Raw genomic sequence first — 144179 nt, forward strand, 5'->3', positions numbered from 1 at the left:
AAATAGCAGAAGCAGAGTTGTAGACCTAATAATCACCATCATTGTTTTTGTTGAGTGTTTCTAGAGAGTATGAAATATAACTGTGCATCATGATCTGACACTGTTCGCCACAGCGTAGGCATGTGTTTGTTGTGTAAATACATTATATATCAGTGTACCCTATTGTGAGTGACCCGAGTGGATGACATTAAACGATATGTGGTTAATAACATCTCTAGATCATTTTTTCCATATAATTCCTTTTTATCACAACTACCCAATGGTAACCTGAGTACTGTAACAACAAATGTTACAGCATTGAATATTAACTCACAAGCACATGTTTCTATATTTTTAGCTATTCAAATTTACTTACTTTTGTATTTTTGAATTAACATTCATTTTTTATTAACATGAGAAATCCTCCTTTAAGATACTGGATCTACATTTGTAACCACTTTGTACATTTGTAAGACTTTCTATCCCAGTTGTTACATGGTGTTCATACAAATGTAATCAATTTCATTCCAACTTCTGAGATCTAAACAAATCATGTTCTTTACTTTTCATCCCCCTTATATTCTAATGAAAATTTACTTTCTCTCTACTCTTTTTGTGACAAAGTGGGAGTCTTGATCAGCTGAATTTTTTTCATTGCTGTCTGCCTGAATTTGACTGAAAACATTCATCTCACCTGAATCCAGTAACCACAGGGATATGTTTTTGTGTGCTGGTAGATCCCCTAAACTTTCTTCTTCTAGATCTGCTGACTTGTCTTTAGCCATTCTATTTAGGTGCAGGCCATGAGACGTACATCCCAATCTTCCTATAGAACCCACTGGAACAGCACCAACATGAGGTCTTGCACCCATTCCAAGGAGCTAGCCCCAGTCTGTGCTTCACTCACATCACAGCAGAGTTAACCCAAGGCTGCTAATCACTTCACAGGACCCCAAACAAAACCCAAGACCACCTATTCTGACCATGTTGTTTTCAGCTCCCCTATTACAAGCACCTGATCTATTTCATGTTTTCTGTTACCTGGCAAAGACCAGCACTTGGTTTTACAAAACTTGTGAACTGGTATCCTGAACATAATGTTTCCTTGTAGCTGGTGGTCTATACTCTCTCATGGCTGCTACATAGCAACAGAATTCTTTTCCTGTTTTGTTTTTCTTTAGCTTCTCTGAAATGTTGCTAACACTGTTACAGTTCACAGTATATTAATCTACAGATGCATATGGCTATTGCATCTCATGATTTTGCTTAGTAATCAGCAAATACTATTGGTTAACTGAATTTTGAATTTGCCACCAAAGTTATTGCTTGTCACCATTTTCAGAACCACTTCTCTTTTACTCCTTTGACTACCATACCCACATTTCACATGTTGTAATTCTGCCCACACGGTGGTTAAAAAGCAGAGTGAGCCTCGTCAGGATAGTCAAAGTGTGGAGATCTTCAGGGGATGTTAAACCGTTAAGATGTACATTTTTATGAAAAAATGGAAGTTTATTCCTTTTAAGTAAAAAAGGTTGGTTCGCAAGGCACCTGCCAATTATGGCAGGCTGAGAGGTGATATGTTGAAAACATAAGTTGGGCATTTTTGAACTGAAGTCCATAAAAATAGTTAGGAAGGAAACATGCCCTAGCCAGCTGGAAGTTGGTACCAGAGAGAGAGTGTGCTTAGAGCCCAAGTATTTGGTGGCAGACAGCAGTCAACACGTATCTCCTCTCCCACAATCCCTATTGGCTACACAGACCAAGCACATACAGGGAAGATTGTCAGCAGTTCATTTTTCAAGAGAAAAAGGATCTCTGTCAAAGTGACGATCTCACTTTGTATGCATACTATACTGAACTATAATCGAACATTTCTAGTAATAATTTTAATAAATATTCAAAAGAAATATCAGACCAGCTGAGAGATATTTAACTCTTATTCTATGATTTTCTGAGCTTTCTGGCATAATCCACAATTCCAAGGAAGAGCCTTATTGAGTGCCTCAGCATCTTCCTCACTGCATGGCCAATGAAACCACATCAACAATTTTCCCTAAACATTCCATTTTAACTGGCTTAGAACATCAGCAGCTCTTATCACACATGGATGAGCGGCTTTATAAAACATGAAATACAAAATCATGTGACGATTTATGAATGCTTCTCATGTATAAAATTAGGCATTGAAATAGGTACAGTGACGAGAGAAGAATTATGCACTTTTCCATATTTTACCTGCTTCAATTAAATACTAACATGTCGGCTATTCACAATTACTTGATTATTTTACTGACGAAATTGTTTTATACAATGTAATGATGAAAATGTAGTTGTGAACAAACAAATGCAGCATGTACCAAGTATCCAGCACCACCTAGCAATCTAGTCCACTTGGTTTTCAATTTGTTCCTTAATAGCAGTTTGCATTTGTCTCATTAGTGAGAATATTGATGACATACAATGTGTCCACTGAACAATTTTGTATGACTCACATAACAATGGTGAGTTAGACATACATGTTCTTCTCATTTAACTATGTCTCTAATCAATGGTGAAATGTAACATGTTTTTATATCTTGTGGTACCAGTTCTGGGTTGAATTTTATAGCCTTTGAAAATCACAATGTCGGGCAATTTGAGAAATAATAAAAAAAAATGTGGTCAAGACATCTAAAAGTCTTAAAGAGCATCCCAATGGCCACTTCATCTCACAGCATTTTCGTGCAAATTGCAATTCGTTTACAGGCTCAGTGTTGGGCTTTAAGAACTCATGGCCTACTTTTCAATAGGGAAGAAACATTGGCTGGCTGTGTTGATAACAGAAACCTTGGGGGAGGGGGAAGAGACTGCCATTCATGGAAGTATCATTAAGTAACTGGTGTAAGGGCAGCAAACTTTTAGTGTAAACTCAGGTTTCATGTTGTTCATGTCAAGAGAAGTAAATGTAACTAAATGTTTTTGAGTCCAAAATATAGTGAAAAAGGGTGGTTAAGATATACTTTTGGCATCAAGATATTAGTGTGTTAATAAGTAAAATAAAGAAACTTTGTTTGGATCAACTGCAGTTTACAAATCCTGTAAATGTAATACTTGTTTATGAACATCAGTTGACCACTGAAAAGGAATGCTGAATATTGATGGGTATAAATTAGCACCTAGCTAACTGCAGGTTAGGTATGGAGAAAGGAACAGTTGCCACTATATATATATATATATATATATATATATATATATATATATATATATATAAAAAAATGAGGTGACTTACCGAACAAAAACGCTGGCAGGTCGATAGACACACAAACAAACACAAACATACACACAAAATTCAAGCTTTCGCAACAAATTGTTGCCTCATCAGGAAAGAGGGAAGGAGAGGGGAAGACGAAAGGAAGTGGGTTTTAAAGGAGAGGGTAAGGAGTCATTCCAATCCCGGGAGCGGAAAGACTTGCCTTAGGGGAAAAAAGGACAGGTATACACTCGCACACACGCACATATCCATATATAATTTTTCCCACGTGGAATGTTTCCTTCCATTATATATATATATATATATATATATATATATATATATATATATATATAGGGATACAAATATAGTAGAAATGACACTTAGATTTTGCACTATTATTATTATTTTCATGGTTTGCATAATCCTTTTACACTCTTATATACTGTAAATTGTTACACATAATATAAATTACATAGTATAAAAACAAACATAATATTAGAAACAAGGACTCAAAAATTTTATAACTGAATATCTAGGTCTCTTAAGCTGTCCACTTATTTTAGTGTCACCAAATGCAATTTATTGAGATTTTGCACTTATCAGCATTCTGTAGCTTGCTGAGGAAGAAGAAATTCAGGGATAATTGATAGTAACAGTCAATAGACAGGGATCTATCTGGCAATTTTGATTTATTTATGAAACAACTTGAATGCATTATTAAATTTCTAATCATTATAAGGCAAAATTAAATGAAGATTTTAATTTTAATTTTTTGAACATACATATTCTACATCTGTTTTTCAATCCCTTGCTATTTCGTATAATCTAACATTTTATATGTGGGCAAATGATGTAAATAAAAAGAATTGGAAAACTACAAGAGTAACAAATAAAACATGTCTGCATCTGTTGTAGCTGAGTGGCCAGAATGACTTACTGACATGCAGAGGACATGCCAGAATTTTTTTCTTGGTGAGAGAAATGGGATGGTGTGAATTCATCCTTGTGGTGCCAACTTGAAAGAGAAATAGTGCCTCCAAGGTTTAGAAAAAATGACAACAGTGGGGAAAGGGGGGGGGGGGGGCAGTGGGCTGGAGCCCATGCTCCTCCGTATTGCATCCAAATGACACCAATAGCAAAAGATGACACAGTGGCTGTATGCCATTGCATGGTCCTCGGGGCTGGAACAGAGCTTGTAAAACAAATTAAAAATGAACACAATATCTTCGGTATTAATTGAAAAATATAACATAATCTTTTACTTTGAAAGCTGTTGTCCTAAAATATTAACATGTGCAAATAGAGGGTTATAAATGGAATCCAAATATCATGCAAAACTAGGGGAGGAGGTGTCTTAAATTACATTACAAAATGCACTGTAAAATTCTAAGAAAAGTCATCTGAGAATCAAAATGCATGTATTTTCAAGGAAAACAAAGTTCATTCAGCAACAAGAACTTTTCAGAACATAGTAAAAAATTTAGGCAGGAAAAATTAATAAGGATATTTCTTTAATGAACTAATCAAAACAGCAGACATTCAGACTTTTGTCAGTGGCAGATAATTTAGGTCTGAACAATGTTTCTATGAATGTGTAGATGAGTGAGAAGAGTCTCATCTCTTCGTGGCTGGAAGGAGGTATGCCATAGCCACTTTTACTGACTTTACTGGTCACAATTTACTGTCTGTCACTTCCAGCCCTTCTTCTTTCCATCTACACTTGCCTTTGTACCTCAAGAGTGATGTGATAGCATGGAAATAGATGGCACAATGAACAACCTGATTATCGCTACACGCCTTCTTCACAGCTGTATCTGCTAATTCCTTTCCATGTAGTCTCATGCAGTCCAGTATCCATCAGAATAACACTTCCTTCCCCAGCCTTCATAAGTGGAGACTGGTGTCCTGAGATTGATTTTTACAGCTTTGTAATATACTTATTCCACGAAAAAAATTCAACAATCCATATATATTACAATCTCCTGCAACATGGGACATTGTCACTTCACGCCTCAAACCTCAAATCTGAGTTGTCTTGGTCCCATTTCAAGTACATTACCCACTTCACTGTTATCTCCATTACTGTCCTCAAATAAGGAGATTAACACTCAATTATGTTACTTCTCCAAACAGGATCTGTTGACATATCAAGAAACTTTCAATCTTCCTACAGTACAGTTCACAACATTGACTTACAATGTTTGTATTCACAGAACTTGGAGAACTTAATTAACGTTTCTTCTTGTGAGTGGCTGCTTCTGCTGCATTATTGGCTACCCTGTCTGGAAATCGTATAAGTATTTCCTTTCCAGCAATTGTACGCCCCTGCATAGCCTTCATAGCTTTCCCAGGAGAACTGCTGTCTTTGTAGTTAATAAACGCACAAGTTCTTTCTGGGTACACGTGGACACTGAGTATAGTTCCATACCTGAAAAAGAAATTTAAAAAAATATATATTGGTTATCTGCTTTATTAGAAGCATAACATAAGTGGATATATATTTTATAACGGCCCCAACTTTTACAAGAAATTTACCCAAAGTAATGTATCCATGCCAGATGCCTCTGGATAATATATTGACAATCATACAAAGATCATAATGTGTAATTAGTATAAATAGCAGTGAAACAAGGGCACTGCTCCCTTTTCCTCTGTTCTGTTGCTCTTTTCTTTTTGCTCTTTACTCTTTTGCCTTTGTGGTTGTCTCTCTTGGATACCTTGATTTATGTTACACAATTAATTCTACAGATTTAATGAACTGCCCATAAGAGATTGTTCTTGGACTGTTACTTAATACTTAATTATTTGAACTGCATCTATTATTATAAATCAGATTTGAATGTCGTATGTTCCATGTAGAGGATCTGTTGTTTTAAATATTTGGCATCAAATGTGTGAAATAAATTAAGTAGACTTTTATTTCCTTAAAATAATACAGTTAAAGTTTAATCATATTTCATTTACAAAGCTATCTTTCCTTTACAAATTAATAATTTTGTGTGTTTTCTTAAATACAGAAGCATTTCTTTTGGTTATTATAGTCTGCGTGCACCATTTCATGCACCATTGTCTTTTGTTTGTGAAATACCACAGAACCTGCAATCAGTTTAATATTACAAAGTCTGATAATCAATTTAATACTAATTACCACAAGGCAACAGATTTAAATTCACAATCAGCAACAAATTTTATCGAAAAATTTGCTCTCCAAGCCAAAACTGTGAGCTGTTGCTACTATCAGAAGAAGCTGCATAAACTGTCGTAAAAGTTCAGAATTAAGTCAGTCAGTTAATGAAGGAGGCCCCTGTTTCATTTAACATTGCCTCTATTGCTTTCTATTTTAATATAAAAATAGTTCACAACCTGAAATTGCCTTCCATATTAATTGCAAATAAAATAATTAAATCCCAATTAATGGGGGGTGACATTAAAAATCTGTACATTACAATTACATAGTCATGGCAATAACAAACTTCAGAAGTGTACTTAATAAAAGATAAATATCAACATTCGTGATTGCTTTCATCCATTCAACTGCACCGTCGTTTATTGTCCTTTTAAATTATATCTTACTCATAATTTTGATATGATTATCACTATAGATATTTAAGGCTTATTTTCACAATACTCCTATTCTTATAAACTTCACAGAGGGAGTATATGGCAGAGAACAGTTTAAACCAAATCTGACATTTGATTACAGCTTCCTGGATATGCACCTGTTCCAACTTTGATAAGAGATCTTTCCTTCCCATCCTCCAGTTCTCATGTTCAGGATGGTGATATCCTCCAATCTGGCAACTCCTAGTTCCTCACATACAATTACGTTTACATGTAAATATCTGTTACATTGTGCTTCGAAAAAATTGCATAGATTAGATTAGATTAATACTAGTTCCATGGATCATGAATACGACATTTCGTAATGATGTGGAACGAGTCGAATTTTCCAATATGTGACATAATTAGGTTAATTTAACAACATATTAAGTTAATATAACAACTTTTTTTTGTGTTTTTTTATTTTTTTAATATTTTTTTTTCTTAATTTATATCTAAAAATTCCTCTATGGAGTAGAAGGACTTGTAAATCAGAAATTCTTTTAATTTCTTCTTAAATACTTGCTGGTTATCTGTCAGACTTTTGATACTATTTGGTAAGTGACCAAAGACTTTAGTGCCAGTATAATTCACCCCTTTCTGTGCCAAAGTTAGATTTAATCTTAAATAGTGAAGATTGTCCTTTCTCCTAGTATTGTAGTTATGCACACTGCTATTACTTTTGAATTGGGTTTGGTTGTTAATAACAAATTACATAAGAGAGTATATATACTGAGAAGCTACTGTGAATATCCCTAGATCCTTAAATAAATGTCTACAGGATGATCTTGGGTGGACTCCAGCTATTATTCTGATTACACGCTTCTGTGCAATAAATACTTTATTCCTCAGTGATGAATTACCCCAAAATATGATGCCATATGAAAGCAATGAGTGAATATAGGCGTAGTAAGCTAATTTACTAAGATGTTTATCACCAAAATTTGCACTGACCCTTATTGCATAAGTAGCTGAACTCAAACATTTCAGCAGATCATCAATGTGTTTCTTCCAATTTAATCTCTCATCAATGGACATACCTAAAAATTTGGAATATTCTACCTTAGCTATATGCTTCTGATTAAGGTCTATATTTATTAATAGCGTCATACCATTCACTGTACGGAACTGTATGTACTGTGTCTTATCAAAATTCAGTGAGAGTCCGTTTACAAGGAACCACTTAGTAATTTTCTGAAAGACGGTACTGACAATTTCATCAGTTAACTCTTGTTTCTCAGGTGTGATTACTATACTTGTATCATCAGCAAAGAGAACTAACTTTGCCTCTTCATGAATATAGAATGGTAAGTCATTAATATATAATAAGAACAACAAAGGACCCAAGACTGACCCTTGTGGAACCCCATTCTTGATAGTTCCCCAGTTTGAGGAATGTGCTGATCTTTGCATGTTACCAGAACTACTTATTTCAACTTTCTGCAATCTTCCAGTTAGGTACGAATTAAACCATTTGTGCACTGTCCCACTCATGCCACAATACTTGAGCTTGTCTAGCAGAATTTCATGATTTACACAATCAAAAGCCTTTGAGAGATCACAAAAAATCCCAATGGGAGGTGTTCGGTTATTCAGATCATTCAAAATTTGACTGGTGAAAGCATATATGGCATTTTCTGTTGAAAAACCTTTCTGGAAACCAAACTGACATTTTGTTAGTACTTCATTTTTACAGATATGTGAAGCTACTCTTGAATACATTACTTTCTCAAAAATTTTGGATAAAGCTGTTAGAAGGGAGATTGGACGGTAATTGTTGACATCAGATCTATCCCCCTTTTTATGCAAAGGTATAACAATAGCATATTTCAGTCTATCAGGGAAAATGCCCTGTTCCAGAGAGCTATTACACAGGTGGCTGAGAATCTTACTTATCTGTTGAGAACAAGCTTTTAGTATTTTGCTGGAAATGCCATCAATTCCATGTGAGTTTTTGCTTTTAAGCAAGTTTATTATTTTCCTAATTTCAGAGGGAGAAGTGGGTGAGATTTCAATTGTATCAAATTGCATAGGTATGGCCTCTTCCATTAACAGCCTAGCATCTTCTAATGAACACCTGGATCCTACTATATCCACAACATTTAGAAAATGATTATTAAAAATATTTTCAACTTCTGACTTTTTGTTCGTAAAGTTTTCATTCAATTTGATGGTAATACTGTCTTCCTCTGCTCTTGGTTGACCTGTTTCTCTTTTAATAATATTCCAAATTGTTTTAATTTTATTATCAGAGTTGCTGATTTCAGACATGATACACATACTCCTGGATTTTTTAATAACTTTTCTTAATATAACACAGTAGTTTTTATAATGTTTGATAGTTTCTGGGTCACTACTCTTTCTTGCTGTCAGATACATTTCCCTTTTCCGGTTACAATATATTTTTATACCCTTAGTAAGCCATGGTTTGTTACAAGGTTTCTTACGAGTATATTTAACTATTTTCTTGGGGAAGCAGTTTTCAAATGCATTTACAAAAATGTCATGAAATAAATTATATTTTAAATTGGCATCAGGTTGACGGTACACCTCATCCCAGTCTAACTGCTGTAGGCTTTCCCTGAAATTTGCAATTGTTAAATCGTTGACTGAATGTACTACTTTGGAGGACTGTTTAGTATTGCTGAATGGAGCTATGTCATATATTGTAACTAGCTGTGCACCATGATCAGAAAGACCATTCTCAACAGGCTGAGCATTTATCTGGTTAAACTTACCTTGGTCTATAAAGAAGTTATCTATCAGTGAGCTGCTATCCTTTACCACCCGAGTAGGAAAATCAATAACGGGTGTCAAATTGAAAGAACCGAGTAATACTTCAAGGTCATTTTTCCTATTACCCTCTTTCAGAGAATCTACATTGAAGTCCCCACAAATAATAATTTGCTTCCCCTTGTCTGACAGATAGCACAACAAGGAGTCCAAATTTTTCAGAAATAGATGAAAATTTCCTGATGGGGACCTATATACAGTTACAATTATAAATGTGCCTTTATTTAATTTAAGCTCACAGGCACATGCTTCTATATGTTTCTCTACACAAAACTTTTTTGTTTCTATACTTTTTGCACAATGATAACTTTGACATATATGGCAACTCCTCCTTTCTCCATATTTTCTCTCATTACATGTGCAGAGAGCTTATAACCACTTACATTTACCTTATCCATATCAGTAACAATGTGATGCTCAGACAGGCATAGTATATCTATTTCATTCTCAGCTTCTAAATCTTCTAAACAAACCAGAAGCTCATCTACTTTATTCTTTAAACTCCCAATATTTTGATGAAATATACTTACATTATTTTTAATTATACTTTTATGAGAACCTTTCCTTATTCTAACATTTGCAGTACTCTCCTGTCTGAGTTTCTCATTGTGCTTAGGCCTAGTTCCTATACCAGTGGTCACATGGTGTTCAGAGAGGCAGATTATGTCAACTGGGTTGGGTGACTTTAATTCATCAATGGAATTACCTAGGACTGAGATACAACTTGGTGGAGATAAAATTTCTGGTGATTGGTGAAAATTTATAATTGATAGCTGTGACTGGTGATCCAATGTGCTAGAATTGTGCTGTTTAATTTCTTTCGTAAACTGAAGATTTGTTTCAATCCTGACCTCTCGTAGAACTTGACATCTTTCTGTCTTACCTATCCTAAAAAAGGTGCTGCTCCAACACCTGTAACCACTGGTATTTTACCATTCATACTGAAGTGATACTTACTTAGAAAATAATTCCTTTAGCATCTTTTCAGTTACTGCTGCAGTTATGTTACCAATCCATATTGTACAGCTCCCGAATGGATTAGAAGGGCTAAAAAAGAAAATGTTATGTTTGTATAATGAGCACAGACTGCTGAATAACTTTGAGGGTGCATTGTTTTTCCTTAGCCAACAAAAATGAGCTCCATTACATATATTCTGCCAAGGGCTTTCTTAATAAAGCATTTAGTGTCAGAATTTGTCTGTAAATAAGTATGTGATTGAATCATTTATGATCACCCCAGGCTATGTAGTGAGTCATTTTACTACAAATTACCAAGAATAGATAAGAATTATCATATTTTATTTGCAACACGGTAAGATGTGTAAATACCTGTAAAAGTCAAAGTCTGCAGCACACTTACTGCAAGCAATACCTTGTTACTACATTACTATAAATTCTGCAATTTACTGTACGCTGTGAGAGGAGGGTAGTTCATATCTACATTATCAGTTTCATGTCCTATGCCATTTATTTCTTAAGTGAGAGGAAATCGACTGTTCATATTCCTCTGTACATAATCAGTGTCCCTTATCTTGGTCTCATTATACCCACACCAGACATACAATGGTGACAGCATAACAGTCACTTAGACTTCGAATACAGCTTCTATAAGTTTAGTCAACAGCAGATCTTGAGAACTGCATTTTGCTAAGAATTTACATATAAGTTCCCCAAGCATTTCAATTACATTTTTGTATGGGCTATAATAACCCATTAGGATCCAAGCAGTGTGTCTCTCAAGTTATTCTATGTCTGGAGTCCATATCACTGGAGCCATGATAGCAAACACTGGTAAAATACTCAAGAATTGGCCTAACTAGTGTCTTGTATGTGAATTCTGTTATAGATGCTGATTTTACATGATTGCCTCATTTAATATCACTTCTTGGTATACGTCTACATCTATGTGACTACTATGCATTTCACAATTAAGTGCCTGCCAGAGGGTTCATCCAACCACCTTTTCTATCATTCTACTCTTGAACGTGGCATGGGAAAAACGAGCACTTAAGTCTTTCTGTGTGAGCTCTGATTTCTCTTATTTTGTCATGATGATCATTTTTCCCTATGCAGTGGGCACCAAATGAATGTTTTTGCAATCAGAGGAGAAATTTGATGATTGAAATTTCATGAGAAGATCCTGCCACAATGAAAAATGCCTTTGTTCTAATGATAGCTGCCCCCCCTCAATTCAAATATCATGTCCATGACACTCTCTCTCCTATTTCGTGGTATTACAAAACAAGCTGCCCATCTTTGAACTTTTTTGATATCCTCTGTCAGTCCCATCTGATGTGGATCCCACACTGCACTGCAATACTCCAGAAGAGAGTGGACAAACATGTTGTAAGCAGTCTCTTTAGTAGACTTGTTGCACTATCTAAGTGTTCTGGTTTGGTTTACCCACAACATTATCTATGTGATTATTCAAACTTAAGTTATTCATAATCCCTAAATATGTAGTTGAATTCACAGCCTTTAGATTTGTGTGATTTATCTTTAAACTTAAATTTACGGATTTCTTTTAGTACTCATGTGGATGACTTCACACTTTTCATTATTTAGAGTCAACTGTCACTTTTCATACAATAGAGATAGCTTGTCTATATTATTTTGCAATTGGGTTTTGATCATCTGATGACTTTACAAGATAGTAAATGACTGCATCATCTGCTAACAAACTACGAGGGCTGCTCAGATTGTCCCCTACTTTGTTTATGTAGATCAGGAACAGCAGAGGACCTATAACACTCTCTTATGGAATGCCAGATACTGCTTCCGTTTTACTTGATGACATTCCATCAATTATATGAACTGTCACCTTTATGATGGGAAATCATGAATCCAGTCGCACAACTGAGGTGATACTCCACAGGCACACAATTTGATTAGAGAATGCTTGTGAGGAAGTGTTGAAACTCTTCTGTAAATCTAAAAACATGGCATCAATTTGACATCATCTGTTGACAGTATCATTACTTTGTGAGAATAAAAAGCTAGTTGCGTTTCACAAGAACAATATTTTCTGAATCTGTGCTGAAAACTTGTCAACAAATCTTTTTCTTCAAGGTAATTCATAATATTTGAACACAGTATACAGTTTATTAGAAAATCTTACTGCAAATTGGTATTAGTGATATGGGTATGTAATGCAGCAAATAACTCCTTATTCCCTTTTTTGGGCATTGGTTTGAGTTGGGCAGCTTTCCAGTCTTTCGATACAGATCTCCCAAAGAGCGAGTGGTTGTATATGACTGCTAAGTATGGACCTCCTGTATCAGCATACTCTGTAAGGAATCTGATTGGTATACAATCTGGACTGATGGCCTCGCCTTTGTTGATTTAAGCTGCTTCGCTGCACTGAGGGGTTCTAAGTTACTCATGTTGGCAGTTGTTTTAGATTCAAATCCTGGAATATTTACTTTGTCATCTTGGGTGAAGAAATATTGGAAAATCATGTTTCGCGACATCACCACTGTTATCGTGCAGTGAAGGTATTGATTGTGTCTTGCTGCTGGTGTACTTCACATACAATCAGAATCTCTCTAGGTTTTCTACAGATTTCAAGAAAAGAGCTTCATTGTGGAAACTATTAAAACCAGCTTCTGTAAAACTTTGCCAATTGTTGAGACTTTGCATTCTTTTAAATTTTTCTTTGCTTCTGTAAAAGTGTTCTGACCTGTTTTGTGTACCATGGGGGATCAGTACCATTTCTTACTATTTTATGTGATCTCTTGACTGCCGTCAATTTATTTCTTTGAATTCAACTCACAGCTGGTCTATGCAATACAGTCAAATCAGAAAGAAAAGTGTCAAGCGAATTTGTATCTGTTTTTTTTTAAATGGATGTACTTTTGTGTTTATTTTTGGTGAGTTTGGATGTACCAGAATTCAGTTTCACTAATATTGCCTTGTGGTCACTAATCCCTGTATGTCATGATGCTCCCTATTTGCTCAATATTAGAGAAGGAAAGTTGCAACTCACCATATAGCAGAGATGTTGGGTCGCAGATAGGCACAACAAAAAGATTCTTACAATTATAGCTTTCGGCCATTAAGGTCTTTGTCAATAACACACACACACACACACACACACACACACACACACACAAACGACTGCTGTCGCAGGCAACTGAAACCACACTGAGAGCAGCAGCACCAATGCATGACGGGAGTGGCAACTGAGTGGGGATAGGAGGAGGCTGGGTCGGGGGGAGAGAGGGATAGTATGGTGGGGGTGGCAGACAGTGAAGTGCTACAGTTTAGACAGGGGCAGGGGAGAGGTGAGGAGAGGGGGGCGGAGGAGTGGCAGAAAAGGAGAGAATTAAAAAGACTGGGTGTGATGGTGAAATGATGGCTGTGTAGTGCTGGAATGGAAACAGAGAGGGGGCTGGGTGGGTGAGGACAGTGACTAACAAAGTTCAGGCCAGGAGGGTAATGAGGACGTAGGATGTATTGCAGGGAAGGTTCCCACCTGTGCAATTCAGAAAACCTGGTGTTGGTGGGAAGAATCCATATGGCACAAGGTGTGAAGCAGTCATTGAACTGATGGATATCATGTTTGGCAGCGTGTTCAGCAACAGGGTGGTCCATTTGTTTCTTGGCCAGAGTTTGTCGGTGGCCATTCATGTGGACAGACAGCTTGTTGGTTGTCATGCCTACATATAATGCAGCACAGTGGTTGCAGCTTAGCTTGTAAATCACTTGACTGCTTTCACAGGTACCCCTGCCTTTGATGGAATAAGTGATGTTAGTGACTGGACTGGAGTAGGCGGTGGTATGAGGATGTATGGTACAGGTCTTGCATCTAGGTCTATTACAGGGGTATGAGCCATGAGGTAAGGGATTGGGAGCAGGGGTTGTTTAAGGATGGACAAGTATATTGTGTAGGTTCAGTAGATGACAGAATACCACTGTAGGAGGGGTGGGAAGGATATTGGGCAGGACGTTTCTCATGTCAGGGCACGACGAGAGGTAATTGAAATCCTGGTGGAGAATGTAATTCAGTTGCTCCAGTCCTTTGTGGTACTGAGTTACTAGGGGAATGCTCCTCTGTAGCTGGACGGTGGGACTCTGGAAGGTGGTGGGAGACTCCCGTGCCTTATCTTTCCAGTCTCCCACCACCTCCCAAAGTCCCACCGTCTGGCCACAGAGGAGCATCCCCTTAATAACTCAGTACCACACAGGACTGGAGTAATTGAATTACATTCTCCACCAGGATTTTGATTACCTCTTGTCATGCCCTGACATGAGAAATGTCCTGCCCACTATCCTTCCCACTTCTCTTACACTGGTATTCCGTCATCCACCAAACCTACACAATATACTCGTCCATCCTTACACAAACCCTGCTCCCAATCCCTTACCTCATGGCTCATACCCCTATAATAGATCTAGATGCAAGACCTGCACCATACATCGTCATACTACCACCTACTCCAGTCTGGTCACTAACATCACTTATCCCACAAAGGCAGAGGTACCTGTGAAACCAGTCAAGTGATTTACAAGCTAAGCTGCAACCACTGTGCTGCATTCTATGTAAGTATGACAACAAACAAGCTGTCTGTCCACATGAATGGCCACCGACAAACTGTGGCCAAGAAACAAGTGGAACACCCTGTTGTTGAACACGCTGTCAAACATGATATCCTTCATTTCAATGCCTGCTTCACAGCCTGTGCCATACGGATCCTTCCCACCAACACCAGGTTTTCCGAATTGCACAGGTGGGAACTTTCCCTGCAATACATCCTATGTTCCCGTAACCCTCCTGGCCTGAACTTCGTTAGTCACTCTCCTCACCCACCCAGCCCTCTCCCTGTTTCCATTCCAGCACTACACAGCCATCATTTCACTACCATACCCAGTCTTTTTATTTCTCTCCTTTTCCACTATTTCTCCCCCCCCCCCCTCTCCCCTTCCTCTGTTTAAGTACTTCACTGTCTGCCACCCCCATCATACTATCCCTCCCTCTCCCCGCCCCAGCCTCCTCCTATCCCTGTTCAGTCACCACTCCCATCATGCACTGGTGCTGCTGCTCACAGTGTGGTTTCAATTGTCTGAGACAACAGGTGTGTGTGTGTGTGTTTTATTGACAAAGACCATAATGGCCGAAAGCTATAATTGTAAGAATCTTTTTGTTGTGCCTATCTGCGACTCAGCATATCTGCTATATGGTGAGTTGCAACTTTCCTTCTCTAATATTGTTACATTCCTTGCTGGATTTCCCTATTTGCTCAGGGTTATTTGATACTAAAAGGTCAAGTATGTTTTGCAACCATTTACCACTAAATACTTAACATGATGAGGTGTGCTTAATACTGTCACCACTAATCTTGTTATAAGATCTCTTTTTGTTATAAGCATTATCTTACACTCATCCACTTTTAAAGAGAGCTGGTATTCACAACAAGAATGGAAATTTTGTCAAATTTTTCTGCATTTCCTTACAATCAGCCAATAGTGATTCTTTGCTGCAGACAACGCCACTGTAAGCAATCATATAGTTCTACTCATCCTATATGATAAATAATATTGAGAACATCAAATATCCCAATAAACTTCCTTGTGGACACACTATGTTATTTTAGTTTCTGTAGAATATTAACCATCCAGTGTAACACACTATTAGTCAAATACTCACTGAGCCAATTACATACTTGTGAACATGCTCTATATGGTCATATCTTGAGTAGTAGCCAACAACATGGTGCAGTGCAAAATGTGTTTAGGAAATCCAGGAAAATAGAATCTAGCTCTTCACCTCCATCTGTTGTTTGCAAAATGTCATGTTCGAATACAGCAAACTGCGTCTCACATGGGTGTTTTTTCCTGAAATCACACTGATGTTTTGAGGAAAGCTTGTTTCCATCAGGAATGTCATCATGTTCAAGATCTAAGGTCTCACAACAGATGAATGTCAACAATATTATTCCATAATTTTGTGCAACTGATCTTTTGCCACTTTTTTGAAAAAGTGCAGAGTACTTTCCAGTCATGCAGAAGTACTCACTGCCCAAGAAATTATTGATAAATATGAGCTGAGAAAACACTCAATTCCACATATTATTCAATGTAAAATCTAACTGGAATTCTGTCAAAGTCTGATATCTTGTTTGCTTTGTGTAGTCTTCTTTGTTTTCAATACCACCAGTGCTGTTGTCAATATCTCTCATTTGTTAGTCTGTGTGGCAGTCAAACATTGGTACGGTAATATCCTCACATGAAAGTACATTTTTAAATGCAGTATTAAATATTTATGCTTTCTTTCTGCTGCCTTCAGTTTCAACACCAGAAAGATCAACAAGAGATTGAATGGAAGGTTTGGACCTGTTTACTGTCTTCATGAACAATCAAAACTTCCTAGCATTTTCTGGTAGATCCTTCACCAGGATCTGACAGACAACTACCGTAGTCTTCACACATGGCACTTCTTAAGGATGGGCGAACTGCTATCAACTTTTCTCCATCAGTAACCCTGGAGTCTCTTGTGGTGAAAGTACAGTAGATTCTGTTTTCATAAGTTTATCTGAAAGGTATCAATATATCAACGTATGAATTTTATCACTAATCTTGATATGTATAGAATGCTGACACAATACTGCAGACATTATTTTTAATAATAATAATAATAATAAAAACACATGGATAATCAAAAATACACATATTTTTACCAGAGGCTGCTATTTACTATGTTTACACAACACATTATGCTTACACTACACATTCCATGTCACATTTGAAAGCCCACTGTATTATTTACCATATTTACTCGAATCTAAGCCGCACCTGAAAAATGAGACTTGAAATTAAGGAAAAAAATTTTCCCGAATCTAAGCCACACCTGAAATTTGAGACTCGAAATTCAAGATGAGAGAAAAGTTTTAGACTGCCCCTCCAAACAGAAGCAAAGTTGGTCCATTGTAACATGAGATACAATTGAGGTCGAATGGATGAAGATACAGCTACAGTAGTTTGGTTCGAGTCGTAAGCTTAACAGTTAAGCTTTACCAAGTAGCCATTGCTATGTGTCAGGCGCTCCATCCGTATTTATTTGGGTACCCTTCCTTTTTCATGTGCTTCATCTGGTTTGAATCAATTGCTTATTTTGCTTTTATCTGATAAGTGCCATTCTCTTTGTTATAAGTGTTTACGTCACTCTAAGCTGAAAATGCATAATTGTACTGTGTCATGCATTGTTTGTCGCATTCTGATAATGAGTGTTTACAGCCTGTCGCCGCTTGCGGCATGGCTTGCTTTTGTGCGCGCTACCGCGGCTTACAATAAAATAAAAGAGAGGAATTGTCTCATAACCGAAACAATGGCAAGAGACTGCTGTTTGTTGTTACTTACACTGTTGCTGTCTTTTAAAATGATCAACAAGAACCAAATAATAGACTGCGTATGATAGAATTTGTTCCGAACGAGAGTTTAGCGAAAATTTTTCTCCGTTTGAAAATCATTGCAGACGCCTCTTTAGTACATTACATTCTGCACAGAAATTAGAGTCATCTTAGATTTGTGCTTCATTTCTGACTGTATCACTATTCAGCATAAGAATAATACAAATATAAACATACATTATATGTATATTCTTCCGCGCTTGCTGTTGTCTCACTCTAGTTTCGTAGTTTATTAGGCAGACAGGATTTAAATGAGATAGCAGCAAGCACGAAAGAATACATGGCATAATGTTTACATTCTTCTACCTTTTCTTTTAATTTATTTACTCACACACAGGTTTTGGCGCCAGTATTTATCTTTGTGCCTGCAAAGCATGCCTGTTTAGTGCTACATATATTAGACGGCAGAAGTTAGTTGTGGCGGCACCTACCAACATTTTTCAGAACTTCTGCTTACTTTGCACTCGATTCTAAGCTGCACGCGGTTTTTTGGATTACAAAAACCAGAAAAAATGTGCGGCTTAGATTCGAGTAAATACAGTATGTGTTACTTGCTAGAAACTGACTACTTATTCATAAAATTTCACCTACCACACTCTGGTTCGTATCACTTTTTTTTAGTTCACTTCTGGGAAATAATCATCCAACAATTCCTGCTCCTGTTTCTCATTCACTTTTTTTCCTGATAATAGTTCTCATTTTCCAGAATCAAAACAGTAGCACAAACAAATTTTGTCCTTCATACTCTAACAATAGATGGTCTTTATTCTTTTCCTCTACTAAAGACATTTTTTTCACTATATCTGTGTCCCTCTGAAATTAGGAAAATAATAAACTTGCTTAAAAGCAAAAACTCACATGGAATTGATGGCATTTCCAGCAAAATACTAAAAGCTTTTTCTCAACAGATAAGTAAGATTCTCAGCCACCTGTGTAATAGCTCTCTGGAACAGGGCATTTTCCCTGATAGACTGAAATATGCTATTGTTATACCTTTGCATAAAAAGGGGGATAGATCTGATGTCAACAATTACCGTCCAATCTCCCTTCTAACAGCTTTATCCAAAATTTTTGAGAAAGTAATGTATTCAAGAGTAGCTTCACATATCTGTAAAAATGAAGTACTAACAAAATGTCAGTTTGGTTTCCAGAAAGGTTTTTCAACAGAAAATGCCATATATGCTTTCACCAGTCAAATTTTGAATGATCTGAATAACCGAACACCTCCCATTGGGATTTTTTGTGATCTCTCAAACGCTTTTGATTGTGTAAATCATGAAATTCTGCTAGACAAGCTCAAGTATTGTGGCATGAGTGGGACAGTGCACAAATGGTTTAATTCGTACCTAACTGGAAGAGTGCAGAAAGTTGAAATAAGTAGTTCTCGTAAAATGCATAGATCAGCACATTCCTCAAACTGGGGAACTATCAAGAATGGGGTTCCACAAGGGTCAGTCTTGGGTCCTTTGTTGTTCTTATTATATATTAATGACTTGCCATTCTATATTCATGAAGAGGCAAAGTTAGTTCTGTTTGCTGATGATACAAGTATAGTAATCACACCTGAGAAACAAGAATTAACTCATGAAATTGTCAATACGGTCTTTCAGAAAATTACTAAGTGGTTCCTTGTAAACGGACTCTCACTGAATTTTGATAAGACACAGTACATACAGTTCCATACAGTGAATGGTATGACGCCATTAGTAAATATAGACCTTAATCAGAAGCATATAGCTAAGGTAGAATATTCCAAATTTTTAGGTATGTCCATTGATGAGAGATTAAATTGGAAGAAACACATTGATGATCTGCTGAAACGTTTGAGTTCAGCTACTTATGCAATAAGGGTCAGTGCAAATTTTGGTGATAAACATCTTAGTAAATTAGCTTACTACGCCTATATTCACTCATTGCTTTCATATGGCATCATATTTTGGGGTAATTCATCACTGAGGAATAAAGTATTCATTGCACAGAAGCGTGTAATCAGAATAATAGCTGGAGTCCACCCAAGATCATCCTGCAGACATCTATTTAAGGATCTAGGGATATTCACAGTAGCTTCTCAGTATATATACTCTCTTATGAAATTTGTTATTAACAACCAAACCCAATTCAAAAGTAATAGCAGTGTGCATAACTACAATACTAGGAGAAAGGACGATCTTCACTATTCAAGATTAAATCTAACTTTGGCACAGAAAGGGGTGAATTATACTGGCACTAAAGTCTTTGGTCACTTACCAAATAGTATCAAAAGTCTGACAGATAACCAACAAGTATTTAAGAAGAAATTAAAAGAATTTCTGATTTACAAGTCCTTCTACTCCATAGAGAAATTTTTAGATATAAATTAAAAAAAAAAAAAAAAAATAAAAAAAAATAAAAAAAACACAAAAAAATAAAGTTGTTATATTAACTTAAGTATGTTGTTAAATTAACCTAATTATGTCATGTATTGGAAAATTCGACTCGTTCCACATCATTACGAAATATCGTATTCATGATCCATGGAACTAGTATTAATCTAATCTAATCTAATCTAATCACATAGCTGCTCATATCTTGGTTCACAGGCGTCAGTATTTAACTAATTGTGGATGTTTTTGTCATTTACGTCTTCATAACTATTAATTTGTTTCGCAAGAATGATGAGACACGTAGCAGTGGTATTATTGGTACCTTCACACTGTCCCCTTCTTGCACAAGTGTTTCATGAGATTTGATCAAAACTGCTGTTTCACAGCCATGACCATACCTTGATCCACTAGCCGCGTTAGTGGTAGCACAAAGCAGAAGATACCTCACAAAAATTGTTTCATCATCTGAAACAAGCACGCCTCTTTCAGGTGAACCATTACCATCCCAATATGAACACACAAGCAGGAGCAAACAATGAACAGAATTAATCTCTGAAGATAGCACTGTCCACCCATACTGTTCTCCAATTCATGATATAAGGTACTAAAATTCTTTTGATTTGCCAATAATGAGCAGCTTCAATTAGTTCACATCTGGAATTTGGGCAGAACAGAACAGTCAGCCTTTCTTAACTAGGCTTATGCCCAGTAGCCTGCACATCAGTCCAAGAGGCTGATGTTCGTGTGGGTGTACCCTTCTAACACAGTACAATTTTATCAGCATGCTAAATGTCAGCTGCCTCTTTGTTAGTGTTAAGTTGCTCACCCTGAACAACAACTTCTTAAATCCCTTAGCGATATTTAAATCAAGTCAAGCATTAAATTTCCCTTCCATTTCCTGAGTTTTGTTGCCTGTTAAGAGAAATCCACGTACAATTTTCAGACAATCACCCAGTGATGATCCAGCTTGCCTATCAGCTTTGGTTGCAAACTTTTCTTTATTTTTCATTAAGTTTCTCACTAATTATACGCTTCTCTCAATATCCTGAGAATGTTTTAATGCATGTTTACTCCTTTCTAATTTATTTTTTTATCATTATAACAACATGCCTGCATTTATTTCTCATTTTTCTAGCACACATGAATCATCTGTAACTTAAGCAACATCAAGAAATCTGATATGAATGAACATTAATTGTCAACAGTCAGTTTCAGAAGCTACAATATTATTGAGACCTTTACATACATAGAAAAGTGTGATCAATGATGCATTCCTCCTGTAGATCTTTAACAGTATGCTCTCATTTTTTATCAACATGAAGTAAGAATTCTGAAAGACACTGGAAATATTCATTCAAACTTTAGTTCCTAGGGAAACATCTACACAAATATAAATGGGGAATTGGCCACTAACAAGTTGCAAAGGTCGACTCCTCTTATTTACCTGACGATGAAGTGGGAAACGATGGAAAAATATTCCAGGGATATCTGAGGTGAAATTGAGGCTCACATTGTCTTTTGGCAATAAAACACAGTCACATACATAATGATGCATTCTAAATTAAAACATCAGGCTTGGTTTTTTATTATTATTTCTTTTTTTGAGCAAACAAAATTTTGTCTTTTTTTCCCAGATATGTTTCGCCGTTCACATACCAACAACAGTCAGACTCTCATCATTCACCATCAAATCCATGTGCACTGACATCCTCACCACAGAAACCATCAACATCATCAAACAGCAATTAGAACAATATTGGGACATTCCCAGGCCCCACATAAAAGAAATAACAAACATTCTAACACTAATCACAGAGAAAAACTATTTCTCATTTGACAGCCAATTTTACTTGTAACAAGATGGGCTTCACACAGGGTCACCAACCAGTCGACTCCTAGTCAACATCTTCCTTAGCCAAACTGAGAACAAAATATTTGAATGCATAGTAAGACTCAAACATTACAGAGTAGTATATTGGCATCACTACATGATAACATATGCCTTGTAGATGAAACAGCCAGAAGTGTCCAACAATTCCATGATGACAAACAGTGTCATCTAAAAATTTCAAAAACATCAATCATGTGAAACCTAACTCACACTTTTCTCACATGACATACTTGAAGCTTTGGATCAAGGCAGTCAGGTAAATGCAGTACTTCTTGACTTCCACAAAGCATTTGACTCAACACCACACCTACGCTTATAGTCAAAAGTGCAATCTATGGGGTATCAAGTGAAATTTGTGACTGGACTGAAGACTTTTTGATAGGGATGATGTAAATTTGTGCAATTCACAAAACTAAAAAATGTAGTATCCTGTTACTATAACATCAATGAGTCACTATTGGAATCAGAAAACTCATCTAATACCTGGTTGTAACACTTTGTAGGGATATGAAAGGGAACCATAGCATAGGCTCAGTTGTAGCTAAAGGAGACCTCAGTTTATTGGTAGAATGCTGAGGAAGTGAAATCAGTCTGCAAAGGAGTTGCTTAAAAATCACTGGTGTGACCGGTTCTAGACTACTGTCCAAGTGTGTGGGCCCATACCAAGTAGGGCTAACAGGGAATACTGAATGTATTCAGAGGAGAGCAGCAGGAACGGTCAGAGGCTTGTTTGATTCGTGGGGGAGAGTCACAGAAATACAGAAGAAACTGAACAGGAAGGCTCTTGAAGACAGATGTAAACTATCCCAAGAAAATCTATTAACAACGTTTCAAGGAACGGCTTTAAATGATGACTCTAGGAATATACACAACCCCCTACATATTGCTCACACAGGGTTCATAAGGATAACATTAGAATAATAGCTGCACGCACAGTGGCATTCAAACAATCATTCTTCCCGTGCTCCATAAGTGAAAGGAACGGAAAGAAACCCTAATAACTAGTACAAAACCCTTGTGGCGGAAGTCGGAGATAAGACCCTGAAGGCAATGCGGGAACAGGACCTGAAACTATTCTTGGGATTCTCGCAAACTACCGTCAGGGTAATCAAAGACATCAGAAACAACAATGTTTATGCATAATGAAGACTGAAGGTGCTGTAGATAAATCTGCATCACAGTAAAGGGGCCACTGCTGCCCTGAGTCGTCTTCTGGGAAGATAAGAAGTGGACGTGGCCCCGATTCAGGAACCCTATTTATATAAAGGGAGTGTACCGGGCCTTGGCAGCACTGGAGGTAAGCTGGTTTATGCTAGAAATTTAAGAAACTCCAGAAAGTGCATTTATGTAAAAAATGGACTCCCCTTTATATTGATGGCGGGCTTTTGTTCTAGGGACTTAGTGACTATCAGGATGCAGCAACATGAGGAAGCTATCACGAAGGAGTTTATAATGGCCTTGGCATGTCTTCCTTACTAGGACAGTGCTCCTCCTCCTCCTCAGGAGGTGAGGAGACTGATGGAAGCCTGTGTACAACTCAGTGATCAACTACTGGTTGGATGCGGTGCTAATGCCCACAACTTAAGTGTGGGGCAGCACAGACACCAACATTAGAGGAGACAACCTTTTAGAATTTCTTCTAGCTAATAACTTAGAGATCCTCAATAGGGGCAAGGAAACTACATTTAGGAATATAAGAAGGGAAGAGGTAATTGACATAACCTTTTGTTCCACTTTGGTGGGTAGTTACGTCAAACAATGGCATGTGGCTTTAGAGCCATCCTCATCAGATCACATGTGTATTAAGTTCGAGGCTGAAATGGGCATTAGACAGACTATGTCCTATAGGACTCCCAGGAAAATGGACTGGGAGGCGTACAGCAGGGACCTCGACTCAAGCCTAAGTCAGTACTTCGATAAGGAATCCAGTAGAGTTTGAGAAGGTAACAGAAGCAGTGACCTAGACCATCATCACCTCATGCCACAACAACTGCTCAGTAACCAAGAAGGGCACGAATAGGAATGTATCTTGGTGGAACAACAACCTGGAATCACAAAAGAAACAGGTACGAAGACTGTTTAACCTTCTGAGAAGGAAAGGACAATGGGCAGACTATCGGGAGGCCCTTGTCAAATACAATCTTGCAATTAAGCAAGCAAAGCAGGTGTCCTGGAAGGTATTCTGTGAGGAGATAGAGGATATGGCTAGTCAGGCCAGACTTCACAAAATGCTCACTAGGATACCAATTAATCCTGGAGCAACTTGAAGGAAAGGGGATGGAGAGTATACAAGGACAGCACATGAAATGCTGGAACTACTGCTCAAGGGTCATTTTCCTCACTGTACTCTGACAGGCAACATAGACCAGGACAAGATCCCTGTGAGATATTGGTTTTCAGGTATTAGAAGGGAGAACTGGGAAGCTGTCAGAGAATGTGTTGACCATAGAAAAATCCAATGGGCGGTGGGAACATTCCAACCATTCAAGTTACCTGGCCCAAATGGAATTTTTCGAGCAGTCCTGCAAGAAGCAGGAGTGAACTATATAAGATTTCTGTGCACATTATTTAGCGTTAGCCTAGCAGCAGGAATCATTCCTAATGTCTGGAGGGCAGTGAAGGATGTCTTCATTCCAAAGCCACGGAGAATTGATCATACCAAGGCCAAGGATATGAGACCAATCAGTCTGTCCTCCTTTCTTCTTAAAACATTAGAAAAACTGCTCAACATATACATTCGGGAAGGGAGGTTAACTGGGTCCCTCTACACATAAACCAACACACATACCAACCAGGACAATCGCGTGAAACTGTACTCCACCAACTTGTTGGGAAGGTGGAGAAAGCACTACACTTTCAGCAAACAGCCCTCTGCATCTTCTTGGACATCAAAGAGGCTTTTAGCAACACGACCTTCGAATACATGGTTAAAGCAGCAGAGGTGCACAGCTTGGAGACCACCATTTGCAGGTGTGTTAGAGCCATGCTTCGTGGTAGAAAGGTAGAAGCCACCATGATGCAAGAAAAAATTGTAATCAACACCACCAGAGGCTGTCCACAAAGAGGGGTCCTGTATCCTCTACTGTGGAACCTTGTGGTGAATGAACTCATTGTAAAATTAAACTCTAGACAGTACTTTTGTCAGGGATACACTGACAGTCTTGTCATAGTAATACTTGGCAAATTTTCAAGCATAGTCAGAACTACGGCACAAGGAGCATTGAACATTGTGCAAAACTGGTGCAGGAAATAGGATCTAAGTCTAAGAAGACTATTGGAATACCATTTATGAGGAAGCAGATCCAACACACACATTGGAATCTCAAGCTTCTCGATGAAACTCTACCAGTGAAGGGGTTAGTGAAATATCTAGGGGTAACCCCCGATGAGAAACTATTGTGGAACCTTCACATAAGGAGCACCTGTTCCAAGGCGAAAGGTACTCTAATGAGTACCAGGACAGTTTGTGGTAAAAACTGGATATACACCACAGTAGTAAGACCTATAATCAATTATGAGGCTACAGTGTGGTGGAAAAAGGTAGAGCAGCAGGTAGCTGCTAAGGAGCTTTCTAAAGCGCAGAGATTGGCCTGCTTAGCCATTACAGGTGGAATTAGCAGCATGCCCACTGCTGGGATGGGAACCATGCTGAACATGCCCCCATTACATCTGTTGGTAAAGATGGAGGCAGCAGCTGGAGCACACACATTAAAGACTGGCAAAAACTGGAACTAACTGGGGTATTCAGGATCTCACACCAAAATACTGTATAATAACACCCAGCTGCTTCGACAAGCCTTTGAATGTAGTAACTGGAAGTAGAGAGCTTTGGGAGACAAATTTCGACACCATACTGGGGACATAGTTTGGTTCACTGATGGTTCAAAAATAGACCAAGATGTTAGAGCTGGGGTATACAGAATGCAACCAAGACTGGAGAGTGCAAACTCTCTAGGGGAGATAGCCACTGTGTTTCAAGCAGAAATTTCTGCTATCTGGGTGTGCATGGAGGAGAGTTTACGGAGGTGCTGCTGAGGTCATCAGATTTTCATTTGTTCTGACAGCCAAGCAGCCCTGAAAGCACTGGCAGCCTCTGCAACAAGATCAAAGATCGTGGCAGAATGCAGAGTCCTTGTGCAGCTAGGGGAAAGCAATAGGGTAAACCTACTGTGGGACCCTGGTCACTCAGGGATTAGTGGTAATGAGCAAGCTGATAGATTGGCCACAATAGGGGCGATGACACCATTTATTGGGCCAGAACCTGTCCTGACAATCACCAAGACGATGATCAAAATAAAACTACGAGACTGGATGAGGAGACAGCATGTAGAACATTGGGCTATGGTCCAAAAGAAAAATATGGCAAGGTATTGATGCCAAAGCTATGTTCTAAAAGAAGTCTCTCAATCCTGGGCTTGAACAGGAGAGAAATGAAACTCATGGTTGGACTATTGACAGGCCATGGGAATTTCAAAAAACACCTACATATACAATGGGGATAATAGCAGATGACTCCAAATGTAGGACGTGTGGTGTCAGCGAGGAAACTGCATCCCATTTGATCTTCGAATGCGAGGCATTGGAAATTAAAAGACAGAATATTTGGACCAACCAGATCTGAATAAATTGTGTCTAGCAAAGCACTGGTAAAGGATCTCCTTGCACTGTTCAAGGGCATTGGTTGGCTTTACTATAGATACAGGGAACGATACCGCACAATAAACTTTGTTTCGGGGCAGGCAGCAGCGGGCTTGACAAATGTTGTCTTTGCTTCCCTGATAAAATCAAATCAAAGTACCATAGGACATACCCTCTGCCATACATCTCATGGTGGTTTGCAGATTATAGATGTATGTGTCATATGTATCATAGAAACAGAAAATGGCAAAACGTTAAAACTTTTGTGCTCTCACAAGACCTAGATGCATAAAACCAACATCAATTCTCCACATTCAGGAAAGTCACAACTGCCAGCACAACCATACACAAAAATTCAAACCACCTGATTACACATAAAAATGATGGTTTCTAATGCATGTAGCAGAGACTGAATAAAATTCCACATAGTGAAGACAACTGCAAATAATCAAACAAATACCTGTGGACAATGGAAGCAACACAAACATTACAGATAAACTGAATCACAAAATTAAAACAAAAATGCAAGGGACATATAGCACATAAACAGATCATTACCAACACACACACACACACACACACACACACACACACACACACACCTTCCACATAACATTTCCAGTCATAAATTTTTGATGCAAATAATTTTCTACATTAAGTTCTCTATGGCTGCAGATGACAACCTGTGAAAGAATGACAACTGTAATGCAAAACACAGGAAACCCCAAAAACCACAGCATATGAAATCTTGTATGTTTTCATATTTGTTAATACTTTCTTAAAAATTCCAGCTTGTGTGTGTGTGTGTGTGTGTGTGTGTGTGTGTGTGTGTACTGATGGCAAGGTGTTTTATTTATTTTTTTATACTGAAAGAAAATAAAAAAAAGCACTGACAATGTAACTTCACAGAAACATGTCTGGATCAATCAATACAAAAAATCCCTTCATTTTTAATTGGAAGCAAACACAGACACAAAAACTTAAACCTAAGATGAATTATCTAAGCTCTCATTTACAATATATTTCAGCTTTAAAGACAATTGTTCTGCATTTGCCAAATTTGAAATGAATGATCTTAGTTCATCCTTTAAATAATTTGATGGCAACTGTCTGCCTATTAGAATCACTAAATACAAATAATCTCCAAGTGTTTGTAATGTCCTTTTTGCCTTTGGTGACCACTGTTTATGTACAGCATCATGGTTGCCTAACCTTCTCTCACTGGTGAAATTCTCAAAAAGACTAGGTTTGTTTACAACCAGAAGTTCTAAAATATTTTCTTTGTATGTGAATTTAGAACTACTTGTTCGATGCAGTTTTCAGGCAATGTATTATTTTGCAAGACTGTTCATATCATTAATAAAGTGTAGTTTTCCCAGTTGATACTGGGCAGGTTAAAGCCACTACCTACTACTACCATATGCATAGGATAATGCCATGCTAACAAGTTTAAGTTATCTTTGAATGAAACTACAGGATGATCAGTCCTTACCACAACCACCTGGCATGGAGTTCTTGGCCCTGATGGTAGCAAGCTGGCAGCAGCACTGACGGGGAGTATATTTCCCCTCCACTGCAAGGCCTTTGTGTAGAAATATTACCCAGGTAGCATGTATTTGTTAGGTGACACAATGCAGTTTATTGACTGAAAGTGTTTCAGGTGAAATGATGGAATGCAAGTATTCTACTCACCAAAGAGTATTCATGTATGATTCATTCATGCATACAGAATAAGCACATGCAGTAAGGAGATTATTTCATGAAGAATTTCTTGATGTTCTCTTTCCTAATTGGAGTACAATTGATCAATTGGTCAATAAATTTTGTGAAATAAGAAATGTTCTTGGCAAAAAACACAGACAACCACATACATAATTCAAAGAAGAAATTATGGATAACACTGGGTATGCTTTGGAAAGGTCTCCTAGGAAATCACATTGCTTTCTTTCTCAGCAAATGGGAATTTCTTATATCTCTGTTCAAGTGGCTACACAGTTATTGAAGTGACAACCATACAAAATAACTATTGGGCACTAACTTAAACTGGGTGACCCTGCAAAAATGTTGCAGTTTTGTGAATGGATTTTGAACAGGGTTCACGATGGAGAAATTGAACCTCATTTAACTTTCTTCTCAGACAAATTGTGCTTCCACGTAAGTGCCTACATTTATTCACAAAGTAACTGTTACTCAAGTACTGAAAAGTCTGCTGTAATACACGAGGCACCTGTATATGACCAAAAACTACAAGTGAGGTGTGCTATTAGTGGTGAGAAAATAATAGGCTCCATATTTTTCCAGGAAACAAGAACATGCTTTTGCTGCCTTTCAGCTGATCTCTGTGACAGCACATATAGCCAACTTCTCATTACAGGAAATTCATGGTGTGTTTCAAAATACTCAGTAAAATCATATGACCCCCTCATTCCCTGTTTTAAACCCCTGCAGCTTTTATATCTGGGGCACATTAAAGAAGAAAATGTACAAATCAAATCCACAAACTTTACATGAACTTAAAACAAACATTCATCAAGAAATTGCTGCTGTCTCTCAGAGGAAACTGCAGAGGGTAATGAGCAGTTTCCTACGCAGATGTCAGAAATGCTTGAACAATGAAGGGAGGCAGTTCCAGCATCTCCTTGCTTAATATATGTGCATAATTTACTTTTCTTTGTAAGTGTTTTCATTATGTATGTTAGAAATAACTTACGCAACAAACTATACTATTTTTACTGTGGACCTCCTGTCACCTGTGCGCAGGCACAACAGACAGCCTCGTTGGTCAGCCACACGCCGCGAAACCGGTTGCGTTAATGATTGATCATCCTATATAACCAATGTGTCATAATCTGGTGACTAAGTCCACCACCCTGGATTACTTTTTTCCACTGTCATTTGCAGTCTTTTATTTTGAACTCCACTAGAGAATCTATCATTCCATTACATGTTCCCTGCAGTGTAATAAATTTCTCTATTCTCTGTTTCAGATTTCAACCACCTCTCAGTTTCTAGTATGATATGAAGGGAACTGCTTTCTACAAGGGACAAGAACTCTTATCACTTTTCTGTGAATAGTCCAGCATTTACTGACTAATTTTTTATGATTGACTCTTTGGACTTGATATCTAATTTGCTGAAATAGTTGCTTAAATGATGCTGGTTTCTCTACTGAACATCACAAATTTTTGCCTAATCAAAAAAACTTACTTTGAATTCCACATATTCTCTACCAAGTGACTGTTTCAAGTGAACAGGGCACATCTAACCTAGGCAGGGCAACATAACAAGTTTCCACTGCATAGCATAAGCCAAGGAATCTTCATCCAAGCTTGTGACACCTGACGAGGTCTCTGGTTAAGAACCTGCACTCGGCTCCACACCAGAGTGCCACGATCAGACCTCAGAATGATGCTTCAAATAAAAAGCTGTGTAGAGACATCACTAGGTGAGGCTAGCTATCTTCAAAACAACTGCAGTTTACAGATGTAAGGCTCTCAGAAAACAAGTGACAAACAGTTTATGCTGACATGATTGACAATCTGCAGCTACTCACAATCTAGGATTGCCTATTACCCCTCACAGAAAATTTCCACTAGGAAGCACACCAAAAGTGCATTTGTATAGTTTTCCTCCTGTGACTCTATTTCCCACAGAAGGGCCATCACACTCTTAACACTGGAACTGCACACAACTAAAAGCTCCTCCTTTAGCCTCTATGGGTTCCCTGAGTATGACCAAGGAGTGACTGCTGAACAAGCAATGGGGTGAAGGCCCACTGGTTGTGTCTCATGATTAGTGGGAGGCAATGCCTTAAAACTGCTTAGTTATAAGACTAGCCTTCTCACCATTAGCTACATACAACATTCCTCGTGAAACAGCTCCACATCTGGACACATCCTGCCAGCCACCATCAGGTGACAGATGGGGATTCTCTGTGGATCAGAATTGGCAAAAGGAATAGCTGGCAAGCTCTGCAGAGTCTTTGCAATAGGAGACCCCATGCCACTTGCCACCAAAGTAATATGCAGTAGCCTGTAAGGATACCATGATAACGCCTTGCCAGTGAACTATCTAGTAGCAGGTGCTATCTGGTGAGCCTTAGCTTCTAGAATGTTCTGTAATTTCCTGGTATACAGGGCACTGTCATGTCACATCGACAATGTACTTCAGTAGCGAGCTCATGAAGGCAGTAGAGAGGGGCAGACTCATTCGAGTGAACACTTATGGAAAGAAAAGAGGGTCATAAATATGTAGAATTAAGATAAAAGTGATTAATAGTGGAATGAGTAGAGTATTTCATTGAAACAGGAATGTCGAGTTGTCTGTGGTTTTTTTTACGGGTGAACGATTCTTGGAATTTGTCACGTTAATCAAAGTGAATGGGTGCAACAAAGCTATGCATATTTTTTATTGTCTGTAAGTTGAATAAACTATGTTAAAGAGCATCAACTTTTATTTCCGATGAACATTGTATCTTTTACAATCAATTTTGTTGTACATGACAACAATCACATCCAGCACGGTTAGGCTGCAGTTCAGTTTTCTATGTGATCAAGGCTGAAGTAAGTCTATCTCCCTATAATCCAAGAGCCAACCATTAGGATCATAGTGAGGCTGTTGGAAATTACAGGGTGAGAGCTTACAGGCCATATGAAGTCAATCAACAGTGACCAATGCAGCTTCAGCAGTTTGTGAATGGCAGTCACCTCCTTCATCACAATTCTGCTTTGGGGTCAATCCACAGACGTGTCTATATGTGAACACAGTTCTTTCAACAAGTCAGAAATAAACAGAGGAATTAATTTCAAGCCTAGGTTGTGCTTGCATAAAAATGAAAGCAAGAGCAATGCAAGATGCTGCAAGAGCTGCTGCACCTAATGCTGATATCACAAGATCTGAGGCACCAATGTTATTTAATAGTTACTACTGAGTCAAATTCTATCAGACAATAGTAGCAATAACGGCAGCATTCATTTATACTACTATGTCAGTGCATGAAAACCTGCCTCTGGTGAATAAAAGAAACACCAGTGTAGAAATGCAAAAAAGTGAGATGCACACACACACACACACACACACACACACACACACACACACACACACACAAATTACTTGCTGCTTACTTCCAAATGAAAGCATGCGACCAAACTAAAAGCACAATAACAAAACTACACAACATGGAAGTTAGAATACAATTCAAACACATGCTCATGCTGTATATCGATGGGTCACAAAGTCATGCAGTAAAATAGTAAATAGTATGACTTGTGAGGATATAGGATCCCATACAATTCTATATGTAAGCAAGCTATCTTCAAAGCTAACAGCACAATGTCATAGAACTGAGATAAAATAGATCAAGTGTATGGGGTATCACAATAATATACAGAGATACAGCAAGGAATAAACAAACATGCTGCAAAATTCTATGCAGTGGAGGCATTAAACTTTTCACGGACAATAAAGAAAGGGGAGGGCAAAGAGAGGGGGGGAGGGAGGGGGAGGGGGAGGGGAGGGGGAGGGAGGGAGAGAGAGAGAGAGAGAGAGAGAGAAAGGGGGGGGACAGGGGAGGGGGGGATTAAAAAAAGGAAAACACATAGAAAATGGAAATCTGAAACAAAATATTAGTGAATGGAGGCAGTATGAACTGAAAATTTGGTGAAAGTACCATCAACAAAATAAACCAAATTCTTTAGTATCTGTTACAACTTTGTCAAGTGCTTCCAAAAAATCACAGCTACACAAAAATGGTCAAAACTTCTGCTTACTCTGTCAGTGGATCATATGCCTTATTCTCGGTGACAGTGGACACTGGAGTTTCATCATCAGAGTGGTACACATCATCATCCTGTAAGTCAGTGTCGTAGCAGGAAATATCAAATTCCCCTAACTTCAGCAATGCTACAGCATCCTGAAAAAGAGGGAAACAAAAAGAGATTAAACCTTTAATTTGGAATGTAAAATGAAGAAATTTATGCCAATTACAGTAACAGACAATGAGGATGACAGCATAATAATGAATAGCTACAAAAAACATGACAAATAATAAAATGGTGTCAGGAATAGGACCTATGTATGTTTCTACGAAAAGCATTTTTTTTTTCTTGAAATGGAAAAGAGTACCACACTTTCAAGAATTTCACAATGAGCCATTTCAGTACTTATTTTTACTCAGTACTATTCAGCATCTACAGCTGGATGACTTGCTAGCATAGCAGTAATAAAGTATATACACAAACCTTCCTCTTGAATTCTATCAAAATTGCTACAGTAGTTCCTGAAATTAACCTTCCATACAAACAGAAAAACAAGGGCGTTGGGATTGGGTGGGGCATTGGGGGAGGACTTTATAATATATATACATGTCTGTTCTTATGTGTTGGACCATTTTCATCAACTATGTTTATGATTACAGGCAAGGGCATCACCAGGAGGGACAGCTGCCTCCCCGAAGATTTTTTTTCAATTCGTACTGGTCACCCAGTTGGTGACAAAACTCAGACATCCTGGTCATGGCTGCCTTCATTTGAAGAACAGCTGAAAATTAATTAATTCTGTATCTGAAAAAGAACACTACTGGCAAGATGCACTGTTGGACCGTGTAGTGTGGTTTGTTCACTTTTACTTGATTTTTGTAGCTCTACATTACACTAATTTTGCCCATTGAATGTTGTTTGTCAAGGTGCTATAGATCTAGCACAAACACAAGTAACGTTTCATATTTTTGAACATATGTTTCACAATATAGTAACACCTCAAAAACGTAAAAACCAAACCATTGATTGGAATGAGGCTCAGTGTAGACAACGACCATTTGGTGTGCAGCAAGCAATGCGAGATTTAAGAATAATAAATTTAAAATGTGTTTAATTCAAGACTCAACAGGACATTGAAAACCATGATGTGTATACAGTCATTACAACATCCATGTGATACACACAGACACTCTAGCCTCTATCAGTGATTGAGATATATAAAAAAAACAAAGATGATGTGACTTACCAAATGAAAGTGCTGGCAGATCGACAGACACACAAACAAACACAAACATACACACAAAATTCAAGCTTTCGCAACAAACTGTTGCCTCATCAGGAAAGAGGGAAGGAGAGGGAAAGACGAAAGGATGTGGGTTTTAAGGGAGAGGGTAAGGAGTCATTCCAATCCCGGGAGCGGAAAGACTTACCTTATGGGGAAAAAAGGACGGGTATACACTCCCACACACACACATATCCATCCACACATATACAGACACAAGCAGACATATTTAAAGACCAACCTGTGGGGAGCGGCTAAAAATGATCAGTGATGTGCGAAAAACGGAAGTGGAAATAAAATGAAAGTTATTAGAACTAGCCGAAATGGTTGTTTAATACGTGAAAGCAGCTGTTATTGAACTAGAAACGGTGGATTTTATAGCAGCGGTAGTGTTGAAAGCGGAAATTAAAAATTTTTTTGGTTATGGTTTGGAAGTGGGTTACATATTATTGAGTATATATAGGCGGGATAAAATTGTATTACAGTAAAAAGGGGAAGGTGAATACAAAGTGAGACTACTGGTAAAAACAGAAAGAGAAAATAAAGAGAAAATAAGATGACAGGAAAGATTTCGAAATGCAACAGCGACAATAACAAACGTAATTGTTGGGTTCAAATAAATGATATGGTTATAATAGAGGGAAACATTCCACGTAGGAAAAATATATTTAAAAACAAAGATGATGTGACTTAAAAAATGAAAGTGCTGGCAGGTCGACAGACACACAAACATACACACAAAATTCAAGCTTTCGCAACAAACTGTTTCCTCATCAGGAAAGAGGGAAGGAGAGGGAAAGACGAAAGGATGTGGGTTTTAAGGGAGAGGGTAAGGAGTCATTCCAATCCCGGGAGCGGAAAGACTTACCTTATGGGGAAAAAAGGACGGGTATACACACACACACACACACACACACACACACACACATATCCATTCACACATATACAGACACAAGCAGACATATTTAAAGACCAACCTGTGGGGAGCGGCTAAAAATGATCAGTGATGTGCGAAAAACGGAAGTGGAAATAAAGTGAAAGTTATTAGAACTAGCCGAAATGGTTCCCTCTATTATATATATATATATATATATATATATATATATATATATATATATATATATATATATATATATAAAAACAAAGATGATGTGACTTGCCAAATGAAAGCGCTGGCAGGTCGATAGACACACAAACAAACACAAACATACACACAAGATTCAAGCTTTCGCAACAAACTGTTGCCTCATCAGGAAAGAGGGAAGGAGAGGGAAAGACGAAAGGATGTGGGTTTTAAGGGAGAGGGTAAGGAGTCATTCCAAGCCCGGGAGCGGAAAGACTTACCTTAGGGGGAAAAAAGGACGGGTATACACTCGCGCACACACACACATATCCATCCACACATATACAGACACAAGCAGACATATTGTGTGCTTGTGTCTGTATATGTGTGGATGGATATGTGTGTGTGTGTGTGTGTGTGTGTGTGTGTGTGTGCAAGTCCCCCTAAGGTAAGTCTTTCCGCTCCCAGGATTGGAATGACTCCTTACCCTCTCCCTTAAAACCCACATCCTTTCGTCTTTCCCTCTCCTTCCCTCTTTCCTGATGAGGCAACAGTTTGTTGCAAAAGCTTGAATTTTGTGTGTATGTTTGTGTGTCTATCAACCTGCCAGCGCTTTCATTTGGTAAGTAACATCTTTGTTTTTAGATATATTTTTCCCACGTGGAATGTTTCCCTAATATATATATATATATATATATATAAAAAAACAAAGATGAGGTGACTTACCGAACAAAAGCGCTGGCAGGTCGATAGACACACAAACAAACACAAACATGCACACAAAATTCAAGCTTTCGCAACAAACTGTTGCCTCATCAGGAAAGAGGGAAGGAGAGGGAAAGACGAAAGGAAGTGGGTTTTAAGGGAGAGGGTAAGGAGTCATTCCAATCCCGGGAGCGGAAAGACTTACCTTAGGGGGAAAAAAGGACGGGTATACACTCGCACACACACACATATCCATCCACACATATACAGACACAAGCAGACATATTTAAATATGTCTGCTTGTGTCCGTATATGTGTGGATGGATATGTGTGTGTGTGTGCGCGCAAGTGTATACCCGTCCTTTTTTCCCCCTAAGGCAAGTCCTTCCGCTCCCGGGATTGGAACGACTCCCCACCCTCTCCCTCAAAACCCACATCCTTTCGTCTCTCCCTCTCCCTCCCTCCTTCCCGATGAGGCAACAGTCCGCTGCGAAAGCCTGAATTTTGTGTGTATGTTTGTGTGTCTGTCGACCTGCCAGCACCTTCATTCGGTAAGTCACATCATCTTTGTTTTTAGATATATTCTTCCTACGTGGAATGTTTCCCCCCATTATAACCATATATATATATATATATATATATAATGGAAGGAAACATTCCACGTGGGAAGAATTATCCTGCCCTGAAATGAGATCCATCCTTCATGAAGTCCTCCCCACTCCGCCAAGAGTGTCTTTCCGCCGTCCACCTAACCTTCGTAACCTGTTAGTTCATCCCTATGAAATCCCCAAACCACCTTCCCTACCCTCTGGCTCCTATCCTTGTAACCGCCCCCGATGCAAAACCTGTCCCATGCACCCTCCCACCACCACCTACTCCAGTCCTGTAACCCGGAAGGTGTACACGATCAGAGGCAGAGCCACGTGTGAAAGCACCCACGTGATTTACCAACTGACCTGCCTACACTGTGATGCATTCTATGTGGGAATGACCAGCAACAAACTGTCCATTCGCATGAATGGACACAGGCAGACAGTGTTTGTTGGTAATGAGGATCACCCTGTGGCTAAACATGCCTCGGTGCACAGCCAGCACATCTTGGCACAGTGTTACACCGTCCGGGTTATCTGGATACTTCCCACCAACACCAACCTATCCGAACTCCGGAGATGGGAACTTGCCCTTCAGTATATCCTCTCTTCTCGTCATCCGCCAGGCCTCAATCTCCGCTAATTTCAAGTTGCCGCCACTCATACCTCACCTGTCTTTCAACAACTTCTTTGCCTCTACACTTCTGCCTCGACTGACATCTCTGCCCAAACTCTTTGTCTTTAAATATGTCTGCTTGTGTCTGTATGTGTGGATGGATATGTGCGTGTGTGCGAGTGTATACCTGTCCTTTTTTCCCCCTAAGGTGGGTCTTTCCGCTCCCGGGATTGGAATGGCTCCTTGCCCTCTCCCTTAAAACCCGCTTCCTTTCGTCTTCCCCTCTCCTTCCCTCTTTCCTGATGGGGCAACGGTCTGTTGCGAAGGCTTGAATTTTGTGTGCATGTTTGTGTTTGTTTGTGTGTCTATCGACCTGCCGGCGCTTTTGTTCGGTGAGTCACCTCATCTTTGTTTTTATATATAATTCTTCCCACGTGGAATGTTTCCTTCCATTATATATATATATATATATATATATATATGGTTATAATGGGGGGAAACATTCCACGTAGGAAGAATATATCTAAAAACAAAGATGATGTGACTTACCGAATGAAGGTGCTGGCAGGTCGACAGACACACAAACATACACACAAAATTCAGGCTTTCGCAGCGGACTGTTGCCTCATCGGGAAGGAGGGAGGGAGAGGGAGAGACAAAAGGATGTGGGTTTTGAGGGAGAGGGTGGGGAGTCGTTCCAATCCCGGGAGCGGAAGGACTTGCCTTAGGGGGAAAAAAGGACGGGTATACACTTGCGCACACACACACACACACACACACATATCCATCCACACATATACGGACACAAGCAGACATATTTAAATATGTCTGCTTGTGTCTGTATATGTGTGGATGGATATGTGTGTGTGTGTGCGCGAGTGTATACCCGTCCTTTTTTCCCCCTAAGGTAAGTCTTTCTGCTCCCGGGATTGGAATGACTCCTTACCCTCTCCCTTAAAACCCACTTCCTTTCGTCTTTCCCTCTCCTTCCCTCTTTCCTGATGAGGCAACAGTTTGTTGCGAAAGCTTGAATTTTGTGTGCATGTTTGTGTTTGTTTGTGTGTCTATCGACCTGCCAGCGCTTTTGTTCGGTAAGTCACCTCATCTTTGTTTTTATATATAATTCTTCCCACGTGGAATGTTTCCTTCCATTATATATATATATATATATATATATATATATATATATATATTTGTCATGACTCATGCAGTAGAGCATTCAACACACAGCATATCCCTCTTGCGTAGAATTTGCATTGTCACAACCGACAGGCTTTGCTCTGTTACACCGAATACCCAATAAATGGATGCACTATCTGATGCGACATCGAATTCTGAAATGCTATCGAACCATTTTAAAATAGTACCCTTCAAGTCTGTACCCGGTAAGACAAACGGCAGGTGAACAACAGGACACTGAAACCACTAGGCAGGGCCCAGGTCTGGTGTCTGAGGCAGGTAGTGCTCTAAATCCTTTTAAGTGGCTACTGGCGAAGAAAATGAATATTTGTTTGGGAAGAAAGACCAGAAAACGCTCTAATCCTTACCCCAACACTAAGTATTGGCAACAGACTAGCGCTAAATGCTAGTGGGCCATGAGGCCACACCTAGGACAGCAACAGCTTGTTGGAAGTACAGAGCTGCAGACAGATGTACAGCCACACAACATGGATATCAGAAACGTTTTTGGTGAGTGACTGCTTTCAGTTTTTATATACATCTATTTATGATTACTTATTAGTGTTGATATAAACATCAGTTTTTGTGTACTGTTAATTTGAGAAAATAGTCATTAATATTTTGGAACCATATTTATAATTCTGTTCGAAATTGGGGCTTTGATTAAGCCCTTTAAGTTGCTCACAAGCAGAGCAGCATTAAACCATCTGGAAGGAGCAGGTATAGAAAATAGATGTGATCCCTGCTGACTTCATGTAATGATACATCTAATTCAATTTTTTGCTCCAAACAATAGTCATACGAATTAGCAGTTTCACTCTGTAACTAAGGATCGGCTATAAAAGCAGTGAATAAAAGAACATATGGGTGAGGAGTGAGAGTATCTCACAGCTCACAAACATGTCACATGTGTCCAAAGTAAACCTCTTATTATTGTGGTTAAGCCAATACCTGAATCCATGCACACAGAATGGCCAGAATCAGAGGGAACCTCTTGATTTAACAGGAACTTGCCCATTGTGCATCTACACAGTGACTTAATTTTTCTGCTGGATTGGAATTCTATATTCTACGAATATGTGACACTGTAGAATACTTGCAATGACAACCATATGGATAGTAGGACACTGCTACAGTGCAATACAATAGAGCTCAAATTGAAAGTAATGTGTTTTGACACAGAACCAACACAATTTCTGTGGTAATTAAAATTGATAAAACCTAATTCTTTGTTCGAAAAATAAGTACTGTTACTAAGAGATTCTAACCAATTTCTCAACACATTTTACTTGACTTAGACCCACAGCAAAACATACTGGCAATACCTGCTCTCAACATTAATTAAAATTAAAGAGCTGCAATGTCGCACCTCACTGGTCCTTAGTAGGCCTACATTATTGTTTTTAAGCGATTGTTTCTATTGTTTCTAATACAAACTTCTTCCTATCAAAAAGTGCGTTATAAATAGAGTCTTTACTATTATTGTCGATGGACGGTTTCATTCAAGCATCTTGATATTTATTATTAACTAGCTTTTTCTTGTGACCTTCCATGCGAATAAAGAGCTGGTGCGACCTACAACCATCAAAGCTTTGCATGCAGGCACATTTCATTGTTCACGTAAGGAGACAATGCCCTGTGGTGTGCAACTAACTACGCACGCTTTTATGGCAAAAATGCGATAACTCAGCTTCTAGGCTGTGTAGCAAGATGGAACATGTACCAAGATGAAACATGTACCAGATTATTTAGTTTTTGCATCAAGCACCTATTAACATACTAACAGATAGACAAAAAGTCTAAAGTAATTGTTTTGTTGCCTATTTCTGTTACAATGACCGCTCATTTTAAGTTTTCTTAAATATCTCCTATGTATAGACATTGGCCAATTACAATTTTAGTTATACATGTAGATGACATATCATGAAAGAGAATTTGCATATTTATTGTTAACAATTCCATATTTCAACAGTTGTTTGAAAATTGTCAGTTAAGGAAATGCTTATCTTGCTTCGATGGAGTTGCTCTCGGATCAACAGCTAAGGATGCACAAATCTGAAGGCCACCCCTTCGGATGAACTAGGGTCTTCGATAATTCGGTCAATGGCGCCTTTTGTTACTATCTCACTTCATTTGCTCATATAAAAATAAATAAATAAATATTAATTTTAAAAAATAAAATAAAAGAGACTTCTGAAAATTCTCATAGATTGGAAAAAAAAAAAAAAAAAAAAAAAAAAAAAAATTGATTCTGATTCGGTAACCAGTACGCTTTTCAGCAACTAATCTAAAAATAACTTCTTGGCGACCTACACAATGATAAATTTAATGCTGGTATTTGCTTCTTCCCGTTTTTTCCTTTCTGAATTTCACTTGGGCTTAGTTATCAATTTATGAGTTCTGACTGGTGAATTTATTTCATTAAACTTCCTCAACATACCAGTTGCTATAATGTAGTACAACAAACTTCCTTGCAAACTTACTAAGAAAATGTATCGTTTCTATGGTAAGCAAATCAACAAATTTTATCAATAGATAAATAAAATTTCAATGCTATAGTATGTTTCTACAATAATTCTGCAGTAAGTTTAAAGAGAAAAAGGGCAGAAGACAGAAACATTGGCAGTGAGAAGCCAGATAAAGATTGCAATCAGTAGGATCAAGGGACAGAGGACGAGAGAGACCTGGATTTTGCAGTCTGAGACTCTCAATCTAGGAAACTATTTCAAAAGCCTGAAAGTGATGCTCTACCTTGTAATGATTATGTGGGTGTCGTTTTGTCAAAATCCAGCACTTCAAAATGTATGTTTTTCACGGAGTCAGGGGGAAAACTTTGGAAATTGTTGACTTTTCTGGTTTCCCCACGATCTGATAGTCAGCTACAATTCAACAGCATCTCCAAAGTGCACAAAGTAACTAGCCTTATGTACTTTACCTACGGTAGTCAATGCCGATCTTTAATATAAATCCTTTTCTACAGATCTGGAAATGGACCCAGATGCCAATTTTGGAACGAACGACTGCAACCAAAATTACATTGGCCAATATGTCAATTGAGCGTCAGTTATAACGACCAAACTGAAGAGAGAACTGCTTGATAATTGTTGGACCCTCCAGTGTCTTATGACTTTATGAAAGACACAACGTATTTAAAATGGAAATTCAGTTATTCTCAGTTGGAGACTTACTCACCATGGCTTGTACATTCCTGTTCAAAAAAGGAGCCTCCTGCAAATACTGTGTATTGTTTCCTCCAAATCCTAAATGTGTCAGGGGTGTATAGGGATCATATTATTGTTAGCCCATTCTGTAAGTTTAAAGACGTACATGAGCAGTGCAAAAAGCACATAGAAACTCACGTCCAAAAAGTGGCTTTGGAAGCTGTTAGGGCATTTGTTGCAAGTGTGCCAGTGAATGTGCAAATCCACACACATTCTCAGAAAACATTCGAAGAAAACAGGAAAATTATTAAATCCATTATTTCTTGCATTACGTTTTGTGGGACTTACAACATAGACTAGATTAGATTCAGTTTTTGTTCCATACGCCCACCCAAAATATGAGATAATTCTCATGGGTTTGGAACATGTCAGAAAGTATAACATAAAACATTGGTATATAATACTTACTACCCTGATCATTTGTCAAGGAGATAGTTGAAATAGGTGAATACAATGCGGTAAACTGCAACAGCTAATATTTACAGAATTAACACTGTCAGAATGAAACATTATTGTTGTTGTTGTTGTTGTTGTTGTCGTCTTCAGTCCTGAGACTGGTTTGATGCAGCTCTCCATGCTACTCTATCCTGTGCAAGCTTCTTCATCTCCCAGTACCTACTGCAACCTACATCCTTCTGAATCAGCTTAGTGTATTCGTCTCTTGGCCTCCCTCTACAATTTTTACCATCCACACTGCCCTCCAATACTAAACTGGTGATCCCTTGATGCCTCAGAACATGTCCTACCAACCGATCCCTTCTTCTAATCAAGTTGTGCCACAAACTTTTCTTCTCCCCAATCCTATTCAACACTTCCTCATTAGTTATGTGATCTACCCATCTAATCTTCAGCATTCTTCTGTAGCACCACATTTCGAAAGATTCTATTCTTTTCTTGTCCAAACTATTTATCGTCCATATTTCACTCTATACAAATACTTTCAGAAACGACTTCCTGACACTTAAATCTATACTCGATGTTACCAAATTTCTCTTCTTCAGAAATGCTTTCCTTGCCATGGCCAGTCTACATTTTATATCCTCTCTACTTCAACCATCATCAGTTATTTTGCTCCCCAAATAGCAAAACTCCTTTACTACTTTAAGTGTCTCATTTCCTAATCTAATTCCCTCAGCAGCACCTGACTTAATTTGACTACATTCCATTATCCTCATTTTGCTTTTGTTGATGTTCATCTTATATCCTCCTTTCAAGACACTATCCATTCCGTTCAACTGCTCTTCCAAGTCCTTTGCTGTCTCTGACAGAATTACAATGTCATCGGCAAACCTCAAAGTTTTTATTTGTTCTCCATGGATTTTAATACCTACTCCGAATTTTTCTTTTGTTTCCTTCACTGCTTGCTCAATATACAGATTGAATAACATCGGCAATAGGCTACAACCCTGTCTCACTCCCTTCCCAACCACTGCTTCCCTTTCATGTCCCTCGACTCTTATAAATGCCATCTGCTTTCTGTACAAACTGTAAATAACTTTTTGCTCCCTGTATTTTACCCTTGCCACCTTCAGAATTTGAACGAGAGTATTCCTGTCAACATTGTCAAAAGCTTTCTCTAAGTCTACAAATGCTAGAAACGTAGGTTTGCCTTTCCTTAATCTAGCTTCTAAGATAAGTCGTAGGGTCAGTATTGCCTCACGTGTTCCAATATTTCTACAGAATCCAAACTGATCTTCCCCGAGTTTGGCTTTTCCATTCGTCTGTAAAGAATTCGCATTAGTATTTTGCAGCCGTGACTTATTAAACTGATAGTCCGGTAATTTTCACATCTGTCAACACCTGCTTTCTTTGGGATTGGAATTATTATATTCTTCTTGAAGTCTGAGGGAATTTCGCCTGTCTCATACATCTTGCTCACCAGATGGTAGAGTTTTGTCAGGACTGGCTCTCCCAAGGCTGTCAGTAGTTCTAATGGAATGTTGTCTACTCCTGGAGCCTTGTTTCGACTCAGGTCTTTCAGTGCTCTGTCAAACTCTTCACGCAGTATCATATATCCCATTTCATCTTCATCTACAGCCTCTTCCATTTCCATAATATTGTCCTCAAGTACATCCCCCTTGTATAGACCCTCTATATACTCCTTCCACCTTTCTGCTTTCCCTTCTTTGCTTAGAGCTGGGTTTCCCTCAAAGCTCTTGATATTCATGCAAGTGGTTCTCCTTCTCCAATGGTCTCTTTAATTTTCCTGTAGGCAGTATCTATCTTATCCCTAGTGAGATAAGACTACATCCTTACATTTGTCCTCTAGCCATCCCTGCTTAGCCATTTTGCACTTCCTGTCGATCTCATTTTTGAGATGTTTGTACTCCTTTTTGCCTGTTTCATTTACTGCATTTTTATGTTTTCTCCTTTCATCAATTAAATTCAATATTTCTTCTGTTACCCACGGATTTCTACTAGCCCTCGTCTTTTTATCTACTTGATCCTCTGCTGCCTTCACTATTTCATCCCTCAAAGCTACCCATTCTTCTTCTACTGTAGTTCTCTCCCTCATCCCTGTCAATTGTTCCCTTATGCTCTCCCTGAAACTCTCTACAACCTCTGGTTCTTTCAGTTTTTCCAGGTCGCATCTCCTTAAATTCCCACCTTTTTGCAGTTTCTTCAGTTTTAATCTACAGTTCATAACCAATAGATTGTGGTCGGAGTCCACATCTGCCCCTGGAAATGTCTTACAATTTAAAACCTGGTTCCTAAATCTCTGTCTTACCATTACATAATCTATCTGAAACCTGTCAGTATCTCCAGGCTTCTTCCATGTACACAGTTATTTTATGATTCTTGAACCAAGTGTTAGCTATGATTAAGTTGTGCTCTGCGCAAAATTCTACCAGGCGGCTTCCTCTTTCGTTTCTTACCCCCAATCCATATTCACCTACTAAATTTCCTTCTCGCCCTTTTCCTACTGATGAATTCCAGTCACCCATGACTATTAAATTTTTGTCTCCCTTCGCTATCTGAATAATTTCTTTTATTTCATCATACATTTCTTCAATTTCTTCGTCATCTGCAGAGCTAGTTGGCATATACACTTTTACTACTGTGGTAGGCGTGGGCTTCGTATCTATCTTGGCCACAATAATGCGTTCACTATGCTGTTTGTAGTAGCTTACCCGCATTCCTATTTTCCTATTCATTATTAAACCTACTCCTGCATTACCCCTATTTGATTTTGTGTTTATAGCCCTGTAGTCACCTGACCAGAAGTCTTGTTCCCCCTGCCACCGAACTTCACAAATTCCCACTATATCTAACTTTAACCTATCCATTTCCCTTTTAAATTTTCTAAGCTACCTGCCCGATTAACATTGTTATACACTATTAATAAATTTATCATACACAAAATACCTAATCTTGACTGTTGTGGCCAAGTGCTGTCTAAACTGAAATCTAACAGACATTTTTACTTAAGCTGGCTTAACAGTCCCTGTTAAGATATTCATCTATAGAGTAGAAGGAGCTGCCTATCAAAAAGTCTTTCAAACTCTGTTTGAACTGTGGTTTATTTGAAACAAAGTGTTTGGTGATTGCTGGCAATTTATTAAAAATGTGTGTTTCTGAATATTGGACCCCTTTTTGGATCACAGTAAGTGATTTTAGGTCTTTATGTAGATTGTTCTTATTCCTAGTATTGAAGCTATGTATTGAACTAGTGGTTGGAAATAGAGATGTATTACTTGCAACAAATTTCATTAAGGAATAAATATACTGAGAAGCAGTGGCTAGAATACAAAATTTCCTTGAACAGGTTTCTACATGATGTTCTTGAATTTACACCACAAATGATTCTTATCATATGATTTTGCACCCTAAAAACTTTTGCTTGGTTTGATGAGTTGCCCCAGAATATGATCCCACATGACACAATAGAGTGAAAATAAGCAACATATGCAGGTTTTTTTTATATTTATATCTCCTACATCTGACATCATTATCACTGCAAATACAGACTTATTTAGGCGCTCCCCCTTCCAAACTGAATTTATTATCAAGTTGTAATCCCAGAAATTTAACACTGTCAACCTCTTCGATCTGATGTGTCTTCATGTGTTATACAGATGCTGGAAGAAAATCTCTTGCACGTTCTGAACTGCATATAGTGGATCTTTCTCAAAGTTTAGTGACAGTGACTTACCTTTAAATCAGTTACTAATGTTGGTGAAAATATGATTAGCAGCTATTTCTAAATCTGTACTTGACTTGCTACTTATTGCAATGTTTGTATCACCTGCAAACAAAACAAACTTAGCATCTGGCAATGTAACAAATGAGAGGTCATTAATGTACACAAGAAAAAGCAATGGACCCAAGATGGAACCATGAGGAACACCACATGTAATTAATTCCCAGTCAGATGAGGACTGACTGTTTACTGCACAGGTATTTCACAATGACACCCTTTGTTTCCCGTTAGATAGATAAGACTCAAACCATTTCACAGCATTGCCAGTGACGCTATAATATTCTAATTTACTCAAGAGAATGCTGTGGTTCACACAATCAAAGGCTTTTGACAGGTCACAGAAAATACCAGTAGCCTCTAATTTATTATCTAATGAATTAAGTACATTCTCACTGTAAGTGTAAATAGCTTTCTCTATATCAGAACCCTTAAGAAGTCCATACTGTGACTTGGACAATACATTATTTGCAGTCGGATGCTTAAGGAGACACTTGAAGACAACCTTTTCAAATATTTTTGAGAAAGCCGGCAAAAGTGAAATTGATCAATGGTTTGATGGTATCTCTTTATCCCCCTTCTTATAAAGAGGCTTAACTTCAGCATATTTTAGCCAGTCTGGAAATGTTCCACTGCTCTTAGAGGTAAGTACTATGGTGACGGAGTTATTGAAGGGTTATATAAGGAACAGACTGAAGCAGGAGACATAGTTCTGAAATACCATATTGAGAACAGGGAAAAAAATTCAAGTTATCGATCAGTCCATATCCAAAATGAAATTATTGGAATATGTGGGGATGTTCTAGGCTAATATTAAAGTGAATGTGAAAAAAGGCTGAATCATTCAGTATATTACAATATGAAACAGCTGATATTTCTGGAAACCAACAGTTATCTATTGGTGATGGGTATTTCAATGAAGAAATGTTTCTGGCTTTGTCAAGCTGAAAGCTCTAGATGCACAGATCGACAAATTTGTGTCAAAAGTAAATCTTGACCCATCAAAATGTGTTGGTTTGGGATTTGATGATTGTTCAACAATGGCCAGTAAACACACAGCGGTTCAAGCAATCTTATGCAAAAAATATACGAAAGCTTTAATCTTTCACTGCTCTTCGTACAAACTTAATCTAGTGATCAATGATCTCAACAAATTTCCTGGTATTTGGAATGCCATGGGAACCATCAAACACATTATTAATTTTTTTCGTGAATCACTGCCCAGGAGGAAGCTTATATCCAATATTTCATTGTTGTGTGAAACAAGATGGAGTGAAAAGCACAAAAACGTCAGACTTTCAAGGAGTATTTTCCTACTATAACAGAAGCCTTAGAAATCTCATCAAGTGAAGGAAACAATTTGACCTGAAAATACGCTTTTCAGTGCCATGCGGCTGCTTCTGGCTTACCGTTTATTGTTAGCGTAATTTTAATTGTCAAATATTCTGCTTTGATGGAAACTGTGGTTCATATTCTGCAGTCCATAACTTTAGACACAGTCAAGGCCTCGCAACACACAAAATTAATTTTGCAGTTGCTGAAAATTAACTGTGACAATGCAGAAAAAGTAACAGACAAGATTTTGAAATAAGCTATGGGCACTGCAGAAAAAATCGGTCTTGAAAACATAAAACCAATGCCATGTATTGCTGGAAGTCAGCAACATCAAAGCAACCCTCCTGCAAAAAATTGATTGGAGTTTTGGAGAAGGTCATTTACAATACCTTATTTGCACTCCATTATTACCTCTCTCGAAGTGTGTTTTGCTAATGAAAACACTCCATCATTCACTTTACCAAAATTACATCCAACACAAATTAAAACCATATCAGTTGATCAACTGATAGGAGCTTGTGAAACCTTTGCCGAATTTTATGATTTGTCAAACATTAGAAGTGAAACTGGAAAAAAACATGGTGGAATACACAGAACCAAGAGGAGCTAACTATTTGTGATATAATTATAGAAACGAAAAACTTCTTTCCAGAAACAAAAAGCTTTGAAAATTTTGATTACTCTCCCTTGTACAACATGCACTGCCGAACAGTCTATTAGCAGTTTAAGACGAATAAAAACTTGGTTGAGAAGCATGATGGTAGAAAGTCATCTCAATGGCCCAGCAATGATGGGCACCTGCAGAAAATTAATTTTTGACAATAAAGAAGTTTTCATTGACAAAGTGTAGCAGGAATTTACAAAAAGTCTGTGAAGATTGTGTTTTTACTAATTTCCTTTAAATTTAAGTCATTTAAGATATTCATTTTATTTGTTAGTAATATTAACTGGTAATAAACAATTTCCTACTTGAATCATTGTACAAGAATTTATTCATCTCTTCATCCTCTTTCTCACACTACTCCCCTAACATATTGGCTGGTGACCACCTTGTGCTCAGGGGGGCCGCTAGGACCTACGGGCCCCGGGAAAGTGTTCTTGGGCTCCTTCCCAAAATTTTTCATTTTAAACTTTGGTTTTTTGGATGAACTCAGCAAAGTTTAATGCAAAAAAAATCAAACAATGTCTTTTTAATGCTCACAGTTTACATAAATTCAACAGTATTTTCCATCAATTTAATCACAAGTTATGCATGTATATGTGTTTTTTAAACAATCCAGCAGGCTCAGTGAGGGCCTCTTCCCCCAGACTTTGGTTGAAAATCATAGTGCAGATACTAAACTTGCGTTTCTTGTGTATTGATTTGGGCACTTGGGCCGATGAGCCCCATTTGGGGACCTGTGCCCGGGGTACCTTTGCCCCACTTATCCCCTCCCCCCTAACACTGGCCCTGCTTGTGCAGTCATAAAATGTTTTTATTTGACTCTTCAAGCTTCCCAGCAAATATGTTGTAAATAGTTTTGCCGCCTGATGACGCTGTGCAAATTCCACAATATTTCCTCGGAGCAACTGTCCGACATCTTGATGTAGTTCAACCTTACTGGGGACTAGGTACAACTGATGGTATCCGCACTTTTATGCCCTGTATATGGAATGCGCAGGAACAGAAATCACATGTGCACAATGATTTGCCCTCTGCCAAAAATCAGAGCGTGATCCTCCTGCACGTGCGCTCTACGCTATGTTTACAAACAGAAGGGTCGCTCTGTGATTTTCAGTAGAGGGCATTTTAGTATGGCACAACCAATCTGCTAATCACTGTGCAAGCGTGATTTCCGCCCCTGCACTTTCTTCGTGACCGTGTTCTATAAACAGGGCACTGACATGCGGATACCGTCAGTCGTACCTAGGCGCCAGCAAGGTTGAACCACCTGAAGATGTCGGATAGTTGCTCTGAGGAAATACTGTGGAATTTGCACAACACCATCTGGTGGCAAAGACTATTTACTATTTTGACTGTTTGGAATATATTTCACAGCAGTGGAATATATATCCAATTCTCGAGCTTAATATCCAACAGCAGTCTTTCACTGCCAGGGTTTTCCTTATCTCATAGTTTTAGTTTCTTATACATTATTGATGATATTATAATTGACTTTTGCCATATACAGTGCAGATAATTGTATCTGATACAGCAAAATGAGTGCAATAATGGCAATGATCTCAAAATCAAGTGTGCATGTGAATAATTGTTATTAGCACCTGGCAGGGATTTATCCATATGTGGGAGGGGGGGGGGGGGGAGGGGAGAAGAAGAACTGGTACGGCATCTAGTTTGCTATTTCATGGTGACCTCTTACTGTGACTGTGCCTGCAGCATTGTCTCTGCCATAAATGAGATATACTTTCTTCTTTTTGCGTTGTTTCTCTTTCTACATTTTATACAGGGTCTGTTCAGCACTTAAAGGGGCTCCTTTGTCCCAGATTAGGTTTCGTACTTGGTGGAAGAAACTGGACCCTTTTGCTACTCTGTTTAAAACTTCCTGTTTGACACTACCGAGATAACTGAAACTTTTCACAGATTCGAACTTCTCTCTTTCCAGTATCTTTCACGGTGTAGGTCTCATACCAACCTTCATTGCCACTGTCTTGCTCTTACTCACAATCAACTTGAATTCTTTAAATTTTTTATTCCAATAATCTAGCCTCCTCTGAACCTTCCATTTACATCCCTCTCCAAATGACGATGTAATCAGCAAAATCAAAAGCACTGAGATGTTCATTTTCTACTTCCTTGATTACTTTCATGATTGTGTTCATAAGTGTAATGAAGAGTAATGGGGAACGTGAACTGCCTTGCTGAACATCTCTCTTTGTGTTAAATCATTTTGATCTTCCACTCCCTACTTGTACAGTTTTTCACAACCTTCATATCCTTCATATACTATCTGAACCTTTTAAATTAATGATTCAGGAACATTGTATATTCTCAACCACTTCCGCATTTTACCCCTTGGTACATTGTCATATGCTTTTTCCAAATCCAGGTACACTATCATCAGATCCTTTGCTTTTTTTCCAATACTTCCCCGTCAACTGACTCACGGAAAAAACAAGGTCTAGAATTCCCGAAACCTAGCTGTTGTTCCTCAAACTTATGTTCTAGGATTTTTCCCAGTCTCTTTTCTATGATCTTTTCCATTACTTTAAGGTAATGTGACAGCGGTGTGATTCGTCAGTAGTTGGTGCAATTATTTTTGCTTCCTTTCTTAAACAATGGTATTGTAATTCCCTTTTTCCAATCATCTCACACTTTTTTCTCTTTCCCTATCACGTCCAGCATCTGATGTAACCACTGTATTCCTTGGGTTCCAGCTGCCTTAATCAACTAATCTATTATTGCTGCCTTCCCACCTTTCATCTTATTTTGGGGCATTTTCAGTTTCTGCCCAGAAAATTGGATACTGCTCTTCCTTTACTTGACTTCGATGTCACTTTCTTGTTCATTGTCCCCAAACAGTAAGGTCTCAAAATAATTCTTCATCACTTCCCTGATGTCCTCCACATGCCAAACAATATTCCAGTCATCTGCTTCAATCAGTTGTATATCTTCTCTGTCATCACATCTTTTACTTTTCAACACCAGTTTTTGGTTTCCCTTGCTGTCTTCGTCTACTTTCTGTGTGAATATTTCGCAACTCTTCTCCTTTCCTTCTTTTACTACTCTCTTTGCTTGGAGTTCCTTCTGATGGTATTCCTGCACCAGTTTTATCACCTTGTGCTCATCTTTTGCACCAGCCCTTGGTTCTGATCTCTTTTTTTTTAAACTCATATATGAACATTCTATAATGAAGAGACAGTAAGGTTTAGCGTTTATGTTAAAATAAGAGAAGTTGTCTATGAGTATAGTGATGTTATGTCGAGGTAGGTCTATATATGCCATGATGATGAAATGTAGAGATTTGGATTGGGTTGGTCTGGATTGGATTGATGGGTTAAATGGACCAAACTACAAGGTCACTGGTCCCTCCATCCCACATGCATCAAGCTGCAATGAGTCCTCTGAGGTGAAGGATACAGAAGACAAATTTTGAAGAACCTGATCCGAGAAGCAATAGAACCAAGAGACTGAAGCAAGTAGAAGTGAGGGAGGTGTGAGAAGAAGTAAGATGGGTGAGTTACTGCACCCAGAAAGCAGATTGAAGCCACCAGGACATGTTACACAGTGGGAGAGGAATCCTCTGCATCTGACCAGTGTTTCCTCACCCTCCATTAATAAAAGAAAGACTAACAATGCAGACAAGCTGACAAAATATCAGGAAAGAGAACAAGAAGAAGAAGAAGAAGAAGAAGAAGAAATTAAAACAACAACAAATGTAAAAGAATAAGAAAAATGCAAAGATGGGAAGGGCAAAAGCCATGCCAGGTCACTGAAAAGAGGCAAATATAGGGCCCACTAAGTTAGAGCGGGAAATGGGCACCCGTCCAATTCCTTAAGAAGTCAGCGAGGCCAAAGTGCCCTACCTCACTGAAAGGTAGAAATCGCCTTCATGAACAAAACCTGTAACAAGATCAGTTGCTTTGACATTGTCCACTAGCACCAGAGGCAACATGTCAGCAATTTTATGATTTTGTCATAAAGAAGCCAAATTAGGGCAATCCACTTGAATGTGGGCCACCATCAGATGGTTATCACACTGACAGTGGAGGGGATCCTCATGTTGTAGGATGTAGCCATTGGTTGGCCTAGTGCGTTCAATGCAAATCCAACAGAGTGGTGGATTCATGTGGAGAGCAAAAAAGGAAGACTGGAGACTGTCATATGGTCATGGCCCCCTTTATTGCAATTTGTTCTGAGAAACCAGGGCACACCATTCTGTGTTCCAAGCTTCCGAAAACTGATGGCATAGAGTCAACCGAAGGTGCACTTCCTGTATCCCAATCTCGTAAGTCGGCATCCTGGTAGCCAACTTGGCCAAAGGGTCAGCATATTCATTACCTGGGATCCAATGTGACCAGGGGTCCAGATGAAGATGACCAACCGCCAAGATGAAGATGACCGATCATCCAACTTGGCAGAGATCAGAAATGAGATCCTGGATATTGTCAACCAATGGGTGTTAACAGTAGCCGTGGATGAAGACTACTCGACGTGTTACTGCTCACATGAAGGCATACCAGTTTGTCTTGTTTTGTTTTGTTTTAGGGCACAAAAACAACTATGGTCATACACGCCCATGTCAAAACTGTAGAACAGGAAGACAAAGAGAGGAGTTAAAAACGACTACACATTAATCTCAATCAACTGAAGAGAAGACAGCTAAAAACAGGGTTGTGAAGAAAGGTCTATAAAATACGTCAGAGAGAGATGGGAGGTCCAGAAATAAAAATTAAATGGCCTTTGTCATATTGCTATGACGGATAAAAAGTAAAACGAAGTCGACAGCCCGCACGTCATTAGATAAAGTGGCCATTAACTCATATGGCAAACACAAACGAGAAAGTAAGCGGTTGAAAAAAGGGCATTCTGTCAGGAAATGGCAGACCGTCAGAAATTTAGTGCAAGTTGCAGAGTGGTGAGGGAGCACCACTTAACAAATGACGATGGCTAAAAAGACAGTGCCCAATATGCAACCTAGTTAAAATGATCTCCTTGCAGTGTGAGGGCTAAGAGGCGGTCATCCAAGTAGGGCTAAGAGGCGGTCATCCAAGTCGCTGGGAGAGGCTTAATAACCTGGAGCTTGTTTCCATGAAGAGAGAACCAGTGGTGATGCCAAAGTGACACCACTTGCTGACAGACTGCAACACAGAGATCTTCGGAGGGAATGTAAGACCTAGTAGGCTCAGGTATGAAGACTGCAGCCTTGGCAGTAGTGTCAGCGGCCTCATTTCCTGTCAGACTGACGTGACCAGGAGCCACATAAACATCACAGTGGTTCCATCAAGAGTGAGCAAGTGACAGCTTTCCTGGATCCATTGCACTAAGGAGTGAATGGTGTACAGCACACAGAGGCTTTGAAGGGCACTAAGAGAGTCTGAGCAGATGATGCAGTTGAGAAACCTGTGTTGCCAGATGTATTTCGTGGCCTGATACATGGCAAATAGCTCTGCTATAAATAATGAGCAGTGTCCCAGAAGCCGGTACCAAAAAACGTCGGAACCAATGATGAAGGCACACTCAATACCACGGTGACTCTGAAAGCCAGTGGCATACGCAAAGTCACAAAGTTCCATGCGTAGTCATGAAACTGAAAGCAATACATCAAGACTGGAGGAGTGTCCTTAGGAAGTGAAGGAAGGCCAAGCAGCTAGACAAAGCCAAAGTGGTGAAAGGTTCACACCCACCGGTAAAGTTGCAGGTAGCAGGAGGTTAAGCTGCTGGAGCAAGAGCTGAAAGCAAAAACCGGGAGGTAACAGAGAAGAGGGATGCACCCCATATTGGTGATCAAAGGAATCATCTAAGAAGGAGGCACAGGATGGGTGGCCACGCTAGGCACACAAACGGCATTCATATCTGGTGAGGAGAAAGTCACGGCAGTAGGACAGAGGAAGTTTGGCAGCTTCTGCAGAGACTCTCAACTGGGCTAGTGTAAAAGGCGCCAGTGGCCAAACGGATTCCACGGTGGTAGACAGTATTGAGACGGTGTAAGAGGGACGGATATGTAGATGCATAAATGAAACACCCATAGTCTAGTTTCGAATGGACAAGGGACTTTATTCACATTTTAATGAGATGCTGATGAAGTATAGGTTGTATTATAGTATTTTGGAGATGATGAATAAGGTAAGATTGCTATGTGTTACAAAAGTTTATTCTGCACTGTGGTATGTGTGATGATCAGTCGTGTCATGTAGTATGTGTGTGTACCTGGGAAAATCATGAATGTTTTTAGAATTTAGTGTGTGTGTGTGAGTGTGTGTGTGTGTGTGTGTGTGTGTGTGTGTGTGTGTGTGAGATGACAATATGAAGAAGTATGCTGACAACATCTGATGCGTTCATAATGGTACATTTTGAAATGAAGAAAATAGTAGAATAGTTAGAATAGTTATTTGTGGAAAATGGAACTTCCTGGCAGATTAAAACTGTGTGCTGGACCAAGACTTGAACTCGGGATCTTTGCCTTTTGCGGGTAAGTGCTCTACCATCTGAGCTACCCAAGCACGACTCAAAACCCATAACCACAGTCTCACTTATGCCAGAACCTCATCTCCTACCTTACAAACTTCACAGAAGCTCTCCTGCGAAACTTGCAGAACTAGCACTCCTGAAGGAAAGGATATTGCAGAGACATGGCTTTGCCAAAGCCTAGGGGATGTTTCCAGGGTGAAATTTTCACTCTGCAGCAGAGTGTGTGCTGATATGAAACTTCCTGGCAGATTAAAACTGTGTGTCGGACCGAGACTCGAACTCGGGACCTTTGCCTTTCACAGGCAAGTGCTCATTTTGTGGGAAATGTTTGGAATAAAGCGATGTTGCAACCTAATATTTAGCACCAACTAAGTGTCTCTTGTAACAAGTCTAGACTACTGAAGAGAATCCAACAAGGGAATCTCTAGGTTGGAATGTCAACAATGCAAGGAAAAGATAGATTGGTACTTACTGTAAAGAGACACATTAACCTGCAGACAGGCACAAACCAAATATCAGACTAGACTAATTTGTGACCACTCTATCAAATGGGCTTGTTAAATTTCACTTTGAAAGTAATTTTATTTATAAGAAGAAACAAACAGAGGTTTTCCATTGGCACTAGATATCATAGGATAAGTGGGATACTGAGTGGTGATTCTTCAAATACAAGTTTTGAATGTGCTTGTGAGTTCAGGATGTGGAGGAAGGGCATTCACAAGGAATTTATAAAAGAAAAATATACGTTAATAATTTTTACACTGATGGGAGTGGTTTGATAAGTCTGGTTAATTTCCATGATAGAATGGAACATTTTTGCTGTGTTTTCATGGCTGATAAGCCTGACTGTTCCAAAGATCATACAAAGAATTTAAAAAATGTACAGTATACAGTTCATTATTGACAACAGTATGGAATTGGCCAGTGTGTCGATTGCAATTGAAAATGGAGAAAACCGAGTTTGATATTGTTATTAAACATTTTCATTTGAAGGGTTGGACTGTCACACAAATCAAAATGGAACTGGATGAAGTTCATGCTGCACCAACTGAAGACAAATATACTTTTGGATTAATGAATTTAAACATGATTGGACAAGCACTGAATATGAAGTGTGCCTCAGCCATCCAGTTGAGGTCCCCACAAAGGAAACCATTGACGAAATATTTGATATGGTAATACAAGATCACCAAATAAAAATTAGTGAGATTACTGAAGGTGTAGGCATCTCAAATGAGTGAGTGCATAACATCCCGCATGGGGAATTGGCTACAAAGAAGCTGTTTGTTAAGTGGGTGCCACAACTGCTCACAGTTGACCAAATGTGCTTCTAGCATAACATTTCAACACAGTGTCTGGCAACGTTTAACCATAATGTGCTAGACTTTTTGTGGCCATTTGTGAAACCTGGATTCATGATTACACACCACAGTCAAAATAAAAGCCAGTGAAAGTGCACCGAAGAAGACAAAGACCATTTTGTCAGCTGCTAAATTGATAACCACTGTGTTTTGGGATTCTCTAAGAATAATCCTCAAAGATTATTAAAAAAAGACAGAACCATAACAGTACCCCGTTATGCTTTATTGTTGTATCATTTGAAAGTTATGTTGGCCTAAAAAAGACCAAGGTTAGCATGCAAAAAGTGCTCTTTCACTAGAATAATGCACTATCCAACACATCAGTGATAACAATGGTGAAAATGCATGATTGGGCTTTGAATTGGTTCCTCATCCACGCAGTTCAACAGACTTAACCCCCAAGCACTTCTTCCTGTTCCCTAATTTGAAACTTTGATTTGTCAGGATGAAATTTTCATCAAATGAGGAAGTGTTAGTTGCATTCAAGTAGTATTTTGCAGAGTTTGACAGAAACTATTTTTCTGATGGGATGAAAAAGATGGAGAATCACTAGACCAAGTGTATATCCCTCAAAGGAAGTTGTTGAGAAGTAATATGAGTTGTTTACTGAAGAAACAGTTTTCTTGCTATTTTACCAGATTTATCAAACCACCCTTGTAATGTTAAAGCTGAACTTTGAATAAAATGTCAATGTAATGTAAGCAATAGGTTAGAATTTTTCAATATTTTATTTCACAAACAGATACAGACACTACAGTCACTTTGAAAAGCAAACTTCCCATTCTGGTGCATGTATGCCATGACAAAAGTCTCGCTAATAATTCTTAAATGTGATACATTTAGTGGGGGATTTGTAATGTAGTAGAATAGAACAATATCAAACGACAAGTGCGGTTTCACAAATACTGGAGATTGTGACACTATCACTTGATGTTTACGGGAAATTGTACGTGTGCAGATCCGAGGCATGTTCCCTTTTTAAAAGCAGTTGATTTATCCACTACTGGCTTGCTAGGCCTATTGCAGCTTCACCAGAGCCCCGTTAGCCGTCACGTTTCAGGGTTCCCATAGGACCTTCCCAGCTACTGTAGCGGTCCTGGGGCACACGAAGTCCCCGCTGTACATTGCCCCTATAGGCAGTCCCCTACTTTGTGCCGTTGCCCATCTCCCACGACTTGGACGAGGGGTTGGACTTATGGTGGAAAGACAGAACACGATGGAGAGGCTTGTGTTTCCGACAGACCCAGCCAGTGGCTGGAAACTGTCCAAGATGATGATGATGTATGTGTGCAGAAGTTTAAACTGTAAACATTTGTAGCTTACTGTATCTATGAAAACTAGTAGACTTATCATGCAATTAAACAAGTAATATCCAATGCTGACCTATTTATAAAAAGATCCTATTACAAGCCAAAAATATTCAAACATAATGTAAACATAGCCCTAAATTATCCTTTGTAAAATTAATGCACAGAAGAGAAAAAGTAATTATGATAGAGACACTGTAAAGATGCAAGATTCATATTAGGAACAAAATTTGTGCAGTAATTGTAAAGTAATTAACAGAAATAATTAAGGCATTGTTACTAGTGAATATTTCACTAAAGTAACTATTACAGATATTGTCATGATTTGTAAAGTTAAAAATCCATAACCAGCTCTATGAAAACATATAAATAGCAATTGTAAATTCAACTGTGTTCAGTTTAAACAATACATAACATGACCAGGTAATTGTTGCCTCTTATACAAGCAGCTACAGCAGTAGCCATGGAGAATCAGTCTTATGTCAGTTTTTTTGGTAATAAACCCATGTCAGTTTTATTTGTGTCGTCATGCAATAAACATATTTTAAAAGCATTCTGTATGTTTCAACTACTGTTTTTGGCAAACCCGTTGCAAACTGCCTTACATTATACAAAACTGAACCCAGATGCCACTTTAAGTGGAATAACTACATTAAATCTTAGTTACACACCTCAATCATCTCTACAACAATCAGCAAGTTAATAATTTAAATATAGGACAAAAGCTGGTTACGTTTTACACTCTTGCACTTTTGCCAATGAACTGCTAAGACTTAATCACCAGTATGCGGAACTAACTATTTTTAAGATTTTGTGGCGTGTCAATTGAATGTTTATTAGTTGTCCATAGAAATGAATATAAACTATTCAAACCAGTTATACACATCTCCCTAGCATATACAATTCCGACTGTTCCAACATTCTTGAGCTCATTTTGGGCAGGTTCACATCTTCAAATAACAAAAATATTATCAATAAATGTTGCTCTTCTGGTATACACATTTCAAGAATTGACATTTAGAAAAGAACAAAAGAGGGTATGCTCACTTTAATTTTCTTCAAGTAGCTGACAGAAAACGTCCCCCTTGCTGCCAATTTAGTGCCAAATCAATGGAAATATTGAAAAAATTTGAGAGCTTGTGCTCACAGGCAGTCGACAGACAAATGATCAACAGTCAGAGATTAGTGGTTTATCTTGGAGCTCAGTTCAGCAAATTTGTGGCAGACAGGAGATTTTTTCTTCCACCACGACAACACACCTGCTCACACAGCCATCTCTGTTGGACAGTTTTTTGCTAAAAATGGCAGGGTTCTGCTCACACACCTTACTTGCCCGCCTACTCCATGTGACTTTTTCTTATTTCCAAGTATGAAAAGGGGCATGAAAGGACAATGATTTGAGAATACTGAAGAAGTCAAGGAAAAAAAATGAGGCAGGAGCTGTCAGCCATTTCTAAAGATGATTACAAAAAAAAAAAAAGAAGGTTCGAACAGTGGAAGCACAGGTGAGACAAATCCATTAGTTGTAATTGAGAGTATTTTGAAGCAGACAAGGTTATTTTGTAAACAATTTGGAAATATATAGATTTAAAAAAATAATTCCTTTTTTTTTAATTCTCATTGCTACAACTTTATGTTTACAAAACCTTTCCCTTTCTTGTATCTTTCCTCCTGTTGCATAAGAAGCAACTACTTGCTGCATAATAATATTTTTCACCATTTTTCTGTTTTTGTGCATGTGTTCTAATTACCATGTGCCTTACTCAATTCTGGAAAATTACTTCACCACAGATTTGAAACATTGGGAGAATACAATGATAGAAGCAATGAACTGATAGGTGGTCAAAATTTAATGGTAACTGACAACAGTTGTGAAAGCATTCAATCTTACATGATTCTTGCTATTCTCTCCTCACTAAAATCTCAACAGTTTGTAGCAGACACTTTGGTTTATTGCCATTTCTACAGAAGTTCATTTTGCAGGCAACAGAATACACTACTTCAACTTAAACAAATGAGACTGCTCAAAATACTGAATAGCTATTTGTCATGGTTTATTGGTGTACAAGTGTTTTAAATGGTGTTCAAGTTTCATAATAGAAGACAATATGTCTTCTGTGACTTCGGTCGGTGTTCTTTCAAACTGCACTTTGCAGACTATTTTTCAATATGAACATAATCATTCAATAGAGAAAAACCAGTAATCAATATTACAACAGATGTTCAGTCTCCCCCCTCTTTAACTGCGGGAAGTTTCACCAAATTCAGTGAACTCTGAGGCAGTGGACAAGCAGTTTACTACATATATGTTTTTGCATCCTCTGGAGCTGGAAAATGGTGGAATTCATAAGTAAGCTTACAGAAAAATGACTAAAAGAAATGTTTTAGGCCGTCAAAGGAATTAACACAGATGTGTGTGGTCTGAAATAGATTCTGCTTTGTAGAAAGACATCATTAATTTAACATATTTGGAAGGTACACAAATTAGCAACATGAGTTTAATAACTTTTGAGTCAAACCTCTTACACTACATTTTTATGACAGAGAGCAATTTCAAGTCTGTAGTACACTGTTCATCTACTGCCAATGAGTTGACCAATCTTGGTGAAACTTGTTATATGCCAAGTCAAATTGTTCCTTTCTAAAATGAGCACTCATTGCTTTTGTATCAATGTAGTAGTACACAAAAATTGTCACTTTTCTTAAAGAAGTACTATACTTCCCTCAAATTAATTCTTGCAACGCCAAATACTGTACGAATATTTTACTCTACAAGTAGAATCAAATTACATCATTATCTTCATTTAAAATAGCCTTAATTTAAGACATGAAATATTACACAGACACTATAGCCTAAAGTTATGTACTCATGTATTATAATGAATTAGAGATTGCTTTCCTACGTACTACAGTACCTCAACTGTCCCTGTTGCATTAAGTGCATCAGCAGCCTGAAGCTCCGTAAATGGATGGTTTGAACATATCTCTAAAATTTGTGTTTCCAGTAACTGTTGACGAGCCTCTTCACAAGAGGGGTCTAGTTTTAAAACCTCAAGAAATGCTTTCTCTGCTAACGGGTACCGCTGTGAAGGAAGAAAGAAGCAATGTTTAAAATGTAGTTGAGTAACATTTTATTTGTACAGTATGTAGGCCTATCCAAGAACGAATGGGAAAGTGCAAAATTAGATATAAAATTACAAAGAAGCAAAATGTCTGGCCAATATTTACTCCAGGAAGCAAAATTCCAGTACTGACACATTTTAAACACAAAAAACTAATCCCCGCTGTTGGAACTTTGTTTCTTTTCCTGCTCACAATATGTAGGCCCAGTCATCCTGGAGTCTGGGTGATTTACTACTTCTTTTTAACCTTCCCCAACATCTCCCTCTTTCCTCCCTGAGGAAGGAGCTAATAGTTTGGAAGGAATTAATAGTTTGGGAGGAGTTAATAGTTTGGGAGGAATTAATAGTTTAGAAAACTGGGATTAGAGTCTTCACTTTTAAATGTGTCTATCAGCAGTACCAGAAGTTTACCTCCTCGAGGAAAGAAGCACTGGCCAATCTCTCTCTCTCTCTCTCTCTCTCTCTCTCTCTCTCTGTGTGTGTGTGTGTGTGTGTGTGTGTGTGTGTGTGTGTGTGTGTAATTTCACAGCTTTCTCAAGTGTATTTTTCCTTTTGATAAAATTAAATACATATGCACTTCTTAATAAGTACTGTGTGTCTTTTATTCCAGTACATGAACCTGGAGACTTCCTTCAGGGCTACTGAGAAGAGTATTGGTGATATAAAATCTCCTTGTCTCACATCACTTTCAATTATGAATTGCTCTGTTCTGATGAAGTCTGATGGAAGCTATAGCGTTAATTTACATGTTAGCCAGTATACAAAGACAGACTGAGTCAGTGCCTTGTCTGTCAAAGACTGTCAACATAGATTTTGTAGAAATTGAGTCAAAAGCTTTCTCAAAATCTAGGAATCCCGGTTAAAGTGGTAATTCGTGCTCACTGTTCTGTTCTATATGCCACATTCACTTCTAAAGCATATTTGTTTCTTTCCATGATAAAATGCATTTTTTTCCTATATAGTTGGTGTAAGTTTAGTGAACATCTTGTACATTACAGAGGAGACTGACAAATCTGTAGAATTTTTGTTGTGTCTACGTCCATTATTGTAGAGTAGAACAATAGCTGAGTTCCTCTGTTTCAGCACACAATGACTGTCGATGAATGAAGCAATAATGGCTCAAACCATCTTTCAAAACTCACTTCTGAGTTTTTCTTTTTTTTATTCTCAGTGGACCATCTGGAGCTACAGCATGAAGTGTTCCCTGTTATCCACTGATTTACAAACAGTTTCAAAAATATCAAGCAGTGCAGAATGTAACTGAGTAGTGTACAGCTCTGGCCAGGTGTACTAACTGGTGGCTGTTGGCAAGCTGTTGCCAGATTGTGATTCACATGTACTTGATAGTCACATGCACCTCTGTTACTCACTGTAATGGTTTCTTCAAATGTAAAAATCAATGTAATTATATAATTACATTTTTGCAGAAAAATATTGATTTAGGATTTGTCAGTCACATCATTTTTAGAGCAATGTAAGTGTATAATTTTTTTTTTTTTCTTTTTTTTTTTTTTTTTTTTTTTTTTTTAAAAAGCCTTCTCATTCAGTTCCTTATTTCCAGTCTACAGTGTGTAGAATTATTATAGACAACATCAGGTATTATATGTTTATATGAAGTAGATATCAACACAAATCAGAGGTAAAAACTCTTTAAAAGGATAAAAAATATAACTACTGCAATTTCACGCATATTGTTGTCGTTGTTGTCTTCAGTCCTGAGACTGGTTTGACGCAGCTCTCCATGCTACTCTATCCTGTGCAAGCTTCTTCATCTCCCAGTACTTACTGCAACCTACATCCTTCTGAATCTGCTTAGTGTATTCATCTCTTGGTCTCCCTCTACAATTTTTACCCTCCACGCTGCCCTCCAATGCTAAATTTGTGATCCCTTGATGCCTCAGAACATGTCCTACCAACTGGCCCCTTCTTCTTGTCAAGTTGTGTCACAAACTCCTCTTCTCCCCAATTCTATTCAATACCTCCTCATTAGTTATGTGATCTACCCATCTAATCTTCAGCATTCTTCTGTAGCACCACATTTCAAAAGCTGCTATTCTCGTCTTATCCAAACTATTTATCGTCCATGTTTCACTTCCATACATGGCTACACTCCATACAAATACTTTCAGAAACGACTTCCTGACACTTAAATCTATACTCGATGTTAACAAATTTCTCTTCTTGAGAAACGCTTTCCTTGCCATTGCCAGTCTACATTTTATATCCTCTCTACTTCGACCATCATCAGTTATTTTGTTCCCCAAATAGCAAAACTCCTTTACTAATTTAAGTGTCTCATTTCCTAATCTAATTCCCTCAGCAGCAACTGACTTAATTTGACTACATTCGATTATCCTCATTTTGCTTTTGTTGATGTTCATGTTATATCCTCCTTTCAAGACACTGTCCATTCCGTTCAACTGCTCTTCCAAGTCCTTTGCTGTTCTGAGAGAATTACAATGTTATCGGCGAACCTCAAAGTTTTTATTTCTTCTCCATGGATTTTAATACCTACTCCATATTTTTCTTTTGTTTCCTTTAATGCTTCCTCAATATACAGATTGAATAACATTGGCAATAGGCTACAACCTTGTCTCACTCCCTTCCCAACCACTGCTTCCCTTTCATGTGCCTCGACTCTTATAACTGCCATCTGCTTTCTATACAAATTGTAAATAGTCTTTCGCTCCCCGTATTTTACCCCTGCCACCTTCAGAATTTGAAAGAGAGTATTCCAGTCAACATTGTCAAAAGCTTTCTCTAAGTCTACAAATGCTAGAAACATAGGTTTGCCTTTCCTTAATCTATTTTCTAAGATAAGTCGTAGGGTCAGTATTGCCTCACATGTTCCAACATTTCTGCGGAATCCAAACAGATCTTCGCCGAGGTCGGCTTCTACCAGTTTTTCCATTCGCCTGTAAAGAATTCGTGTTAGTATTTTGCAGCTGTGACTTATTAAACTGATAGTTCTGTGATTTTCACACCTGTCAACACCTGCTTTCTTTGGGATTGGAATTATTATATTCTTCTTGAAGTCTGAGGGTATTTCACCTGTCTCATACATCTTGCTCACCAAATGGTAGAGTTTTGTCAGGACTGGCTCTCCCAAGGCCGTCAAGCAGATTACCACACTAATAATAATGCATAATCGGTCTATATGACATATTCTAAATGCACTAATACCAGCTATAAGACAGCTGAAATCTGAAGTTGTGGGAAAAAAAATTACCAACAAACTGGTTATTGTAAACACCCACCTTGTTTTCCAAATTTTTGTACAGGCACTGAGCACACCAGTTCACCAGTTCACTTTGGAATTCAGTGTCATATAAATGGGTTTTAGTTGTGAAGGAATACAAAACACTAATGATTTAATTTGTTTACAATACAATAATTTATTACGTTATTACTCACAAAATATTAACATTGTAACTGCACAGTAAACTGAGAGACAAGTGTAAAATCTAACAGGTGTCCCACCGCAATTGTCTTCGCTCAAGTTCTCCGCAATGGCATTCTTCTTATTCTTCTTCCTTGCTGTTCTCATCACCTATGGTTGTTGAGCCATCATTGCAGTTGATGATTATAAGCTTCATTATAGTGTCTCTCATAAGTTCTTTCTGTAGATTTTCTGCATGCTGAACACATTTCTGACACTGTCCATTTCTGAATTTTCGAAGGCCTCATGAACTAAGCACCCAACATCTTCGGTTTGAAACTTGTTTCTCGTGGTTACTTCTCTCTTGATTTGGGCCCATATGAGATCAGCCGTGTTGTAGTGGCAATGATAAGGCTGTTAAGTGTACTACTTGGTGACCCTTTTCATTTACCAGTACTTATAACCGATAAATAAGTAATCCAACATTTCAGCTCCTGCTGTTGGAGCTCGGTTCATGACTACCAAATGACATTTAGTGTTGTTGATGGTGGTGGTGATGGAACCTTCATCCACTAAATCCAAAAAATTGGCCTCAAACTGATTTATACACTTATCTGTGTTCCTGTGTTAGTTTTAGAACGACAAGCACCTGAGTTTTAGTTTTTCTTTATCTGAAAACTAATTTTCTTCATTAAGGAAACCAGTCTTCACTGACCCCCTTTGCATAATAATCAGCCTGGCACATTTCCAAACAGGTACCTTACATGCCCCCCGTTTGGCTCAAAAACTGCCACATATGCTTTAGTGAGTGGGTGTGAGTAACCAAAGTTTCATCCGAACAGAATATAGGTTGCATGACACCTTTAAGTATGCAGCGAATTTCATCATCCACAAAAGCTTGATTCTGGAAGACACTATGTTGCTGTGTTCAACTAAACTTTAACCTACCATCATTTGGACACTTATATTTAAATCCTGCATCATTTAATATGTGTCTCATAGATTTAACAGAGCCAGTAAAATTTATTTGTTCAATTAACTTTTTTTCAGTTTTTCTGATGTGCACTTGCTAGTATCGTAAAATTCATAGACTGTATGCCTGACAATGTCTTTCTCAAACTAGTTTAGTTTGGTTAAAAAGTTGTGCTGTAGAATATTTTTCCGAAGAGAAGCAAATGTTGGAGATTTTCTCCTCATGGCACATGCTCTGGACAGTTCTTAATCCAACGCCACAAGCTGCAGCACAAATAGCCTGTATGTTACCCACAATTTTTTTTTTTTCTTACAGTGGTTGCTTTTATTGGTAAGATATCACTGTATTTCTTGATATGCCACTACTGGTTATGTCTACATTCTGCAAATATTTCCTAATGAGTGTGCATGTGGATACTGACACTTCGCCATCACTGTTTATGGTTTTGCTTCACCACCAAAACACAGTTGCCTTTCTCAACTGCATTTTTTCTGTTGTCAAAGTCTGTCATGTCCAATTTGTTTGTAAACCCGACCTACAGGCTTTTTCATTTTCAACTTAACACAAACACTTCCACTCACGAAATAAATTGCACTAATAACAACATAAAGTAGACTCTTCACTTCGAGTCAAACTGTCAAATAAGGAATAGAAAACAAGAATGGCACAAATCAACACATCCTCTCGACACTGAGGCTCACTGGCACTCGATCTACGCAACTACAGATGCTCAGCATTGCTATTTCTTTCATGTTAAGAGTGAGAGTGCTACACAAGGCTAGGCACAAGTGCGGCATCAGCACCATTGCAGGCATCTGCCAGTATGCCTGACCAGAGCTGTGAATGTGTATTAGTTACAAGCAGCTTCACATCAACACCACACACAAATATTGAACGCTGAGCACAGTCTCACGTGTGTGTATTTTCATCAAGTGCGTGTGAAAAAGTAACAAAGTTCTGACCCATTTTCCTGAACTGTCTCTCTAAATACCCCGCCATACCCAGGATTCAACAATTCATTTTGTTTCAAAGGCAAACTTCTTCTCTTGACTACACAATTCCGCCTTGGAAATAAATTTTGTACAAGTGTAAACATACACGATTTTATGAGATGTTCACATGAAAATAGCTTGGCACATACACCATAATGTGAGTAACTTAATAGTTTGCTCAAAGTGCTTCCTTCTTTGCACTGTCACTCACCTACACATTAAAAACATGTTATAGTACATGAGCTATTGCTGAATATTTCTAAAACTTTTTAAACTTACACAACTTAGTACACTGTTTTTAATCCCAGCTTAACAACTCTCTGCATGCTTTATTTCTATCTACTTTTAATGTGCTGCATGAAGAGTGTACAATAAAACATTATTAATAAAACTGGATGTTATACTTCTTAGTAGAACTGATTGGATATTTTGTGACGTACAAGACACTGTGGATGTCAATCCATATGGATAAACAAAAATTACTCCTCCCAAAACAGAGAAATCGGATTTCCATGACTAATCATATCTACTGTTATTAATTTCAGAACACTAACAGGAAAAATGGTTGCTATGACAGTGAATAGGATTGGGGAGAAGAGAAGTTTGTGGCACAACTTGACTAGAAGAAGGGATCGGTTGGTAGGACATGTCCTGAGGCATCAAGGGATCACAAATTTAGCGTTGGAGGGCAGCGTGGAGGATAAAACTCGTAGAGGGAGACCAAGAGATGAATACACTAAGCAGATTCAGAAGGATGTAGGTTGCAGTAGGTACTGGGAGATGAAGGAGCTTGCACAGGATAGATTAGCATGGAGAGCTGCATCAAACCAGTCTCAGGACTGAAGACCACAACATGACAGTTTCAGCTTCACAAGATAGGGCAGGGGGGGGGGGGGGGGCAGTAAGTACACCTTTCCCTACTGACTGCACCCTCCACACAGGCTCTGAGCCATGGCAGAGAGCATTCCTGAGTGCTCCTGATGTGTGGGGCCTTTACAGTGTAAGGCACTTCAGGTGTTAAATGTTCAGAGGGGATCCTGTCCAGCAAACTCTCAATCCACCACCAATGTCAGAATTCCTGAAGTACTCGCTGTTTGAAACCACCGGGATGGGGGCTCTGGCTTAATGCATTACAGAAATAGTAAGCATTTTTCATCATTTGCCACTACAGAACAATAGATTAATGAAAATGTAGAGAAATATCTTTTCAGTCTCCCATAGTTTATGAACTATCATTTTGCATTCTTCGTAATTTCTTAGGTTTAGCAGTTGTGTCCAATTAAAATTGAAATAACAAGAAGTTTCACTGGAAATCCTGATCTGCTCATTTCTTATCAAGCTCTATGCCCATGGGCTTCCTCCCCCCCTCCCCCCCCCCCCCCCCCCCCACACACACACACACATATTAATAATATAGAGATCAGTTAGAGAAGCTAATTTCTTTATAAACTGAAAAATATTCACAAATATATCCTACACAAGCATGCATCTTATGTTGTAGGTACCACCAGCATTCAGTTTGTGTAAAACAAAGTTACATTACTTGATTAAAATATCATCAAAATTATTGTATATACCGCTGTTAACTTAGATACTATATTATAAGATTCATTATGCCACCCTTGCCAAAGTTACAAAATATTCTACATTCTGAAGTTAGTATTATACAACTCACCTTCAACAATTTCATAATTTCACCTTGGCGATAAAACGATTTTTTGTATTTGGGATGATATTTAACTAATTTATCAGCATCCTTCATTGCACTGAAATTGAAGCATAGTGCTGTGTCACCACAGAAAGTATTTCCAAATACAGCAACAATGTAAATTGTGAATGTCTTGGCCCATCACATTCCCACATATTTCAGTTTTGCCTTTTTCTCACGGAATATGAGCAGTATTTCAAAAGGAAAAAGCATGGAACTTACCAACAATATTTTAAAAGAATTCTTACTCACTTCGCATAGTCCTTAAGTTTGATGTAGCACATGCATCTGTTATTTAAAAACCGTTTATCTTCCCCATGTTTCTTTATAGCCACAGAATAGATATCTATGGCTTCACGATACAATTCAAAAACTTGTTTCTGGTATGCTTTCTTTCCCATCTCTTCAAGGCTCTCCATTACTATCCTGAAATTAGAAATAACCACTGTTGTTGCAGTTTATTAGGACAACAAATAAAAGGCCTACAAAATGGACATGGACTGGTTGCTATCTCTACAAACTATGAACTTAGATTAATTGCAAATTTTTAGAAAACACACAAAAATTTTTCACAGAAGACTAGATCGCAATCTGATCATATCCAGCCCTGGTTTCTTTTTCCAAAGCTCAATAAAATAGTTAAAATCTGACAACAGACTAAATTTAATGTCCTCCTCTTACCTCTCTGTCTCCCCCCCCCCCCCCCCCCCCCCCATCTGCTAATATTTAACTTAGTCTCTTCCAAAAAATATTCGCAAATCCCTCTAAGACATCATCCCAAAAACTTAAAAAAGGCTATCGTTTTTAGATTAATCCAAACCAATCGCTAAGCACATAAATGGATAATAAAATGTCCCTCCACTAGCTCGTCTGACTGCTGGTGGTGGAAGAATTTATCAGCAGAGATGAACATATGGTTGCAAGTAGTTTTCCTTAACAACACTGTCTGACTGTCTCCAAAAGTAAATTTCAAGAGTTCTACAGTGCCTTGAGGAGTGAGAGCATAAGATGCTGTCAATGGTGGGCCTTTTACTTGGGTGGCGATGTTTAGCTTGAACACCCTCTTTTGATATTTGAGAGAGAAATGCTGAGTGCCAGCACTGGGTTTTGACTTTAATTTACTGACTTCTCCTATTACACAGTACAAGAACTCATCACAGTCACAGATAATATACAGCTGGACATTTGACAAGGTGAACACATGCCACTTTAAGTAATACCCTAACAAATGCTTTTACCAGATTATGAGCTCTACTAAAATAAGTACCTCTGGCAAAGTTTTGCGTATGCTAAGACATATCATGGTTTGAAAACCATGTTACAACTGTAAATGTTCCCGTGATGGTGGTGGAGCTGAAAACCTAGTTATATGTGTATGTGCATGCAATTGCCTGTATAAAGCATTTCACCTAAAACAGAGTGGTTGACTGTATTTTCTTCGTACACTGTTTCTCTCCTGAAATTTACATGACCTTTTTTTTAACTGCAAACAACGCAAATTAGTGAAATACTGATCAAGAAACTGCTGTAAATGCTCTATATCTCTACAAGCAGGATGTATTTAATAAATTTTGTTAATTTTCACACCTATACTTCCCGCAAAAAATTAAGAGTAATCCTCCAACAAATAAAAAATATGATCTTCAGTAATGAAACTCCGCACTGTTGGTACATGGTAAACTTTTAAAGAAATAAGAATATAAAAGTGGTATAAATCACAGCATAAAAGCAAATTACATCAGCAACAATTCTAAATATAATGTAAATGAGGAGATATCAATACTTACTGTAACGTTCTGAAACAAACATATAGCCCAACCCCCCAAAGCATTGCCAGTGCAACCCCCCACTCTCTCTCTCTCTCTCTCTCTCTCTCTCTCTCTCTCTCTCTGTGTGTGTGTGTGTGTGTGTGTGTGTGTGTGTGTGTGTGTGTGTGTGTGTGTGTGCGCAGCTCCAAAGATGTGCATTTTCTCCAAAAACTTGGAAAGAATTTCAGTCTTAGTTATGTGTCTGCCAACTGCCCAATGACTCAATTATACATTGATGGTATATGATTACTCCTTCCATTATTTATACTACCAAAAAGCTTTAACTGAAAATCCATGTGGAATATTACTTAGGATCAGCTCACTCTTTTGTAGAAATACTACAGCCTCATCATTTCTCTTAACTGTGAATATCCTTGTCAAAGAAAATACTGGAGGCAGAACCAAAACACGACCGCAAACTGCATGAAAAAGATTTCTCTTGACCAACATATCACAATGGAAAAACAATTCTCTTTTTAAAAAAAAGCAGCTTCCGGACATGGCCCTTCTTGCTGTAAAACACTCTTCAGGATGAAAGTTAGTTTGAAGACTACAGTGTTACAAAAGACTAACCCATCAGAAATGTGGTTCCCTCCTCCTGCTCTGGTCTGTCAGTTTTGTAATACCTGCAGTTCTGTAAAACTTGACAATTTTCATATCTACAAATGATCATCTGTTCAATAAGTAACTCAGGTCTCTCATTTGTGCTAAAAATCTAATTTTAGCTGCTCTCAGCTGAAGCTTCCAACTATCAGAAAACAAATTAATGGAAACACTACTCCAACACCTCACCAAGTGCTACAGGCACAATGAAGTTCATGTTAATCATCTATATTAGCACATACCCAAAAGAAAACTGACAGTCATGTTATCAAGCTACCCTATAATAAAAGTAAAGCTATTAGCAATCCAAAAGTTGAATTTAAACAGCCCAGTGCTAACTGCAAATACCTGGGAATAGTTCTCAATGTCTTATCTTTTAAGAAACACTGTATTAATACTGAAAGTAAACGCCCCTAACATTATCATTTGGACTTTGTTTTAAACCTAGCCCACAGTCAAAGAATAGTGTTCTGCACTTAGACAGTGTCTTGTAAACAATGCTACAAATGTGATAACTACAAATGTGATAATAGTAACATGCAGACACATGTTATCACCTCAGCAGATCTACTGTCTGGCCACCAAGAGTTGTGACCCCATAGGGAAAATCTTAAGTGAATAGCATGCTCAAGTGTGTCATTGAAATGATAAAAGCTGCAGCAAAGACTACAACAGGAATATGTGCTCTGTCATGCTAATGATGCAACAATGGCACTTATTTTAAAGGCCACAAAACAGCTGAGGTTATAATTGCCCAGATAAGGATTTAATATAGGCCATTTTCTAGGGAAAGCACTTAGTGAGTCTCGAAGTTAGTTGACACATAGAAGCCTAAACAGCATTAGTAGTTGGATAAAATATAAAGACAATGAATTTGGAACACTTACTTATACTGGCCATGCAAACTGCATCTAGCCCTTGGCCTCATTCATGCCAGCCTTCCTGTCAGCTGCATCTTTATCTCCCAGACCCAGTATCCGTATGCCTCCCATGGTATTTTCTTTTCATCTTGTTCTCAGCCATCTTAGTGGTCCTGTACCTGCGGCTTCTCCACCCATCATTGCCTTTATTACCGTGTTTACCCCTCTCCTCCTCACTGGTCTGTACCACATGAGTCTTTTAGTTTTCACACATTACTATGTAAAATAGTGTATTATTGTCTGACTTCCCTGTTTTTCCGTATTCTCCACTGTTCATTTTCTACTTTTTTTTTTTTTTTGTCGGGGTTCATGTCTCACCTGTGAAGCACACTTTTTGTTTGACAATAGTTTGTTATATTCTTATTTTTGTCTGCCTGGATAGTAACTTCAATCATAGGATGTTACGTATAGCCCCTAGACATCTTCCCCTGGCTTGAATTTTCATTACGATCTCTTGTCCTATAAGATTTTGCTGGTTGATGTTGACATGAGGTATATGAATGTGTCCGACTTCTGTATTGTTAGGTTCCTGATTGTTAGATGGTTTGGTCCTAACTGAGCTCTTCTTCCTATATCATGAACTTTGTTTTATTTTTATTTATACTTAGATCTATAGTCTTAGCTTCTTCCATCAGTACAGTTCCCATCTTCTCCAGGTCTTCCATGCTCTTTCCTATCACCACAATATTATCTGTGAAAGCCAGAACACATACCTTTTTCCCCATTGTGACTCCTGCACATTCTTGTTTTACTCTCCTCAGGGTGTTGTTGAGTGCCAAATTGAAAAGGGTTTGCAATATAATATCTCTCTGTCTCACTCCTCTTTTTGCCTCAAATGTACACCCCCTGTACTTTTTCAGTACACTTTGATTCCATCACACACATTTTAGTTAGCTTTATCAGCTTGTCCAGTATTGCACCCTCTGCCATTACCCCTCCACATCCCCTCTCTCACTATGCTGTACTATGCTTTGCTGACATCTATAAACATACAAAAGGTAGCCTGACTATCCTCCCAGTTCTAATCCAATATTTGTATTAGTGTGAACATTTGGTTGGTTGTTGACTTATCCATTCTGAAACCTGCTTGTGCTGTGTCTAATATTTCTTTAGGATATGGGTTGAGGCTTTTCAGTATAATTCTTGACGTTATTTTATGCACATCCATAGTAGAAATATTCCTCTACAGTTCTGTGTCAACATTTTGTCTCCTTCTTGTATATGGGACATACAGCAGCAGTTTTCCATTCCTCTGGCACTATTTCTTTCTTCCACACATCTTTTATCAATTTGGCTAGCCATTCATATGTCTTGTCTCCCCCTTCTTTGATCAGCTCTGCTGATATCACATCTATGCCTGGGGCCTTCCCATTTCTCAGTCTTCTCATTGCCCCCTTCACCTTCATCAGGGTTGGTTCTTTGACTAATGGTTGAACATTCTTGTTGTTTTCTGCCCTGTTTTCATTCCTATAGATGGCTACCGGGTTGTACAGCAGTTCTCTAAGTATCTCCTCCAGTTCTCTAGATTCCCTTCATTTGTAGAGATCAGTTTTCCATTCTCGTCCTTCATTATCACAGGATTAGCTCTATACCCCTTTCTATAGCTTCTCATTGTTCTGTAAAACTATTTACTATTGTTCTGGGTCCAGTCCTCCTCTGCCTTCTCTATCTGTTTATTTATAAATGATCTATTCTCTCACCTAACTGCGCTGTTCATTTATCTCATGGCTGTCCTGTATTTTATTTGATTTTCATGTTTGTTATTGCTCATCATTGCCAGTCTGGCTGCCTTCCTGGCCTGAACAGCTTTTCTACATGTTTCATGGGCCCATGGTTTGCACTTTATATTGCCATTATTGTTATCTCCTAATAGCACCTGTGCTGTCCTCTTTATAACTGCTGTTATTGTTCCATGTTGTATATTCATCTTCTTTCCTACCGTTTTTGTTCTCTAATTCTGTGAATCTATTTCTAAGCTTAATCTTAAATGTCTATTCACCTCCTTTTCTTTTAGCCTACTCACACCTACTCTTTGGGTTATTTTGCCAGTGTTGCTCTTACTTGGTTTTTTTGGTAATGATTGTTTCATCTTTATTAGCATGAGAGAATTATCCATTCCTATCACAGCCCCTCTCATTGTCCTAACATCTGTTACTGTCTTTTTATGTTTTTTTTTCTCTATCAACACATGGTCTATTTGGTTCCTAGTTAGCCCATCTGGTGATGTCCATGTTGCTTTGTGTATGTCTCTTTGGGGCAATGATGTACAGACTACGTTCATATCTCTAGCTGTGGTGAAGTTGATGAGCCTTTTATACCACTATAATTTTATTCAGAGTGCAAGCTGAACATGCCTGTATATGGTTGCCATTGGCATACTTGTCCTATTTTGTCATTTAAATCTCCCACACAATTTCTAAGTCACACTGTGGTGATCTGGAGTGCATGTGGTCTAAGGTGTCATAGAATTCATCTTTTATGTCTTCCTCCTTGTCCTCAGTTGGGGCATGGACACTTACTAATGAGATGTTTCTGTATTTATCTTTGATCCTGATGTACCATATCCTTTCTTTGCAACAAAGCACAAATATAAAATGAGCAACTACAATGACCATCCTTTAAGAATCCACTCAGTATAAGTCTCTAGAATAGCTGTAGTCCACAGTCGAAAATTAAATCTTTGCAAATTGCTACAGTGAGTAAAGAGTAGAACATGTTCTACAGCCCGTGCTGTGCCTGCTAAAACATTAGATAGCTCAGATGTCAAATGTACATGAAAGTGTAAGGTGTTAAAAAACTTACATTGTATTAGAATGTGGTATGCTGTCAGTGGTTTGTTACAGTGACAGCAAAGTAGAGCATGGTCACTGTTTAGCAGGTAACAATAGCTGACATGATAGTGCCCAATAAGTAATCTGGTTAAATTATCTCCACACACAATATGGACAAGATGTAGTTGCCCAAGCCATAGAGAGGGGTTTACTCTCCCGGAATTCGTTTCCGTGGAGAGATGAACTCTGTCCGTGCCAGAATGATGGCATATAGCAACACTGAGATCATCCAGGGGGACAGAACTGCTATAAGGCTGGATAGTAAAAATGCAACCTTGCCACCGGCATCAGCAGCTTCATTCCCCTACATGCCGACATGTCCAGGAATCCATATAAACGACACAATAGTGCTTGCATTGAAGAGTGAGTGTCAGCCTTTTTGAATACATTAAACTACAGGGTGGTATGTGTACATTGCACAGAGGCTCTGGAGGACACTGAAGGAATCAGAGCATACAAGAGATTGACAGATTAAGTATCGCCAGATGTGCAACTAGGCTTGATAAAGGGCAAGCAGCTCTACAATAAAAATTGAGCATTGGTCTGAAAGGCAATTCATAAAAACCTCTTCACTGACAACAGAGGCACATCCCATGCCATAGTCATCCTTAGACCTATCAGTGTAAATGGAGTTGCTGTCCCCAAACTCATACAAAGCTCCAGAAATGTCAAGCAAATGATATAAGCCAGAGTAGTGTTCCTTGGAAGCAAAGTAGATGGGCACAGATCTCTGCACAGATCAAATGAGGGAAAGACTCTCGATCCTGGGAACAAAGCAGATAACATGAGATTAAGCTTTCAAAGTAGAATATGAAAGCAATCTCCAGGAGGCAACCAGGAAGTAGAGCTTGCCTCATACTGGCAGAGGATGGAATAATCAAAAGAGGAAGTATCAGTAGGTGGCTAGGCAGAGAGGACCATTGGCAAGCATATTTGCAGAGTACGTCACACAGGGGCTCATAACTGGACTGGTGGGGAGTACACCAGTAGCTAAACAGATTGGATGATTCCCTCCCCCATACCCAGTGGAAAAGTGGAAGGCACTGTCTATGCTCCGCGGGCAGACATTGTTGAGGCAACACTGAGATTGCCACTTGAGTTTGCCGAGGGCTGCAACAGACTGCAAAATTATCAACAAAGGAAGGCACCTAAGATGCTCGATTGGAGACAGTTAATAACGTGTTTGAATGCTATAGCAAATAGGTCATGCTGAACACAGGAGCCCTGAGGTAACCCATTCACCTGAGTGAAAAGGTTCAATAAAGTCGGACCCATGTGTAAATTAGAAACCAAGTCGTTCAGAAATTCCATAATAAATTGGGGCAGGTGGTCTCAGAAGCTCCATCTTTGCAACTTATGGAGGATTCCCATCCTCTAGAAGTGTCATATGCCTTATCTAAATCAAAAAATATGGCCATAATATGGCCCTTACGCAGAAAGTTGTCCATGATGTGGGCCAACAGGATGATGAGATGGTTGACTGCAGAGTAACACCAACAAAAGCCACACTGAACATTTATTAATAGTTTTTATGACTAGAGGCACCTTACTAGCTGTATTTTGCTCATTCATTCCATCACCTTTTAAATATACTGGTGAAGGAAACTGAATGGTAGCTGGAAGGAAACTCTCTGTCTTTACCAGGCTTAAGTATATGGGTTATGGTGGCTTTGCGGCACCTTGTAGGAAATGTGTCATTCTTCCAGGTATGGTTTTATGTATAGAGGAGAAAATACTTGTCATTATGAGAAAGGTGCTGCAATATCTAAATGTAAATGTCATCCAGTCCCAGAACAGAGAAATGTAGTAATGGAAGGGCGTGCTCTAGCTTCTACGCAGTAAAAACAGTATTGTAGCCTTCATGAAAATGAGGCACTCACTTCTGAAATAGGAAGGCGGAATGGTAATGGGAAGGAAGATCAAGATCTTTGCAAAGTGCCGGTCCAAGATACTGGAGATGTCAATGGGATCCACTACAATATTATCTGCAATGGTCAGACTAGGCATTAAAAGATAGATCTTTTTGCCAGCAACATGAAGATGTTTATCCTAAATTATGGAATAGGGTGCAAATAGTCGAGAGAGTTGACAGATCCAAGAGGCTTTTTTGCTAGCTCTGATAATTCAACAGCTCTTTACACGCATCTGTTTTAATCGGACAGTTCTCCACTATGTGGTGGTATTTAAAGACACATAGAGCATCTCTCAGCATGTGAACTGCTTCTTTGCATTCCTCAGTCCACTAGAGGACTGGAGTTTATTGCAGGAGAGAAGACATTCGGGGTATGGTACATTCAGGTAGAGGATGATGTCCATACAGTACTCTTTCTGGTGCTCACTGCAGTAGAATTGTTTGTCAAAGGTTGCCAATAAGAAGTAGAGTTTCCTGCCAGCTCTATAAAATTGCCAAGTCATCTTATGCATGAATTGTACAAGGTTCAGCAAGTGAAGTATGCACACGAAATGGCCGCATGATTGTGTGTTTGAGACAATGGACCATTCTAGATGGTGGGGAACGGTGCACTGCAAACGAGAGACCTACGTGACAACAAATGTGTAGAATCTGAAAGAAATGGGGGTTCACCTGTGTTAAGGGAAACGATGTTAAGTTGCTCCAGAATATCTGATCGGAATGTGCCCCTTGCACAGGCACTGGGAGATCCCCAAATGGGATGGTGTGCACTGCAGTTGCCGAGCAGCAATAGAGGAACTGTAAGCTGGGCAATAAGTTGTAACATGTCTGCTCTGGGAAGGACGAGTTGTGTGGGTATGTCATGGGTAATTTCTCTGATGAGCATCATTACACTTTCCTGAGCTGGAGTCCTCTCCTCAGGAGGTAGAGCAAAGCACAACGGGATGAAATGTCGAAGGTCAAATTGGCCTTGAGTCTGCATTTTTGTTTCTTGTAGGTATATGAATTTTGAGATTGTGAATATCAACAATGTAGGAAAACACAGATTGCTACTTACCATAAAGAAGACATGTTAAGTTGTAAGCAGACACTTATAAAACTTACACAACCACCAACTCCAGCATCACGAGGCCTGTATGCAACTTAATGCATCTTCTTTATGGTAAGTAGCAATCTGTCTTTCCTTACATTGTTGATATTCCTACTTGCGAGTTTCTATTGTTTGAGATTGTGAATATAGTAGCAGATGCAGTTCTACCTTATGTGATCCAATACCACAGCGGACAGGGCGCGTGCAGGGTTCTTTTGTCATTAATTACGACAATATGAACTCTCCATCACACTCTTCAGGGGCAACTCAAACGGATGGTATTACTACCTAAAAATTACTGGAAAAATCAGTGACTCTGAAAAACAACTCCCCTGTCACAGCTATGAGATAGATTTAGTGGGGCGGCATCTAACTTCTTAGAAGAAAAATATAGTCCATAGACCACTAGATATATTGTGAAACAAACTCTTCGAAAATACATGCCACGATCAAGTCCTTTACAGCAATTGTTTATGCAGTGGTGATTAACCCCCCTCCCGTGAGAAACTGAACTGCAGCTTAGCTTCAGGTCCAAGTTAGGTTGAAAGGTGATTGGTTGCCAACAAATGTTTCAGTGTTTTTTTATATGTACTTTGCCCATTCCATATTTACATTTATGTCACTGATTGAGAATCCCTATTTTCCCACTGTAGTCCGATATTTTCTAGTTTTTAATATGTTTAACAGCATTAATAACAAGAAAATACCCAACCCAAAAGTCCATATTCCCATGTAAGTCTCATTATTTTGTCAGATTTTATTTTCCTAATATTTTTGTATTGTTAGTAACTCAACCATTCATTGTTTCTAACAGTCATCTCTCTGCCACGTTAATGAAGTCATTGGTCTGTTGGTATGGTATTGCCAGTGTTAACTAATCCTGACAGGGCTTTCACATGGGGGAGCACCAAACTTCAAAAACCTTTCGAACCATTAGTTTTCCATAGTTTTCCTAAATTACTGCTGCATCACAAACAAGTATATACATAGATTTGGAGAATTCTTGAAAATTTTGCGCAGCTATGGCCAGAAGGTAGAAGTGAAGGGACTGATGGGCACATTGGATAGTAAATGCTGGTGATTTTGACATTAAGCAAACAGTTTCGTGAGGCAGGTATATGACATCACTCATAGCTCAGGAAGAACGACCTGGCAGGCACCATAAACAAGTGAGGAGATTGCTGCGGAGTAATCAGGTGCAGCATGGGGCACTAACATACTACGAAAAAAATGTGTGTTTCAATTACAATAGAACCTAGCAACCTGTTATGTGGGGGCCAAAGTGAGCCAGAAAAAGCTGATATTATAATTATTAAGGAACACTCCACTCTTTTCCAGAGGGACTAAGTCAGAGGCATAGGAACAGGAGTATAAATAAGGGAGCTCAGAGACTCAAGGCAAGCAGTCATGTTGCCATTCTGTATGTGTCTTGAACCAGAGAGAATAATGATTATTTCAGCTGTAGGCCAGCCATGGCGACCAACTGGTGATGAATTTCAGCAGCCAGCTGTGGCGAGGTGGGTCTGAAATTTGGCACTGCACAGTTGCAGAGAGCAGGGGGGAGGCGAGCCTCTGCCCTCTGCGTTACATAGTCTGACAGACTGCAAGCTGCCGTCTGCAAGGGTGGGGTTGGGGTGTGATCCTGCGGCCTCCCGGGTACAAGGCTGTCCTCAATCACCAACTGAGCTGCCCTGGGCGAATGACTGGAGCTGCTGTGGCTCTACTACAGTGACAGCTGCTGGCTGTTTACCTTTGCCTTCTACATGGTGACCAAGAGTAGTGCTTGAGGGAATAGACAGCTGCACTCCAGAGGGCAGGTGCGGACTTCCAGCTTGGATGACACACCCTGCTGGCCATGCCATCAGCTGAGGACAGGAGTCATTATGTCTGCAAGGACAGAGCAGCCTGGTGCTGGAGCAGCAGATTCCAGTGATGGCATTTGCACTGACAAATGTACACATGCTGCACCGCTGTCTCCTGGATCAATAGTGGCACTGTGTAGTCTTTGCATGTACAAAGTCAATGACAAACTTGCCTATGTATTTCTGCACATCCCCTCATGATTCATCGTTCTCTCTCACATCGTCTCTCTCAGTCATCCTACAGCAGATCACTCAACAGTAGTGCGGCACATTGACTAGAAGATACAGTATTACATTATATGAACTATTTTCATTATTAGTAGAGGCACTGAACAAAAATCAACTCCACTGTTTATAAGAATTCTGACTCATACAGTCATGTGTAGGTTGAATCAAAAAAGACTTCACAACTTTAGAAGGACAAGGAAATTTACTGAGAAAACTTATAGAATCGTTAGATGTATCATTTTGTAGAAACAACCTCAAGTTTCTCATACAAGTCTCAAGTGTCATTTTGGTTAAATGTGACTACCACTTGTGATGCGGCAAACATCGCACAGGTAATCAGTATCTTCCCACACTCGTTGCAGCCAGTCGGGCATAACTTGTGTAATGGCAGCGTAGGTTAAATTTTTCAAATCAGCTAAATTGTTTGCCAGGGAGGAACATACACAAGGTCTTTAATGAAACCCCAGAGAAAGAAATCCAATGGTGCCAAGTTTGGGGCACAATGTGGCCATGCAATTTGCCCTCCACAGCCAGTTCTCTGACTTGGGAAGCAATTGTCAAGGAAACTTTGAATTTCCCTGAGAAAATGAGGTGATGCACCGTCTTGCTGGTAGTAAACTATTCCATCTCAGGCATCTTCACTGATCTGTGGAATTAAAAAGTTTTCAAGCATATCCAGATACACAATTTCAGTGACACACAGAGAGCATGCTACACACTGCTGGAAGTAACTATTTCAACTCTGCACTATGCTGGCACTCCTGGAGGTGTAATGGGGTACTGATGCAATAAGTGAATCAAACTTAAGGTTGTCTGCTACAAAATGACATGCCTACTGATTCTGTAAGCAATCTCAAAAAATTTCTGTATCACTCCACAGTTGGAAAATCCTTTTTGACTAAACTAGTATAAATTAGTGACCAGAAACCTGCAACAAAAAATCTTGACTTTGACTTCAATAAATAAATTTTAATTATTTTCATTGAAGCTGCACTTATAGCAGTGTGTGCCAAACAGCAGCATGGATTTATCATCATCATCATCATCATCATACCACAACTACCCTAAATGTCTCATTTTTTCACAGATGAAAAGTGGTGGGAAATTTACCTACACAGTATTTGACTAGAATAAGCAACATTAATGAATGAAAATGCAAGTTTGGAAATATAAGAGTTTCAGGTCAGACTATTGTCAGTATTTTCTCATATATGTAATATAAATAAAAATTTTTTCTAGAAGCATTCCCTACATTTTTCAAAAGCTTTTCTCATAGAAAGTTTCTATGAAAGTTTTTGTTAAAATCATAATTTACATCATGTTTCCACAATGATGTCTGAGCAATAAGCGTCCTAACACATAGGCTGTTTCTAGGATTAAGTGTCACAGGGGTGTTTCACCTAAATATTACTCATGACGGGCTACAAAACTGCATCCCTAATAAAGATTGTCTCTAAATATAGAAATATACTTTTTTCCCCAAGTTCAGTGGCTAACCAAACTCGGGGTGAAACATATTAAGAAAAAACAGATGATGCAATATTTTCTACATTCTTCACATTAATTTTTGAGGAGACGTTTATAAAACTGGCCACATCAACAGTAGTAGCTAAGGAAAACACGAGGATAACACACAAATAAAAGATGGACATAGATTAATGGAAAATTCGCAAGACCTAGCAAATTTTGTAAATGACGACTTCTTAAATAAGGTCTATTACAGAGTACATAGAGTGGGATAAAGTGTCCCCCTTCAAATCTAATTGTTGTGCAAGATTGATCTGTAACACAACCCACAGACTAGTTTAGACTGCTACATTACCACTGTCTACATTAGGTGGAGGATGACAGTTTAGTTGTTAGTTGGTGAATCTAATACATGTGAATGTGAACTATAGGTTGTGGAAACAGACTGATCTGTAGCATATCCCAATGTCTTACATACATGACACTTTTAACACTCTTTTTCATATTCAACACAGTTATTGTTATAAAACAGAAAGTGTACAGAAAATTTTGGTTGCATAACAGACTAATCTCCAATGAGGTGGTTGATTGGTTTGTTTGTGGTATAAAGGGACCAAACTACAAGGCCATTAGTCCCTTTTTCCTCATGCAAACAAAGCTCAAGTTAAAACAATTCCCAAAAGAAGTCAGGGAAAGGAAAAGAGCGGAAAACTAATGGGGAACCACATGTAAAGAAAAAACGAAAGAAGGTAACCAAAAGGGGAAAATGTACACTAAAAGGAAAAGTAGTGGAAGGTATTAAAATAATATAGCAGATGGCCAAGGCTAGCTGATCACAAGAATAAAAAAATATGAGCCAGCCACTCTGCAACACACTAAAATCTCCAGCCTAAAAGAGAAGGTGAGATGAACACACATAGGGACAAGAAACACCAAGGCAAACAAACAGCAAGGAAAGAGTGAGGAAGAGTTAAAATGGAGGGAGCATGGGGGTCTGGGAGAGAAGGCCAGACTCCCACCCTTAGATTGAGGTGGGTCCTCGCGACAGAGGTAGTGATCGTGTGTTAGCCAAGTATGGTTGATGCGAAGCCAACAAAGGGCAACGGAGTCCCTGCGAATGGCTTGCATGGATGACCGCCACGCATTTGTTGTCTCCTTGATAACAAGTAATTTATTTGGTGTACTGAAGGTGTGCCATTCAATATCCTAGATCGTGAAAACTTTGTGGCGAAAGACCAATCCAAGATCAGTCTCTGGCAGGCCTATCTCCAGAGTTGGTTTACTGGTAGCCTGTTTGGCCAGGCAACCACCGAGTTCATTGCTTGGGATTCCAATGTGTCCTGGGGTCCAAATTAGGGTCACTGAATGTCCACTGTTGCTGAGGGCATAAAGAAACTCTTGGATAGTCAGTATCAAAGGATGATGAGGGAAGAGCTCATAGTCTACTTAAGGAGTCACTGGCACATGAGCGGATAAGCTCAAGAGCATGACAAATGGCTATCAACTCTGCAGTGAAAACAATGCAGCCAGGCGTCAAAGAGCACTGCTCAGTATGTCCAACGTGAGCATATGTGAAGCCAACAAGATCGTTAACCATTAATCCGTCAGTGTAGGCTATTTCTGAGCCCTGGAACTTGCCGAGAATAGAGAATAATTGCCAGCAGAGGGCCCGCAGGAAAGGTGGTAGAGGGAAAGTGTCAAGTTCAGTAAGAAGTGAGGAAAAAGAGACAGTAATTGGGATAGTGAGGCGAACTATGAATGTTGGCGGTGTGATTTGCAAGCAGTAATTTCTGCCGTAGCCACGATGGAGGAACACCAGCTTCCAAGAGGAGGCTGTTCATTGGGCTTGTTCAAAAAGCTCCCGTCGCAAGCCGAACTCCAGAGTGGTGGATTGGGCATAGCAGCTGCAGCACGAAGAGCGATGCTGAACCATACACCAGACTCCCATAGTCAAAACCGGACTGCACAAGGGCTTTGTACAGCTGCAGCAATGTAGGGCAATCAGCACCCCAGTCGATGTGGCTCAGCATCAAATAATATTAAGAAGTCACCAGCACTTCTCCATAAGCTGACGAAGATACAGAAGCCAAGTTAAGTGGATGTCAAAGACTAGTCCCAAAAAGTGGTAAGTCTCCATTACATCAAGTAGTTGGTTATTTAGGTAAAGTTCTGGTTGGGGGTGGACAGTACGATGATGACAGAACTGCATAACGCAAGTACTGGTGGCCAAAAACTGAAAGCCGTTGCGACGAAGCAAGCTGGGATAATTTTAATTCCCCTCTTGTTTTGCCATCTGCCTCCATAAATTCATTTTGTTACTTTTAACTATTTACCATTAACATACATGAATATTATCTGCATTTCCATAAAAGAGAAAGGTTGGTCCTTAGTTTTAAAGAATATAACACCCTAATTTTGTGCTTAGTATTATGTATGTAATTGATTTTCTAATTTATTTTGACTATTCCTTGTTAGTATCTTTCATTATAGGGTGAAATCAATAATTGTTCCATAACTTAAATTCTATTGTTGATATATATATATAAATTCTGTACTAATTATAAACACTTGGAAGATGAAATACTAGTAATCTTAAAGTATCTATTTAGCTCTCTTCAAAAACATGTTAGCAAAGCCAACCCTTTATTAATTCCAAAATAATTAACAGTTTTGTCCAAAGTATTGTTTGTGTAACTATATTTGTTAATTTCATTATTTAAACAAATAATTCGGCCTAACTCTTGTAGTAGAAGAAACTGGTAAAAAGAACCAATTTTCTGATGTATTCAGTTAATTTAACGAGTTAAGTTTAACTTGTAATTTCTGTAAATTTAACTTTAATCACTTTGTAGTTTCAGTACATATTATTGTGATGATATATAAGGGCCCGATTTTTGGTCACGAGACAGTCAGTCTACAGCCGAGTTCCAGATGAGGAACCTGTGTTGCTTAGAATGACAACAATGATTGACTTAACAGTGAAATAAGTGTTACACAAATAGGCCGTGTGTGAAAACAATGACAGTGTCTGCTCCATACATACCTGATTATTCTTCGAGAACTTTGAACTTTGTGGTTAGGTTTTACTGCTCATAGACGTTCAACCGTAAACTACTGTAGCAGTATATGGATGGTTCGCCTGCAAACTATTAATGAGGCTTATCAGAAGTTTGCCATACATATATACCTGTGTATTATTGGGGGTTGTGAGTAGTGAAATTAAAGTACTGTGAAACGTAACTGTGCACCTGTCGGCTACATGATTTACAGTAGTGTGTCGGAATCCACAACCAATTTTTCAACCAGTGTAGCAACACAGTACTTCGACACAGAGGACAACAACTGAAGAAATAAAAGCAGGTGGAACCACTACACTATGAGTATGGGCTCACGACTGCACCTTTCGTATGGCTCCCTGAAAACAGTGTTCAGCCACACCAATAGAAGAGGAGCAGAAGGAAATACAAAAATCGTCAGCATATAAAGGGGGGGGGGGGGGGGATACTGAGGATCCTACTGCTAGTGTGAGACTATTAACAGCAATTAAAAAGAGTGGGAGACTCAGGAACAGAGACCTGTGGGACCTTATTCTCTTGGATATGGGGCGAACTGCCGGAAGCACCAACACGAATTTGGAAAGCGTGGAGTGACAAGTCCTGTATAAAAATCGGGAGCAGGCCCCAGAGACCCCATTCCTGCAGAGTAGCGAGGATGAGGTGTTGTCAAGTGGTGTCGTAGGCAACTGTCAGGTCAAAAAAAAAAAAAACAACAATAATGTGTTGTCACCACGAAAAGGCCAATTGAATGGCAGTTTCCAGGTGGACCAAATTCTTGTTGGTGGAGTGCCCTTGTTGAAAACTGCCCTCGGACGGAGCCAAAAAGTCCCCCAGACTCAAGGAGCCAACACAACTGCCGGCTCATCATACATTTGAGTATCTTGCACAGAACTTTGGTGAGGCTGATAGTACACACACATACTCAACTTGCACACACGTCTACAGTCTCAGAGAGCTGAGAGTCTCAGCTCTCTGAGAGTGCAGACGCGTGTGCAAGTTGCATTTATATATATGTGTGTGTGTGTGTGTGTGTGTGTGTGTGTGTGTGTGTGTGTGTGTGTGTGCGCGCGCGCGCCTGTATGTATGTGTGTCTACTGCTGACAAAGGCCTTAATGGCAGAAAGCTTTAATTGTGTGAATCTTTTTATTGTGCCTATCGCAACTCAGCATATGGTGAGTAGCAACTTTCCCTCCTGGATTTTCCATTGCTCAATTTTTTCCAGACAATATAAGAGATAGAGAATAAATTCTCTTTATTGTTGACAGAAACATTTAAAAACCAGAGCTGTTAGTTGAAAAATGAAATGAAACCCCCAAGGACGTTTACAGTTGGACAGCATTTAATAAATTAATACATAGTTATAATAGAGGGAAACATTTCACGTAGGAAAAATATATCTAAAAACAAAGATGTAGTGACTTACCAAATGAAAGTGCTGGCAGGTCGACAGACACACAAACAAACACAAACATACACACAAAATTCAAGCTTTCGCAACAAACTGTTGCCTCATCAGGAAAGAGGGAAGGAGAGGGAAAGACGAAAGGATGTGGGTTTTAAGGGAGAGGGTAAGGAGTCATCCCAATCCCGGGAGCGGAAAGACTTACCTTAGGGGGAAAAAAGGACGGGTATACACTCGCACACACACACACATATCCATCCACACATATACAGACACAAGCAGACATATTTAAAGACAAAGAGTTTGGGCAGAGATGTCAGTCGAGGCGGAGGGTGTACACGATCAAAGGCAGAGCCACATGTGAAAGCACCCACGTGATCTACCAACTGACCTGCCTACACTGTGACACATTCTATGTGGGAATGACCAGCAACAAACTGTCCATTCACATGAATGGACACAGGCAGACAGTGTTTGTTGGTAATGAGGATCACCCTGTGGCTAAACATGCCTTGGTGCACGGCCAGCACATCTTGGCACAGTGTTACACCGTCCGGGTTATCTGGATACTTCCCACTAACACCAACCTATCCGAACTCCAGAGATGGGAACTTGCTCTTCAATACATCCTCTCTTCCCGTTATCCACCAGGCCTCAATCTCCGCTAATTTCAAGTTGCCGCCACTCATACCTCACCTGTCATTCAACAACATCTTTGCCTCTGCCTCGACTGACATCTCTGCCCAAACTCTTTGTCTTTAAATATGTCTGCTTGTGTCTGTATATGTGTGGATGGATATGTGTGTGTGTGCGAGTGTATACCTGTCCTTTTTTCCTCCCTAAGGTAAGTCTTTCCGCTCCCGGGATTGGGATGACTCCTTACCCTCTCCCTTAAAACCCACATCCTTTCGTCTTTCCCTCTCCTTCCCTCTTTCCTGATGAGGCAACAGTTTGTTGCGAAAGCTTGAATTTTGTGTGTATGTTTGTGTTTGTTTGTGTGTCTGTCGACCTGCCAGCACTTTCATTTGGTAAGTCACTACATCTTTGTTATATGTGTGTGTGTGTGTGTGTGTGTGTGTGTGTGTGTGTGTGTGTGTGTGTGTGTGTGACTGTCAGCTTAAAGTATTTTAAATATAAATGACATATCTATATGCTGTGTAGCAAACACAATGTTTTTTTTGTGATTACTACTGACTGACGATTGATTGAACACATCAAGATACTACCAAAGTGAATTCATCAGCATGTTATGATCTGTTAGGGTCTTATCAAATGTGTGTAACAGCCACACACAGCTCTTAGCTATGGGTTTCTATTCTGAGGATCAATGTACAAAACAGAGAAGCAATTTTCAGACAGCAGAAAATGGTCATCCAAAAGAAGTAGTGAGCAGACAAATAAAGTATCCTTAGTGTGCCAAATGAGTATGGTACTAATCTGTTTAGGGCAACATGAAAAACCTTACCATGTCCAAAATGGTTCTCTATATGATCTTGAACAAGGGCCAATGTGGATTACCATAGGAAAAAAAAAGAAAAACTCGCAACAGTATTATCCATCAAGGATTAAAATTGTATAATAGTTTGTTCCAAGAGATGAAAATGAAAACTACAACACAGTTATTTGGAAATGCAGCCAAAACATACCGATGCCTCTTTATAATACATAGTACACAAGATCACCAACAGTATTCAAAGTCGGGATTAATAAAAAAAGTGACAGCTAATATACCCTCACCATACTGTCATATAAATTCAGAATGTGGGTTTTTTTTTTTTTTTTTTTTGCTGGTTATAGTGATTTAGGTGTTTTTGTAGTTTTCATAAATCACTTGAAGCAAATGCTGTGATGATTCTTTCAACAAGGCTATGGCAGATATGGGTAGGAAATCAAGCTGTGCCCTTTCAAAGAAACCATTCTGGCATTTGCCTGAAGCAATTTAGGGAAATCAAGGAAAACCTAAATCAGGCTTGGCAGACATAGTTTTGAACTGTCATCCTCCCAAATGCAATCATGTGTATATATTTACATGTGTGTTTTTGTGACATGCTTTACTTGTATTAATCTCACCACACAGGGTGTATCAATTTAATACAAACAAAAATGTACAGACTAAATAAGAGCCCATTACCATTTTTTACATTTTTTATTTCTACATTCTGTCAGGATGCAATTTTATTTCATTAATAACTACTTACTGTCATCAATGTTACACTTCACTATGGTATGGATGTCAGCATCGGGCAGGATATAACTTAATCGAATCTAAACATGTAAAGTTGAATCTGATGATAACAGCGGAAACAAGTAATTTATGAAATTAAAATTGCCGTCTTGGCGGAATATTGTAATAAACAAAATCTATATCACTGTAAAATGATCCTTGCCCAACGTAATTGCTATACAATACCGACAGTTCTGCATAAAAAATGGGTAATTTTCAAAATCTTATTACTCCCAAGGAGCACAGTTGGATACCCCCCAATGTTTGCTCGGGTGCTAGTACTTCAACGAGATCACTGATACCATCTCAGTAATTAACTGGGACATGGAAAAACACGTTATTTCATTGTTGATGAAAATAGATGCAGCTGAATCATTTCAGGTCACAAATTATTCATTTACATAATGTCATTAATTTCTGTTTTTCAGTATCAACAAATTTAATCAGTAGCAATGAATGACAACTCTTAACATTCAACTGACGTGTATCACGTAGCAAGATGTCGTTCGTCTGCCCGTCTGTCAACCACCCAGTAGAAGTACGAATATCAAAGGCAGTACGCAAATTTCAACAATAATCACACCTCATTAATATATAACATCATGTCACTCTCACTCACTTCAATAGCAGAAGACTTCCCGTGAACAAGTCATCACATAATCACAAGTATTAACGATCGAATAATCGACTACATATATCGAATATGTCGTACGATTGACAATTCGGGGATTAACATAGAACATCAGCACACTCGCACCGTACTCAATAGCAGACGACTTCCCGCGAACAAGGTATCACAAGTATTAACAATCGGATAATCGACAGCATATATCGAATATGTGGTATGATTGATAATTCGCGGATCATTTTCGTGAAGCTATTAACAACGCCACGGCGTTTGTCCACACAAGACTGAATGCGTTCAGAAATAACTCTAATATTCTCGTGCATGAAAGGACTAGAAAGAGGACATTGACTTTGGGGAATAACAGTTCGGTGATTCACCTGACAATACATTGGAAGAACGGAATAGAGATTTGGGCACGTCCCACAAACGACAGTAATAGGCCACAAAAGAATCGATACTGTGAGAGGTAGCTCTAAAGCCCCCTTCACACCAAAGCCAATACGTGCGAACACAATCAAATGTGCAGTGGCAGGCAATAAGCATGTGTGTGTTGCGTGCGCCATTGACTCGTACGGGCAACAACGCCATTGACGGTACGCGCACAGCGCGCGCGCGGGTGTGTGTGTGTGGTTGAAGGGCACAGACCTGAGGGGTATGCAGTATTTTTAGTGATTTTTAACACGAGTGGCTATTAAGTAACTATAAAAAAGCTCTAGTTCTGATCCTGTTAAAAACCTGCGTAATATCGACGCTTAAATCAATTCTTTGAAAGAAAAACACCTTACTACACTACATTTTTTTCTTTTGCCTGAAAACTAGTGAGGGAGAACCGGTATGGGCGTCTATATGTAATTGCGAATATAAGCATCTGCACTAGAGCGAAAGGAAGAGAAAGCATATGATGCGTTTTGCTTTTTGGCACAAAAATATTGTGGCAACATTGTTTAACCCATATTCATTAAAGCGTGAAGGAGAAACGAAACCTACAACTGGGTTTATTTTGTGTAGCGGACGTATCAGTGGTCATTGAAAGCAAAACGGCTTGACACAGAAAAATATGGATGTTTGAATTTTTTTGCAGGCATTTAAAAAGTGGTGCCTTGGATCTGACTAGCGATCTGCAGCTGCAGTCATCGCTCACTTCATTCCAAAGGTTCACCCACACGTCGATGGACTATTTTCACCTTGTTATGCCTCAGATGGATCCCAAGATTTGAAAGTAAGACACCAATTATCGACTATCGATATCAGCAGGAGAGAGTTTAACACTAACGCTGCGATTCTTAGCAACGGGCGACAATTATGATAGCCTCAAATATTTATTTCGTATATCATCCGCACCTGGTTTCCAAATAACTGTAGTATTCCATGTCATATGCGAAACACTTGTGGATTTTGCAAAGATAAATGCAAAGGAGATACAGTAATTAAAATCAGTGATGTGATGTAAAAATATACGAAAACCCAGCGACATCCTTCATTGGAAGGAAAACAGTTCTAAAGTTTTCTGCTCCTGTATTTAAATTTCGTAAAATAACATCTAAACTATGACATTAAGACAGATACCTTGAATGTAAGCCACGAGAATGATCAGGTCTTCTGTGATTTTTATTTTACATTAATCTACGTTATCTGTTTATTTTGATGACATTTATTTCTCTTACAACAATTACATGAAACAACTTAAACTTCATCTGTGGCACTACCGACACTTCGGCAATTTCTTGCCAAGCATCTTTTTTGTTGTTGGTCATTTTGTGATGTGGATCTTCAGGATCCCAACCGCACCTATGGGATCTGTAGTCCTCTATCAACATACGTAGACTACACATTCATCCAACAGCTCCATCACCAAACAAAAGACTTTCAATAAGCAACACTGATAACTGTTCGCGCACTAACTACAGCACTCCGCGGGAAAGTGAGTGCACTGTGTCTATCATCAGAGATAGTGGCGAAGCGGAGAGGACGCGAACTTCCTTTGATGTTTCGCTCTAAAACCCACACCCAAAACTTGTGACTCTAACCCATTTGCGACTGAAGACCACATTCCAAGCATTTACACCAGACAAAATTCTCATTCGGTGTTGCGCGTTCGCTTCGGTTTAAAGAGATCTTGACTCATTAAAGACCCCATTCACGATCAAACAGTCTGTGAAACTTGACTGTTTGCCATGTTTGTCGATCATAGAGCGTCTTTGAGAGAGATTTGACAAGATGTCAGGCATTGTTTGGTTGATGTTTAAGGAAAAAAGTTATGTCACAACTTATCTCACTGTAATGCGGATTTCTACAAATATGGGAACAGTGAACACTGTTCAGATCAAAATAGCTCTGGCAGTTATCAAAATGGTTGAGGTGTTTCTTTGTTCCTGGTCATGTATTAAGAGGTTAGGAAGAAAATCAACATTCTATACACACAAGTGGATGTGAAATAAAACAAAATAAAAAAGTCTGAGCTCTCCAGCTCATCCACACATGATGTGTATGTTCGTATGTTGTGGTATTTTAATGAACTCCCGTTAAACGACGAAGTAGAAGAGAACAATTTTTCATTTACCTTTGTCTTCTTTTCCGAATGCGAGGACTAGGTAACTCGGTTATTAAAAATTTCACTGTCCATTCGGAAAAAGTTGATGTAATCATCAAGTTCTGGATGTAATGTTTCCTTTTAACAGGTTTTCATCGGTATATTTCACTCTCGATTTCAATCATTTCCTGGGTAAGTGTCTTGTTTTCCTTTTCTTCTCTGTAAACAGTGCTAAAGTCAATGCAAGGAAGGCTTCGTATCCTTCATCACTAGCATTCAAGATAATCGAAATGCTTCACAACACACCGAGTGAGGTAGTGCAGTGGTTAGCAGACTGGACTCACATTTGGGAGGACTACGTCAAATACCCTTCCGATTATTCTGAGTCCGCAGCTCGTGGTCGTGCGGTAGCGTTCTCGCTTCCCGCGCCCGGGTTCGATTCCCGGCGGGGTCAGGGATTTTCTCTGCCTCGTGATGACTGGATGTTGCGTGATGTCCTTAGGTTAGTTAGGTTTAAGTAGTTCTGAGTTCTAGGGGACTGATGACCATAGATGTTAAGTCCCATAGTGCTCAGAGCCATTTGAACCATTTAATTATCCTGATTTATGTTTCCTATGATTTCCCTAAGCAGTACCGATATTGGTGGATTCTGTCAACGATCGACATCACCGGAAGATGTCGGAACTTTTCAAATCAGTATGCCACTATGTGCGCAGTCACTATGTAGCCAATCTCCTTGCTCGAACATACGGGCTTTGGACGATAATAGGTGAAGTTCAAATGATGTTGGCCAACAAAAGAAGGTACATTGACTGTGAGAAACTGACGAAAAATACCACATTGAGTGTCAGTGGCACCCGTTGGGTGGTAGATTAAGAGGGGCTGTCCAAAGAGTTGCACGCAACATTTTGTCTCTACAAAATATTTCTTGAATGGGAAAAATATACACTACTGGCCATTAAAATTGCGACACCAAGAAGAAATGCAGATGATAAATGGGTATTCATTTCATTGGACAAACATATTATACTAGAACTGACATGTGATTACATTTTCACGCAATTTGGGTGCATAGATCCTGAGAAATCAGTACCCAGAACCAACACCTCTGGCCATAATAACGACCTCGATATGCCTGGGCATTGATTCAAACAACACAATACCGCAGTTCACCAAGAGTAGTGACTGGTGTATTGTGACGAGCCAGTTGCTCCACCACCATTGACCAGATGTTTTCAGTTGGTGAGAGATCTGGAGAATGTGCTGGCCAGGGCAGCAGTCGAACATTTTCTGTATCCAAAAAGGTCCGTACAGGACCTGCAACATGTGATCGTGCATTATCCTGCTGAAATGTAGGGTTTCACAGGGATCGAATGAAGGGTAGAGCCACGGGTCGTAACACATCTGAAATGTAACGTCCACTGTTCAAAGTGCTGTCAATGCGAACAAGAGGTGACTGAAACGTGTAACCAATGGCCCCCATACCATCACGCCGGGTGATACGCCAGTATGGCAATGACCAATACATGCTTCCAATGTACATTCACCATGAAGTCGCCAAACACGGATGCAACCATCGTGATGCTGTAAAGAGAACCTGGATTCATCCGAAAAAATGACGTTTTGCCATTCGTGCAACCAGGTTCGTCGTTGAGTACACCATCACAGACACTCCTGTCTGTGATGCAGCGTCAAGGGTAACCGCAGCCATGGTCTCCGAGCTTATAGTCCCTGTTGCTGCAAACGTCGTCGAACTGTTCATGCAGATGGTTGTTGTCTTGCAAACGTCCCCATCTGTTGACTCAGGAATCGAGACGTGGCTGCGCGATCCGTTATAGCCATGCAGATAAGATGCCTGTCATCTCGACTGCTAGTGCTACGAGGCCATTGGGATCCAGCACGGCGTTCCGTATTACCCTCCTGAACCCACCGATTCCATATTCTGGTAACAGTCATTGGATCTCGACCAACGCGAGCAGCAATGTCGCGATACGATAAACCGCAAACGCGATAAGCTACAATCCGACCTTTATCAAAGTCGGAAACGTGATGGTACGCTTTTCTCCTCCTTACACGAGGCATCACAACAACGTTTCACCAGGGAAGGCCGGTTAACTGCTGTTTGTATATGATTAATCGGTTGGAAGCGTTCCTCATGTCAGCATGTTGAAGGTGTCGCCACAGGCACCAACCTTGTATGAAAAGCTCATCATTTGCATATCACAGCATCTTCTTCCTGTCGGTTAACTTTCGCGTCTGTAGCACGTCATATCTTCGTGGTGTAGCAATGGCCAGTAGTGTAGCATTTACTGTATCGCGTTGGTGCATAAATGCGTAGCGTTTATCCATAACTTTAATAAACGCAACAGGTACACATAGAAGAGACTAGTCATCAATAATATATTCTCCTTCACTACTTACAACAGTCCGTCAACATGGAGGTAACTTTTCGATTCTGCGACTGTAGAAATCACATTGTTTTGAGGCAAAGAACTTGTCAAGTCACGTTCAGAAGCATTTTCATCTGGAAAGGCAATCCTTGAAGACTGTTCGATAGAGGGTGGAAAAAAACTGAGGGCGCAAGATCAGGTGGATAAGGTGGGTGCAGAAAGAATTTCCTACCCAACTTCTGTATGGTGTTTTTTGCCACTCTAGCAGAATATGGGTGGGCTTTATCATGGTGTAACATCCTACATGCAGTCTTTCTGGTCGTTGTTCTTCGAATGCATCTGCAAGATGCCTCAGTTGTTGACAATAAATGTCAGCAGTGATGGTTACACCTCAAGCTAGCAATTCGTAGTACGCTACATCGCAACTGTTCCACAAAATGCATAACTTTATCTTTTGTGGATCCAAGCAGGTCTTTGTAAGCGGGGTTACTGCTTGTTTGGGCTCAATCTTTCCTTTCTTTTCCTTATATTAGCATGTTTACACCATTTGTCATCACCAGTAACAATACAAGATAGGAATGGTAAGCAGAGATGCACCTGCTGATTTTAGAGATTTTGATTTAAAACATGCAGTACCTATACACACGATTTTTCAACCCTCCCCATTGCATGGAAATGTTGCATAATAGTGGAATGATCACAGTTCATCACATTTGCCAGTTCTCCAGTGCACTGAAGTGGATCTTTGTGAATTAATGCATTTAAATGATCTTCTTCAGACCGCGAAGGTCTTCCTGATAGTTTGGAATAACAATTGCACGACAAACAAATCGAAGGTGAGACTGTAAGACAGCCAGATTCTTACAGTGAGAATCGCCACGTAATGAGCGGAAAGCTAGTTACATTATGACACTGGTAGAGATTTGTGACTTTTCCCAGTAGAGTTTCCTTCACAATTCAGTGCATACTGGCGCTAGTGTAATAGAGACAAGCAAAGGAAGTAGTGTTTTGAATAGTGCTAGTCTTACATGACATGACTTAATTCCCAAATTAAGTACCATTCAAAGTTGCTTAGATTTCTGTAGGGAGTGCCATTTGCCGCCAAATCAGGACCTAAGAACCTGCATGGATTGCAATGGGTGATTAGTGTGAAGTTCGGTACCAAAAGTAATTATTAGGAATTCCCATTTCAGTTACCTTGCACTTGGAGAAAACGTTGGCAAAACAAAGATGTAGCTTGCAGAAGAGCTTGCAAAAGATTGATACTAGCATCTGTCGGTTCAAAGAACGGATTTGTGAGGGCAGCTGAGCTTAACTTCTCTGTGAAATTGTACCAAAGTGATTACCATAGTCAGATGAACTCGAATAACTTTGAAAAAGTTTTACCAAGTCTTCCACCTAACTCAGTTATAGTCTTAGACACGCCACAGTGGGTAGATTGACATGCCTCCCACATATCCTCAAGAGAATACGGAAGAAAAAGAAATACTTAAGAATGCGAGGAGACCATGAGAAAGACCCATCTTTGCTCGTTAATTTGGCTACATAAACCAGGAAACGTTAGCGATAGTCCCGGATACGGCACAAGCCCCGCTCATTTACTCTCTCCACACCAACCAAGTGCATGTTTGAAGTGTTTGTCCACGCGTTACGTCATAAACCTAAGTCGAACTTGTGTGAGTGGAAGAAAAAGTGTTTTCCGGGAACACAGAGTCACTGGGGAAAATATCCATTAACTCACAGACGATTCCCTTGTGAGTAACTTAAGAGGTTACTGCCGGAACGTGGTACAATTGGAGAAAGGGAATTGGACGAATGATAGTATAACTGAAGTAGCCATTGACGACATAAATGTTATTGTTATTAAGTTGACTAACTTTTCATAGGCTTCATATTGTTTGATTAACACACTGTATGTTGTTTATATATGAAGAATTTCTAACGCAAGTGAAAATCGACAGTAAACCTCTGTTGTATGTACCGCATCTGCCTCATTACATTTCATATAGATATTTTGTAGCTACTACAATACGTAATTTGTACCAATAAAAATTTCAGCAAGTAATACATATTATTCTTAATCAATCATTAACTCTTTCACATTTCCTACCGCCTAAACAGATGACATTCTAACTCTTTAATTCTTTCTGCTAGCCACAGTCTAACGGCTAGCCAAGTCAGGTTGGCAGCGAGCGAAAGCTCGTCACTGCTAGTCGAATGTGTGTGATATGATATGTACACTACTCAGCACGCTGAGTGTCATCTTACCGTGTGCTATTAAATACTGCAGTGAGCAGTAGGTGAAATTCAAATTAGTTTGTTTTCTTCGGTCGAATGGACCAACGTTCTCACACATGAAATATGAACCGTGAGAACTGCCAATTTTAGTCCAAGAAAGTGTCTTTGAGGATAAGGTTTGTTGGCAACTGCGAGCAGGCCATCTTTACCGGAAATTCTGAGCATATCGGCAAATTATGACCTCAATAAACTGTTCAAGTGAGAATGGTGGCGTATTTTGTGTTTATAGGTACTGTACTGAATCTCATTTTTGGGTTGTTGTAAGTGGGTTTTAAATGTTATTGTTGCTGCTATAGGCGTTTTTATGACAGTAGGGTGGTGATTGTGTTATATGAATGTTCTGACAAATTTGTGAGTATGTTTCCACTTTCCCTCACTTTTCAGTGTTTTACATGTTTAGAACATCTTATTCCAAACTTTATGCTTTTCTTTTACACATATGCCAAATGATAGTCATTAGGTTGATTGATGTACATCTGAACAACTTCAAATAAATACAACAAATCAGTGTGTTTGTAATCCTGTTTTTCTAGGTAACCAAAAATTATTTTGAGTATGTAAAAGAATGTTTCTCCCCTCCTCTCACATACTCGCAAAACTTGAAAACTGGAAACAGTGTGCCATACTTGCCACATCGTTTTCAAGACACATATAGCTGTCACACATTCAGTGTCTTTTTAACAGCACTTGTCTCCAAGCAGAGAGGCTTCATGTTATCTGTCTCACCCCTAGGAGTTTACATACATAAAATTGATTCTAACTCAGCATTACATAATCACCTTGACACCACCCAAAACTGGCAAAGGGGGTCAGATGCATTGTGACCAAGCTATCGGCCAATGTTGTCAGGCAAATTCTGATGCCCACTGTTGATGCCACTGTGAACACGGCCTACAGCTGCCAATGACCTATAATGCGGATCGGATGCACTGTGATCAAGCAATTGACCGATGTTATTGGATCACCTCTGGCTGCAGTGTGAAAGACATGTTACAGGCTGCCACTCCGAATGCAGCCTAAAGCAAATGGCAGCATGGTTCCTTTGAAAGGGTGTGGCCGATTTCCTTCCCCGTCCTAGATATACCCCCAGCTACTTTTGCACCTTCTCTAATGACATGTTAAAAGGACATTAAACACACACTTCTTTTTTACTTCATTAAGCAAACAGCATATGCTTCAAAAAAGTGAGATTATACTGACAAACTTTATTGGTTTACAAACCCGTGGATAGAAAAAAGCGAATTTGGCAAACAAGTATGATAATTTATGAGGGCCAAAGTCTTTGCCATCTAAAATCAATATGGGCCTCAATTTGATGAAAAGTTACGTAACAGCAAGAAAATTTTAGACTGGGTTGGAAAAAGTAGGTACCTAATAAATGCTGCTGTTGCAGATCATTGCGGAGGAAGTAAAATGTTGTACTGGTACTAAGCAGTTGACTTTGTTCAAGAAACAGAATAGTATATTGACCTGTGTTGTGCAAGTTACTGTCTTTGAGAAGTAGGAAGAGAGACATATTGGTTCATACTCGTATGAAAAATGAAATCTATCTTGATTTGCTGTTTGCATGTATTTGATAATGGAAGAATACAGCTATATTACTGAGTATTTTCTGCAGACTATAGGCAAGACACTTTCCGTTTATAGACATTTAAGTTCCAATTATGCGGCAGAACAAAGGATCGAAGAATATCAATCCTTATTGTTTAGTTTTCAAAGAATCTTTTCATCAGAAGATGTGGATAGTTTTATATCTGCCATTCATGGCTCCAGGTCAGACCAGTAGCTTGCAATTGGTACACTGGTATGTTTCACACACAAATGTGATTTCACATTCCTCACTAACAGATTTAAACATGTCGGTTGTCAGGATCAGCACTACGGGCTAGCATGCATGGTTGATTTTTGGCACCGTGACAATTTCAACACTCTTGTTCAGTCTTTACATACACTCCTGGAAATTGAAATAAGAACACCGTGAATTCATTGTCCCAGGAAGGGGAAACTTTATTGACACATTACTGGGGTCAGATACATCACATGATCACACTGACAGAACCACAGGCACATAGACACAGGCAACAGAGCATGCACAATTTCGGCACTAGTACAGTGTATATCCACCTTTCGCAGCAATGCAGGCTGCTATTCTCCCATGGAGACGATCGTAGAGATGCTGGATGCAGTCCTGTGGAATGGCTTGCCATGCCGTTTCCACCTGGCGCCTCAGTTGGACCAGCGTTCGTGCTGGACGTGCAGACCGCGTGAGACGACGCTTCATCCAGTCCCAAACATGCTCAATGGGGGACAGATCCGGAGATCTTGCTGGCCAGGGTAGTTGACTTACACCTTCTAGAGCACGTTGGGTGGCACGGGATACATGCGGACGTGCATTGTCCTGTTGGAACAGCAAGTTCCCTTGCCGGTCTAGGAATGGTAGAACGATGGGTTCGATGACGGTTTGGATGTACCGTGCACTATTCAGTGTCCCCTCGACGATCACCAGTGGTGTACGGCCAGTGTAGGAGATCGCTCCCCACACCATGATGCCGGGTGTTGGCCCTGTGTGCCTCGGTCGTATGCAGTCCTGATTGTGGCGCTCACCTGCACGGCGCCAAACACGCATACGACCATCATTGGCACCAAGGCAGAAGCGACTCTCATCGCTGAAGACGACACGTCTCCATTCGTCCCTCCATTCACGACTGTCGCGACACCACTGGAGGCGGGCTGCACGATGTTGGGGCGTGAGCGGAAGACGGCCTAACGGTGTGCGGGACCGTAGCCCAGCTTCATGGAGACGGTTGCGAATGGTCCTCGCCGATACCCCAGGAGCAACAGTGTCCCTAATTTGCTGGGAAGTGGCGGTGCGGTCCCCTACGGCACTGCGTAGGATCCTACGGTCTTGGCGTGCATCCGTGCGTCGCTGCGGTCCGGTCCCAGGTCGACGGGCACGTGCACCTTCCGCCGACCACTGGCGACAACATCGATGTACTGTGGAGACCTCACGCCCCACGCGTTGAGCAATTCGGCGGTACGTCCACCCGGCCTCCCGCATGCCCACTATACGCCGTCGCTCAAAGTCCGTCAACTGCACATACGGTTCATGTCCACGCTGTCGCGGCATGCTACCAGTGTTAAAGACTGCGATGGAGCTCCGTATGCCACGGCAAACTGGCTGACACTGACGGCGGCGGTGCACAAATGCTGCGCAGCTAGCGCCATTCGACGGCCAACACCGCGGTTCCTGGTGTGTCCGCTGTGCCGTGCGTGTGATCATTGCTTGTACAGCCCTCTCGGAGTGTCCGGAGCAAGTATGGTGGGTCTGACACACCGGTGTCAATGTGTTCTTTTTTCCATTTCCAGGAGTGTATATACATAGATGTGTGCTCATGCTACAAAGTGACAGCCAGATGACACTTTTGTCTGCTGACCTGAGACAAAACTGCACTGTGCAACTATGTTCTGGTAGCTGTGTACACTGATGACAAAAATCATCACTCTACATACAGTCTCTTCTCCCTATCTGCTTTCCAACTGTCATCTCACAAACGCCGGCAAAATGCCACACATTGTGACACTGCACAAAGATGACATCGATAAGGAAATTCATGTAGAAGAAATGGAAAAAAGACCAGCACTTCTTGACAAAAATTTGAAGGATGGATCATTCGTACATAAATAAGAAATTATAAAAAAATGGAATAAATCATTCAATAATACAATATTTTCAGGTGCTTTGGACAATTTGGGTTCAGCTGGGACAAGCAATCTCACATTTGTATTTTTGTGTGTTAATGCAGGTAAAATGTGAAGTAATTTGTCAAAACTTTCAACACTCATGTGAAAATATGGGAAATGTTTCTTTGGATGTTGTTGAAGTTTATGAAACACTGTAAAACTTTCCACTTAGTAGCCTGTCACTCCAGAGGGGGTGTGCCCACTGTTCTTTTTCGTGATTTTTTCTACCTTACATGTGGTTGCAAATAATGACTGTCTCTTAAAACTCCATATCGACAAATGATGGTTGTATTTCAAAAAAAGGTTTAGTGACCATCATTCTTCATGAGTGTACTCCACTTTGAAGATTGACATGACAGTGAAACTTTTTTGCCACAGTAACAAAAATCACTTTGCCTGCTAGCCCTATTCAGTTTTTTGTCACAGTGGCCATAATAATGTTGTGTGCTAGCTTTAAAGTGTGACTTATCAAAAAAACAAAACATTCAGTTTATTGAGGACCCCCCCCCCCCCCCTGTACTTTCTATGTACAGTGTCACTATGTCGTCACATAATGAGACAATCTTTGGGTTTGCATACACATAAATAACTTTCTTAAAAGCAGCTGTGACTATTTTGGGCTTGTGCTGTTTGCAATGCTCATTGAAGGTGTTTCCATACTGGCAAATGTTTCTATGAGCTGTGGACTACTGATATCTTAATGATCATCCACAGTTTTAGATTTTTTAACCATTTGTCACATATTAGTTGGAACATCTTCAAATGATTGAAAGTGGTGATCACTGAGTGAAGTCCAAATACAAGCACCGCTGTTCTAAGTGATAGTGTAGGTAAACGTCTGGAAGGAGGTATACTTGAAAACCCAGTAGCATAACAAGGCAGAGTTCTTTTTTTTAACGTGTTTACCCCATCTAGCTACAAGCTCCGCTGTACTCAAAATTTGACAAATTTATCCGTATTTAACTTCACAGCTGGATACGTTTCCTATTACTGCAATCGTCAGTTATGGTACCTAGTTGTGAATTGTGTAAAACGTTGTTCGACTGTATTTGAACTGGTTGTGTATCATGTATTCTGAGGTAGAATGTGGAGGCCAGACCAGCAGTTGCCTAAATGAGCATGTGAAACTGGCAAAAAATCACAGTCTGGTAGGTGCACTAGATAGTCATTGACCCATTGTGCAGCTTCTTTCCTAGTCTACCTCACAGTCCTGTCCCGCACACTATAGTTGAATTCTTTTATCTTGGCGGCTCGCGCATGCCCGCCCAGACGCGGGAGATTGCTGCGTTGTCAGTTGCACACGACGCACGCGCCAAGAGAAGCAGCGTCATAGTACAGCATAGTTCACGTTTAGGGGGGAGCGCGCAGTACATGAAGTAAAGCCACCACGGCCGCATTAACCCTATCGCTGCTACAAAGACGTGCTCCCTGCATTCCGCGCTGTGCGCGATTTTGTCACTGCACTGCTCGCCTGTGCAGACACACGGTGTTCCGACTGCTTTGACACTCGTTATCATTCGATTCCACAAAAACTATTTGGCCCAAAAATTAGATTTTTACACATCTTCTTGACTGATACCTTCCCCCCATAAATGACTTAATTTTGTTTCGATGTTCAACGCAGTTATTATGCAGCATTAAATATAGTTAACCACTGCACGAAATTTTGAAGAGTTTGCAGAGGTAAAAGTTCATAAAGTATACTTTTCGTATGCTCGATTTTAGTTGCCACAATGTTGAGAATGAAATGTGGACAAGATACCTAAATTTCATATAAAATTTACTGTGTAACAATATCTCATTTAATTTAAGTACCACATAGGTGTCGTATGTAATATTGAGAAACATTCCATCTTTTGCGACTGTAACAAAAGTTTTATTTACACCGGGCACGTTTGGCTTTATTTTAAAGTACTTTGATCAATCAAAAGGCAGTACACAAAATACATTAAACAAAACTGTGGACTTACAAAAACATTAGGACTTGAATATGCAGTCCATCAGTGAAGTCCTCTGAGCTATGTCAAATATAATTTTTGTGTGTGGCACACACAAACAACATTTATTTGCTAAAACACTGATCAGCCAACACAAACGTTGAATATTGTGTTACCGCAGCACAAAACTACGAAAGGTGACTTGGCAATGGAGGAGACAAAATACTGTCCACTGAAGATGCTTCAAAAGAGAGATACGCGTCTGGTCTAAATAAGTCGCTTATTACAGTTGCAGAAGAGGAATATATTTCAATACCATTGGTAAAACTGCGACTGTGGAACAAAAACAAGAAAGAGAACATGAGTACCATTGCGTATGTGCCATACCTTTCATTGATTGACGTGCTTTAAAATAAAGCCAAACGCGCCCGGTGTAAATAAAACTTTTATTACAGTCGCGAAAGACGGAATATTTCTGAATATTACATACGACACCTATGTGGTACTTAAATTAAATGAGATGTTGTTATACAGTAAATTTTATATGAAATTTAGGTATCTTGTCCACATTTCATTCTCAACACTGTGGCAACTAAAATCGACCATACGGAAAGTATACACTATGGACTTCTACCTCTACAAACTCTTCAAAATTTCATGCAATGGTTTACTACATTTAATGCTGCATAATAACTGCGTTGAACATCGAAACAAAATTAAGTCATTTATGGGGAAAAGGTATCAGTCAAGAAGACGTGTAAAAATCAAATTTTTGGGCCAAATTTGTGAAATCAAATGATAAGTGTGTCAAAGCAGTGGGAACACCATGTGTCTGCACAGGCGAGCAGTGCAGCGATGACAAAATCGCACACAGCGCGGAAAGCGGGGAGCACATGTCTGCAACAGCGGAAGGGTTAATGAAGAGACAAAGCACTAGAAATTTCGAAAAATTGCATGTTGTTGTTGTTGTTGTGGTCTTCAGTCCTGAGCAGCTCTCCATGCTACTCTATCCTGTGCAAGCTTTTTCATCTTCCAGTACCTACTGCAACCGACATCCTTCTGAATCTGCTTAGTGTATTCATCTCTTGGTCTCCCTCTACGATTTTTACCCTCCACGCTGCCCTCCAATACTAAATTGGTGATCCCTTGATGCCTCAGAACATGTCCTACCAACCGATCCCTTCTTCTGGTCAAGTTGTGCCACAAACTTCTCTTCTCCCCAATCCTATTCAACACTTCCTCATTAGTTATGTGATCTACCCATCTAATCTTCAGCATTCTTCTGTAGCACCACATTTCGAAAGCTTCTATTCTCTTCTTGTCCAAACTATTTATCGTCTATGTTTCACTTCCATACATGGCTACACTCCAAACGAATACTTTCAGAAATGACTTCCTGACACTTAAATCAATACTGGATGTTAACAAATTTCTCTTCTTCAGAAACGCTTTCCTTGCCATTGCCAGCCTACATTTTATATCCTCTCTACTTCGACCATCATCAGTTATTTTGCTCCCCAAATAGCAAAACTCCTTTACTACTTTAAGTGCCTCATCTCCTAATCTGATTCCCTCAGCATCACCCGACTTAATTAGGCTACATTCCATTATCCTTGTTTTGCTTTTGTTGATGTTCATCTTATATCCTCCTTTCAGGACACTGTCCATTCCATTCAACTGCTCTTCCAAGTCCTTTGCTGTCTCTGACAGAATTACAATGTCATCGGCGAACCTCAAAGTTTTTATTTCTTCTCCATGAATTTTAATACCTACTCCGAATTTTTCTTTTGTTTCCTTTACTGCTTGCTCAATATACAGATTGAACAACATCGGGGAGAGGCTACAACCCTGTCTTACTCCCTTCCCAACCACTGCTTCCCTTTCATGTCCCTCGACTCTTATAACTGCCATCTGGTTTCTGTACAAATTGTAAATAGCCTTTCGCTCCCTGTATTTTACCCCTGCCACCTTTAGAATTTGAAAGAGAGTATTCCAGTCAACATTGTCAAAAGCTTTCTCTAAGTCTACAAATGCTAGAAACGTAGGTTTGCCTTTCCTTAATCTTTCTTCTAAGATAAGTCGTAAGGTCAGTATTGCCTCACGTGTTCCAATATTTCTACGGAATCCAAACTGATCTTCCCCGAGGTTGGCTTCTACTAGTTTTTCCATTCGTCTGTAAAGAATTCGTGTTAGTATTTTGCAGCTGTGACTTATTAAACTGATAGTTCGGTAATTTTCACATCTGTCAACACCTGCTTTCTTTGGGATTGGAATTATTATATTCTTCTTGAAGTCTGAGGGTATTTCGCCTGTCTCATACATCTTCCTCACCAGATGGTAGAGTTTTGTCAGGACTGGCTCTCCCACGGCCGTCAGTAGTTCCAATGGAATATTGTCTACTCCGGGGGCCTTGTTTCGACTCAGGTCTTTCAGTGCTCTGTCAAACTCTTCACGCAGTATCATATCTCCCATTTCATCTTCATCTACATCCTCTTCCATTTCCATAATATTGTCCTCAAGTACATCGCCCTTGTATAGACCCTCTATATACTCCTTCCACCTTTCTGCTTTCCCTTCTTTGCTTAGAACTGGGTTTCCATCTGAGCTCTTGATATTCATACAAGTCGTTCTCTTATCGCCAAAGGTCTCTTTAATTTTCCTGTAGGCGGTATCTATCTTACCCCTAGTGAGATAGGCCTCTACATCCTTACATTTGTCCTCTAGCCATCCCTGCTTAGCCATTTTGCACTTCCTGTCGATCTCATTTTTGAGACGTTTGTATTCCTTTTTGCCTGTTTCACTTACTGCATTTTTATATTTTCTCCTTTCATCAATTAAATTCAATATTTCTTCTGTTACCCAAGGATTTCTACTAGCCCTCGTCTTTTTACCTACTTGATCCTCTGCTGCCTTCACTACTTCATCCCTCAAAGCTAACCATTCTTCTTCTACTGTATTTATTTCCCCCATTCCTGTCAATTGCTCCCTTATGCTCTCCCTGAATCTCTGTACAACCTCTGATTCTTTCAGTGTATCCAGGTCCCATCTCCTTAAATTCCCACCTTTTTGCAGTTTCTTCAGTTTTAATCTACAGGTCATAGCCAATAGGTTGTGGTCAGAGTCCACATCTGCCCCTGGAAATGTCTTACAATTTAAAACCTGGTTCTTAAATCTCTGTCTTACCATTATATAATCTATCTGATACCTTTTAGTATCTCCAAGGTTCTTCCATGTATACAACCTTCTTTCATGATTCTTAAACCAAGTGTTAGTTATGATTATGTTGTGCTCTGTGCAAAATTCTACCAGGCGGCTTCCTCTTTCATTTCTGTCCCCCAATCGATATTCACCTACTATGTTTCCTTCTCTCCCTTTTCCTACACTCGAATTCCAGCCACCCATGACTATTAAATTTTCGTCTCCCTTCACAATCTGAATAATTTCTTTTATTTCATCATACATTTCTTCAATTTCTTCGTCATCTGCAGAGCTAGTTGGCATATAAACTTGTACTACTGTAGTAGGTGTGGGCTTTGTATCTATCTTGGCCACAATAATGCGTTTACTATGCTGTTTGTAGTAGCTTACCCGCATTCCTATTTTCCTATTCATTATTAAACCTACTCCTGCATTACCCCTATTTGATTTTGTGTTTATAACCCTGTAGTCACCTGACCAGAAGTCTTGTTCCTCCTGCCACCGAACTTCACTAATTCCCACAATATCTAACTTCAACCTATCCATTTCCCTTTTTAAATTTTCTAACCTACCTGCCCGATTAAGGGATCTGACATTCCACGCTCCGATCCGTAGAACGCCAGTTTTCTTTCTCCTGATAACGACATCCTCTTGAGTAGTCCCCGCCCGGAGATCCGAATGGGGGACTATTTTACCTCCGGAATATTTTACCCAAGAGGACGCCATCATCATGTAATCATACAGTAAAGCTGCATGCCCTCGGGAAAAATTACGGCTGTAGTTTCCCCTTGCTTTCAGCCGTTCGCAGTACCGGCACGGCAAGGCCGTTTCGGTTATTGTTACAAGGCCAGATCAGTCAATCATCCAGACTGTTGCCCTTGCAACTACTGAAAAGGCTGCTGCCCCTCTTCAGGAACCACACGTTTGTCTGGCCTCTCAACAGATACCCCTCCGTTGTGGTTGCACCTACGGTACGGCTATCTGTATCGCTGAGGCACGCAAGCCTCCCCACCAACGGCAAGGTCCATGGTTCGAAAAATTGCATTCAAACGAATAAAATTCGTTAAGTATGGCACTTCAATATTGTTTTTAAATAAAGAAAATACTATGCACCTTACAAGGATTGAACTCATATCCTTTCATGTAGAAGCCCAACACCTTCACCGTTACGCTAACGCAACTCGTCCATGTTCGTGTCTCCTTAAGAAGTATAAAACGTCACGCAAAATACTGACAAACACCGTTGGTATGACTATGAATATTCACGCTTCGTCGAAGTACAATAGGAAATAAACAATTACCACTGTTATTTATTGCGAAAAAGCAGTTCGTGAGATTGATACAAACACCTTTCCTTGCTATCGCCTCAATTAGGAGTCTTATTGCTTGTTTTGTTTAATTAATTAATAGAATATGAAGCAGTTGGTATAAAGAATGCTTTTTCCAAACTTTCTATAAAAGAAAGTCTGCTATCAAGACATTGCTTTTGTTCTATTACTTTATTTATGACTGAACGTTTCTAAAACTGAAGACACTCGTCCATGCTCTACACTGCAGTTGAGATCTGGCAACGTCATTCTCTGTTCATTGGCTGACTGTGTTTTGTGACATCAGATGCGCAGAACGAACCTAAACTCGGCCGCCAATATAAATGACGCGCACTTTAGTGCACTGCACATCATGCAGTATGACCAGATAAAACAGAGCCCAGAATAAAAATGAAAAAACAAAACTCCAGCTCACAACAGTGTTATCTAAAACTGTTATTCCTGAAACACATGAAATGCACTGAGAATCACGCATAAAGCATTTGTATTTGTTCTCACTGCAATTATATGTTGGCATAGATGAGCAACACTGAATGCATCTTGTGGGGCTGTAGTCACGACTTTGAGATCAAGAGAAATTCTATCGAGTCCTTTCAGTGTGCATCTTGTGTCGATACTAGCATTACACACAAATTACCTTGCTGTTACGGAATACTGATTTCAGAAATGGTTTCATGTTTACATCCAGTAGCCATAAGAATCACAACTGCAGTCCCCTCAGTTGGTGCAGTCTTTCTCCAGAAGTAGCTCTATGTTAATGTCTTCAGTTTCCAAGCAGAATATGAGATCACTTCCTCCTTTACCTGTACATATTGTCAGTGATGGCCAGACCAGTGACGGCACCTTGAAGGAAGAGCAAGAGTTATTGTGTTCCAGCTGGAGTCAGTATGGATCTCAGTGCTCTTGCAATTGATGCACTTAGTAGAGGCGTGGCTGGGACTGGCTGACATAACTGATGGCAGATTTTCCAAATCAGTACAGGGGTAAGTACCAAGAATGCAAACAAGGCAATATTAAGTTAACAACACTTTATTATGACAAAGCACAAAACAGCACATCTGCATTAGATGAGGTCCTAGATCAAACTGTCTTTGCTCTGTTCCTTGCAGATATTCCATGCTGCTGCAGACACACCCCTGATCAGCAGTGTAGCTAACATTGATGATCTTACAGACCACCACTCCTCCCCCTTCCCCCTCAATGTGGAGCACTGTGCATAGTGATGCTTGCCAGGTGTCACTGATCATAGAGAGAATGTGCAGATGCACTTGACCAGCTGTGCTGTGGTTGGTGGAATGCAGGGCATGACTGGGGCGTTTCTCACCATCTGATACTTGGCATTGGTGGTGTATAAATGATACAGCGCCAGGTGAGTGAGAGGTCCATTGGTTTTGGTTTGCTTTAGGGCACAAGAAACAACTGGGTTCATGTGCACCCAATTCAAAACTATGGAACACGAAGATGGAGAGGAGTTAAAAAAGGACTATACGTCAGTCCCAATTGACACAAGAGAAGACAGTGAAAAAAGGGATTTGGAGAAAGGGCTAAAAAAGACACCATACAGAAACTGAGGTCCAAAACTAAAAATTAAATGACCTTCGCCTTATTGCTTTGGCAGATAAAAAGTAAAACGCGGTCAACAGGCTGCCTTCATTTGCTAAAATGGCGAACACTAGCGGGAACATCAACAGTTAAAAAAAAAATTCCGTCAGACCTTACAACTCGGGTGCAATGTGTACAATGTAGAGGGGTGGCGCCACTTATCAAATGACATTGGTTAAAAAGGCAGTGCCCAATATGCGGCCTAGTTAAAGTGACCTCCTCCCAGCAGGAGGGCCGAAGAGAGGTCATCCAAGCCGATGGGAGAGGCTTAATAAGCTGGAGCTTATTCCCGTGAAGGGAGGACCACTGGCGATGCCAAAGGGACACCACCTCCTGACAGATAGCAACACAGGGATAATCAGAGGGAATAGAGGAACTAGCGGGCAGTGTACAGTGCACTTAGACTTTGAAGTGTGCTGAGCGAGTGAGCAGAAAATAAATTGAAAAGTCTATGTCGATGGACGTACTCCATGGCCTGATACAGGGTGAAGAGCTTGGCTGTAAATACTGAGCAGTGTGCCGGAAGCAGTATTGAAAGACATGGGTGCCAATGATGAAGGCACACCTGACCCCATGGTCAGTCCGAGAGCCATCAGTGTATACAAAGATACTATTGCGAAGGTCGTGAAACTGAAGGCAATAGAGCAAGGCTGGAGTAGTGTCCTTAGGAAGCGAATGAAGGTCAAATTTAACATGGGCCACTTCTTGAAGGCAAGGTGGTGAAGGGTTCAAAAACCCATCTGGAAAGTTGCAGGTAGAGTGAAGTTAAGTCGTTGTAGCAAGTGCCGAAAGCGTACTCCAGGAGATAACAGAGAAGAGGTAAGTGCCCCACATATGCATCAACTCCATGGGACCTGAGGGGGCCTGAGCCCCCTCAAAAATTCGTTTTGGGGGGTGGCAGGCTACAAATGTGCAGGCTACCATGAGTCAATGTTACAATTCGAGACTTATTTCTTGTTACGTCTTTATTGCCATGCAATGAACGCAGTAGAAGATGTCAAAGAAAAGATTCAATGCCCTCATCTAAGTGTTGCTGATCTGGAAAAAATATATGAGAGCTTGATTTATATATTGAATGGAAGGCATGATAGTTTTGAACATTTTTGGGAGTTGTGTTTAAAAGAAAAACCTTCACAAGTTGATGATCCTTCGCTTCCTTGGAATTTAAGTATACAAGAAGTACGAAAACAACGAAGCCAGCTCGCATACACTTTCAAAATCCCAAAGCATTGAAGTTTGTGAAACAGTGCAATCTTGTATTACTGAGCAGTTTGCTTCAACTGGACTCTCACAGGTCATTGCACTTGAACAAGAGTGCCTTGCTTTTAGTTAACAGAGGTGAAACAAATTTGGAAAAATCAACTGAGTTTTTCAAAAATGACCTACACATTGAGAGACTGCACTTACACTTGAATATGTTAGCCAATACCGCTAATAAAAAACAACTGGTCTTAAAAAAACATGTGTGATGTAAGAAAGTACATTACACAAGAGCCTGCAGTTGAAGAAATGTTATGTGAAGTAGTGAAGTGCATTAAGCTTCTCCAAATAATTTCAATCACGACAGCAACAACACAACAGTCATTTAGCGCCCTTAGACGTTTGAAGTCTTATCTCTGATCAACAATGGGACAGAAGCGATTGAACAACTTGGCCGTTCTTCATGCCCACTGAGATGTTTTGGATGAACTAGATATCCAACCAGTCATCATCAACGACTTCATATTCAGTAACCTAGTTGACATTTGCACCTTTCTGACGACACGGTAGCCCTAATAACGGCATTTAGAGCAATATTAAAAATCTTTATAAAATAGGGAATTAAATACATACAAAATGTTAAATCTTCGGTTTCAAAATATTAGTACTACTATAGTACTGTATTAGTTATTTTCAAATACTTAAATATTTTTAGGGTGTAAGACCCAATTAAAACCCGTATTTACATACTTTTTGACAAAGTATTAGGCATACTGTATTAACTGTATTAAAGCATTAACTTTGTGATATTGTTTTTATTTAATGTACCCTGAGCCTTATTTAAAGTAAGCTTTATTAGCTATTTCACTTGTTAAAGTGCTATTACTGTGCAACAGCAATATTTTATGTTTTATTCTTTTAATGAGAGTTTAGAATTTATTTAAATATAATTTCAGTCTTTTCAGAGCTATGTATTCGCCGATCATATGACTAAAATGCTTAAAAAACCAAGACTCACTATTTTTCATCTAAAATTTAGAAAATTTCCCAGGGCAAGACCCCCAGTATGGACCCTCCCACCCCAACATTTTTTATATGTTGGCACCCCTGGTGCCCCGTACCGGTGACCAAAGAAATCATCGAAGGAGGAGGCACGGGATGGGTGGCCACACAAGGCAGGCAAACGGCATGCATACTTGCTGAGGAGAAACTCATGGCAGTAAGATAGTGATAGTCCAACAGCTTCAGCACACAGACACTCAACCGGGCTAGTGTAAAAGGTGCCAGTGACCAAACAGATGGTGGATAGTGTTGAAACAGTGTACAAGGGACAGTCGTGTAGACACATAAACAAAGCACCTACAGTTTAGTTTCAAATGGACAAGGGACCGGTACAAATGGAGGAAGGTGGTTCGACCAGTGCCCCAGGAAGTACCATTGAGGACATGTAGCACACTGAGGGACTGCGTATAGCGGGCTGTCAGGTAAGACACATGGAAGGACCAAGAGAGTTTCCTATTGAGCACGAGCCCCAGATATTTCGTAGTTTCAACTAATGGAAGGGCAACAGGCCGAAGACGAGAAGATGGTGGGAGAAACCAACTTCACCCCCAGAAATTCATACAGATGGTTTTGTCAATGGAAAAACGAAAGCCATTGTCGATGCTCCAGGAGTAAAGACAAGCAAGACATCGCTGAAGATGCGCTCTGTGAGAATGGTCCTTGGAGAACTGCAATAGATGGCAAATTCGTCAACAAAAATGGAGCCGGAGATGCCCGGTGGGAGACAGGCCATTATAGGGTTAATGGTGATAGTAAGGAGGTTGACACAACGGAACCCTGAGGCACACCATTTTCCTGTATAAAGGTGCCCGGCAACGCAGAACCCACACGCACCTTGAAAACTCGGTCTTTCAAAAATTCCTGAAGGAAACAGGGCAGGCAGCCACGGAAGCCCCAGTGTAAAGAGTATGAAGGATACCAGTTCGCCAGGAGGTGTCATGGGCCTTCTCCAAACCAAAAAACATGGCCACAGTCTGCGATTTCCGCAGCAAACCATTCATGACATGGGTGGACAAAGTAACGAAATGGTCAACTTGAAACCTCCCCCTCACTTATCGACCTTAATGACAGTGAAAAATTAAACCACATGTACCTAATGGAAATTTGGGAAAAGCAATCATCACCAAGGTTAATCTGTCGGTAAAGAGGGAGGAAGGGTTACATCTAAATGAAAGGAAAAATGCAAATGAAATTGGTGGAAGTTAATTTTGAAAAAGGGTAAAGTTATTAAAGAAAGTAAATGTGCGGTCGTTACATTAACAATTAACTGGCATTAATTAGATATTTGAGATTTGGGGAAAATTACGGTTGCCAGTCCTATGGACAACTACTATAATAACTGAAAAAGAAAGATTAATGCAGATTTAATTAGCACTAAAAGTGTGGCAACTGAAGGTTGACATGTGTTGTATGAAAACTGAATGTTTGTCAAAAGTAATAAATTTCGCTACACTTTGACTAAATTTAGCAAAAGAATTAATAAGACTAGAAAATTGAAAGTTAATTTAGTGACTGAATTTGATAGTGAACTTTGTTTCTGAAGCACTACGAAATTAAATAAAATAAGGTTAGTCTTGGGCTACCTCAACAATCATCTCGAAAGCTAGTTGAATCTATGCAATTTAGAAATAAGCGATTTAACTTTGAACTTGAATTAAATGATGTTGAACAATTAACAATAGTAAAATTTAGTACGTACCAAGCTGAGCTGCTGTCACAGGTAAGCTAAAATATGGTAACAAAACTTGCACACTTAATTTGTGCTTGTGTGATCTAAATATTGTAGCCAGCTATAAATACTTTAACTGAACTTTGAAATTAAAAAAAGTGAAATGGAACGATATTACTTTAATGCTAGCGTTTGAATAGCAATGACACACGGGTTCATTTCAGAAAAGGAAGGGGCCCTGCTTGGTAATGCAATTGGGACAATGAGAAATAAAGGTTCATGCTAAGTTGCTATATTTTTGTGATGCAAATGGAACAGTTTGAAAAACTGAGGTCTGCCACACAGTTCTAAAACTTTACGTGCTTTCAGTCTTCCTTGTTGGTTGATTGAAGGTTTGAAGTCGATCGAGGAGGTGGCGACAGTCACTTATTGTCAGTCGTCACTGTTGCAGAAGCTGAATGTTGGCGCGCCGCCTTCTCAACATGGTCACCAGGTGAAACGGACTCTTGATGTGTGCCAGCTAATGCTTCCCGTCCACGACACCGTGTCAAAAACTATCATAGCAAGTCGGGCACAATTACATGCTGCCAAAGTGCAGGAGCTTCACACAACACACCTGCTCCACCACCCTACTCCAGCCAGACTTTGCTCTGCCCACACTCCACGCAGCAGAGTTATCACTACCAAAGACCCTAAACACTTTGGTTCTCCACACAACCTATCGATGTAATCATTCGATAGACTAGTTTTCCCTAGGCAAGGCTCAGCGTAAAAATACAAATAATATTTGCAAAAAAACCATACATATAACAAAATAAGGAAAAAATTTATAGTACAATAGATGGAAATACGAGGATATGCATTTCTGGCATTACAGACTGCAGAACACTGCACTCTAAATCCACACTGTGCATTCATCAGTAAATTGCAATACTCGAGCCACCATACCGGCTGGCCATGAATCATACGTTCCATCACCTTGCAAATGCAGCTGGTGAGAGAGATGGGACAGTAGCTAGAAGGAATGTTTTTGTCCTTACCAGGCTTAGGTATGGATATGACAATGGCTTTGAGCCAAAGTCTAGGAAATGTGCCCCCTGCCCATATGCGGTTGTATATGTTAAGCAGAAAGTGCTTGCCCACAAGAGAAAGGTGCTGCAACATCTGAATGTACACACATCTGGCCCTGGGGCGGAGGATCGGCATGAACTGGGAGCATGATCTAGCTCCCTCCTAGTAAAGGTGGCATTTTAGCACTCCCGATTCTGAGAAGAGAAGGGTGTCACCCGAGCCGCCTCCGCTCGTTTCTGATGGAGGAAGGCTGGGTGATAGTGGGATGAGCTTGAAACTTATGCAAAATGGTCCACGATTACATCGTCTGCTACTGTCAGGCTCGAAATTGGCGAATGGATCTTGGTCCCAGAGAGCTGTCGGAAGTTGACTCATACAACAGAGCAAGGGGTGTAACTGTTAAAAGAACTAGTGAATGAAAGGCAGCTAGCCTTTTTGGTATCCCGAAGAACGCGACGACACTTTGCACACCTCTGTTTATAATGAATGCAGTTTGCCTTCGTAGGATGACGGTTAAAATCTCAGAGAGCACATCACCGTGCGCGAATTGGATCACGGCATGTCTCAGTCCGCCAAGGGACTGGGACACAGTGTAGTAAAGAGGAATGCTAGGAATGGAACATTCCACAGCCGTAAGGATAACGTTTGTAAGATATTCCACCTGGTCATCACAACTGGGGAAATCTTGTTCTTCGAAGGTCGCCAAGGAGGAGTAAAACCACCAGCTGCCATTTGGGTGTGCACGCAGATGGGGTAGGAGTCGGCAAACAGATAGCACACGGGGAAATGGTTGCTCAAGTAGGTGCCAGAAAGAATTGACCACTTAATCCCTCTTGGAAACTACACTGATAGCTGCACAAACGTCCCTGAGATTTGAGAACTCAGGCAGACAACAATCCTTTCAAGCAGCTTACAGAATGTGCTGGTCAGGCTAGTCAGTCGGTAACTATAGAGAGACACGGGGTTACTGCCTGGCTTAAGGATCGGAACAACTATACTATCTTGCCATTGCAAGAGGAAGGCACCTTGGAGCTAAAGGCAGTTGAAGATAATGAGATGATGTTGCCTTTGGGGAGCATTCAGGTGTTGGATCATCTGACTGAATTGAATCAGGGCCTGATGCTGTGTCTGCGCTGAGGCAGAAGCCTAAAGTAGTTCTCAAGTCAGTTCATTAAAGGATCCCACTTAGTGGGGGTGAAACATAAGGGGATGTCCTCAACTTGTCATTTCTACAGTAGAAAGATACTTAGGTAAGAAGAGTATGCCAATGCTGTTGCGACATGGATCACAAGGTGTTCTGTAAGAAACTATGAATCAGTACAAAGGCCACTGTGTAAGACAAGACTCGGGGCAGCTGCTGAAGGCTGGCGACCCACAAGACCATGGGGCCTGGCTCACACCTGAAATTAAGATGCATACTTCCCAAAGAGGAGACATAGTACTCGCAACATTCCTTCTTACTGTGCTTGATTAAATAGCGAGCCTTAGCACAAAGTCTGTTAACAGAGATAAGGTTGGTCTGTGAAGGATTTCATTTGAATCGTTGCAGGGCTTGTCGGCAATCCTGAATACCTATTCCTTTGGTCCACCACAGCACCAGCTGAAAGTTGGAGGGGGAGACCTGTAAGAAGGGGAATAGCAGATCCAGCAGTGTGGGTGATAGTACCTGAGACACCTTATACACCTCATCAATACAATCTGACAGAGGTGGTGAATGTAACAGAAGAGGCATACAAAATCCAGTAGGCTCTGTGAAATCCCCAACATGGTAGCCAGACAGTGGCAAGGAAATGAAAGCATCACCATAGAGTGGTCACTGTGACAAAGGTCATCTCATAGTAACGCCACTATATTAGGGGAAGAGCTCATTAGATTGATAGATGGAATGGTGTCTTGGGTGGCACTGAACTGGGTATGAGAAACAATTGAGGATGCACATGGTCTGTGAGAAGCTGATAAAGCAATATGCCTTTACCAGACAAAGTGGTACTCCACAGGGGTGGTGTGTGTTGAAGTCTCCAAGCAAGATGAAAGGAGGGGAATGTTGTTGGATTAATGTGGTCAATTCATCATAAGTGGCCTGCCTGGAGGTAGGTAAACATAGCAAATGGTAACTGCGATTTCGTTTGCACCTGTATTGCTATTCCCTACAATGAGATATGAAGGAGAATTCATTCGCTGATGCCATCTGTAAGAACCAAAGTACAGGCCCCTCCAGATGCCCTCCTGGGAGCAGCATGATTCTGATAGAACACACAATAACCACGGAATGTTGGAGAATGATTATCAGTGAAGTGCGTTTCTTGGAGAGCAATGCAAATTGCAGAAGAGGAGAAAATAAGTTGTAATTCAAGCAGGTAACAGTAGTACCCACTACAATTCCATTGAATGGTCACGACTGGTAGCGAGAGAAGGTGTGAAAGAGTCAGGGTGGGTCATGCTACAGGACCACGCTTGTCACCAGTGGGGATGGAACCACATCTACAAACATTGGCAAGGTTCATTTAAGGGGACAGATGAAGGGTGTACAGCCCTGGGACCCACAGGCTGTGGCTCCTTCAGTCGTCATCTAGGATTGGCCTCTGGATAGGGGGTTGCCAAGGACAGGGATCCATAGTGAGCACTCTGTCATCGGTAGATGCTGGAGGAGGAGCATGCTTCTTTGGCCAGGTGCAAGGAGCAGTTCCTGAAGAAAGTACCGTGGGAACCACGAACAAGGATGGTGGCGCGAGATATGGTTTGGGAATAGCTAAGGTAGGGAGGTAGGGGAGGGGATGATGGTCATGATAGTGTAATTGCCCATCATATCCACAGGACATAAGTGTTCATATTTCATTCAGATGGTCAACAGATTTGTATTCCTGGATCTTGTGGTCTTTCCTGAAAACTGGGCAAACTGATGATCTCTGGGGGTGTTCCACACAGTTGACACACAAAGGCTGATGTTCACAAGGACTATCTTTGTTGAGGAATCGTCCACAGTTTCTGCACTTTGGGTCTGCCACAAAGTGCGATGACATGCATCTGAAGCACCTCATAGATGGTGGAGACGTACAGTTTCACATCACACCTGTACACCAAGACCTTTGCCATCTCCAGGAGGACATTCCCTGCAAAGGCCAACATAAAGGCACCTGTATGCATACAATTATCCTTGGTTGGTTGGTTTAAAGGCAGGAGAAAGGACCAAACTATGAGGTCATCGGTCCCTTGTTCCTAATAAAACAATGCCACAAGTGCGAGAATAAAATGGACGAAACATATAACACAAAATGGAAAGTAAGGAAAAGCCACAAGAACGAAAAGAAGGCAACAAACACTAAAAGGAACAAAAGAGGACAAGAAAACAGAGATGCTAGAAACAGAAGAGAGTAAAACATGACAGCAGATTACAGTGTTTGGCAAACCATGAGAATAAAAAGGAAAAGCCAGCCACTCTGCAACACACTAAAACCTCCACCCTAAAAGCACTAGGGTGGAGGACACAAGGGGGAAAAAAGGACATGCACTAAAACTTACATAGAAGTATAAAACCCATTCTCATGGATAAAACGTGAAACTGAAGCCATGTGGAGGCATTGTTGCCCAACACCAAAGGCACAATGCTGGGAAAGTCAAAAGTCTGCCACAGAACAGCTAAAAGTGGGCAGTCCTGCAAGGAGTGGACGACTGTCATTTGAGAGCCACAGCAATACTGAGGTGGGTCCTCACAACGGAGTAGGTAACAATGCGTTAGCCACGTATAGCCAATGACCAATGCGGAGCTGGCAGAGGACAACTGATTCCCTGTGAGAGGCCCGTATGGAAGACTTCCATACATTCATAGTCTCCTTAATGACTAGCAGTTTGTTGTGCGTGCTGTTATGCCATTCCGTCTCTCAAAGCTGGAAAACCCTGCAGTTTAAGACAGAACGCACGTCAGCTTCGGAAATGCCTATCTCCAGAAGCGGTTTCTGCGTCGCCTGTTGGCAAGTTCATTGCTGGGGATTCCGACATGTTCTGGGGTCCACACAAACACCATGGAACGGCGGGAATGTTCCAGGGCATAGACAGACTCCTGAATGGTCACTACCGGAGGGTGGCGATGGTAGCACTGGTTGATAGCCTGTACGCTGCTCAATGAGCCAATACACAGGAGAAATGACTCACCAGGGCATAAGCGGATGTACTCAAGAGCACGAGATATGGCTGCCAGTTCTGCAGTGATAACACTGCAGCCAACTGGCAAGGAGTGCTGCTCAATATGTCCTCCGTGAACATATGCGAAGCCTATGTGACCATCAGCCATTGACCCATCAGTGTAAACCACTTCAGAGTCATCTCAAGGCAGGAAAAATCCCTGACCCCGCCAGGAATCGAACCTGGGACCCCGTGCTAGGGAAGCGAGAACGCTACCGCGAGACCACAAGGGGCGGACAACGGAGTCCTTAGGACTATGCAAAAAGTCCAGACGAAGCTGCGGCCAGGGCGTACACCATGGAGGCATACGTGAACGGACTGCAAGTAGAGGTGGTAAAGGGAAGGATTCCGGTTCGGAGAGAAGGGATGCAATCGTTAGCCCCGATCTGGGCCGCCGATGTGGGAGATGGACTGCCCTGGGTGGAAAAGGAGACGGTAATTCAGATGTTCAGGGGCACTATGAATGTGTGCTGTGTAACTAGTGAGCAGTTGCACAAGTCTGATCTGCAGTGGAGGGACACCAGCCTCCACCAGTACACTGGTCATCGGACTCACCCTAAAAGTTCCTGTCACCAATTGAACACGACAGTGGTGCACAGGGTCGAGTAAATGCAATGGTGAAGGCGCTGCTGAACCATAAACCACACTCCCATAGTCAATTCGGGATTGGACAAGGGCTCTGTAGAGCTGCAGCAGCATACAGCTATCTGCACCCCAATTGGTGTTGCTCAAGCAATGGAGGGCATTGAGGTGCTGCCAGCACTTCTCCTTAGCTGACGAAGATGAGGGAGTCAAGTCAATCGAGTGTCGAAAACCAGTCCTAGGAATTGGTATGTCTCCACTACAGTGAGTGATCATCATTAAGGTAAAGTGCAGGTTCCGGATGAATGGTACGACTCCAACAGAAGTGATGACACACGACTTTGCAGCTGAAAACTGGAAGCCGTGGGCTAGAGCCCATGACTGTGTCTTGTGGATGGCTCCCTGTAGGCAACGCTCAGCAACACCAGTACTGGAGCACCCATACAAAACACAGAAGTTGTCTGCATACAGAGAAGGTGAGACGGAGGGCTCAACAGCTGCTGCTAGACCATTAATGGCCACTAAAAATACACACACATCCAATACAGAGCTCTGCAGGACTTCATTCTCCTGGATATGAATGGGACTATGGGAATCACCAACTTGGACATGGAATGTACGGAGCGACAGGAAGTTTTGGATAAAAATCGGAATGGTCTCCGGAGACCCCACTCATGCAATGTGGCAAGGATATGATGTTGCCATGTCATGTCGTATGCTTTAAATAAGTCATAAAAGATGGCAATCAGGCTGTTCAGATGGCAGACTCGATGGACACAAGATTATCAGTGGTAGAGCGACCCTGGTGGAAGCTGCCCTGACATGGAGCCAGCAAGCCATGTGACTTCAGGACCCAGCCCAACTGCTGACATACCATATGTTCCAGCAGCTTACAAAGAATGTTGGTGAGGCTGATGGTCCAATAGCCATCCACATCAAGCATGTTTTTACCAGGTTTGAGCACCGAAATGATGATGCTCTTCCGCCATTGCGATGAAAAGACACCATTGCACCAGAGCCGGTTGAAGATGTAGTCAGATGAGAGACATTTAATCATCTGGCTGTGGATCTGATCAAGCACAGGAGCTGTGTCAGGGCAATGTGCAAGGGCACTGAGGAGCTCCCACTCTGTAAATGGGACATTATAGGATTCACTGCAGCATATAGTGAATGTGAGGACATTCCCTTCCAGCTGCTGTTTAAGAGTGCAAAAGGCTGGAGGGTAATTCTCCAATGCAGAGGCTCTAGCAAAGTGCTCGGAAATCGCGATAGCGTCGGTACATAACTCGCCATTTATGGTAACACCGGGGACAGCTGTTGGGGCCTGGTACCCGAAAAGACATTTGATCTTTGCCCAGACTTGGGAAGGCGATGTATGGCACTCAATGGTGGAGACATATCTCTCCCAACACTCCTCCTTCCGTTGTTCGATATGGTAGCGAAAACAAGCATGGAGCCATTTAAAGGCTATGAGGTGCTCCAGGGAACGCTGCCACTTATGCTGCTGTAGAGCTCGCCGACACTCCTTATTTGCTTCAGCGACTTCCAGCGACCACCAAGGGACTGCCTTACACCTCTGGCACCCTAAAGATCGAGGGATCGCGTTTTCTGTTGCAGAAATAATTGTGCTAGTCACCTGCAGAACCATCACATCGATGTTTCCGATGAGGGAGATTCAGTGGTGACAGCAGAGGTGAAAGTTCCATAGTTCACACTGTTCAAAGACCATCTGGGCAGGCGTCCATGTGCCTGATGCTGGGGCAGTGACAGGAAGATGGGGAAGTGGTCACTACCACACAGCTCATCATGTGCTCTCCAGTGGATAGATGGGAGAAGTCCTGCAGCACAAACTGATAAATCAATAGCCGAGTATCTACCATGAGCCACACTGAAATGTGTGATGGTCCCAGTATTTAAGAGGTAGAGGTCGAATTGCGACAGTAAATTTTCGACATCTCTGCCTCAGCCAGTAAGCATGGTACTACCCCACAAGGGGTTATGGGCATTAAAATATCCCAGAAGTAGGAAAGATTTAGGGAGTTGATCAGTCAGTGCAGCTAATACATTCAGGGGTACTGCACCATCTGAAGGAAGATATACGTTGCAGACAGTTATTTCCTGCGTTGTCATTCTGACAGCCAAAGCTTCGAGAGGGGTTTGAAGGGGGACATGTTCACTACAGACTGAGTTTAGGACCTAAATGCAAACTCAACCTGACACTCGATCATAGTCACAATGGTTCCTGTAATAGCCCTTATAGCCACGGAGGGCAGGGGTCTGCACTGCCGGGAATCAGGTTTCCTGGAGGGCAATGCAAATAGCAGGTGTAAAGCTTAACAGTTGCCGTAGCTCAGCCAGGCGGTGGAAAAAACCGCCACAATTCCACTGGAGGATGACATCGTGAGGCTGGGAAGGCATGAACATTCAATGAGGCAGTTTACACATCAGTCACCTGCTGCCACAGATTTATTGCCTGAGCAGTCTATATCCATTGTGTCCAAGGGTCTGGCGAGATCTAGATCCTCAGCGGACGCCAAAATCTCCACCCCATCCTCAGCCACACAGCTTGTAGGTAGCAGTGGTGTGGGTGCCACCACAATTTCCTTGGTCTTAGGGGTTTTTGTTTTTAGATTTCTCTCACTGCTCCTTGGGTTTCCCTGGCTGGGAGGACTTCACTGGCTTGGTCTCTGGGACTGAGGATGAGTGTGAAGCCCTATGACCAGCTGCTTTTGGGCTCTTCAGCCACTGGTGGGTGTCGTCTTTCCCACTAGCAGAAACCTGGGAAGGAAGTAATCCAAGGGACCCCTTCCTAGCAAGAAAAGCCGAAGAAGACTCACGCTTCTCCAGCTTAGAAGTGGGGATGGACGTCCCTGATGGTTGGGAGGGTGTTGCTCCCGAAGTAGGTGGTGCGGGAGCAACAGGGAAGGAAATGCTCCCCACCATCTAGGGGGCAGGTGTAGTCTTCCGGCTCAGAGAGGTGACCTGGATTGGCGGCGCTGATGGTGCCACAACTGTTGTAGCGGCGGTGTAAGACATTGTTATACACACAGGATGCAGGCGTTCAAATTTTCTCTTAGCCTCAGTGTAGGTCAGTCTGTCCAGGGTCTTGTATTCCATGATTTTCCTTTCTTTCTGGAGAATACTGCAGTCAGGCGAGCGAGGCGAATGGTGCTCTCCGCAGTTGACACAAATGGGACGCGGGGCAGATGGAGTACTGGGATGTGATGGGTGTCCACAATCTCGGCATGTGACGCTGGAAGTACAGCCAAACTTCCAGCACTTAAAGCACCGCATCAGGGGAGGGATATAGGGCTTTACATCACACCGGTAGACCAGTAACTCCCGTGACCGGGCAGAGGATGCTGTTTTGATCAAAACTGTCCCAAATCTCATTTTAGACAAATCCTCCGCCTCCCCAAACTTGTCCTCTAAATGCTAAACAAAAAACTGAGGCTTCATCATCATGAAAGATTCCCTATCAGCTCTCGAACATACAAGATACCGGGGCGAATAAGATCTGCTGCCATTCTTAGCCTGACGTTCCTCCCATGGTGTGGCCAGGGAGGGGAACAATTTGGGGTAAGTATGACCCTGTGCGGTGAATTGAGCTCATGATCGCTTAGAGACTGCTGGTGTTTCACCATCAGCAAGAGATGATGCCACCCACTACGACCAGGGGCCCTCCCCACAGGTGCTACCCAGCTGCAGCAAAGGCCACCTGGCAGGATGGCCATTGCTGGGAGTCCCAATGCCCCATAGAATGGAGATGAGCATCTACCCCTTGGCACACGTGGGGAGTTAACGGCGCAGGCATCAGCAGAGCGATCCCTGTGTGTTCAGGGGGCTACAACCAACAGGGTACATGGCGGCCCCACCACAACGGACTGGCTACTGTGCTGGATATCAGGTACAAAGAAAACCACGGTCATAATTGATACAGAAATCAACACTGCGTAGTGCATGGTGGAAAACACACCCAAGAAGGTGTCCTCGCCCAAGAGATGGAGAATGGCCAGGACTGCAATGTGACTACGAGAAAGTGGGCTAAGGATCTCAATGCACGATGCACCTTGTAATGCGCTCTTCCCCAATTGGCTCGCTCTACGGGAAAATTTTGAAGAATGGAGGTCAAACCCTACAGGGGACCATCACAAAGGCTGAAACGTGTGACACTCCGTTTAGTTGCCTCCTACGACAGGCAGGAATTCCTCAGGCCTATTCTCACCTTCGGACCCGCAGGGGGGGGATGATTATCCTTGGGTCCTTTTTGAACACATCTAATAAAATTTATGTCTCGTTACTGGAGATTAGTCAGGAGTTCCTCATCTGTTTAGAATGCAAGGCCTCTGTGGAAGATGACTCCTTGGACCACATTCAAAGTTGGGGGCTCTCCCCACAGTTGCCACCCAGTCACAGCAACAATTACTTTGTCAGTAAGCTGTTGCCAATAGGCCCTGTGCCCCAGCCATGATGGGAACGCACTCCTTGGCTTGCCTGGGGAGTTCCCAGCTCAGGCACAAGCAGTGCAATCCCTGCATGGTCAGGGGGCTACCATCACAAAAGTACCTGACTACCTCCCCCGGTGCTGCTGCACCAACTACAAAACAGCAGGTAATCAACACTCAATGCTACAGGCGCTGTCAGCACCTCGGCACACTGAACGATGTTTACTGCAGCATATCAACAGCTGAAATGCCTCCTGCAACACGAGAACTTTAACATTCTGCTGTTGATGTATGGCAGTCTCTTCACTGGCAGCAACTTCAAAGCAAAATATCCAGAGTAGAGCTCTCGAGTGATCACCACCAGTGGTAAATGGCTACTCCAAATGGCCAACAATCACTACATGATAATGGTGGAGCCATATGATCCCTTGCACTACCCACAACCACAGTTGCCTTGAAGTTCTGGGCATCGCTACTATCGAGGCAGCCACCCATGACACCATTGTGACCACCCATGTGGGCCTGTCAGATCATTTGCTAGTGATCTCCGATCAGAGCACAGTCGGGGTCCAGACAATGGAGTCTCAAGCAGTACCACAACGCTCACTGGGAGCACTTCATGACCAACCTGGCCAAGACAAGTCGCCACCATGCCCAAACCAGAAGCCAGAAGTGTAGAAGCAGCCCACTGTGTTCACACTCCACACGCTGGACACAGCTCATGCAGCCCAGAATACGGAAGTCTGGAGATTACTTCCATCAGCTGCCCACAGACAATCCAGATTATCCAGGAGAAAAACCAGGTGTTTTGGGAATGGGAGAACAAAGAACCTGCTAAACTGGCTACGTCGCAAGATCAAATCCACAGTTATCAATCACCTGAACCAAGAATGGGTGGGGAAGATTGCCATGCTCACAATGACAGTAGCATGTGGAATATAGCAAATAATTTCTTGCAGTGATGCTAGCGCATCCCATTGCTGCAAGTGGGCTGTTACATCGCGGAGCCGGACATCAAAGTCAGTGCCTTAGCTCAGGCCTTCACAGCCAATTTCACACTGGTGGAAGACACCACTGACAAAGGCCACCTTCAGCCCAGAAATGCGAGGAGGGACGGAGTGACATCAAGAACAACCAAAAGAAGCAACTGCCATCACAAGCATTAACCAAACTAATATATTCAATTCCACCCTCAGGACCTGCAAGTACACCTCTTGAGTGGAAACGCTGTGGTAGTAGACACCCCTAAAGCTGGAAAAGACATCTGGTTAGTGCAAATGTACCACCCCATCTGTCTTATCTCTAAAATTTTTGAGAGGCTTTGCCAAGTAACTGTGGTGCCATATCAGGAATGAAGTCCTGCTGCCTGAAGAACAGTTTGGCTCCAGATGTCACTCTATGCAGCATCACTTCTTACGACTGATGGAGCATGTGTTGGTGCATTGCCAGTCCCTTGTGGGCAGTACTCTGTGTCTCAGGGCCTTTGACAGTGTTTGGCACGACAGCCTACTGTACAATCTACAATGAGAGTATTATTTCATCAGCTGTTCATTCCTGCCAATTTACAGTTCTACAGCTAAATCAATGACCTTCAGTAACATTCAATATTTGATTATTTCTAGTTTTTATTATACATAATCATACTCAGTATCTGTGATAACATTTGATGAATCTTAAGTATATAGCATCCACTTTCTTGTAGAAAACATGGGAAATTGAGGGCTACAAATCAATTACAATTCCAATGCATTCCAACACTTACCAGTCCCACTAGTGTCGTTACAATGTGATGAAGCTGTACCAGAGACCTAGCTGAATGGCAGGGCCACTTCCTGAGTACCCACCAACCACAAGTGTACACCGTGTGCTAACCCGAGTGCAGAAACTGCCAGCCTTATGATTCTACAATGCATGTGACAATTGATGGGCTGCAAGTGCTGCTCAGGTAGAGTCATTGCTCTAGTACACCTGTAGACTGTCAACAAATACACCAGGAGAAACTGAAGAATCAAACAAGCCTCTATGATGGAGATGTACCGCAGAATGAAGAAATTCAATAAGCTGCACTACCACAGATGCTATCTGCTGAGTGACCTCGCATTTCTGAAGAGAGATCATGCTGAGCATGTTGTGCCAATCTTTGTTAAAGTCATGCATCACCTTGATTCAGTGGCAACCAGGAGACTCGAAAAGTGAACCTGCCTTACCTTGGTATATGAGATGCTGTACTTCACCCGCACGAACCTTGAGTACAGCACCCAAGAACAATTTAAACTACATAGACAACAGTCCAATCATTTTAAAATCTAGATCTGGGACTGGATTGATAGTGTTACCTTGGCGGCAGCCAATTCCACACATAGGAATGCTACCGGACATCAAAATTTTTATATCTCGCTGACAAACAATTACTGGAGGCCACGTGCAAGATTGTCATCAATCTAATATGTAGGTGAGTGGCAATGAAATATCAGATCTGCAATAAGAAATCAGGCTTTGTTCCCACCACTAATTTCAAACTAATTGCGTATGTCAGAAGAGTTGAAAATGCTTAGAAGTATATTGTGAAACTTTTTGTGGTCTAATGGAAACCAACCCCAAAAATTCAAATGTTACCAGCAGAGAGAGGGCAACCATTTAGGACCTGAGACAGTGTCCCTAGATTGTTGTGTTTCTTGCTGACAAAGGCAATGTTGCTGTTCTCTCCCACAAGCACTGCAGAGCCTGCTACATGACAACTCTTACGGGAAGATCAAAACTGACTCAGTCAAGAAAGTAGAAAACAGGACCAAGATGCTTCTCAAGGTCTCTGATTTACCGAAGGGGTCGTCGAGAGTGTTACCACAAGGACATGTACAGCCAAGATTTTGTGGACACACTACAGTCCACAAAGATGGGTGCTGCTACACTCCACTGGCAGCAGCATTAGGGCTCCCATATATTTGGCGGGAAAATATCTGACAAATACCGGTGAGCTTCGACATTTTGTTGTCCACCAGGATACCTCAATGCAAGCCATTAGAACTCACCGGTCAGAAATTCAACAGGAAGATTAACAACATATCCATGGATGTCCTGCCCATGTATTTATTTATTTATTTAACCTGGCAAGATTAGGGCCATCAGGCCCTCTCTTACATCTAACCAGGCATTCTACTTATTTTACATTCATACGTTTTAGTAGGCATGTTAAACTACATCTAGTACAAAAAGTGAAATAAACAATTAGAAAGGTACACCTGAAAAAATACATACATATAGAGTTTATATTCGTAGATCATAAGTACTGTTATAATTAGACATTATTGAAGAGACAAATTTTAGATAGGAGTGCTGGCAGCAGGGAGTATGAGGGAGACTCATGGTGAAGGGAGGAGAAGAATAGACATGATGAAACATAATTAAGGAAATATAAAGGAAAAGAAGATTCCCTGGCTAATAGAGATAGATGAAGGGGAAGGCATCTCAGGAGCAAGATAGGAGACGCTAGCTTTGCTATTTGACAGATGAGAGGATTGGCCGGGTACATTAATTTTGTGGAGAACTTTATGAGGATGATAGTAGGAAACGCTTCAACTTCTTCTTAAAAGCAGCAGGAGATTGAATTTTGCGCAAGGTAAGGGGCAGTTTGTTCCAGAGGCGGACAGCGGCAACTGAGAAGGAGTTTGCAAAAGTTTTTGTTTTGTGAGTGGGCACAGTTAGGATACCAAATAAGAGTGACCTCGTGTTTCTATTATGATGGCATGACAGGTTTTTAATCTCTGAAGCAAGGTACTGGGGTGCTTGCGCGACGAGGAGTCTGTGAAGTAGACATAGAGTGTGGTAGTCACGCAATTTGTACGGCTGCAGCCACTTTAGCTCGGAGTATAAAGCACTAACATGATCATATCGGCGAATGTTGCAGGTGTAACGCACACAGGCATTCATGGTTAGCTCTAGCCGTCTTTTGTTTTCACTACTCGTGCCTTGTTGAATCACATCACAATAGTGGAGGTTCGGTAGAACAAGTGCTTGCACAAGCTGGCGTTTCAAGTCCTGTGGAAATATGTTCCGAAACTTTTTGAGAGCATAGAGACAAGCAGACGTCTTTCGGCACACTGCGACTGTATTCTCCGCCCAGTTGAGATGCTCATCCAAAGTTACACCCAAGTTCTTCACTGTTTTCTGATATGGTATTGGAGTACCGTCGAGCAGAATAGGAGGTAGCTGTTCGCGGAAATCTGAACTTATTAATTTCTGATGGGCTATTAAGATTACTTGCGTCTTTTTTGCATTTAGTTTAAGCCCCAGGCTTTTCGCCCATGTCACTACCGAAGACAGATCATCATTCATCTGAGCGATTGCAGTGTTTACATCTTCAGGTCTGACGCTTAGGTAGAGCTGGAGGTCGTCGGCATAGAAATGATATTTACAGGAGGACAGAACCGACGAAATATCGTTGACATATAAAGAAAACAAAAGTGGTCCTAAGACTGATCCTTGTGGCACTCCCGAGGAAACATGTTTCCAGGGAGATTTTTCATTTACGCAGACAACATATTGCTGTCTGTCTTTTAAGTAGCTTTCAAACCATCTCATTGCACTATCAGAGAAATTAAGCTGTTGCATTTTTCTGAGCAATATGTCAAAGTTAACAGTGTCAAAAGCTTTGCTGAAGTCCAGTAGCGTCAATATTGTTGCCTTTCGATTGTCGATGGCACATTTCAGGTCATCTGTTACTTTAATTAGAGCAGTGTTTGTGCTGTGATGTTTACGGAAACCGGATTGAAATTTGTCATATAGGCAGAATTCATGCAAGTGTTCAGTGATTTGGTCATGAACAATATATTCGAGTGCTTTGGAAACAGCAGGCAGTATGCTAATTGATCGGTAATCACTAGGCAGTTGCGGGTTTTCGATCTTAGGGATGGGTCGAATTATGCTTCTTTTCCATGCAGTGGGGTATACTCCATTCACGAGGGAAAAATTAAATATGTCAGTTAAGACAGGTACTAAGATATCGGCAACATTCTTAATCGTAGTTATACTGATACTGTCGTTGCCTATTGCATCAGAAGAGATTCTCATTATTGTTTTTCTTGCCGTATTTGTTGTTACATGTTTTAGATGGAAGCTATCGTTGTTAGTGTTCCTGTTTGGGGATTCTTGTGGACGGTAATTATCAGCCGTGCTGGTATTCAGAGGTGCAGAGAAGAAATCATTTAATTCGTTAGCTGACACATGAAAAGTAGTTTCCGATTTTGCCTTTACGACCCCCAAGCTACGGAGATTCTTCCATAGAGTCGTGGGCGTCAGATCGCTGCATACAAGGGAGCGAGCGTGCCTGATTTTAGCATTGCGAATGCATTGTTTCACTCTGTTCCGTAGCTTTCTGTATTCTTCGAAACGCTCGGGTTTCGGATCTGCCTTGAAACGCCTGTGGGCAGCATCCCTATTAGTCATCATTTGACGTAATTCAGCTGTCAGCCATGGAGCAGGAGATTTTCTTACACGGATTGTGCGCACAGGTGCATGTTTGTCATAGAGCGCAGTGAGTTTATCACCAAGTTCATTAATTTTGCCGTCGATTGTAGGTTCTCTGATTATTTGATGCCATGAGATTTCTGAGCAATCGGCTGTTAGAGCGTCAAGGTCAATACGTTTCATGTTCCTACAAGTTATGTAATGCGATTTGATCCTTGGGGGCTGCACAGAGTAGGCCAGGAATATTACATCATGTGCTGAGAGGCCAGGGGCCGATGTTTGACCAACATCTCTTACTTTGTCAGTCTGTTTCGTTGCGATTACGTCTATAAGAGTATGACTGTGCGCCGTATGGTGTGTAGGTTGTAATGGAAGAATGTTCATGCTATTGCAACTAAACAATCTTCTTAGGTTTATTGTGGAGGGAGTGTCTCTTAGCAGGTCTACGTTTAAGTCACCCATTACGATGAAATGTTCGTATTGACACTGGAGTGAATGTAATTCCGACTGGAAGGAACTCATTGAGTTTATTTTTGGCGGCTTGTACACGACGCCAGTCAAGAATTTCCGACTTTGTATATTTATTTCAATGAACATGAATTCAGCCTCTTTTTCTTCAGCAGGATTTGACGTACATAAGACTTTCACTTTGAGATCTGTTCGTATATACGCGCCGACCCCGCCACCTCGCTTTCTTGATCTGTCTGCCCTAAGAAATGTGTACCCTGGGAGATGAATAGATGCAGAGGATGCGTGTGGTTTCAACCACGTTTCGGATAAGAGGATTACGTGGTAGTTTAGTTGGTTGAAGAGGAGGCTAAGTTCTTCGTAATGTGCAGGTAAAGACTGGATGTTGCAGTGAGCTGCCTTTTTAATGGATAATACTATGACCAAAGGAAGCATTAGCAATGGGTAGCCCACACACACCTGTGGTTGCAAATTTGTATGTGGATCACATCAAGAAAGAAGCCGTGACGTGATCCAACTGGAAACCTATCCCCTTCTTCCTTTATGTGGATGACACGTCTGTCATCTGCATCAAGGAAGGGACAAACTCCTTGAATTGCTTAAACATGTGAACTCCATACAACCCTACAACAAATTCATTATGGAGAATGAAGCAGGAAGAGGACTATCATTTCTGAACATAACAGTTAAGAGAAGAGCTGATGGCACCTTAGGCCACAGTGTGCACTGGAACTCACACTGACCTGTGTTCGCATGCAGATACCCCTACCCTACACAGCAGAAAGGGGGGTTAAAAACCCTGATACAAAGTGTGCACTGTCTCAGATGGTAAACTTCCTAACAGTGCAAAAAAATTTACTCAGAATGGCAGATTAGGCCACACACATTGAAGCACCTTGTAAGAACTGTTTTTCCCACCCAACAAAACACTAGTGTTATTGGGGAGCACTAAGGACAACTCTAGTCTGCAGAAAACCAGAATATATCATATTCTGTGCCATTGTGGTGACACACATTGGACAAACATTGCACACCATTTAAGAGCGATGCTAAAAATAACAGTGGCACACCGACTAATGTAACCCAACAAGTCAGCAGTTGCAAATCACTGTTTGTACAACAATCATCTGATGGAATACAAACATTCTGACATTTTAGCACAGACTTCAAAATATTGGAACAGCATTATTAGAGAAGCCATCTAAATTCTTACCATGGACAGTCTAATCAACCACTACTGTGGCTATAATCTAGGCAAGACTTGGGAACTAACACTGGGTCTACTTAAGAAGACACTTGGCATACAACCCTCTGACAGAGTCACTACATATGTTACCACAGACAGTGAAGCTACCAACTCCACAGCTGCCAACACGTGCCCTTGGGCACAGAACACACAGGGAGTGGCTCACGGGGCCAGGGTGTAAGTCAGCCACATATACCCAGGAGCTCTGTTCATCACTGTACCTGACAATAACAACACGTTTGATTGTCAAAATATTGTGCACATTAGATACTATGACCTGGCAGTACACCTACAGACTGTTTTATTTAATGTGTTTCATCTTTTATTTATGTGCATTACTGCTTGGCTTTGTGTGTGATTGGTGGTCATCTGTGAAACATTATAATTGACAGCAAGTTATATTATCAGGGTAAGAGAGAATGATGACATTCATTCTCCCTCAGATAAAGTGGGATGAATTAAAAGGGGAGTGTCCACTTGATTTTGGGGTCTCTGTTCTGGGATTAGGTTATACTACAGTGCATCACCAATTAACAGAATTCATTTAGGCAATGTCCTGGGGGCTCTCAAGGAGTAGCAAATTGTCTAGCAAACGGAAAAATAAAGGTAGAAAGTAGGGAGTGGGTACTCTGTCCAGAAAATATCCTCAAAATTGCAGTCATTAGCTACTGAAGTAGCAGCTATCATCAGACCAAGAGCAGCCAACTTCTATCCAGCAGCAGTCATTATCAGTAAAGGTACAGCTATCAAAGAGCCAACCAGCAGTAGCTACTATTGGCCATGGAAGGAGCCACCGACTTCGAGCCAGCTATAATATCACAATGCACAGCATCAGAAACAAAATAGTTAAGCATAACAGCCACATGTATGGATGCAACTTGTTCTACAGAGTTGCTTGCAGGCACAGAATGCGACGGTTATGAATAACCAAGTTTATGTGGGTTGGAGAAACAAGCAGTCCATAAACAGGACAAGAATGGTTAACCACCAATCCACTATTAACAATTGTGCTGTCAAAGGTGTTGCCATTGCAGATGAAGAGTGTACAAAACAATTGTGGGAATAATTGAATTCAGAGGATTGGATTCAGAAATGAGCGAAGTTGGGGAAGTCACAAAGTCAGTCGGGTGGAACAGGAACAGGTGGGGTGCATGAATAATCTGTGGGACAATCTAAACGGCAAAATGGAGATGGAGCAGCAGCGTATGACTTTGGAACTGGGGACGAAGTTAGCCATTGAGACAATTACTGAAGATGTAGGAGAATGTCATAATGAGATTAAAAACTGCAAAAGTAGCCTCAAAATGAAAATCTGAAGTAAGGCTGCACATCAACCACTACAAATTTCAGAGCTGAAAGTTGTGCTTTATTACATCATATCAGGTCAAGCAGCAAATTTTCAAGGTGTTGTCAAGTGTCTGATGGTTAACACTGATTTCCTGTCAGCACATACTCTTAATTTTGGTGCGGGGACATTCAACCCAGCTAACAAAGTATGCAAACTGGCACATGGACACAGCACTGCTTTGTCATGGACAAATCAGAATGCTGACAACTTTGACAATAAGAATTTTGTTGTTTTATGTTTTGCAATCATACGACTCAGACTCAATTGCAAAATTAATTCTTAAATGGGCTTGTATTTGGAAACGGTCAGGGCTCCATGATGAAATTTTGTATTTAAGAATAGAAATAGTTTTTACATGTCTTGACAGAGTTCAGTCTTGTTGTGACAACAACCAGAGAATCTGCAGTGGGATTTAATTGCGTAGTTTGACAGTTAATGCACGATTTTATAGAAAAGTTAAGACGATGCACTGCATTTCAAAACATGTGGTCCAAATAATGGTAATAACAGTAATGTGCCTGATTATTGGTTTGGGACTAGTCAGATCCATCAATGAATTAGTGTGAGGACAGGCCATATGAATTTTCAGAGATAATTGCAATCAACAGTACAGTGGCAACAGGAATAATAACCAGGGAAGCATGCGAAATGGTCATAAGAGGCAACAACACACAGAAAATGACAGTGTGCCAAATCTTTGGTTCCAAAATGCATTGAAAATACAGTGAAGACAGATACTATGAGCAGGTAGACAGAGTTAAGGAAAACAGGAGGGCACAAGCAGAACAAGTGTACACTATATGGACCCAATTCCAGGTGGCGGTCCAATTCTGGGGACATTTGAGAAAACACATGATCACAAAATCAGAGAAAAGGAAGACTGATTTTAATGAATGTTTATAAAATTAATTGGTTGTTCGATGTTTCGGGTGGTGGTATGCAGAGTTGTGTGAAGGAGTAAGTAACCAACCTTATATAACTGCACTGGAGGTTGGACATATGTGACAGATCAGGTGCACTGGTAAAATTAAAGATATAGCATGTGGTAGTGATGACAATGAAGGTAATGTTCGCGAGTTCACTGTTTGTGCCATTGAAAGCAACTGAGCTGAAAGCACATAAGCTGGAGACAAAATTAAAAGATGTAGAGTTTCCATCATGTGGCATTGCAGAAGGAATGTCAGCTCATAAGCTTCAAAAATCACAAGTGATGGGAGAGAAGATGGTATTTAATGAAGGATTGCTACAAAGTGCAGAACCCGTAAATAATGTATATGAGGTAAATATAGAATTATTAATTACTGTAGTTCAGGAAGTTGTGTCTGAGTGCGTGCATGCATGCGTGTGAAGGGTGGCGAGTCAATGCTTTTGGACAGTATAGATTCTGGTTGTTGGTGTAAAGATGAAAGTGATTTTTGTGTGAATGACTTGAGGTTGTGTGGTGATGAATAGATTGTTTAGCCCATGTTGGTGGGATCACAATAAATTCCACACACTCAGGGTACTAGTGTTACACAAATGTGAAGTAGGAATGAAAGAATTATTGAATAAATTGTTTTGTGATAATGACATCTATAGACTCTTCTGGGAGGAAGTATATACTATTGATGTAGAAAGCAGTATAGAGGAGACCGTAAAGGATTTATTAGAGCAGAGGTATTTAGAAAGAGAGGTAGTTGAAAACACAACCAATCACTGAAATTAACATGAGTGAGGTAAAGACGGGAGCACTTTCGGCTTCTGTAAACCTGTACAACAGGAAGCATAAGTGTGATAAATATGAATTTAAAATAAGATGTTTAATTGTTCCAGGATTGTTAAAGGATTTACTTTTTAGGCACAGATTTTTGACCAGCTATCACACTAACCTAAACTTTAAAGAATGGTGCAGGGGTTGGAATTGATGTTTTTATTGAATAATGTTATTTTCTTCTGCTATTACTAAGTCATTTTGGGGAACATTTATATACTGTAATTAACTAGAAAAGCATGTTTTCTGTTCTTGTGGATAGATAAAGTTTGAAGTGACAATTTAAGTTAAATGGGTTTGCTGACTCATTGTGTGGTTTTCAACAATATGGCGTCATAGATTGTAAAACAGATGTGTAGTATCAATTTGTATAGTCATCTTGTCTATGTGAGCGCATTATGATGGTACACAATTAGCAGGAACATGGGCAGTACTTGCACTGTACCAGTTAAGACAGGGCTTAACAACTGGCCGGTTTTGAGCGCGAGTACTCGCGTCTGCTCAGGCACGTGCTCGCGAGCAGCTGCAAGGTCGCGGAGTAGGGAGGGAGGGGAAATGCGCGCGCACGTTTGAATAGGGCTGCAGCGTGCCTACTGAATTCGCACCAACTGTGTAACGTTTAAAGTACTACGATCAGCTATTAACAGTCACTTCGCTGGTTAAGAATCATGTGAAGTCGCCGTTGTGTAACCCCAACCATGCTTTCGCAGTTCAACCCCCATTGGGAGCAATTGTATCTCTTTACTGGAAAAGATGGTGTTGCAAAATGTTTAGCATGTCACAAAATGCTGAATTCTTTTACAAAATTTAATTTGCAGCGACATTATACGTCGTACCACGCGAAAGACTACGGACGTGGAAAATGTGATTGACCAGATCGTGCACAGGAAGTTATTAAACTTAAAAGGAAGCTATCCGAAGATCTGGACGACGAAAAAAAATCAACTGAGGCAGCTCTCAGAGGGTTACAAAATTGCTTTGCTTTTAGCAAAATCCCTGCGCCCCTTCACTGATGGCGATTTAATAAAAGAAAGTTTGGTAGTTGCAGCGGAACATTTGTGTCCATCTCAAGCTGAACAGTTTCGGATTGTGCCATTATCTAACATGACCATTATGCATCGCATACAGGACATGGCAGACGACGTCCAGAGCCAGCTTGCAAATATCTGTAAAGATTTTATGGCGTATTCTCTAGCTCTGGACGAAAGTGTTGATATCACTGGAACAGTGCAGCTTGCCACGTTTATTAGAGGTGTTAATAGAGACCTTCAGGTGAGGGAGGAGCTCCTCGATGTAGTAGCCATGAAGAACACTACAACTGGAGGTGGTATTTTAAGTAGTGTTGAAGAAAGTGTTGAAAATATAGGATTGTCGTGGAATTCTTTAGTTTCAGTGTCTACAGATGGTAGAGGCATACACTAAGCTAATAAAATTATGTGGCACGTGTACATTCTCCTTTATTTGTTTCATTTGTCGCAGTAATAATTCGTGTGTGATATCCCTGCAGGTGGCCGCGGATTTACATCGACTGGCGGCAGCTGTTGTGTACCCCACGTGACTCTCCCCACTCTCCACTCTGGTCCGGTAGTGGGGGTAGCGTGCTCGCACCTTGCTGCTCACAGCTTGCTCCACGAGCACGTATGTTGTGAAGCCCTGTGTTAAGAGGTGAGGTTGCATTTATCGTCGCTGATGTGCGTTTTTAGTGGGTTATATTGCTGTTGCAACGTAATTCTGAACATTCAGCTCTTAATAAATATTGTGTCAAGTGAGCTGAGTTCTGAGATATGTGGGTAATATTTGTAGGCATCTTCTTGTGGGGACACTAATCAGCTCGAGGAAGAAAACTGCGCAATGTAGTGAACCAATGTGACACAGTATTAGTCTCAGGGCACTCAGCATTTTGTTTATGTGGTTCCACTGGGGAGGGTATCTGTTGTCTGACATCAGGGAATCCTACACTGCAAAGTTATTGCTAATTTACATTTTTGCCCTATTCTGACAGCAAGAACATGTCCTATCCTATCCCGCAATGAGTTCTGTGAACAGTCTGGATCTATCCTGTGACAACTGAGCCTCACTGCAAACCAAATGGGTACCTGGCAGTCACCGTTTCTCACAGTGCATCCAGTAAGATGTACGTGCAAATGCCTGCATGTGTGATTGTACTCAAGTATTTCATACAAGGAGTGTGAAATAAGTTATTTTTTAAATAATCAGGGACACACCTATTAAGGAGCATCTCTGAAACATTATCAGATTTCATTTATGGCGCAATGTTGTACATGTGCAAGTAATATTAAGTATTGGAGTTTTAATTGTTTAGTAATTAGGTTCTCAGTTGCTATCTTGTGTTCCTGATGCCTCTCACATGGCGACATTTCGCCACAAAAAATCTCTGGTAGAATGTGGTGTAATGAGATGTATGCTGAGTACTGGAGGAGAGATTTGTGCTAATTGTATACACTTACAGGTAAACTAAATTCTAACTATGGATATGCGAGTTTGCAAACTTTATCTGGTGTTGGCTACCATGCGGCAGTAATATGGCCCAGCACAGTGAGCTTAAGATTTTGAATGAAGGGATTAAACGGCAGGAAATGAAAAGCACAAGAGTGTTAGGGGAGACAGGTGCACCTGTGCCTTCATTTCAGAACTTCAATTCACAGGGATTGAAATTGAATTATCTTTTGGGTGAAGGGCATTGGCTTGGCATGAGTGGCTGTATACTGTGATGAACTCTTACAAATAGGAGTGCAGTATAGCTGAGGAAATTTCATTGTACTATTGTCAGAATTTGGACTTTTGTTTTACAACTAGGTTAGCTGAATGTATTGGAGACTCTACCCAATAGTTCACTATTTTTAACAAATGTGCCCACTACAATGTTGTAAGGCCATCATACTTGAGTATTCCATTTTTAAATCACATTTGTTATTGTGTTGACTACATTATTTGAGCTTCAGTTCTATTTACTCCCTCCATTTTATTTAATGGCTTTTATCAATTTCTTATGCACATTATGGGTTGACTGTGGGATCAGTGCTCACCTGCAAAACCATGTGATTAACAGCAGGTGCTGTGGCATTCTCCTACCCCTGAGACAGAAAAAGTAAGGGGAGTACCCACCCACAATCTATATAAAATTAAATCTTGTTATAGAATTGTCACAACTGGATTCTCCGAAACACATTTTGCATTTAAATGGAATGTAACAAACCATCTACCAACAAATCTTTATAAGAAATACTACAAGATGTTAGGCATTCCTGTAGCAATATGAAAAATTTTCTGAAAGAAAGTTTGTGGCGCCCTCTGAAATGAATCATGTCTCAGTTTTAAACTAAATAGAATTAAAATTCTAATAAAGGGCATGGGCTTCATTTTTGTCTTTTGCCATTTTAAATGATTTACACCAAGGTAAAAACTTCGTCCAAACCAAGGTTACCTTTACGTATTGTTCAACTCTCCACACAAAATGCATACCGTGTTCAAAAAATAATTTTGCACCTTTTCACTCACGTTAACGCAGCAGTATAGAGCCCCTCACATGAGAAACTCCACAAGCCCTTGAAATCTGAGAGCAGCAAGAGCCCCAGAGATTATTTTCTATCAACCACTTACAGTAACATGAAGGACTCTTTCCTCCTCCTCCTCCTCCTGCTACTGCTACTACTACTAAACCAGCAAGTGCATAGTCACCCGCTTGCTCTCGTAAGTTACTTGCAAAGAGATGAATGGTCTAGTGTGTGACAGGAAGCAGAATATATGAACAGCATGGTTGGAATGGTGAGAGAGAGAGAGAGAGAGAGAGAGAGAGAGAGAGAGAAGAAATGGGATCATGAACAGTGATGGTGGAACACTTGTGAAAAATTAACATATGAAGCAATTTAAACTTTTCACCAAATACATTTCTCACAAATGGCAGTGAACACAAATTCATTAATACCAGTTTTTGCAAATTTAATTACATTATTTTTCACTTACATTTACAAGAAGGAATCTAACATTAGAAATGAGTGCTTCTATTAGCAGCTACAATCTTTTTCGTTTTAGTATATGTTGTCAAAATATTTCACACCACTTTGCTTTTTGAAATTAATATATTTTTAATCTTCTTAATCACTCAGAAATGAGCTGTTAGTATTTCAGGGTTTATTTAAGACCATCCTTGGTAAGGATGAACTGCAGCCAGAAACATGTCACTCCAACGAATATAAACCAAAACAATGCATCATGAATGGTCTACTGTGATGTGCAGGGATACAGAAAAAGGATAATACAATGCTGATGCACCATTGGAGGTTTTAAACTTTTAGAAAAATTCACAGCTGCTACTTTTACCATTTTGCTTTTTCATTTCACTTAAACACTTCAGTCACATTTTTCACAGACATTGAAAAGAGCATAGTTTACACACAATACTTCACAAGTAGGATTAATGACTATCTGTTGATACTTCTGTCATAATGACATGTCCACAAAATGAATATAATAATAAACAATAAGACGGCACATAGTAATGTAAGTTTGTTGTTGGAAAGGTACACTATTTACACCAGAACACTAATGCAATCATCCTGGTCCAAAATCCAGACAGCTTCATATTCGATCCAGCGACTCCAACATCACAATACTGTTACCACGAATAACCTAGAACAATAATTTAAAACAGTGTTGCACAGAAAAAAAACTGAAGTAAAATATATGATACAAGTACACTTACATGAAAATCACACACACACTTCCTACGAGTTAATTTGCCTTATATGTTTGACAGTGGTTCTGCTGTTGCCTTCCAAGCTATGAAATAAGTACAATCTTTAAGGTTTGAGTTTAAATGTGGATTGCACTCATTATTAAATGAATATTTTTAGTGTGGTGTCTTAGTACATGACAGCATTAAAATTTAACAACTCTGGCAGTGCACAAGCTGTATTAAAAATCTGAATGGCCGTAACAGTAGTGCATCTGCACAAATTCATGAAAAATGACAGGAGTTAAAAACGACTAAGTCAGTCCCAATTGACATAAAAGAAGACAGCAAAAAACAGGCACCATGGAAAAAGGGCTAAATATGACAGCATACATAAATAGAGGTACAAAACTAAAAATCAAATGGCCTTCACCATATTGCTTTGGCAGATAAAAGTAAGCTGCGGTCAACAGCCTGCACGTCATTTGGCTGAGAACTAGGACAGCAAACCCAGAAAGGGACATAAAAGGTTAAAAACTGAAAATTCCATCAGGAAGGGCAGCCAGTTAAAACTTGAGTACAATGTGTACAAAGCGGCCACTTATCGAATGACGATGGATAAAAAGGCAGTGCCCAATACACAGCCGAGTTAAAATAACCTCCTCCTGGCAGGAGGGCCAAGATGAGGTCGTCCGAGCCGCTGGGAGAAGCTTAATAAGCCATCACTTATTCCCACGAAGGGAAGACCATTGGCAATGCCAAAGGGACAGCACGTCCCGACAGACAGCAACATTGAGATCACTGGAGAGAATATAGGTACTCGTGGGCTGAGGTACAAGGATTGCAGCTTTGGCAGCAGCGTCAGCAGCCTTGTTTCCTGGCAGACTGACATGACCTGGAACCCACAGAAAGATCACACTGCTCCACCAAGAGTGAGGAGTTGACAGTCTTCCTGGACCCATTGAACTGAGGGACAGGATGGATGGTGTACAGCACACGTAGACTTTGAAGGACACTGAGTCTGAGCAGAGGACACAACTGAGAAGGCTGTGTTGCTGGATGTACTCCGTGGTCTGATACAAGGCTAAGAGCTCGTTTGTAAATACTGATGAGTGTGCCGGAAGCCGATATCTAAAGACACAGGTGCTAATGACAGAGGCACACATGACCCCGCGATCAGTCTATTTCATGTAAACACAGCCTACACCATTGTGGAGCCACCACCATCTTGCACAGCACCTTGTTGACAACTTGTGACCATGCCTTTGTAGAGGGCCAGTGCCACACACTTACAAACTGAAACCAGGATTCACCTGACCAGGCCACTGTTTTCCACACACATATAGGGTTCAACAGATACGGTCACGAGCCCAGGAGAGGAGCTGTAGGCAGTGTCTTGCTGTTAGCAAAGGTACTCTCCCATCTGTCGGTTACAGCCAAAGCCCATTTCCGCCACATTTCACCACAATGCCCTAACAGATAGGTCCATTGTATGTCCCACGTTTATTTCGGCTGTTATTTCATGAAATGTTGCTTGTCTATTAACACTGACAACTCTACACAAAAGCTGCTGCTCTGTCATTAAATGAATGCCATCAGCCACTTTGCTGTCCATGGTGAGGTAATGCCAGAAATCTGGTATTCTCAGCACGCTCTTTTAACTGTGGATCTCTGAATATTAAATTCCCTAGTGATTTCTGAAATGGAATGCTACATGCGCCTACCTACAACTGCCATTCCACTTTCAAAGTCTAAATTCCTGCCGGGCCATAATCATGCCAGAAACGTTCCAACATGAATCACATTAGCACAAATGACAGCTCCACCAATGCACTGCTGTTTTATACCTTGTGTATGCAGTACTACTGCCATTGTACATGTGCATATTGCTAGCCCACCACCTCAGTGTATTTACAGTTTACTGATTCATATCATCATACCTTTAAAATTTAGTAACCCATACGCTAAATAAATAAACTGGCAACAAGCTCCCTTTCTTAAAGTATATCAATCATTTTAGAGAGTGAAAGATAGAATGTACAACACCGGAGGTGTCTTGAATTAGCTACTCTGTCACAATGTGCAACCTATTAGAAATAAAGTACTCCACCTTGAAACACTTTTGAACAGCATAGTGGTATGCAACACAGAGTATGGTAAGCAACACTGGAATACAGCAGAAGTGCTGTCATCATATAGAATGAATGACAAAGTTGCCATGGGAAACTACGTTAAAGGATGGAAAGGACGGGGGATTATGCCATTGTATCAGAGGTGGCACATATTTTAAACCCAGAGAAGATCTGATCACAATGCAGATACACAGTTTGAATCTGTAGCTCTTGAACTAACAAGGCTGCACATTCATAAGAAGTTTATCATTCAGAGAGAGAGAGAGAGAGAGAGAGAGAGAGAGAGAGAGAGGTGTGTGTGTGTGTGTGTGTGTGTGTGTGTGTGTGTGTGTGTGATTGTTATATGAAAAATTTCCAGCCCTCAAAAGTAACATAATAATACACAGACATGAATATTAACACAGGTGTTAAAACTTAAACTTCAAAGTACTTAAGTACACACTTATGGTATAAAAGGTGAACACTACTACTATAGTTAAATTCTTTTATCTCGGCAGCTCACGCATGCTCGCCCGGACGCGGGAGATTGCTGCATTGCCAGTTGCAAATGATTCACACGCCAAGAGAAGCAGCGCCATTGTATAGTATAGTTCGCAAACTTACGTTTAGGGGGAGTGCACAGTCTGAAGTGAAGCCACCACGACTGCATTTACCCTTTCGCTGCTACAGAGACGTGCTTCCTGCATTCCGCGTGTGTGCAACTTTGTCATCACTGCACTGCTCACCTGTGCTGACATGGTGTTCCGACTGCTTCGACACACTTATTCGATTTCACAAAAACTATTTGATCCAAAAATTTGATTTTTACACATCATCTTGATTGATACCTTCCCCACATAAATAACTTAATTTTGTTTCGATGTTCAACACAATTATTGTGCAGCATTAAATGTAGTAAACCATTGCATGAAATTTTGAAGAGCTTGCAGAGGTAAAAGTCCATAGCCTATACTTTCCGTATGGTTGATTTTAGTTGCCACAATGTTGAGAAGGTAATGTGGAGAAGATACCTAAATTTCATATAAAATTTACTGTATAACAATATCTCATTTAAGTACCAGATAGGTGTCATATGTAATATTGAGAAATATTCTGTCTTTCGCGACTGTAATAGAAGTTTTATTTATACCAGAGTCATTTCGCTTTTTTCTAAAACGTTCTGATTAAAACAAAGTTGGCGAAGTACACAAAACTGAGTTGTGGAATTGACAGTGCTCTGCACTGCAGTCGAGCTCTGGCAACGTCGTTGCCTGTTCATTGGCTGACTGTTTTGTGACTTCTGATGTGCAGAACGAACCTAAACTCTGCTGCTGTCGTAAATGACGCACACTATAGTGTATGAAAAATTCAGCCCAAGTTTTAGACCAGGGAAGTCTCGACAGGGAGAGATTTATTTCTATGCCTATCTGAACATTACTGCTAGGTAATAAAGCTACAGACAGCGTTAGTAAAATCCACGAATTGCAGGCCAACAAAAAGATCTTTTTGAAAACTAAAATGCATACTTTTGTTAGGGCACTTGTAAATCAAAGCTGGTACAAAATGTTTATTGAAAACAATGGAGATACTTAATTCCATAAATTCTGCACAATGCTTAATTTTTTCAAGAGATTTTGAAACATAGCCACAGCAACAGCCATGGAAAAAGGGATGGATAACTGTGGGTATTCGGAAATCTTCCCTGATGCAATTTTCTCAGTTCATTACAAAAGCCCAACACTAATACATAGTTCCTAGATCACGGACACATACAAAATGGCAGATTATTGCTTGCTGAAAATAAATAAATACACTGGGCAGAAAATAAAAGCAGTATGGGATATCACAAAATACAAAAATGGAAAAGGCAGGGAGGTATAACATACAAATCAAAGAACGGGGCAGAAAAATAGAAAACTTTGCAAATGATTTTCTCCAGCACTACAGAGAAGCTGCAACGAAATCCCCCTGAACCACATGTAATACCACAATGACAATGACTTACACAGAAAGTGCAGTGATGTTTTCCACAACAGAGCTTGAAATCAGGTAGACAATGCAGAACTTCTAGCACAGAGGCACTGGATATTGAAACTGAAGTGGCAGCAGCATCACACTTATTTCCACTCCATTGTTACTAACGTGTGGTAACTTTGAAAGATTTGCATATGGGTCTCTCCATGTCAAATCATACAGGTCAGGGCACCCATGTACAGAGGCATCATGTTAAAACTTTGTATACTTGTTTGATACATGACATGAACTTTGGCCAATTTTTATAATAATCTCAATTATATTTATAGTAATGAAATGTGCTGCACAACTGATTTGAAAACTAACTGACCACAGTTTCCATGTAAATTATTCTAAAATTATGGAATGTGCAGTGAACATTCGTCATAAACTGAGGTTTAGTATACGGTAAAAATTATTGGAAAGCAAATACATATCTGCTTTTCTAATTAATTGATTTTTAAAAAGAAAAACCCAATTTTTCAATGTTCCCTGCCGAAATTTAAGTTTATATTTCAATTGCCTTTAAATTTTTATTACACACTCAAGCACTAAAGAAACTGGTAGAGGCATGCATATTCAAATACGGAGATGTGTAAACAGGTAGAATATGGCACTACGATCGGCAACGCCTATATAAGAAAACAAGAATCTGGCACAAATCGTTAGGCCAGTAACTGCTGTTACAATGGCAGGTTATCAAGATTTAAGCGAGATTGAACGTGGTGTTATAGCATTAGATCATACTCGAGCGTAAATCATATCTAAACAAATCAAAACTAACATTTACATGCACTTAAGTATAAAATTACAACTGTACTTACCACCATGCCAATATTGTTCTTCGTTCCATCCTTACATTCTTCAATAGTCTCGTCAACGACTAAATTCATGAACGGGTCAAATCCACGTAGAATACCCGTAACAAGACGTCCGCCATTTAGTTTTACTGTACAAGAATACTAACATTAGATCTAAAAATGATTCTGTATGGAAGATAACTTAAGAAGCTTTTACGCCTTTTGGCTTTGATTGCACAGCTCTTATACTCAAGTAATACTTACACGACAACTTCTTGTCCATGAACCTGGGGAGAGGGAAAATATTGAAATGTTAAAATTTTTGACAAACTTTTCCATTCTTAGTTCTAGAAACAAACTATTCGATACTTAAATTTCACAACATTTACGGAAGGTTAATTTCATTCTTACAAACGGGAGTTTCAACATTTTTTTTTGGGTATTTGTTATTGAAAAACTTCATACACTGATCTACTTGAACAGAGTCTTAAGTTGAGAAGGAATGCACTTCAATGGATCACATACCCACATTACCTTACCGGCTTCTTCTAACAAAATAGTTTCATGTACTTACTTCTTCAGTTCTGGGGGATGTGCTTTACTCATATTGCAAGAACACTTTCTTTAATGCAACGTTAGTTAACCACTCAAACTGTAAACACCAGACTCTTGTACTTCCCACACCTCAGTAACTACGAAATAACTAGCGACTAGCGTGAACCAAACAAAAATGAAAGATACACCACTGTAACTTCTTTGAGTGCATGCGTTATGTCAGAGATACCCATGGAGGTAAAAATAAGAGGAGTTGTCATGACGTCACAAACTTGAAGCCGACCCAAGAGAAGGTCCGCCATCTTAGCTACCCCAAAACATTCGCTTCTGGTGGTTTGATTCCGTGTAGTCGTGAAGTGTTTTGATAAAAAAATGCCGGCTTGCGTCGCTGACGGGTGTACTAATCGTTCTGATTGTAGTCTAAAGTTTAAACAAATCACATTTCATTCGAAAGTGGACTTATTTAAGCGATATTTTCTTATATATACTTGAAATTCTGATGCACTGTAAAGTTTTACAGTATGGTTTTATTTCTGTGATTTAACTTTAGATTTCCTATCAATCCAAGGCGAAGAGCTGTCTGGAAGTGAGCATTACACTTGGTTTTCACTGTGTGGTTATTCTGAAGTAACTGAAAAGTCCTGGCAGGAAATATCCTGGAAATGGGGACTAATGTTTTAAAATGCAATAATTTAATATAAAACTAATGTAACTACATGTAGTTAATTAAATCTTCAGTAAAATGTGTGGAACACCTGTTACAGTGGTTAAATTATAAGTACTTAAATGGTTACACATTTGTTAAAGCAAAGTTCTCTATCGAAGTCCAGGCGTAGATAATTACATTAATCACTGTGTTGTCGTATTACCCTGTAAATTTCTGTTCTTTGCCACACTGAATGTCGTTTGGTAGGTACAATTTAAAAAGAAAGCAGATGTGGAAATTGCAGTGGGCCTGACAATCTTAAATTCAGTTCTGTTCCTTCGTAATTTAACGTATTTTTCACTTTGTTGACATGACAGCTGGCTTGTTTATATCATCCCTGCATACATCTATGGGACACCAAAGGAAATAAGGTAAGTTTCTTGCAAACGTGAACATTTAAAATTTGCATTTGACTTGAAAATGCAACGAATACAAATCGGTGCCTCTAAACTATCAATAATTGTTTTTGGAGTTCCGGCTTTATCAATTATCGAAACAAACACAATGAAATTGAATAGAAATGGATTACAAAAGCACGCTTTTCATAGCACATACGTCTCTTCTCGGTTATTCTAAGTGTATAAACAAAAAGGAATTACAGTACTCAGGCAAGAAGCGTAATATTTTTAAGTATTACTGTATTGAATACGCATTTAAGATCAGAAAAACGTTTGAAGTTGCGTTCCTTATGCTGTGTTGTTCACTAAAACCGAGTAACATTTACTATATAAAACAAATATCACGTGCACACGACATAAATAACGAACAAGAAGCAATTGTAAACACTCGTCTGCTAATGTTTTGGGGGATCCAAGATGGCGGCAGGCCCCGCCCACTGACTTCAAAACAACGTACAGCACAAGTCTGTAGCGCCATCTCCCCTTATTCTACCTCCATGGAGATACCCTTACCCCAAGGTTCACAGCGATTTCACGTGCAACGAAAACTTGTACAGATATTCATTCACCCCACCAACGCTACAGATGGCCAGCGTTTCCACATGTGCAGTCGTAATTCTAGAGGCATAGTTTTCAGGATGTCACCAGCCTAACGAATCCGTGCAGGGGGATATGTAGTAATGTAGCTTTTAAACTCTAGCGTTTACAGAAAAGTTATCGAAGCAAAAACTAGGTACTAATATAGGTTTAAATCATGCGTGAAGTTCAAATGCTCTAATAAAGATGGGGTAAAAGTAATATTAGAAAATCCCTTTCGAATAAGTAAAATCAATTTGGAATTTCTTTCGATTTGTGTTTCTTTCTCCCTCGTGAAGTCTAGGGTACAAACTTTTTATTTATAATAAAATCTCACACACTTTTGAGTGCGATTGCCTGCCAATGTTCTAAACTTTGGAGTACAATTGGAGATATTTTGGCTTTATGATCATTTTGTAACTTGAGGGCTTTGAATGTCAAGCTTGTCGCAGTCTGTTGCTAGACTTACGAATTTAATACGTATCCTGTGTTCTAACACAGTGGGAACAAATATGAAATGTAATGCAGTATCTTGAGACAGTGTTTTATTTAGAACAATCGTGCACTTCATACGTAGAACAATTACACTAAAGCACAGGGAAGTCGTTGCATAATTAGCTAACATAAAGCGAATACCGTCAAGTTTGTTCGGTAACTAATTGAGAATTAGTACACAGGAATTAATAGTCACAGAACTTCGCACTGCAGCAAGGAGAAACCGGTTTAAATGCTCCTGGTGGCCAATGCGTGCATCTTGTCGACAATTCGTCAAGCAAATAAGCTGTCCACCTGACATCGCTGTAGTCTGCTGCGTGTCGTTACAGCAGCCCTTCGGGGAAAGCGGAGCGTCGTTCTGGAATCACGCCGGAAAATGTATGTGCCGCCTGGAACGAGTATGGCGTTGTGGTTGAGCCAACGATTGTCCCGGTGGAGGTTGCTGAACTTTGGGCGTAGACCATGACTGGTTGCATTGAGCATTTTGTTGCGACGTTTCTTGGAAAACGAAAGTTGGCTTCACTCTGTCGACTGCAACACTGTTAGGTTTATCGTTGATGAAAATGTCTAATGTTCTTCCACTTCTGCAAGGGATATGGTGCGGACCAGTATACGGAAACGTCGGTGCAGGTTTCACATTATCTCTGTACAGTATTATATGTGTACAGGACTGCACCTCGATGCACCAAGGTTTGTGAGGTTTCATGAAGCGATGTTTGAAATGGGCAGATTAGTGGAATTCGTCCCCTTGAGTAATAAAATCTGACTCATTTGAGACATCTATCATGACTCCTCGTGGTTCGACAAATTCAATGGGTAGCCATAGAGTTTCTCCATGTACTAACTCAGTCAGCAATGAGTCCTACGTAGGCCGAGTAAGACTAATTGTAACACAGATGTCCATTTTGACTCATGACAAATTACTGCTGTTTTGAACCAGTACCAGCGTTCAGTCATACCATTCATTATCTGCAGGGTTTCAATTTGTTGTTTTGTGGTGCACCACACCACAAGATTTGATCACTGAACATATAGTTCAGACTCAAACTGAAATCCTTGGTCTGTTGTAACATAAACTGGACAACGAAAGCAGGATACCCAATGTGACACAAAGGCAGTAACCTGTGTCTTGGCAGAAACGTTGTCCACTGCGATGGCCTCTGGTGATCGAATAAAACGGCCATTCGCTGAGAAAAGTTATCTTTATCCATATGAAGAGGATTGTGGTGCTATCACATCAGTGAAAACATGTGTAAAAAATGGCTCTGAGCACTATGGGACTTAACATCTGAGGTCATCAGTCCCCTAGAACTTAGAACTACTTAAACCTAACTAACCTAAGGACATCACACACATCCATGCCTGAGGCAGGATTCGAACCTGCGATCGTAGCAGTCGCGCGGTTCCGGACTACAGCGCCTAGAACCGCATGGCCACCGCGGCCGGCTGAAAACATGTGTAAATCGTGCTGATG

General features: G+C 40.3%; 2 protein-coding genes across 5 annotated transcripts; both read right to left on the bottom strand.

Annotated features, from left to right (window-relative positions):
* Positions 1-4615: 4615 nt before the first annotated feature.
* LOC124787767 lies at positions 4616-87019 on the bottom strand. Of its 4 annotated transcripts, none has more exons than XM_047254652.1 (7): positions 86807-87019; positions 67073-67246; positions 66788-66878; positions 59562-59729; positions 32673-32815; positions 10565-10654; positions 4616-5642 (listed from the first exon to the last, which is right to left on the bottom strand). In XM_047254652.1, the coding sequence occupies exons 1-7, from the start codon at positions 86809-86811 to the stop codon at positions 5444-5446; spliced, it is 870 nt and encodes a 289-aa protein (XP_047110608.1). In that variant the 5' UTR covers positions 86812-87019; the 3' UTR covers positions 4616-5443. The 4 variants fall into 4 exon arrangements, with proteins under 4 accessions (XP_047110608.1, XP_047110609.1, XP_047110611.1 ...); XM_047254653.1 differs by having other exon boundaries at positions 86843-87018; XM_047254655.1 differs by having other exon boundaries at positions 86706-86838.
* A 47282-nt stretch (positions 87020-134301) lies between these two features.
* Positions 134302-140711, bottom strand: LOC124788971 (probable small nuclear ribonucleoprotein G). Its single transcript, XM_047256260.1, has 4 exons — positions 140550-140711; positions 140240-140262; positions 140000-140124; positions 134302-135008 (listed from the first exon to the last, which is right to left on the bottom strand). The coding sequence occupies exons 1-4, from the start codon at positions 140579-140581 to the stop codon at positions 134958-134960; spliced, it is 231 nt and encodes a 76-aa protein (XP_047112216.1). The 5' UTR covers positions 140582-140711; the 3' UTR covers positions 134302-134957.
* Positions 140712-144179: the final 3468 nt, after the last annotated feature.

The sequence above is a fragment of the Schistocerca piceifrons genome, chromosome 3 (assembly GCF_021461385.2).
Source record: "Schistocerca piceifrons isolate TAMUIC-IGC-003096 chromosome 3, iqSchPice1.1, whole genome shotgun sequence".
NCBI lineage: Eukaryota > Metazoa > Arthropoda > Insecta > Orthoptera > Acrididae > Schistocerca > Schistocerca piceifrons.

Excerpts from the sequence above, each read along its gene's own strand:
- LOC124787767 (XM_047254652.1), bottom strand. Across the intron at positions 59,730-66,787 it reads AAATTATGAAATTGTTGAAG|CGGTACCCGTTAGCAGAGAA; the intron begins GTGAGTTGTATA and ends CTTCCTTCACAG. Across the intron at positions 32,816-59,561 it reads ATGCAACAGGGACAGTTGAG|GATGCTGTAGCATTGCTGAA; the intron begins GTACTGTAGTAC and ends CCTCTTTTTCAG.
- LOC124788971 (XM_047256260.1), bottom strand. The coding sequence starts at position 140,581 with ATGAGTAAAGCACATCCCCCAGAACTGAAGAA. Across the intron at positions 140,263-140,549 it reads CATCCCCCAGAACTGAAGAA|GTTCATGGACAAGAAGTTGT; the intron begins GTAAGTACATGA and ends CCCTCTCCCCAG. Across the intron at positions 135,009-139,999 it reads AGAACAATATTGGCATGGTG|GTTATTCGTGGTAACAGTAT; the intron begins GTAAGTACAGTT and ends TTATTGTTCTAG.